This window comes from Odontesthes bonariensis, chromosome 8, assembly GCF_027942865.1.
Source record: "Odontesthes bonariensis isolate fOdoBon6 chromosome 8, fOdoBon6.hap1, whole genome shotgun sequence".
Taxonomy (NCBI): Eukaryota; Metazoa; Chordata; class Actinopteri; order Atheriniformes; family Atherinopsidae; genus Odontesthes; species Odontesthes bonariensis.
The window spans coordinates 18,478,973-18,623,151 of NC_134513.1; the positions used below are offsets into that span (position 1 = coordinate 18,478,973).

Consider the following 144,179-nt stretch of genomic DNA (forward strand, 5'->3'; position numbering starts at 1 on the left):
GTGATTATAGCTTTATGGGCTGATAAATCCGCAATCAGTAAAGATCTATATGAGTCACTGGCACGAGAAAACGCCAATCTCCGGATGGTGAAAAAGACATTCCGTTTCCCATCAGATCCTACACCAACCACAACACTCACTGCCATGGGTGTTTGTGCTCTCACAGTAAAGTGGAATAACAGAATGCTGGTTCACACTTTTCTGGTTATTCCCGACCTTCCACACTCAGTGTACGTAGGAGGCGATATACTGGTGAGACTAGGAGTCCAAGTTGACACAGTAAATAACATTCTGTGGTCACTAACACCCGTGCGTGATTCTTCTTATCTGCCTGACGCAGACAACCTGAAGTCAGGACAGACAATTCCAGAGGTATGTCAAGTAGCTAACTTCCAACATGCCACAATACCAGCACGCACGGCGAATGTCCCTCTCCAAATATGCATGCAACCAGGACAGAATCTTAACCACTCACAAGCTCTGTTTCAACCTTCGCCACTGTTCTTCGAACTTGGACTGTCCCTGGAAGCAACTCCTCTTTTGGGCCTAAATTCTAGGACCACATTCTTGCTGATCAACAACATCGGCGAGGAAGCCATACTGATCCCAAAAGGCACGCCACTGGGCTGGCTTATCAGTACCGACTTCCATGACTTTGAGCTGGGCATCCCAATACTGGGACAAATCCCAACTCCACTCTTCCCAAAACATCAGACAACCCACGTTGTCTACACAAAGCCTTCAAGGGCGATCGCACTCTTTTCGGTCGTGACTCTCGACCAGAACTCAGTCAGTCGCATTGATCTTAGTCATGATGAACAAATGACACTTCACACGGTTGACGTCTTGGCGGTTACATCAACCCCAGATTCTCCCGACGCACAGGAAAAAGTAACAACAGGGCCATCCCCTAATGTTGCTGATCGAATCGAAGAAGTGGTAACGCAAGCTAACGCTCTCGTTAATGACGAGGAACGCGACAAGCTACGCCAAACCCTTCTCAAATATCAGGATTTTTTCTCACTTGATTCTTCGGATTGTGGGTTAACCACAATCCACTCAATGCGCATTCCTACTCCACCAGACGCACCGCCAACTTTTGTACGTCAGTATAAGATTCCTCTAGCATCACAGGAGCCTATACAAGAAATAATAGACGACCTGTTGAAAAACGGGATCATTCGGCCTTGTAACAGCACTTACTCGGCACCGCTCTGGCCGGTCGTGAAACCCAATGGAAAATGGAGACTCACGATCGACTATCGAAAACTCAACCAACAGGTCCCTCTCTCGAGGTGGCCAATGACTCAGCTTGAACAAGAACTTCCTCGCGTTAAAAATGCCAAATACTTCTCCACTCTAGACGTGGCGTCGGGTTTCTGGACCATTCCAGTACACGCTGAGGACCAACACAAGTTGGCATTCACGTTCGCTAACCGTCAATATACATTCACCAGGTGTCCTTTTGGCTACGCCAACTCACCTGCTGAATTCAACATATTTCTGAACAAAGCATGTCCTGATGCCGGCGAACGAGGTAACCTCATCTACGTTGATGACATCCTTCTCCGTAGCCCCAACCTGGATGCACACATTCAGGAAATCGACCATGTCCTGGGTCAACTCACCACTGCGGGTGCAAAAATATCACTCTCAAAATGTCAGTGGTGCAAAACCAAAGTAGACTACGTCGGTCTCCTAGTAGGACCAAGTGGTGTCGAGCCACAAGTTAACCGCATCCAGGGCATCAGTAACATCAAAGTTCCCTCAAATGTCTCTGAGCTCCGCAGCTTCTTAGGAGTCTGCAACTACTCTCGACAGTTCATTGAGAGCTATGCCGACATAGCAAAACCTCTAACTGAACTACTTAAAAAGGACACACCTTTTATCTGGGCTGAGCCACAACAAAAGGCCATGTCCACCTTAAAAGAAAAACTGTGCACAGCACCATGTTTAAACTACCCTAACTGCGACAAACCATTCCACCTCGAAGTGGGCTTCTCAACTCACTGTTTAAGCGCTGGTCTGTATCAGAAATACGACCAGGATAAGAGAGTAGTGGCGTACGCCAGTAAAACGCTAGCTATACCCGAGCTGAAATATTCTGACTGTGAAAAAGCTCTGCTTGCCACAGTTTGGGCAGTTAAACATTTCTCCAACTACCTTGGAGGCCAAAAGGTCATTGTAGAAACACAACACCAACCTACCACGTTCCTTAACAGCCAACGTATAAGGGATGGAGTTGTAACAAATGCCCGTGTGGCCTCATGGCTAATGGCTCTGCAAAGTTTCGACTTAGAAGTCCGCTACGCGCAGAACAAAAAGAGCCTTCTCGGCACCGATCTTGCTGCATGTCAGAACTGCACTGCAGATACACCTCCACTCTGCGCAATTACAGATAAACCCTCACCTGTAACCAACCCCCACCATCACTACTACGATGAAAACGTGTGTAAAAACATGACTACTGCGTATGTAGATGGGTGCTCTTTTCATCATGACACGGTTACACGAGCAGGTGCAGGCGTCGTTTGGCTCCAGAACAACCCCTATGAACCTCAAAGCTTCCAGCTTGGTTCACAGTCGTCCCAATACGCAGAAGTGGCAGGTGTCCTGATCACGGTACAACTCGCTGCAGAAAAAGGTGTGAAAGACTTATTGATTTGTACTGATTCAAACTACGCTCGTCTCAGTTTCTCTTGCCACCTTGCCACGTGGAAACGCAATGGTTTCCTGACTTCCAGCAGAAAACCTGTGAAAAATAAAGAATTGTTCCTGGCATGTAACCACGCCATTGAGTCCAACAACATGCAGATCTACTGGAAAAAGGTCAGAGGCCACTCACGTGTACCGGGGCAAGACAAAGAACTGAACGATCTAACTGATTCCTTGGCAAAACAGGGAGCGATGCATGGCATCCCCTGGTCACTGGATCCCTCGTGGCTAACCGCAGCCACCGCGGACTCCTCCGAACCACAGGTCTGTGTGGTGACGCGTTCCAAAACGAACCCTCCCGCCCAGACATCTAACGATGGATCAGTGTCAGTGGAACCAGCGTTCACCGACACTGATCTGGTCACCCTTCAATCGCTCGACCCTGCCATCAATAAAATGGTGTTGTTCGTGTCTGACGGCTCAAACACACCCTCTGAGTCTGACCTCAATAACATCCCTGATTTAAGGAAACTCTTTGCCACTCGATCAGCCCTGCGGTTGGTCAAAGGTGTCTTAGTTCATGTTTCCGACGCACTCTCTTCACCTGCGTTCGTGGTCCCTCGAAACCAAAGGGGGGTGATGCTCGTGCACGCACACGACCTTCCCGCGGCTGGACACAAAGGTGTCAAAGCAACATACAGCGCGTTAAAACAAGTGGCATACTGGCCAAAAATGAGAAAAGATGTAGCCGACTACATCAAAGGATGCCTTGTGTGTTGCCAGTTTCAGCCGACAAACCCGATACACCGAGCTCCGTTGCAGAGGAGAGGCATCTCATTCCCATGGTCAGACCTCCAAATTGACTGGGTGGGACCTCTCACCAAATCAACCAGAGGCAACAAATACTTCCTCACGGTTACATGTGCATTCACCAAATGGGTAGAATGCCTACCAGCTGCAAACGATACAGCTGAAACTACCGCCTACCTGCTCATGAACCATGTGTTCTCAAGATTCGGCCTTCCGAGTCGTGTCAACTCAGACAGAGGAACACACTTCACGGCAGAAGTCATGCAACAGTTGTGGCAAGCTCTGGGTGTGAAAGCAAACTTTCACATCAGTTATCACCCGCAAGCCTCAGGTCAAGTAGAGCGAGCCAACCGAACTGTGGTGAACATACTCAAGAAGTACGTTGCATCCAACCAACGAGATTGGGATGTAAAATTGCCGTTGGTCTTAATGGCCATCAGAGCAACACCACACGAAGCAACGGGAATCTCCCCGTTTGAAATGATGACAGGCAGACAGATGACAATGCCACTGCATCTGCTCTACCAACCAGGTGAAGCCAGTGTAGCAACAGCGTACACCACTCACCAGTACATGAAGGACCTCAGCAGACACCTACAGGTAACCTTTGCATTCGCTCAGAAACACCTGGAAAAATCGGTCGAGGGAAGAAAGAGCTATTATGACCAAAAAGCCTCACAGGAGGAACTCCAAGTGGGGGACAAGGTCTGGTACTACAACTTCACCAAAACCGGTGAACAGACGAGTCACAAGGTTGGAAAGCTGGCCAAAAAGTTCCTTCCTCGATGGACAGGACCCCACCTGATCACCGAAAAACTGTCACCAGTGGTGTATCAGATAAAAATCAGCCAAGGACAGAAAGAAGCCAAGTCCAAATGGATCCACAGAAACCAAATTAGACCACATAAAAGCTTTAGGGGACCCGCTGAGGACAATCAGGTCTCAGCAAACCCATAAAACCGAGATCCACAAGGGGGGGAGCAAAAGCCTTAACAAAACGATAAAGGAAAAGAACACAGAGCTCCCTCCTAAACAATATTATTAGCAAGGAACTAAAATCAAAATAGGCAAAACCAGAATAGTTCAAACTAAAATCCGTCTTCCCGATCTGACTGCCTGTCTAATAAAAGCTACTAACACACTAACTGCAAGTGGGGGTGAACTAGCCAACTCTAACCTCCGTCCAACCAAAAGTGTATCAATTTGAAATAAGCCCTAATATCCATCACTGTTTTTCACCAGGATGATGACACTCTGGCTCATACTTGCGACGATGGGACTGGCAACTATTCCCACTTGGACTGAGATCGTTGAACCCGGACCAGACTCCGGAATTGTTCTAATGGAACAACCCGGACTCCTGATCCCCAACTGCCGGCTACACACCCAGAAGGTGTATGTCCGGTTCAGTCCTAGTGTGCTGTGCACGAGGAACGTGCCTAGCTCCGCCAAACTGACTTCGTGGGCCGGCGCTCGGTGGAAGAGAGAAGTCATCACTCATGCGGAGGTAGACATCACCCATATGTTGCAACAACTCCAGAAGTTCACCATCACTCAATCAGAACTGAGTGGGGCGAACAGAAGGGAGAAACGCTTCATTGGGGGACTACTGGCAGCCGCATCCGCCGTCGGCTCCCTATTCAGTTTGGGGGCGTCAGCCGTGAATGCCGTAAACATTGCCGCGATAAAGCGTCATATGGGTGAGTTGCAGGTGAAATCCCGGGCATCCAACAGCAACTAGACTTGCAGAGAGGACAGCTCAGCACGGTGACCAAAACTGTGGAAGGCACGGTCTTGGTTTTGAACTCCCATAGTGAAACCCTGATGAAGACAGTCGCAGCAGAAGACACACTGCTGGGAGTTTTAAAGGTTGATTATGCTCACACACAGCTGGTAACTATGCTCATGTCTGATCTGATAAGAGATGTTAGCTCCTCCGTTGATACTCTAGCTATGGGAAAAATCCCTCCGTACCTAGTGTCGCTAGCCGTAGTACAGGACATTCTGTCCACGGCCACTAGAGAAATTGTTAACCCCTTGCAAGCACATCTAGCTTATACACTAGGCAGCGCAGTCCCCATTCACGTAAATCCCGAAGGACGCGAAATAGCCTTCCTCATTAATCTTCCCATAGTTACCCTCGACAACATCTGCCGACTAAAAGACGTCATCAACGTAGGAATCTGGAAAGGTGAAACCCACGTTAAAGTGCACACACCAACAGTGGTAGCGTACCACGATAGTTCTCCAGATCTCTACCTCGCGCCCAATTTAAAAATGTGCACCCTTACCAGAGACATTCATTATCTCTGCCCCAGCAAACCATTCGTTAGAGACGACACTGGGGGCCTCTGTGGACTTAAACTTCTCACCGAAGACTCCCAGTGCCAAACAACTCTCACACCAAAATACCAAGTAACTAACACCCAAGCAGAAACTGTGGGAAGTCGCTGGTTGGTTAACACTCCAGCGAAGACCGCCACTATTAGTTACGATCAACACGACACGTCTACCAAAATGGAACTACCAAACCGCACATTGTGGGTCACAGTTCCTGAAGGCGCAATCCTTCACATAGGAGACCTGGCCCTTTACCACCTTAATCCTGACCAATACGACGGGGAAATAGAAATCTCCGATTTCTACTCAAAGCAATCCCTGGAGCTTGAGGCAGACACGATCACTCAACTCCAATTTGAAGGTTTTAAAACCATTGACGTCAGTCCCATAGAGAACGTGCTGAAAGAAATAACCTCCAGCAACAAACCTCCCCGACCAACTATATCCTACTCATGGTCAGGCCCCGACACAGTAACCGCGACTATGGTTGCCCTAGGCTACCTCCTCACCTTCGGAATCGCGTACCTATATTCTCGACGCGCTAACGCCCTCCAGGGCCAAATTAACCTACTCAAATGGACCACGAGACGTAACAAACGTAAGAAGCCAGATCAGGACAAAAACACCACCGATCTAGTGACTTTTGATGAGGAGACAGAATCGGAAGAACCCCGAGTCATATATTCCCCCGCAGTCCACGAACTAGCGAATGAAGTATAACTCTAAGCCAACTTTTCTGTCACCTCTGCCCCTTTTTGATTTTTCTTTGTTACTTAGTCCATTTACCCTTTTATAAAGAATTAGCTAGAAGATAGGTTAGACATTAGTTTCAGGCTACGACTATAGTCCCTTAAGAAACCGTAGTTAAATTCGTTATATCTTTTTATATGTTTTTCTAATTCCATAAGTCTTACAGTAAAATAGTACTACAAGATAGGAAAAGCCAACACAACCACCTCAGAGAACACCTCAGCCTCTTGGACCTGAGACCACTGGGATTACTCCTCCGTGATTCCGAGATCTCCCCAGGACACCTCCAAATCAAGTGGGGGATATGTAGCGTGCTCTCAGGAAAGACAGAGCACAGAGATGTTTACATAAAGATCCAACCTTTCTTGACATCAAGAAACGTACCCTCTTTACGACCCTCTCAACGGATCAGCTCAAAGGAGATAACGGAGCCAGATGTGAGACCAACTAAATGGGGTTCTTTGTTTCCGAGTCTTCTCTCCCCCAGACCAGCTACGAATAATAAATTATGTAGGACACCTCCTGATAAGGGAGCAGATGTAGCCTCAAATGTCCTGCTGGTCCAACCTGAAGGAATGCCACACTTCCCTATTTTCAGAGAGTGAAAATTCCACTATAAACCTCGCTTTCCGTAGACTGAAAGTGTGAAAATCATTACTGGACAAACCTACAGATCATTTTGAAACATTCGCCATTCTCTTACATGGAGTATTTTCCAAACTATGAAGATTTGGATTTAATAACAATCCCTTTTGTGGAGCCACAGCGCCCCCCAGTGGACACAGAAGACGGACACTTTTCACTATGTCAGCCTAAACAACCATGGACAATTTCAACTACGGATGTTAATGTTCTCATTATGTGCAATGCAAAACCTAATAGGGTTTAATTCCACAGGTATTACTCGAACAGCTGCAGATCATTCTAAATTAACAGCAAGCAAAGTTGTCATTACCATTTTTGTCATGATAATATGAAGTATTGTATGCTAATAAGTGTTTCATGCTCATATTTGTGTTTATGCCTGCTTTTATGTGACATTATTGTCTGTTAAGAACATTATATTGTCTAAAATCACTGTCATATGGGTTAAATACGGTATAAGAAAGGAGCAGAATCCCCCCTTTTTGTCTCATGAATTCAGCATGGTCAACCCCCCTTTTTTCCCTTGGGTCAAAAGCCAGCTGAACTCTGATTGGACGAAAGCTGACATGTGACCTCGAGTTTAAAACCCGAGCGCACCAGAGATTCTCGCTCTCTTGCTCTTGCCCTGCTTAGTCTCTCATATCTACCATCTTCCCCCTCTTAGCTCGCTCTTACTGCTTACTCTCAAAATCCGCAACTCTGGGACCTCCCTGTGGTCCTCCAAGCCCTGACCACTCCCTTTGTCCCCTGAGCTTATGCTTACAATTTTTGAGCTCTCTCTTGTCTTATCGCTTGCTCTTAGCTCAACTCTTCTGTCCTCTCTCTATTTTACTCCGTAACTATTAATTCCCATTTTTTTTAGACTTCCCTTTTTTATAAAAGTCTGGTCCGATACACGCGAGTGTTTGCTAAATCACACCGCCCGGCCCAGGAAGAACAGCCGACTAAACGTCACCCAGCCGGTCACCAAGGAAACGTGGTTTCCAACAACAACGCCCAGCCGCTGGTAACCAAGGAAACGTGGTCTCCAACAACGACGCCCAGCCGCTGGTAACCAAGGAAACGTGATCTCCAAGGACTGACGCTCACCTTGTAAATAACCACGATACTCTACGACAAAGTAAGGTGCTGGTTTGAGATCTTTTGAAACCGTGGATAAAGTGAAAACTTTCTCTGGAAGCGACGAATGAACAGACCTACGCGGGCAGAAGACTGTTGGCACAATATCCGTGTTATGAACCAGATTTAGTCACATTTTTGATAGGTAACTCTGTTAATGGCCTGCTCCTTTCTTCCCTATTACCCTTTTTTTTGGTTTCCCCAATAATTCTAATTTCTGTCTCTTTATCAATTGTTTATACCCCTATATACCTGTGCAATGTTGAATAAATGTTTATTTTAAGCCACTTAAGAGTGTCACAGACAGTTACTAAAGCCGGTTACCAATCCAAATAGGACGCACGACTCAGAATGAGACTGATTCTTAAAATAACATACTAGGATTGCAAGATTTTAAACAGTCTTCCTCTTTGGACTGTAACGTAACAAATTAAACAGAAGAGGTGGTGCCCCAGCTATTTTCGAGGTAAATATTAATTAATAACGTGTCAACGCTACACTGACATAGATTATGTTTTCTGTTGTGTGCAACCATTCATATACAGCACGCTCAGCAAAGTGGGGTTTAAAACAGCTGATGGTTTAAAATGTGACTGCTCTGTTAAAGTGAGGTACTTTTTATGGATTAATAGAAAAGTGTGGGCTTCAGATGGCCCGAGCACAGCTGTAAATGAACATATTTAAGATTTGATTTATTGTCATGCATACACACAAAATTTGTCCTCTGCTTTTAACCCATCCAGGTTGGCACCTGTGGACGCATGCATAGAGAGTACGGTGCCTTGCTCAAGAGCAACTCAGCTGTGACAAGGAGGTGGAACTGACACCCCTCCAGCTATCAGTTCCACCAATGTTTTTGAGTGGTGAGAGTGGGAATCGATCTGCCAACCTTCCAGTTATTGCATGACTGACTCTAACCACTGAGCCACAGCCGCCCTTTTCTTTTGTTTAACGGTCGACAAACATCTACTTTAAGGTAGCAGATCTGGCCGCATGGTGTTTGTCACTGTATACAGGACAACAAATGTTACAACAAACTTTTTATTTTTCATATTTCATTTTCTACAATTGAATGAAGACAAAACTGAGATCATTCTGTTTGTTAGGAAAGAGAAGAGGGTCAGCGTTGGTATATATCTTGAGACTCGGGACCTTACAATCACTGACCAACAGTGATGCCGGTAACGCGTTAATTAGTAACGCGTTACTGTAGTCGGTCTACTTTTTTCAGTAACGAGTAGTCTAACGCAACTACTATTTCAAAACTAGTAGTCAGATTGAAGTTACTTATCTAAAACATCGTGCGTTACTATTTCTGCATTTCAGGGGAACATATATTTGACTTTTGTCAACATATATTCACGATTATTACAACCATACATTTGTATTGAAATAATTTGGGATAATTTTGTTTTCTTATGAGTTAAATCAGTGTCCGCGACGGGAGCGGGGTTCGCCTGAAGTCACTCATTATTTTACATGATCTGTCCCACTAAAATGTTGAACACCAGCGATATCATTTGTTACATTTTACTCACTTTCCCTAATCATTTTAAATAAATACACCAGTCTAAACCACAGTTTTCATCAGTGCCTGTCACAGACGATAGTTGATAGGTTTAGCCATTCGTGCTAACTTTATAACATATAGCCTACGTTTCAGGCAGTGCTATGGAGAGGGCTAGCTAGCTGTTTATCTTACCTGGTCGCAATTGATGACTCAAAGATGACTTGTTAACGTCTTTGTACTGTATTACATCCTCTATGATATCTGAATGAGTGTACGGATGTTTATCTATATGTATACTTCGTCAGTTGTAGCTTTGGGTAATCCAGTAACAGCTGCAGTTGTAGGCGACTAGCACACAAACATTTCTGCAAAGCGACGGGTCTGACGATCAATCAGGTTTGTTTAAACTTTTATTGGTCAACGAGTGGATAAACGTGACATTTTTCGGTCAAAAACTTGACTGTCATACTGGCTTGGGCCCATAATTATCAGCAGGTTACGTGATATAACCGTCCGTTTGTCTGCATCGCTGCGAGTGAATGACTGATGTTTTGTAAAACCACTCCTTGCTGCTCTGATGCGGGACAACTACAGGTTCATTAATATGTTCAATATAACTTAAGTGTTATCGTAATTCATATGGATAGATGCAAGAATGTCTATTGTATTTAGTTTTTTTTAAAGAAGTGTTTATGTTAAATTGAGACAAGAAACGCTACTTTATTTTTTATAAGAAGTATTTAAGTTAGATTTAATGAAGTCAAAAAAGCATTTAATTTGTAATAAGTATTTCAGTTAAATGAAGTGAAAAAAGAGTATTTTGATTTTTTTTATACTGTTTTTGTTTCATAAAACCACTTCTTGCTGCTCTAATGTTAGACAACTACAGGTTCAAGGGATGTTCAATATAGGTATTATGTATTACTTTTTTTCGTAAGAGGTTTTTTATATTTTAAGTAAAGTCAAGAAAGACTGTCTTATTTTTTTTTTTTATTTAAAAAACATGTAAGCCTATTTCAAGAAAAAGTTTGCAAATGCCAGTGTCATTTTTGATGTTCCGGTTAAAATACATGTCAATAAAGTGAGTATTGGCAGAACTGGTAGTCATTTTCATGTTATGGGGGCGGGAGATCAGCCTCTGCTGAAAGTAACTAAAAGTAATCTAACTTAGTTACTTTTGAAAGCAAGTAGTCAGTAACTTAACTAAGTTACTTTTTAAAGAAGTAGTCAGTAGTCAGTAGTCGGATTACTGTTTCAAAGTAACTATGGCAACACTGCTGACCAAGTTGGTAACCTCGGAGTGTTGACAGACTCAGATCTGACTTTCAGCAGCCACATCAAAGCTGTCACCAAGGCAGCTTTTTACCACCTCAGAAACATCAACAGAATTAAAGGTTTCCTCTCCCAAAAAGACCAGGAGAAACTCATCCATGCATTCATCTCCAGCAGACTCCATCACTGTAACGCTCTTTTAACTGGACTTCCCAAAAAGAGCATTAAACATCTGCAGCTCATCCAGAACGCTGCTGCTAGAGTTTTAACCCGGACTAAGAGATCTGAACACATCACAGCAGCTTTAAAATCTTTACACTGGCTTCCATTCAGTCACAGAATAGATTTTAAAAGCCTGCTGATGGTTTACAATGTCAGGATCTGGGATTTAAGTTGTGTCGTGTACTTGGTTTTGTGTGTTTATTCAATTCAATTCAATTCAATACATTTTCATTTATATAGCGCCAAATACAACAAATGTCATCTCAAGGCACTTAGATAGTAAGTCCAATTCAAGCCAATTGGAATTCAATTAATTAATAATAATCATAATTCATAAAATAATCCAATTCGTTCATATAGGGCCAATTCAAAAACAATTTCCTAGCTAAGAAAACCAACAGATTGCACTGAAAACTTTTTGTTTTTCGGTCCAATCTCCCGGCCTGAGCGGCATGCCTGAGGCGACTGTGGAGAGAAACGACTCCCTTTTAACAGGAAGAAACCTCTGGCAGAACCAGACTCAGGAAGGGTGGCCATCCGCCTCCACCAGCTGGGGTTTGAGAAGACAGAAAAGGGGGAGGGGGGGGGGGCCACCGCGACGGCGGCACTGTAACACCATTCAAAGGATATCTGTTGGAACAGGGAAACACGAGTTAATGACCATAATAATATCACATATACATAAAGAGAGTAAAGTGAGGAAAGGTGTGACAGATGAGGCCCCCCAGCAGTCTAGGCCTATAGCAGCTTAACTATGGGATGTTTCAGGATCACCTGAGCCATCCCTAACTATAAGCTTTATCAAAAAGGAAAGTTTTAAGCCTGGTCTTAAAAGTGGAAAGGGTGTCTGCTTCCCGGACATTTACTGGCAGCTTATTCCACAAGAGAGGGGCCTGATAACTGAAGGCTCTGCCTCCAAATCTACTTTTAGAAACTCTGGGAACCAAAAGTAAACCTGCAGTTTGGGAGCGAAGTGCTCTGTTAGGAAAATATCTTACAATGGGATCTTTAAGATATGATGGAGCTCGGTCATTAAGAGCTTTATATGTGAGGAGAAGAATCTTACATTCTATTCTGAATTTAACAGGGATTCAATGAAGAGATGCTAAAACTGGAGAAATATGATCTCTCGTTAGTTCTCGTCAAAACTCTGGCTGCAGCATTTTGGATCAACTGAAGGCTTTTCAGAGAATATGTGGGACAGCCCAATAATAAAGAATTACAGTAGTCCAATCTTGAAGTAACAAATGCATGAATTAGTTTTTCTGCATCACTCTGAGACAGGATGTTCCTGATTTTAACAATATTACGAAGGTGAAAGAAGGCAGTCCTAGAAACCTGTTTTATATGCGAGTCAAATGATAAGTTCTGGTCAAAAATAACTCCAAGGTTCCTCACTGTAGAACTAGAAGCCAAGGAAATACCATCTAGAGTAACTATATAGCTAGACAATTTCTCCCTGAAACGCTCAGGTCCAAAGATAACGACTTCAGTTTTGTCTGAATTTAGCAGCAGACAGTTCTGAGTCATCCAGGTCTTTATGTCTTTAAGACATGCTTGTAGTCTGACCAACCTATTGGTTTCATCTGGTTTTATAGATAAGTACAGCTGAGTATCATCAGCATAGCAATGGAAATTTATGCCATGCTGTCTAATAATGTTACCTAATGGAAGCATGTATAAAGTAAAAAGAATCGGTCCAAGCACAGAACCCTGGGGAACTCCATGACTTACTCTGGTGTGTGAGGAAGATTCTTCATTTACAAGAACAAACTGAAATCTATCAGATAAATATGATTTAAACCAGCCTAATGCAGTTCCTTTAATCCCAATAACATGTTCAAGTCTGTGTAATAAGATACTGTGATCGACCGTATCAAATGCAGCACTGAGATCCAACAGGACAAGCACAGACACAAGTCCGCTATCAGAGGCTAAGAGGAGATCATTGGTAACTTTCACCAGTGCAGTTTCTGTGCTATGATGCACTCTGAATCCTGACTGAAACTCTTCAAACAGATTATTTCTGTGTAAATGATCACAAAGCTGAGCTGCAACTATTTTTTCAAGAACTTTAGACATAAAAGGGAGATAGGTCTATAATGAGCTAACACTTCTGAATCAAGAGTAGGTTTTTTAAGTAAAGGTTTAATTACAGCAACCTTAAAAGTCGGAGGTACATATCCTGTCAACAAAGACAGATTGATCAAATCCAATATGGAAGTGTCAATTAATGGGAAAACCTCCTTGAACAGTCTGGTTGGGATTGGGTCTAAAACACAAGTTTATGGTTTAGAAGAGACTATTGCTGTTGTTAGTTCAGAGAGATCAACTGGGCAGAAGCCGTCTAAATATAAATCAGGTTCTAAAGATACTTCTAAAGCTGCTGTACTTGATGATACATCACTAATAATAGTGGGAAGGACTCCATCAATCTTCTCTCTGATAGAAACAATTTTATTAATAAAGAAGCTCATGAAATCATCACTGCTGAGAGTTAAAGTAATAACTGGCTCAGCAGAGCTCGGACTCTTATTCAGACTGGCTACAGTGCTGAAAAGAAACCTGGGATTATTCTTATTCTCTTCTATCAATGATGAATAATAAGCAGTTCTAGCTTTACGAAGGGCTTTCTTATACATTGTTAAACTATCTTTCCAGACTAACTGAGACTCTTCTAAATTAGAGGAACGCCACTGTCTCTCCAGCTTTCTTGCAGTCTGCTTTAAAGCACGCAGCTGTGAATTATACCAAGGAGCCAACCTCTTCTGACTGATTACCTTCCTTTTCAGAGGGGCAACATTGCCCAGTGCTGTAAGCATTGAAACTATAGTGCTGTCAACAAGAGAGTCAAGTGCTGCTGGAGTAAAGTTTATGTAGTCGTCCTCTGTCATATCTGCACATGGCAGTGAAGAAAAGGATGATGGAATTAATTCTTTAAATCTGGTTACAGCATCCTCTGATAGACACCTTCTATACGTAAATTTCTTCTCAGAAACTGTATAGTCAAGTAATGTAAACTCAAAGGTTATCAGAAAATGGTCAGATAAGACAGGGTTATGAGGGAACACTGTTAACTGTTCACTCTCAATGCCATAAGTCAGAACAAGATCAAGGGTGTGATTAAGGCAGTGAGTCGGTCCGTGAACACTCTGAGAAAATCCAATAGAGTCTAATATAGAATTAAAGTTCATATTCAGGCTGTCATTTTCAACATCTACATGAATATTAAAGTCACCCACTACAATTACTTTATCTGTACTCAGCACTAACTGGGATAAAAACTCTGAGAATTCAGACAGAAACTCAGAATAAGGGCCAGGTGGACGATACACAACAACAAACACAAGAGGTTTCTGGGATTTCCACTTTGCGTGGGAAAAACTGAGAATCACAGATTCAAAAGAGCTCAAACTAATCTTGGGTCTGGGACTGATGAGTAACCCTGATCTGAAAATAGCTGCCACTCCTCCTCCTCTGCCTGTGGTTCGAGGAACGTGAACATTTAAACAGTCAGAGGGAGTTGCTTCATTAATGCTAACATGATCCTCCTGCTGCAGCCAGGTTTCTGTAAGACAAAATATATCAATATGATGATCACAAATCAACTCATTCACTAACAGAGACTTGGAAAGGAGAGATCTGATATTCAGCAAACCACATTTAATAGTTTGATGTTTTTGTTCAGTTAAAGTTTTTGTTTTAATAATTTCTTTTTGCACAAGAGGATTTGCTCCTTTCGTGTTAATTGATTGGGTGGGTAGCAGCAGGTGGGAAGCTGCAGAGAAGTGTGTAAGACTACAACTCTGCATCCTGGTCTGAGCCCTGGGTTGTCATGTTTCATTCAGTATTCAGTTATGTTTTATTTTCTCCTTGTGTATTCCCTTAGTGTGCTCTCTCTCGCCCCCTGTGTTCTGCCATCTCTCTCTCTCTCCTCAGTCTCTCTCCTGTTCTCATTTACTCACCTGCAACCCGTTTCCAATCAACCACCAGTTCCTACTCCAGCAATCACCTCCCCAGTATATATGTCTGTCTAGTCTTACCATTCCTTGCCGGATCCTCTTCATTACCTTCCCAACCTTGGTCTTCGATGCTTTTGTCTTGAGTCTTGTCATGTCCCCTGGTCTGGTTTTGTTTCCCCGATCTGTTATTCCTAGTCCATGTTCCTTGTTTGTCCTTTTTGGTAGTGTTTGTTGTTTTCTAGTAGTGGTGGGCCGTTATCGGCGTTAACGTGCTGCGATAATTTGAGAGTCTTATCGGGCGATATAAAAAATATCGCCGTTAATCTATTCTCAAAGTTGGGTTGGGAACTGGGTCAAAATAGGTAGCCTAAGCAAACTCTGATGACTTTTACCTTGATATTTTAGCTCGGGTGTGGGCCGATGTACTTTGTCTGCCGTTAGGTGTGATTAAAACAGAAGAACGCTACTTTGTAGAAGCCTGTGCTAGGCAGTTTATGGAGGTCGCTTATCTGTGGGGGATAGTTGACAAAATCTGCTCTGTTGGAACAGGCAGCGCTCCTAATATGGTGGCCGCAGGGAGGATACTGCGCGTGTGGCGCAACAGAGACGCACTGCACACAACGCTATCTCAACAGCAGCACCACCTGGCCCTCCCAACAAGTGCTGAATATGAGAAGTTGGCGAAGCTAGAGAAACTGCTGGAGCCATGCATGTGAATAAACTGGTCTGCCCTAATGTTGCGACCTCCGCTACCTGGTAGCAGAGGTCGCTGACTCGCTGGAGAAGCTTCGCTTGAGAATTTGCTTTGGTAGCTTTGGTAGCATGTGTCTATGCACGAAATCTGCACGATATCTTTGAAATTATCTGGACTGTTGCTTGTTTTTAAATTAATTTAAATTATTTTTATTTCTTTCTCTTTATACCTCTCTTTATCTCCCTGCTGCAATGCTTTTATTTCATGTAAAACACTTTGAATTGTTTTGTACATGAAATGTGCTATACAAATAAATTTGATTTGATTGGATTCTTTGTTTCAACTTCGTGTGAGTAGAGTCATATCTTTCCCAGATCATAGCATCAGGCAACACACTGAAAACAAAATGCTGTGTAGTCGTTCATTGTCACACATGGTGTAAAATAGGTAAACAACTGGGAGTTCGAAAGAAAAACAAACATACAAGTCGTAACAGAAATACATTGCATTGTGGGTAAAGAAACAGCACTTCTTGCTAAAACAGTAAATTGACCACTTGATGGCAGCATATTATTTTCTATGTATTGTTGTAACACAGGAGGGAAGAAAACAGCTAAATCAAAAAGCAGATACCAGATTAAATAGCTGTTTGCAGTGGCATGGGTCATGTATGACTTTATTTACATTCAAATATCTACATAGAAATAGTTATTTTCAGGAACATTAATGTAGTTACAAATTAGCTTTAAACAGTGTGTCTGCAGATCCTTAACAGTTTCTGAAATTGATTCATGCGAAATTCAGACTTTAATTGTCACTTAAATTAAGTTTGAAGTCCAAAGTGTAGCAGATCCGGATATTTTCATGGAAACATACGTGTTACACAATAGTTGCTTAAAATGGATGAGAAATGTGTTTTACTGAAATGTGGAGTAAGACTGTTAAAACAGTTCCTCTATTTTCATTTCACAATTTTTTAGGGCAGATTTAAAAGTCCCATTTCCATTTCCAGTCCCGTGGGATTGACTCCATAAGGCGAGAAAAAGACCAAACACTTAAATGTTGTAAACTGACCTACTGCAGTACATGAGCCTCCGACTGGCAACTGTTCTGCCCTTGTCACACGGAAATGTGTCTTCTCTGGATGCGAGGAATTTGCAGAGCTTGGGCCGTCAACTAAAAATGCCGAGGAATGACGAGAACGAGAAAAACTGGATTCATTTTGTGAAGAGTGAAGCCAAAATGCCGCACCACCACAGATGTGACGACACACTAGCTCAGGGAAACAGATTTATGCTCCGTGGGTTGAAGAGCCAAGTTGATAATCTTGTAATGCACTGTTACAGGACTGTAAGCGCACGTTTAACCCCATGAGAATGTAAGGTTAACTATTTAAGAATGTTGACAACTTATTGATAGGCTTGTAAGGTGACTGAAATATAAAATGTTTGCAATGTGTGTTTTTAATATTGCTAAATTTTTTTCAATTTTGAGACCTTATTTTATTTATCTGGTGATTGTTTGAATCTTTCTTTGACTGAGTGGCTAACAAAGGTGTGACCAGAATGGCATGTGTGGGTGGGCAGTTAGCTCATCTGGGGGGGCAGAAAACAATACCTGAAAAACAATCGGTGGAAAACCAGTACTACAACTAGACACCAACTGGAGAGCAGTTTTGACGATTGTTCTGCCCCTTAAAGGTGGGGTAGGGGATCTTTTTCTGGAGCATTTTTTTTTACATATTGCTTGAAATACTCTTCACACCCCCATTGCAACCAATTAATACAAAGTTTTGACACAAATATGAAAAGTTTTAGTGGCCTGTAGAACGTACAATCTAGGAAAAACACTATCCAATCATACCGAACGGACCGTTAACAATGATTGGATTCTGATGCCGTCTATCAAACTGCAATCTGCTCCTCCCTCCCCCTCCTTCCCCCTGTGCGCATACCCTGCTCCGTGAACGAATTACGCGTGCCCAGGAGCTTGGCAGGAAGCTAAACTAGAGCCAGCTTGGCTAGCACCTAGCATTATTAAACGTATAGTTAGCATATACTAAATACTAAATACGGCAACGATCGATGCTTGCTGTCAAAACAGCGCTCGTGCACCTTCGTGCTCGTGAACAAGCATTGCTCGTTCATGTCTCTAGAAGCGTGGCTTCGGGGGGAAAGTGAAGAAAAGGGTTGGGACTTTTCACCTGTGTATTTTCAAAGTGCAGCTTCGCTGGACTCAAAATCCAGGATCTCCTACCCTACCTTTAACTCCTTCGCCATGTTGCAAATATGTCCTATTTGGGAGAGGTTTTTAGACCAGGACTTTAGGATGCAATAGCTTTTGTTTAACATGCTCCACATTCTCCATTGAGGGTTTAAATTCAAGTAGATACTTGGAGCAAGACATCCAGCCAACTCCAGCTTTTTATTACCTTCATTAAGTCTACATTTCAGATCATTATATACAACAAAAACATCCGAAAATATGAAAATCGTCTTTTTTTTTTTCAGCAGCAAGGGGTTAAGGTTACGGAGCGGGGGAAACACGATAACAAAAAAATAAATAAAGCTATAAACTTTGCAGATATATGCTTTTTTAAAATCACCACCTGCATTTCTTCTATCAATACAAGACACAAACAGCGATAATACATCGTGGCCTTTTTTCTGGCCACTTTTGTTTGGATGGACAGGGCATTTCTCAGGGGGGCGGGACTTGTTCCTGGGGGGGCAGTGCTCCAACCCCCCCCCCCCCCCTCCGTAGCCACGCCCCTGGTGGCTAATGACAAACAGAAGGATGGCAGGTGGGGCCTGGAGGATGCTAGACAAGCTTTCATCACGATGTCTCTCTCCCAATGTGGCACTGTGATGACTCTGGAAAGTTTGTTGAATGACACGCTCTTCCATCTCTGTCAAACATGTGAGGGAGTGTTGTCGCAGGTCTTTCCTCCCAACAGCTGTCAGACTGTACAGTGCAATATCTCTGCGTCAATGTGGAATTTTTCTCATTCACAGAGCAATACCACTGTTTGTACAGTTCTTTTTATATTAATTTGTTGTGTCGTTTTTTTCATACTAAATATTTTTGTGTAGTTGCTTTTTAAACTATTTAATCTTGTATTCTTATTTCTTCCTTTTGCAGATTTTTTTTGTTTGTTTGTTCTGTTCTTCTGCTGCAACACCCCTTACGGAAAAATAATAAATTTCTTCTTATATTTTTTTAATTTACCCCATTGGGGGATGAATACAGTATTTTTCTATTCTATATTTACTGTCAATATTTTGAATTTTTTAAAAATTCTGATTTGTTAGTTATTTGAAATGATTTGATAAAATTCCCATCTTTTCGGGTTTCACAAACTGATAGTTCAAATTAACTGTAAAAGTTAGTTCATTTCATAAATCAGTCAAATATATATGGTAAATACCAAAAAAGATATAGTAAATATATTACTAAATATATATAATAAAAATGTACCGCTTTTCATATAATGGAAAATACATGCAAGTACATTCTTGTATAGATTTAATAAAATGTTAAATATTGCATTTTTACATATGTGTGATATGCTAGGGTTCCAGGCACACTAGCTGCTTGCTCAATTTCCTCATCGTTCATTCCATTCTACCTTTTGTATTCCTAAGTTTGTTAGTGCCTATCAGCATTACCAAGGTTTTGAAGGGTAAATTAAAAAACAAACTATCTGAAAAGCCTCTCTTTAATCAATATATTGTGCACTTTGTGCCTTGTCCTAATCATCTGTATTCTTATTATATCAGCTGCTTGCATCCGCGTCTCTATCCCGTGCATTTTGAAAGCCTAAAAGGTAATCAGCTTAATACTTTGCGTTTCTGAAAAATATCTAGATCTCCAAGTACAACTGTTTACTGACGCTAATATGTGAAAAATGTTTAAACACAGTGATTATTTTTGCACATGCCTTGCTACGAGATCCACAACAGTTGATAGAAAAGCCTGGTTTACTAGCATATGCTGCTAACCTACAGCTACACTGCTAAACTATTTCCCTCTTGCATCAATAGGGTAACTAGCTATCTGTATTTTTATATAGAGCTGGAGTATTTTTGGTGGAGGAACAGCTTCATTAAGTTTGCTGCATTAAATCGCACGATGTGTTATAAATTGGCTTTATTCTTAGACTTTATGTATTCATATTCTGTAGTTCAAATGAACAAGTCAGCTCCTTAATATTTCTCCTTTCCTTTAAAAGATGAACAAACAACAGCAGATTGGTATTTCTGAAGGCTAAACTGTCTGTTCATCACCAAAACATTTATCAGTACTGATATTAGGATGAAATGAATGTTAATATATTGAGTGGAATGTGAAGGTGAAGTTATTTGTATGACACATCAGTGTTCCTTCTTAAAAGCTCAGTACATGCTTTCTTAGAGTCAGGTGTTCATTTTAAAGATTATAAATGTGACAGATCTTCCTTTGCAACTGGTTGGAATCCAACAACTGATAAGTTAATTCTTCCCTTTAAATAATACACTGAAGCTAGTTTCCTTTTTTTTTTTCTTTTTTCGTCTGTCTCCACACGGCCTCTTCCAAGAGCCTGACGCACTAAAGCTGGGCATACACTGTGCGACTTTTTTCAATCGCGGTATTCAGCTGCTGCTTGTTATAAATTGGCTTTATTCTTAGACTTTATGTATTCATATTCTGTAGTTCTCTAGATAATCTATGTTCCTAGTTTGTACGGTACACTCTGCTCATTCAACAACACTTTAAGATGACGTAGCGGGATATAATAACTGGGTCAGATAAAGCGTCTTGAAGAACAGATAGGTCTGGTGCAGTAGATACAACACTCACACACGCACATCGCTTATCACATCCAAAGAACATGACGAAGACGGTGGATGGCCTGCTCACAGCATGAGTAAGTATTCAATGATGCGTCGTCAAATGTAGGCACAACCTCTGAGATAAGGGTGAACATAAATATGAAATGTTTCCGGATCTCGGGACTTGGTCGGACGGATTTCATGCGAGAACTCTGTTCCTCCAATAAATACTTTGTTTAACTTAAGACTGCTCCAACTGGTTCTTGGGCTTCCAATATAAAGAATCGGGTCTAACAGCCGGTGCCGCGACCCCGTGAATTGGACTGACTCCGAGGGAGGACTGCCGGAGTTGATTGAGGGGGTCACTTTGTTCAGACAATTCGAGGGGCCCGAGAAATAAGGTGAGCAGAAAAACCTCTTATATATGAATATATGTGAAATTTCTGCACATTGGACAAGCTAAGTTGTCTGAATTAAGATGTCCCCTGATCAGTAAAAATCAAAGCATAAATTTACTGTTTGTTTATTGAGTGGTCACACGTAAAGTATAAAAACACATATTCTCCCATAGGGAAAGAAAAGAAGTGTCCTGCGAAAAGTTTAATTCGAACAAATAAAAGAAACCGTGTGAGAGGTTTTCTTCTAAATTGGTATCCTCATGGGAAGAGTCTGTAAAAACGTCCGCAGCTTAGTGGTTAGACTAGAAAATAAAGTGTTATCCTCATGGGAAGGGTCGGTAAACTAATCCACGGTGGGGGTCAGACTGATAAATCATAAAGGACACAGGGAAAGAGTTTTTGTTACTTTTAATGAAACTGTGGGGGTGGTTCGCCATTTGACGAGATTTTTGCTGTGACAGAATACAGGTCTCAAGTGGTTTGTGCATATTGGGGTTGGAATAGAAAAAGGGGGGAAGTAAGATAGGGTGTTTCAGAAATTGGTGAAGTAAAAGGAGTGTGTGGGCTGGGAAATGACCCCGAGCGAATCAAGCGCACAGGAGTTTTAGAACTTGTGTAGAAGCTTCTTGATACGGGTCCTACCACTCGGGCACTGACCCATTCTGACTAACACGTGTAATAATATCTAAATATGTCACAAACAATGATCAATGAGTGGAAAACATGTGAACCCGGCTCTTTGGGGTCGGTATTATTTGACACCTTGACGAGATGGTAAAAAAGGTCCCAAAAGTAGAAGTAAAAAGGGGACTGACAGATAAATTGGACTGGAGAAATGCAGAAAAAAGAATGTGCGGGTTTGCTCCACTGAGGCTGAGTGTGTGTGTTCAAAATGTTTTCAAAACAAACGAGAGAGTAAGAATCAAGCGCATGCATAATACAGAAGGAAAAAGTTGATATATGAAATATTTGATCCCAAAGTTTAATGACAAAAGTTAATCATTTTTTTTTCAGCATCAACGCACTAATAAGAGACCTATAAGGAAAAATCAACAGATTTGAAGGCGAGGCCTGAGGTTTCTAACTAAAGATCAGCTGTGCAGCAGCATCACAGTAAATAATGAATCACACAGATTAAAAGCTCCAAACACTTTTTCAGATAACTGATAACCTCCAAGCTGCTCCATAAAGTTATTAGTTGTTCTCTTTGTCATAAAATACTATCACCCTAAGAGTGTCTCATCTCAATCCTGCTTCCTCTTCTCTGATTCAGCCTGAGAGCGAGGACAGTCCAAACGATACGTTTATCTACAGACTCTGAGTGATCATTGGCCGGTACTTTAAGAGTACAAGAACTACATATGATAATGGAACATGAATATGATTAGGAGAGATACCAAAGTACTTAGATAAACTGAAAACAGCTTTTCAATGCAAGAATCACAGTGAAGAGATAAGAAGCAATAAAATGTCCAAAATAAATCCAGGAAAACAAGACATTCATACAAGTTGTTGCGTGGTGATGAAAGCTGGGATGTGAGCATAAAGAAATGACCACATTGTTGACAAAGATGATTAATATAATGATATTATATTATTTATATAATGACAAGTTAAACACAGATTCAGTGATGCATCAAATATACTAAGAACATGATTTGTCAGAGTACCTGAGAGCACACAAAGTGCCTGAGAACAGATGATTACGTGTCCGACTCCCTCCTTCATCTCTGTGAGTTGTTCTATTGGTCACTGGTTGTGAATATGGGCAAACAGAACCTATAAAAACTCTGAATAAAGGTATCTGTTACTTTCATCTACAGCCACTTCAGCTCTTAAACATGCTCTGCTCCAGACTTGGATCCACTCTGTGTGAGTACATAACAAAAACTTCTCCATTGATGAAAAAAAAAAAAAATCACTTTCTATATCCAGTTGCAGCTATTAAAAGACATCCTTTATGAGTGCACTGTAGCGGGTAATTGTTAAAATAAAAGAAAGAAGATAAATCCCATATCATTTCACCTTTGCTTTGGCTTGGATTATATTATTTAAGTGCCTTGAGATGACATTTGTTGTAATTTGGCGCAATAGAAATAAACTGAATTGAATCGAATTGAATTGGTCAAAAAAAAAAATTCAGTTTCTCTGTTTTTATGTTTATGTCGTCTGTTCATAAAGTTTTGATACCTATACTTGAAGTGAATATAATACGTTTGTGTGATTTCAGAAGCAAAATGAAATGGTTTGTTGTTTAAGTTAAGTTTAAGTTTTATGGATGATAATGGATGATCTTATAATGCTCTATTAAAAAGTTATAAACAAAAACATAGCCTGTTTTATCTGTTTGTCAAAAACGTGCGATTAATAACTCTTTTGTAGAGAGTCAATAGCAAGTTGGTTATTGAGTCGACGCTCAATAGTGTACACAGCATATGAGTGAATTATAATGATAAGTGAATTTGTCAATAGTAACATTTTCTGGCACAAATGTAAGCCTACACATGTATATGCACAGCATTTGTGAATCATTTATTCATAATTTTTGCTATGCTTAAAATAATCCTCTTTCCTTTGTACAAAGTTCCTGTAGTCTGAACATTATAGAATAGAATAGAAAAATACTTTATTCATCCCTCAGGTGGGGAAATTGAATATATAATTATATAGTGAGAAGAGATATTATTTTAAAAGTTTGAAAGTAATACATTCTAAAGGCTGCGGCTTTTGTAGTTGGTCATAAAAAAATAGATTTAATGATGAAAAGGTTACAAATAGAATAAAATAACTTTTCTTTTTCTCTTTCAGTGCTTGCAGCAACAATTTTGCTAATAAATGCAGGTAAATTGATGGTGAAATTTTCTTTTACGTACACATTATTAAACAATAACAGTGCATGATATTCTATGTCTTTTACTTTAATTAAGCGTAAATCACATTTTGAAAAATATGCTCATTTAGATTTCACATTTATTATCACATGAGAAATGCCATATCCAACCTTGGGTCAGGTGATAACTGGGCTGAGGCTGCTGGTGTATGAACTTCCTGGATCATAACAGAGTTACTAACATTAGCTTCATCTCTGATACAACAGTACCTGAGAGCCAGTCTGGAAATGTCCACACTGTGGTTTGTGAGGGATCTGTGGCACAACTGAACTGTGGTAAGAGTCTTTGTTATTGTGTGTAAAGTGCTTTAACTGATAGTTAGCACGATTAACAAGACAATCCATTACCTGTAATATCTGAGTTGTTGCTTTGTTTTTTTTCCCCTCTCCAACTCGTCCACTTTGTCAGTCCAAGGACGGGTTCTATCTGTCCAAAGTGCTGTATATGGACGTCATGATATGACCACATGCGCCACTGGGCGACCTGCCTCCGAGATCCAAAATGTGCACTGCTCAAGTCAATCAACAACAGTCGCTGAAAGGTATAGATACCTTTTTTTTCTTTGATGGTAACTTTTTGTCATTTGAGACTTTTCATTCTTCAGTTCACATTCAAGCCTATATTTTCATCCATAGCTGTAATGGGAAAAGCAGCTGTTCCATCAATGCGATAAACTCTGTGTTTGGAGACCCCTGTCCTGGCACTTACAAGTACCTGGAGCTGGCTTACACATGTATATGTAAGTGGCTCAAAGACCATTTGGAGCTGTATTACTTCTGACTATATTACAAAGTATACAATATGGAATGCACAAAGCCACGTGGGCATATAGCACTACGCCCACATAGCTTTGTGATGCCTTGTGGTACTTGCTCATACTTCCATATTATATAAAGTGAACAACAAAAGTTTAAACAAAGCTAAACTTCCATACTTTAGATTCTTCCTAATGGTGATTGTTTGTTTTGATAGCAGCTTTTTCACCTCTTCATTCTCCACCCAGTTTCCCGAGGTTGTCACTAATAGGTTCATTTAACGTCTACACTTTGTGTTAAAACCATACTTTTATCTTGAACTGAAATTTTCACTTATTTACACATTATTACAAATTACATTGCATAATATTCTATGTCATTTACATTAATTACATATTAAGAGTAAATCACATTTTGAAAAACATGCACATTCACCTAGTATCACATAAGAAATTCCATATCCAACCTTGGGTCAGGTGATAACTGGGCTGAGGCTGCTGGTGTATGAACTTCCTGGATCATAACAGAGTTACTAACATTAGCTTCATCTCTGATACAATAGTACCTGAAAGACGGTATGGAAATGTCCACACTGTGGTTTGTGAGGGATCTGTGGCACAACTGAACTGTGGTAAGAGTCTTTGTTATTGTGTGTAAAGTGCTTTAACTGATAGTTAGCATGATTTACAAGACAATACATTACCTGTAACATCTGAGATGTTGCTTTGTTTTTTTTCCCCTCTCCAACTTGTCCGCTTTGTCAGCCCAAGGACGGGTTATATCTGTCCAAAGTGCTGTATATGGGCGTCGTGATAAGACCACATGCGCCACTGGGCGACCTGCCTCCCAGATCCAAAATGTGTGCTGCTCAAGCCAATCAACAACAGTCGCTGAAAGGTATAGATACCTTTCTTTTCTTTGATGGTAACTTTTTGTCATTTGAGACTTTTCATTCTTCAGTTCACATTCAAGCCTATATTTCCATCCACAGCTGTAATGGGAAAAGCAGCTGTTCCATCAATGTGTCAAACTCCGTGTTTGGAGACCCCTGTCCTGGCACTTACAAGTACCTGGAGCTGGCTTACACATGTCAATGTAAGTGGCTCAAAGACCATTTGGAGCTGTATTACTTCTGACTATATTACAAAGTATTCAATATGGAATGCACAAAGCTAACAGTTAAGAGCCTCTAGCTTCTTTCACACATGCATGCGTCTTCTTTAACCTGCCGCTGCTTCGCTGTAATTCACACATGGCAAAGAGAGACTGAACATCTGAAAGCGTGCTTAAACCCACATAAGGCAGGATTGTTTTACCTCTGTTACTACCTCCCACAGATGCGTAACAGCAGTGTATTGACCTCGACCCCTCGTTCCACCTCTGTACTTTCACACAATATGAAAGTATAGAGGTAAAGAGCAACATTTGAAACATTTTCAGGCGAGAAAGTAGTCGTTTAGATCCCCAACGTGTTGAAAACCTGACAAAATACCGGCTATTTACAATTTTGTTCCCACAAATTCGGCGCTACTAAAGCTAGCCGCAGTGAGCAACGCACTTCCAATTATTTTCACAAAACAATATACCTGTGGCCTTTTATCATAGGGAAAGCCATTACGATACAATTGGTGCTTTTGTTTTGAAAACAGGAAGTGAACCTACCCTCGTTGTAGCTAGCTTGAAACTGCCGTTTTGACAGGAAATGACGATCTGTGACGTCACGTTACGTTGCATCTTGGGTAGTTTGAGTATGAGTAGTAACCTCATGATGCTTACCCAACATTTCGGCGAATCTAATATGCATCCGGGAACTTCTCGCTAACTCAAATTCGCCTACTAACTCAAAAAGTTAGTATGAGTAGTGGGAGTAGTAGGAGAAGTATGCGGTTTCGAACAAATCCTATGGGAAACATGGCAAAACTAAAAACTAAACAGTAACTTAAAACTTAACAAAACTAACAGCCATTATCCAATTCCAGTCCAGTTCAACTCAGTTCAAGTTAATTCATAAAATGCATAAAATGTGCCTTGTGTGTGTTTATAAGCAAGTGCAAAATGCCTTTGTGTTAAAAATGCTTTGCAGACAAAAAATGGTGGAATCTAGGCATTGTAAAAAAAAATGTATAAAAAGTGTGGACCATTTTACTATTTACACCAAAGCCTTTATTCACTCACACTGACCTGTATCCACAGATGTAATGGAAGAAGGTTTTGTAATATCAGAGCAAGAAACTCAGTGTTCGGAGACCCCTGTGTTGGTACCTATAAGTACCTGCGAGTGGTTGCTCAACTGCCCTCTTGGGCTGTTTCACTCTTGGTTAAATCATAAGAACAAGTGTAAAGTCATGAGTGCTGAATTGAAAAGAGGCTTCCATAGTGTGAGGGACCAAGCTTAAGTAAGGACAAAGGTATTCAAAAAAATGAGGAACAATTTCAATTTAATAGTTCAAATATGAATAAATCCAAAAAAATCAAATAAGAATAACAATTAAATCATACAAAAAACAAATTTGGGCCCAACTAAAATGAGGTCAACTAATTGAACACTAACAACACAACCAAAAACTGACTTCCAAACAAAGAACCAAAGGCTGCTTAAATAGGGACGGAGTAACCTAAATCTGCCACATGAGGGAGCATAATAAAAGAGAATAAAAGATTAGCTACAGCAAGATATAAAACAAATAAAGCAAAACTAACTTTAACTTAGCACAAATAATAAGTGAATGTTAAAGGGACTAAATTAAGGAACTAAGGCCAAATTTAACAAATAAAGCCCCCCCCCTCAGTCTTTTAGAAAGAGTGGTATGCAGGCTTCCTCCTCCAGCTGATCTGAATTTGCAGCACCTCAAAGCAGAAGAATAAGTGCAAGTAAATCACTCAAAAAATGATCTAAAATGCAAATATAGAATAAATAAATACTAACACGATGTGGTGGTGGTAAGAGCATCCACCACACATAGAAAAGCTTAAGAGTGGACCCAGAGTTTGGATGTTTTAAAATCTTAAGAAAGTAAAAACCTTTTTTGCAGGGCCATAACATTAAGTGCCATTATCTCCTTAAGATGATCCATTGGTAGAAATATATATGTATAATATGATATAGAACTGGTTAAATTAGGGAATGTTCCATTTTCATTACCTGAAAATAAGCATTGTATTGCCAAAGGGACAAAAAATCTCTTTATCCACCTCTTAACCATGTTGCACCACCATCTTCTTGAAGTCACCCAGATGGACAAACTAAACACTGGCTTTACTGTGGACCACTCACATGTTTTATAGCTTTTGCATAATTCCTAGATTATTAGAAGAGGAGGGTTAGGTTGGACATATTCAGTTGGTTACAATCAAAAATTTATACTCCAATATGTCACAAAGTCGTACATAATGAAACTTTAATTCTATTGTCTAATACTTGTTTTTTTTTTTTTTTGCAGGTCATGTGACTGGTTAAAATCACTGACAAAATCAAAAGACGTGGTGGATGAAATACATTTTAATCAGTAATCGACAAACCAAGGGCAATTCTACATGCACAATGTGTCCGATAATATGTGGAAAATGTATCTATCAATTTGAGTGTTGACTATCTCATCTGTTGACCTATCTCTCGTGTCCACCTAATGAAGAGTAAGGTCCTGCAGTTTTAATAATCTGTTTAGTGCCCTCAGTGATTTAATGACTCTTTGATTTCCTGTTTTTATGGACTGCAATTTCATTTCTTTAATTATTTGGCATGTTTAATTTAGTTAAATTCAAATTCAACTGTACCCCTTTGATTTCATTCTGCAACACTAATAAAGTTCACTTGCATTTACTCCTCGACTGGTCTAACAAGGATTACACAGGATTTATGTTGTAAAACAGGTTTGATAGCGTGTGACTTTATCTGTTATATCTGTTGTATAGGTTTGTTTGTCCAAGGTGGCTTCTCTTCACGGAGCTGCTAATGACATATATATTGTGTTGGACTAATATATATATATATATATATATATTAGGGCTGGGCGAGTTAACTCGTTATTATCGCTTTAACTTGTTAGTTATTTAACGCCGATAAATATTTTATCGCGCATTAATGCAGTTTTGTTTTTGGGTAAGGCTATTTGCACCCCTGGTACAATTAGCACTGTATGCTGATTGTACCCTGGTGCAAATAGAAGTGAATGCTATTCGTACCCCGGTGCACTCAGCAATGTGTTCTATTGATACCCCGTCTGGTGCAATTAGAAGTGTATGCTATTTGTACCCCGGTACTTTTTTTTCCAGGAGCACTCGTGCACATACATTTAAAAAAAATGCCTCTCTTCCTCTACACATATTTGTTCTTGATTGCGAAATTGGAAACATTTCTCAAAACATGGACTTTCTATCCAAACGTGAGGTGATCAATAAAGGGATACCAATGCCGGAGGTCAAAGGTATATGCTTCAAGCAACAGGGCATAAGATATTTCCATCTACTACTCGCATTCAAATTGAACCCAAGGATGATTATGAAAAACTAAACTGAAATGGCAGCTAAAGTTTTGTTTCATGGTTGCTTTGGTTATATAGCTAATAATCATAACGAAAAATGGGAGAGGTGATTTAGCATGAAATGACAGCTAGTTGAACCACTGTCTCCCGTATGGAGGATTACGTTGCTATCCATTAGGCCAGAGATGTCCTCAGCTAAGAGTTAAGAAAGACATCTATATTTCAATTTAAAAAGATATTAGTGCCATCAGAATTCTTCGCTTTCTGATGAAGAAAAAACGAATGTGCGCAATGGCCTTTGTGCTCACGAGCACATCAGTGGTGTGAATAGTGTAAGGCTATTGTACCAGGGGTGCTAATAGACATTCAGAATAATGTATGCTATTTATAGCAAAGTGTGCTATTTACACCCTGGTGCACTAGCTAATTGTTGCAATCAAAACTTCCGTTTGAGAAATGAATTGTTTTTCAAATTGCGCGCCTTCTCTGCAGAGACGTTGGTATGCGCACTATCCCTTCCAAAAAGCATCGGGCAAGAATCGAAACTGGGACTCCTGCACCTTTATCCGAATCACTTACCACTACCCTAGTTGATCCTATAACATAGCTGTGGTGTGCAGGTAACTTTATAGTTAATATAGCTGAACGTCATGATCGCGAAATTTCTAAAAACTAACAAACTGACGGTTGTAATGTGTTCACTGAACATCGATTATGAAAATAAAACACAATGTTTCCATCTAGTTTTTAATTGGAACAGATATTACTGCCGAAACCTTGCAGTATTCTTCACTTTCTGATGACGAAAAAACGGATGTCCGCCATGTTTTTTTATGCAAGCCAGCAGCTTTTATTTTGGTGTTACGTCACGGGGTGTGAATAGCTCAGCTGTGTGGCCAAGGCTATTTGTACCAGGGGTGCAAAGAGACACTCCGTTTTTTTTTTTAATATATAATTTTTTGGGGCTTTTGTGCCTTTTAATGGATAGGAAAGTTTAGAGAGAAAGGAAGCAGGGGGCAGAGACAGGGGGAACGACACGCAGCACAGGGCCGTCCGATGCAAGACTCGAACCGGGGCCAGCTGCAGCGAGGACTATAGCCTCTTGTACAGTGGAGCGAGGCTTCTACATAAAAACTACATACAAATGCTGATGTTAAAAGTGTGTTTCTTCAGACTGGACTCTCACCAACTGGACCACTTGTTGTCATTTCTGTTGTGTCCCCTCCCCATCACAGTCTCCAGCATTGATTATTTTAAGTATTATTTGTCCTTTAATGATAGGACAGTGTGAGAGAGACAGGAAGCAGAGAGATGGGGAAGACACGCAGCAAAGGGCCGCTTGGTGCGGGAGTCAAACCGGGGCCCGCTGCATTGAGGACTGTAGCCTCTGTACATGGGGTGGCTGCTTAACCCACTACGCCACCGACCGCCCCCAATCAAACCATTTCGATTGAGGCCTCATTCAGATTTAAGTTAGTATACACTAGCTACCTGATAAAAGAAAGTCAGTTTATTGTTGTATTGGGTGACAGTGGCTCGTGGTTAACAAATTATCCCGTAATGAACGAAACCCTATCAGATGAATCTTCAACCCAGAGCTGAGGGAAGGAGCGAAGAGGTCCATCACATTCTTTAACCCTAGATGCTTAGGGTCTACCACGGCTCAGCATGTGTTGGACTAAACACGACCCAGGAGTTGGAGACATTCTTACACCTCTGCACCGCAGAGTGGGAAATCATCTTTCCAAGGCGAGGCCTCTTTCACAGTGCTCATGATTGTTAGGTGGATGTAAGAAGTCTTAGCACACACACAGTCATACGTTGCTGACATAGATTATGTTTTCTGTTGTGTGCAACCATTCATACACAGCACGCACAGCAAAGTGGGGTTTAACAAATGTTACAACTAACTTTTTATTTTTCATTTTTCATTTTCTACAATTGAATGAAGACAAAACTGAGATCATTCTGTTTGGTAGCAAAGAGAAGAGGGTCAGCGTTGGTATATATCTTGAGACTCGGGACCTTACAATCACTGACCAAGTTGGTAACCTCGGAGTGTTGACAGACTCAGATCTGACTTTCAGCAGCCACATCAAAGCTGTCACCAAGGCAGCTTTTTACCACCTCAGAAACATCAACAGAATTAAAGGTTTCCTCTCCCAAAAAGACCAGGAGAAACTCATCCATGCATTCATCTCCAGTAGACTCCATTACTGTAATGCTCTTTTAACTGGACTTCCCAAAAAGAGCATTAAACATCTGCAGCTCATCCAGAACGCTGCTGCTGGAGTTTTAACCCGGACTAAGAGATCTGAACACATCACACCAGTTTTAAAATCTTTACTCTGGCTTCCAGTCAGTCACAGAATAGATTTTAAAAGCCTGCTGATGGTTTACAAATCCCAGAACGGTTTAGGCCCAAAATACATCTGTGATATGTTCAGAGAATATAAACCCAGCAGAGCTCTTAGATCCAAGGACTCAGGTCAGCTGGTCCAGTCCAGAGTCCAGACTAAACATGGAGAAGCAGCATTTAGCTGTTATGCTGCAAATAAGTGGAACAAACTGCCAGTGGAGATTAAACTTTCACCAAATGGAGACATTTTTAAATCCAGGTTAAAGACATTTCTTTTCTCATGTGTCTATGCATGAAATCTGCACGATATCTTTTAAATTATCTTTACTGTTGCTTGTTTTTAAATTCATTTAAATCATTGTATTTGTTTCTCTTTATACCTCTCTTTATCTCCCTGCTGCAATGCTTTTATTTTATGTAAAACACTTTGAATTGTTTTGTACATGAAATGTGCTATACAAATAAATTTGATTTGATTTTGATTTGATTGGATTCTTTGTTTCAACTTCGTGTGAGTAGAGTAATATCTTTCCCAGATCATAGCATCAGGCAACACACTGAAAACAAAATGCTGTGTAGTCATTCATTGTCACACATGGTGTAAAATAGGTAAACAACTGGGAGTTCGAAAGAAAAACAAACATACAAGTCGTAACAGAAATACATTGCATTGTGGGTAAAGAAACAGCACTTCTTGCTAAAACAGTAAATTGACCACTTGATGGCAGCATATTATTTTCTATGTATTGTTGTAACACAGGAGGGAAGAAAACAGCTAAATAAAAAAGCAGATATCAGATTAAATAGCTGTTTGCAGTGGCATGGGTCATCAAGTATGACTTTATTTACATTCAAATATCTACATAGAAATAGTTATTTTCAGGAACATTAATGTAGTTACAAATTAGCTTTAAACAGTGTGTCTGCAGATCCTTAACAGTTTCTGAAATTGATTCATGCGAAATTCAGACTTTAATTGTCACTAAAATTAAGTTTGAAGTCCAAAGTGTAGCAGATCCAGGGATTTTCATGGAAACATACGTGTTACACAATAGTTGCTTAAAATGGATCAGAAATGTGTTTTACTGAAATGTGGAGTAAGACTGTTAAAACATCCATCCATCCATCCATTATCTTCCGCTGGTCCGGGGGTCGGGTCGCGGGGGCAGCAGCTTGAGCAAAGAGACCCAGGCGTCCCTGTCCCCGGCCACTTCCTCCAGCTCTTCTGGGGGGACCCCGAGGCGTTCCCAGGCCAGCCGAGAGACATAGTCTCTCCAACGTGTCCTGGGTCTTCCCCGGGGCCTCCTCCCAGTGGGACGGACCCGGAACACCTCACCGGGGAGGCGTCCAGGAGGCATTCTCACCAGATGCCCGAGCCACCTCATCTGACTCCTCTCGATGCAGCGGAGCAGCGGTTCTACTCCGAGCCCCTCCCGGATGACCGAGCTTCTCACCCTACCCACAGCTCGTGACCATAGGTGAGGATAGGAACATAGATTGACCGGTAAATCGAGAGCTTGGCCTTCTGGCTCAGCTCCTTCTTCACCACGACGGGCCGGTGCAGAGCCCGCATCACTGCAGACGCCGCACCGATCCGTCTGTCAATCTCCTGTTCCATTCGTCCCTCACTCGTGAACAAGACCCCGAGATACTTGAACTCCTCCACTTCTCACTCCTCATATCATGAGCAGGGCCGGTTCTAGCCCATTGGCTGCACTAGGCGAGATTGCGATTTTGCGCCCCCCCATTTGAATCCTGTTTGAACAAACCACAACCACATTCTTTTTTTTTTAAGTACCTTTTTATTTCTCAAAAGAAAGCCATTCAGCACACATATATTTAGTCTTACATTTTGCAATTTTTATTTTGAGCAGCAATCCCACCCCCACCCTTAAAGGGATAAGCCAACAAAACACACAAACGTAAAAGTACAATTATGAAAATGAAAAAATGAAAAAGCAAAAGAGAAAATACATGTAATCATTCTGATATAGGTACACTATGTTATATGTATTATGCTGTACATTTATATTTGATACATGAACTACAAGCAAAGTAATGGTCTCAGAACATTTTTATTTTTAGAAACTTTGGAACTTTTACAACCAACTGCTCACAATGAAACACGCCTAGCCATCCTAATCGCAAATTCATCAATGGTGTCATCGAATGATATCTGGCTTGACACGTCTTGGTTTACACTTATAAGAGCAAGGCCATTGAGACGTTCTTGGCTCATTGTTGACCTCAGATATGTTTCTATCAACTTTAACTTGGAAAAGCTTCTCTCTGCAGAAGCTACTGTTACTGGAAGGGTAGCGGCAACTCTGAGGGCGACCCACATGTTTGGAAAGATTTCTCCTAATTTCTTCTCGTATAAGAAAGTTACAAGATCCATAGTGGTCATGCCAGCTTTTGACACATCAGGGAATTTTACAGTTTTATAGTTTTACAAAGACTGGAAGTGTGAGTTCATAATTTGACTGCATTAACATACTCCTATAACAGATGATTATAACTTTATTATGTATAGCCCACTACCACTAAAACGAATGCTATTACTACCAAAAACTATAATAAATAAACTCACAAGATTCAGAGAGCGGTGAACCTGGGAGATCAGCTGAGCTTTCTTCAGGTGAGGGTCTCTGTAAAAATCTCTGGAGTGCACCTAGACATTTTAAAATATAAAATAATATGAGCATAACACACCACTCACCAACACAATCACATTTATTACAATTGTGTATTCACATGTATCTACTATTTACATGACCGTAGCAGATTCTACATAAGCCATTTTTTCCATAAGATTTCCAAGCAAATTAACTCATTTATCTGATTACTTTGAATGTTTACCTAGCTGGAAGGCTCGACAAATGTTAAATGATAAAACAAAAGAAAACTAGCTAGGCTATTTCTTAAAGTAGCTTGGCTTACAAGACTAACTCTAGGTTTTTTAGTTTCCTTTAAAAAACGATTTTGTTGCCTGTGAAAGACAGCTTGTGGATTAAGCTAGCTAACCCATAGCCCACAAGCTTTCTAGAAATAGCTATTGCTAGCGGAGTAACGTTATGCAGTGATAGCTAGCTTCTACAATGAAATGTCAACCATGAACAGTGACAGCAAACACAATTTTGATTAAACTTTAGAACTAATGTCTGAGATGAAAATACATACCTCTATACTGGGCCTTCTTATCATTTTCATTCGAAATATGGGTTGGGGCATTTTCGTTTGCATGTGTCGGCCACCGTGTGAAAGGCATAAAAAGCCCCCCCCAAAAAAAAACATTTATTTTTTTAATAAAAAAAAAAAAAAAAAAAAAAAAAAAAAAGGGGGGCGCCCCCTGGCAATTTGGCGCCCTAGGCAGCCGCCTTGGTGGCCTGTAGGAAGAACCGGCCCTGATCATGAGTAAGTGTTCAATGATACGTTGTCAAGTGTAGGTACAACCTCTGAGATAAAGGTGAACATAAATATGAAATGTTTCCGGATCGCGTGACTTGGTCGAACGGATTTCATGCGAGAATTCTGTCTCTCCAGGTCCAGCGCTGATACTTGACCTGTGACCTCCAATAAATACTTTGTTTAACTTAAGACTGCGCCAACTGGTTCTTGGGCTTCCAATATAAAGAATCGGGCTAACAGTTCTGTTATGTTTTTTTTCAGGAAAAATGTTAAACAGTCAACAAGTAGTTTACCAGTAAATATAATGTGTTTAACTTGTTTAACACGGAGTGTCAGGTGGGTGTGAAGGGAGGATGCGGATGCAGACTTCTTGGATTCAAAAACTTAATTTATTTTTTCAACAAAAGGTTTTAACAGAAAACGCGGCTGAGCCGGATATCAAAAAACTAGAGAAGACTATAAGAAAATAAACAAGACTGTGAAAAAAAACAAACAAAAGACTTGACATGAATAAATTCGTGGCTTACTATGACCTGGAGCATCGATGACAGGAAGAATCTGACAAGGAGCATGAAAAGACCTGGGGACTAAATACTGTGGTGATTGATTAGGGATTGAGTGCAGCTGATGGGGAAAACACAGGTGAGGGACGTGAGGCTGATGGCAGGGAAGGAGAGGGTGGCGTGACATGAAAACTAAACAAGACCTGGACCTAAAACATGAGAAAAAAACTAAACCAAAACATGACCTAAAACTCGTGACATAAGTCCATGGCGTTACAGAGCCCCCCCCTCAAGGGTCGGATCCCAGACGACCCTAAAAAAAAAAAAAAAAAAAAAAAAAAAAAAAAAAAAAAAATTCTGAGGGTGGGAGGGAGGGGCTCGAAACCGGTCCGACGGGGACCAGACATCAAGGCTGCGTGGATGCAGTGGCCAACCAGGCCTGCAGCTCGTACCGGGTTCGGGCAGCAGGAGACGGTGGTCTGGCGGACGCCCAGACCTCCCATGGCGTGGCGGCAGGAACAGGCGGTGGTCCGGCGGACGCCCAGACCTCCCATGGCGTGGCAGGAACAGGCGGTGGTCCGGCGGACGCCCAGACTTCCCATGGCGTGGCAGGAGGAGGAGGGGGTCTGGCGGGCGGCCAGACATCCCGTGGCTTGGCAGCAGGAGGCGGTGGTCTGGCAGGCGGCCAGACTTCCCGTGGCGTGGCAGCAGGAGGCGGTGGTCTGGCGGGCGGCCAGACATCCCGTGACGTGGCAGCAGGAGGCGGTGGTCTGGCGGGCGGCCAGACATCCCGTGGCGTGGCAGCAGGAGGCGGTGGTCTGGCGGGCGGCCAGACTTCCCGTGGCGTGGCAGCAGGAGGCGGTGGTCTGGCGGGCGGCCAGACATCCCGTGGCGTGGCAGCAGGAGGCGGTGGTCTGGCGGGCGGCCAGACATCCCATGGCGTGGCAGCAGGAGGCGGTGGTCTGGCGGGCGGCCAGACTTCCGTCGACGCGGCGGCAGAAGGCGCCGGTCTGGCAGGCGGCCAGACATCCGACGGCAAGGGGAGAGCCCCCCCCTTAAGGGATGGATCCCAGACATCCCCAATATCTGGGGGTGGGAGGGAGGGGCTCGAAAGGCCTGCTCTGTGGCCTGCTCTGTGGCTGTGGTTTGGTCGGGCCCCGCGGCCTCTGTGGCTGTGGTTTGGTCGGGCCCCGCGGCCTCTGTGGCTGTGTCGGGCCCCGCGGCCCCTGTGGCCTCTTGGTCTGGCCCCTGTGGCCTCTTGGTCTGGCCCCTGTGGCCTCTTGGTCTGGCCCCTGTGGCCTCTTGGTCTGGCCCCCGCGGCCTCTGTGACGAGCTCAGGCCCCGCGGCCTCTGTGACGAGGTCGGGCCCCGCGGCCTCTGTGGCTGTGGCTTGGTCGGGCCCCGCGGCCTCTGTGGCTGTGGCTTGGTCGGGCCCCGCGGCCTCTGTGGCTGTGGCTTGGTCGGGCCCCGCGGCCCCTGTGGCCTCTTGGTCTGGCCCCTGTGGCCTCTTGGTCTGGCCCCGCGGCCTCTTGGTCTGGCCCCGCGGCCTCTTGGTCTGGCCCCGCGGCCTCTGTGACGAGCTCGGGCCCCGCGGCCTCTGTGACGAGCTCGGGCCCCGCGGCCTCTGTGACGAGCTCGGGCCCCGCGGCCTCTGTGACGAGCTCAGGCCCCGCGGCCTCTGTGACGAGCTCAGGCCCCGCGGCCTCTGTGACGAGCTCGGGCCCCGCGGCCTCTGTGGCTGTGGTTTGGTCGGGCCCCGCGGCCTCTGTGGCTGTGGCTTGGTCGGGCCCCGCGGCCTCTGTGGCTGTGGCTTGGTCGGGCCCCGCGGCCTCTGTGGCTGTGGCTTGGTCGGGCCCCGCGGCCTCTGTGGCTGTGGCTTGGTCGGGCCCCGCGGCCCCTGTGGCCTCTTGGTCTGGCCCCTGTGGCCTCTTGGTCTGGCCCCCGCGGCCTCTTGGTCTGGCCCCGCGGCCTCTGTGACGAGCTCGGGCCCCGCGGCCTCTGTGACGAGCTCGGGCCCCGCGGCCTCTGTGACGAGCTCGGGCCCCGCGGCCTCTGTGACGAGCTCGGGCCCCGCGGCCTCTGTGACGAGCTCGGGCCCCGCGGCCTCTGTGACGAGCTCGGGCCCCGCGGCCTCTGTGGCTGTGGCTTGGTCGGGCCCCGCGGCCTCTGTGGAGAGCTCTGGAACGGCTGGGGCCGGGGCCGGCTCTGGAACGGCGGGGGCCAACTCTGGAACGGCGGGGGCCAACTCTGGAACGGCGGGGGCCAACTCTGGAACGGCGGGGGCCAACTCTGGAACGGCGGGGGCCAACTCTGGAACGGCGGGGGCCAACTCTGGGACTGCTGGGTCACTGGACACTGTGGATGAGGTGGCCGGGGAGACGAGGGAGGAGGTGTACAGAGCTGCCACTTTTTCTGGTTTCATGCCGAAAAGGGCCATCATAGCAGCATGCTGTACTCCTTGCGCCTCCTCCCTGATGTGGGACACATCCAGTGCCCACGTTTGGAGTGACTTCTGCGATAGACAGTCCAGCACTTTATTTGCCACCTCCAACTTCCTCCATTCGTCTTTCTCCAGCCCCACGGAGAAGAGAGCACCGACCAGCTCCCAAAAGGAGTCTGCCGCATCCATGTTTGGTCAGATTCTTCTGTCAGGTGGGTGTGAAGGGAGGATGCGGATGCAGACTTCTTGGATTCAAAAACTTAATTTATTTTTTCAACAAAAGGTTTTAACAGAAAACGCGGCTGAGCCGGATATCAAAAAACTAGAGAAGACTATAAGAAAATAAACAAGACTGTGAAAAAACAAACAAAAGACTTGACTTGACTTTGACATGAATAAATTCGTGGCTTACTATGACCTGGAGCATCGATGACGGGAAGAATCTGACAAGGAGCATGAAAAGACCTGGGGACTAAATACTGTGGTGATTGATTAGGGATTGAGTGCAGCTGATGGGGAAAACACAGGTGAGGGACGTGAGGCTGATGGCAGGGAAGGAGAGGGTGGCGTGACATGAAAACTAAACAAGACCTGGACCTAAAACATGAGAAAAAAACTAAACCAAAACATGACCTAAAACTCGTGACATAAGTCCATGGCGTTACACGGAGAGCAAATGAATAAGTCAGCTCCTTAATATTTCTCCTTTCCTTTAAAAGATGAACAAACAACAGCAGATTGGTATTTTTGAAGGCTAAACTGTCTGTTCATCACCAAAACATTTATCAGTGCTAATATTAGGATGAAATGAATAATAATGTTTTGAGTGGAATGTGAAGCTGAAGTTATTTGTATGACACACTGATGTGTTACTTCTTAAAAGCTCAGTAAATGCTTTCTGAGAGTCAGGTGTTCATTTTATAAATGTTAATTTTCATTCTGTCAGGTGTACAGATTATAAATGTGACAGATCTTCCTTTTCAACAACTGATAAGTTGATTCCTCCCTTTAAATAAAACGTTGAAGCTAGCTTCCAATTCACCAATTAAGGGGATGGACATATTGGGTCCTTTCACTACTTTTTTTTCGCATGCTGATCACATACGTTTAGGCCCTGTTTGAAAACTACAATAGTTAGACTGCTCAAATCTGGAAATAGTTATTCTAAAGAGGCCGTAGATTCATTAATACCTTATTAAAGATTTGTGAAAATGCAGAAAAGGGCCATTTCCCTATTTTTTTTTTGCATGCTGATCACTCTAGACAAGGTCCTGAACGAAAACTACTATACTTAATCTGAATATAATTTTTCTGAAGTGGCTGTAGATCACTGAACTTCTGGAGTGAGTTTGCTGCACTGAAAGTAAAGGGGCTGAATAATATTGCACGCCCCACTTTTCAGTTTTTTATTTGTTAAAAAAGTTTGACACATCCAATAAATTTCATTCCACTTCACGATTGTGTCCCACTTGTTGTTGATTCGTCACAAAATGTTTTAATTGTATATCTTTATGTTTGAAGCCTGAAATGTGGCAAAAGGTTGAAAAGTTCAAGGGGGCCGAACACTGCCTGGCCCAAAAAAAAGTTGCTTCCTGGATTTAACTCAAATAGGTGTCATGTCCATGGGGGTTTCCCCATGTTTTTAGTTCTTAGTTTTGTGTTTTATCATGTTTTAATTTTCCCCCATGCCTTAGTTTTCTAGCTCATGTCTTGTATTTAGTTTTGCCTTCGTTTTCCCCACAGTTTCTGTTTCCTCAGTCCCCATGTTCAGGTTATTAGCTCATCTGTGACACCTGTTCGATTCTCTCAGCTGCATCCATTCACTCATCAGTTCCCACAGTATTTAGGCTCTCTTGTTTCTCACAGTCTTTGTCAGATCCTTGCACCTTCACCATCTACATCGTCTACATGCCAAGCTAAGTTAAGTCAAGTTCTTTCAAGTTATGCCAAGTCATGTTCTTTGTTTTGTTTTCCACAGTCTAGTTTTGTCATCCGGCTCAGCCACGCTTTATGTTAACCTTTTTTTTGTGAAAATAAATCAAATTTCCTTTTTTTTTTTAAAGTCTGCATCCGCGTCCCACCCTTTGTGTCAATAGGTTACAATTACTGCATGGGCGATTATCTTTCAGCTGGCAACAAGTTATTAAACCCTTCTCATTTCTTAAACAACAATGTCGAAAGATCCCGTGGTCGTGGAAAAGATGTTACTCTGTTTGAGAATGGTCAAATCACTGGCTTGCATCAAGCAGAGAAAACATCCAAGGAGACTGCAGAAACTACCAAAATTGGGTTAAGAACTGTCCAACGCATTATTAAAAACTGGAAGGATAGTGGATAATCATCATCTTTGAGGGAGAAATGTGGTCGGAAAAAAGTCCTAACTGATTGCAATTGGCGATCATTTAAGCATTTGGTGAAATCCAGTCGCAGAAAAACAACCGTAGAACTCAGGGCTATGTTTAATTGTGAAATTAAGAGCATTTCCACACACACAATGTGAAGAGAACTCAAGGGATTGGGACTAAACAGCTGTGTAGCCCTAAGAAAACCACTAATCAGTGAGGCTAATCGGAAAAAAAAGGCTTCAATTTGCTAGGGAGCATAAAGATTGGACTCTGGAGCAATGGAACAAGGTCATGTGATTGGATGAGGCCAGATTTACCCTGATCCAAAGTGATGGGTGCATCAGGTTAAGAAGAGAAGCAGATGAAGTGCTGCACCATCATGCCTAGAGCCTATTGTACAAGCCTGTGGGGGCAGTGCTATGATCTGGGGCTGCAGCAGTTGGTCAGGTCCAGGTTCAGCAACATTATGAGCCCAAAGAATGTGGTCAGCTCACAACCTGAACATACCGAATGACCAGATTATTCCATAAATTTTTCCTTCCCATGGCACGGGCATATTCCAAGATAACAATGCCAGGATTCATCAGGCTCAAATTGTGAAAGAGTGGTTCAGGGAGCATGAGACATCATTTTCACACATGGGTTGACCCCCACAGATCTTGACCCCATTGAGAATCTTTGGGATGCGCTGGAGAAGGCATTGCACACTGGTCCGACTTTCCCATCATTAATACAAGATCTTGGTGAAAAATGAATGCAACACTGGACGGAAATAAATCTTGTGACATTGCAGAAGCTTATCGTAGCAATGCCAAACTGAATGAGTGCCGTAATCAAAAATAAAGGCGGTTCAACGAAATATGACACAGTGTGTGACCTTTTTTTTTTGTAGGTAGCGACTTTTTTTATGGCCAGGCAGTGTATATACATATGTATACACAGTCAGCTTTTAAAGATAGATCCGGACCAGGGAAACGAGCAACCCCGAGGAGGCAAGGAAGAGAGAACCACGGCAGCCCACCACGGGAAAGCCACGTCATTGAGCGAAGGAGCCAGGGAACCAGAACCGAAAGGGCAGGGCCCTGCTGGGCGGATGGTGCCTGATGTGACCTGAGTGCGGGACCAAGAGACCCACGTGCCAGAGGACCACACCTACGCCCGGCAGAGCTCCCCGCCACCCTTAGAGGACCACCCCAGACAGCCACCCCAAGCGAGCCAGAACCTGCTCTGGCATCCAAGTTAAAGTTTCCCCGGGAACCCAGATGCGCCTGCCAGCGAGAGTAGCAAGGGAGGAACAGGAATCTAGTTAACAGTTGTAGTCCATCCAGTTTCTTGGTTCATTTTGTAGATCCTGACCCCTTGTGTTTTCTGTTAAGCTTACATCCTGCTCTTGTGTTACACCTAAATTTATTTAGCCAAACAGGTGGTGACCCACCTTTTGTTAGTTGTTTGCTTTCTCACTATGAAAATTCCTTGTGATCCATGTAATTATTTTTTCATCACTGTTTGCTTCTGTCAGTCTGTGTTTTTGTATTGGAGTTTTGTTTTCTTATTAATCCGATTTGGTTCCTTGCTTTTCCAGCCTTGGTATCATCTTTAGTTCATTATATCAATAAAGACAGTTTCTGCTGCCTGCCAATTGGATCCTTTTCCCTCCTTGCTTTAACCAGCCAACATGACAGACTGGGCTGTTTTATACGGTTACATGCTGCCATTCCGACATACCGACATTCCGACATTGACGTTCAATTGTCGGACTGGTGACATTTTTTTAAGAAATGAAACGTCCCGTCATTCCGAATTTAATTTTTTCTTTTGTCGGAATGGCGGTATGATTTTTTTCTTTTCAACATACCACCATTCCGACGCGCGATTTCAGCACCACACGCGTGGACAGCTCGCCATGCAATAATAGGGCTGCACCAGCTACAAATGCCCGAGAGAGAGACATTCCAACACGCAAGTCAAGCAAGACTGATCGCACCCACTCAGAAATTTACTGATGATGAGGGCTGACGAGGGGCTCGTTGTGTAGCCAAAATTTCATTTGGCAGCGTAAAACGGATGCTATTTGTTTTTGTGACAATTGCCTCAATTTATTTGACCTTAAACCACTGAGAATGCTGTCAAAGTGAAGCCTCACAACAGCTGGTAGGCTAGATCTTTATCAGGACAATGGACACTTGGGTTCACCGGCAGATAAAATGTCTTAAATTTCGCCGATTTTCGAAGAGTGGCATTAAATTTCATCTGGGCGGAATGAAAGAAAGATATGTCTGGAGAGAGCTTTTGTGTGTGCGCGAGTACTTCCGGTGAAAACTTCCGGTGATTTGACAGCTAGGGCGTCAGGTTAGGGCCAGTGGCCGTAAACAAAGGTTATAGCCGAGAAGAAAGATGATAATATAACGTAGCTAAAAAGACTAGCTTTCTTCAGTAGCCTAATGCTTACCGATTTAGCAAGCCTAGCAGCCTCGTTGCTAATGCTAGCCGCCGTAACGTTACCAACCATACCCGACGTCAAGGAGTTGGCTGAGCAGGTTATGGAGGGGCTGGCAGAGTTAACTTCATAATGGGTGAGTGCAGGTTTCATTCACGTGTTTTCATTCTTTCACAGGATTGATTCACTTCATTGGTTTATCCAATTGCTGGCCGCCGAGCCATTATGTGTCTGGGTTTGTGTAGGTTACTGATCATGGTTGTTAGCCGATAGTCAGGTTGTGTGACGTGTGTGTATTTTTTTTATGGGTACATGCCTTTGACTGAGCGGTCTGTTCTCGTTTTTTATTTTTATTTAATTAGATTGGAGATACTAATTAATACTGAGGGGGGGGGGGGGGGCTGGTCCCGGGGAAAATTGCCAGGGCCAATTTTTTTTCCCAGTCCAACCCTGACAGCTCCCAACAAGTGTCGGAATGGTGGTATCAAAAAAGTGTCAGAATGGTGGTATCAAAGTGTCGGAATGGTGGTATCAAAGTGTCGGAATGGCGGGATGTCGCAGTGGCGTCATGTCTGAGTGACGGGATGTCGGAATGCCGGTTGCATACCGTTTTATACCGCTGTTCATTTATTTATCACAAACTCTGTCTCGCAAATTGCTGTCATTTCTGTTGTGCTGCTTGGCACAGGACAGCACCTCCTGGCAAAAGCTTGATGTGGCTAATGATTTGGCAGACTTCTTTTTGCAGAAGCAGGTCCTCCAGCACATATCGGGTGTGTCATCCATCTGGGTGGAGGTCAGGAGTGTGCAGCGCGTTGCGTTGCTGGACCTTTTCGGCATTGAGCCAGAAAAAATAATCGCGCTGTACCGCTCCTCCTCCTCAGATTCAGAGTCCAGAAACCCAGTCACAGCCACAGAGCCCATAGAGCCCATAGAGCTGGCCCCAGCACCCACAGAGCCCGTAGAGCTGGCCCCAGCCACAGAGCCCATAGAGCTGGCCCCAGCCGCCGTAGCGCCTGACTATGCCACAGAGGCCACAGAGGCTGACTTAGCCTCAGAGCCCATGGGGCTCTGGACCATGGACTCACAGTTCTCCGACTTTTGGGATGTCTGGGATCCATCCCTTAAAGGGGGGGCTCCCCCCTCGCCGGATGTCTGGCCGCCAGCCGGACGGTCTCCGGCTCCTCCTCCTGCCACGTCGTCGGATGTCCGGCCACCCGCCGGACGGTCTCCGGCTCCTCCTCCTGCCTCGTCGATGGAAGTCTGGCGGCCCGCCAGACCGCCTCCTGCCGCCACGTCGCAGGAAGTCTGGCCGCCTGCCAAACCGCCTCCTGCCGCCACGCCGTCGGAAGTCTGGCCGCCCACAAGACCGCCTCCTGCCGCCACGCCGTCGGAAGTCTGGCCGCCCGCCAGACCGCCTCCTGCCACCACGTCGCAGGAGGTCTGGCCGCCTGCCAGACTGCCGCTTCCTGCCGCTTCCTGCCGCTCGAGGCCGGAGCTCTGGCCACATGCCTGATCGGCTCCTGCGGCCCCGTCGCCGGGGGTCTGGCTGCCCACTGGACCGCCTCCGGCTCCGAGCCCCTCCCTCCCACCCACGTTTTGGGTCGTCTGGGATCCACTCCTTGAGGGGGGGGGGGGGGGGCTCTGTCACGCCCACGGGACTCTGCCATGTTTTTAGTTTTATTTCATCATGTTTTCAGGTCTTGGTTTTGAGTTTTTAGTTTTGCCATTGTTTTCCCCTCACTTCCATGTTCAGTTCATTACCTTCACTCATGTCACCTGTTCATTCCCCACCAGCTGCACTCAGTCACTAATCACTCAGTCCCTATTTAGTTTCCAGGCTCCCCTGTTTCCTTGTCGGATCTTTTCAATACCTACCTTACCTTCGTACCTTGCTCCTGATTTTCCATCCCCTCATGCCATGCCACGTATATCAAGCTAAGTATTTATTCCATGCCATGCCAAGTAATTTGTTTGTTTTTTCACAGTTTAGTTTTTGAATCCGGCTGAGCCGCTCTTTTTGTTTGAACTTTGTTTTTGTCAATAAAACCCTGTTTTGCTTTGTGAAAAGTCCGCATCCGTGTCCTACCTTCCCACCCCAACCCTGACAGGTCCTCATTTTTTCTTTTCTGGTCCCCATCATCAAGTCAAGTACACGTTAACAAATGTAAGCATGCAAAACTACAAATGCACCAAGAATAAATAAATAAATAAATAAGCATTGTCACAGTCATTTTGCCATACAGAGTGACTAGCAGCGCTGTAGTCACTTTAAGTCTCACCTTTTATTTACCTTAAGCGTTACTAGTGATGAAAGCTGGGATGTGAGCATGAAGAAATGACCACATTGTTGACAAAGATAATTTATATAATGACAAGTTAAACACAGATTCAGTGATGCATCAAATATACTAAGAAAATAGGATTTGGCAGAGTACCTGAGAACACACAAAGTGCCTGAGAACAGATGATTACAAGTCAAACTCCATCCTTCATCTCTGTAAGTTGTTCTATTGGTCACTGGTTGTGAATATGGGCAAACAGAACCTATAAAAACTCTGAATAAAGGTATCTGTTACTTTCATCTACAGCCACTTCAGCTCTTAAACATGCTCTGCTCCAGACTTGGATCCACTCTGTGTGAGTACATAACAAAAACTTCTCCATTGATGAAAAAAAAAAAAATCACTTTCTATATCTAGTTGCAGCTATTGAAAGACAACCTTTATGAGTGCACTGTATGAGATAATTGTTAAAAAAAAAAGAGATAAATCTCACATTATTTTGCCTTTGCTTTGGCTTGAATTGGATTATATTATTTAAGTGCCTTGAGATGACATTTGTTATAATTTGGTGCAATATAAATAAACTGAATTGAATCGAATTGGTCAAAAAAAAAAATTCATTTTCTCTGTTTTTATGTTTATGTCGTCTGTTCATAAAGTTTTTATGCCTATACTTTAAGTGACTACAATACGTTTCTGTGATTTCAGAAGCAAAATGAAATGGTTTGTTGTTTAAGTTAAGTTTAAGTTTTATGGATGATAATGGATGATCTTATAATGCTCTATTAAAAAGTTATAAACAAAAACATAGCCTGTTTTATCTGTTTGTCAAAAACGTGCGATTAATAACTCTTTTGTAGAGAGTCAATAGCAAGTTGGTTATTGAGTCGACGCTCAATAGTGTACACAGCATATGAGTGAATTATAATAATAAGTGAATTTGTCAATAGTAACATTTTCTGGCACAAATGTAAGCCTACACATGTATATGCACAGCATTTGTGAATCATTTATTAATAATTTTTGCTATGCTTAAAATAATCCTCTTTCCTTTGTACAAAGTTCCTGTAGTCTGAACATTATAGAATAGAATAGAAAAATACTTTATTCATCCCTCAGTTGGGGAAATTCAACACATAGGGTAATCATATAGTGAGAAGAGATATTATTTTAAAAGTTTGAAAGTAATACATTCTAAAGGCTGCGGCTTTTGTAGTTGGTCATAAAAAAATAGATTTAATGATGAAAAGGTTACAAATAGAATGAAATAACTTTTTTTTTCTATTTCAGTGCTTGCAACAACAATTTTGATAATAAATGCAGGTACGTTGATGGTGAAATTTTCTTTTACGTACACATTATTAAACAATAACAGTGAATGATATTCTATGTCTTTTACTTTAATTAAGCGTAAATCACATTTTGAAAAATATGCTCATTTAGATTTCACATTTATTATCACATAAGAAATGCCATATCTAACCTTGGGTCAGATGATAACTGGGCTGAGGCTGCTGGTGTATGAACTTCCTGGATCATAACAGAGTTACTAACATTAGCTTCATCTCTGATACAATAGTACCTGAGAGCCAGTCTCGAAATGTCCACACTGTGGCATGTGAGGGATCTGTGGCACAACTGAAGTGTGGTAAGAGTCTTTGTTATTGTGTGTAAAGTGCTTTAACTGATAGTTAGCACGATTAACAAGACTATACATTACCTGTAATATCTGAGATGTTGCTTTGTTTTTTTTCCCCTCTCCAACTCGTCCACTTTGTCAGTCCAAGGACGGGTTATATCTGTCCAAAGTGCTGTATATGGGCGTCGTGATAAGACCACATGTGCCACTGGGCGACCTGCCTCCCAGATCCAAAATGTGTGCTGCTCAAGCCAATCAAAAAGAGTCGCTGCAGGGTATAGATACCTTTTTTTTCTTTGATGGTAACTTTTTGTCATTTGAGACTCATACTTTTCATTCTTCAGTTCATATTCAAGCCTATATTTCCATCCATAGCTGTAATGGGAAAAGCAGCTGTTCCATCAATGTGAGAAACTCCGTGTTTGGAGACCCCTGTCGTGGCACTTACAAGTACCTGGAGCTGGCTTACACATGTCAATGTAAGTGGCTCAAAGACCATTTGGAGCTGTATTACTTCTGACTATATTACAAAGTATACAATATGGAATAGACAAAGCCACGTGGGCATATAGCACTACGCCCACATAGCTCTGTGATGCCTTGTGGTACTTGCTCATACTTCCATATTATATAAAGTGAACAACAAAAGTTTAAACAAAGCTAAACTTCCATTCTTTATATTCTTCCAAATGGTGATTGCTTATTTTGATAGCAGCTTTTTCACCTCTTCATTCTCCACCCAGTTTCCCGAGGTTGTCACTAATAGGTTCATTTAAAGTCTACACTTTGTGTTAAGACCATACTTTTATCTTGGTCTGAAATTTTCACTTATTTACACATTATTACAAATTACATTGCATGATATTCTATGTCATTTACATTAATTACATATTAAGAGTAAATCACATTTTGAAAAACATGCACATTCACCTAGTATCACATGAGAAATGCCATATCCAACCTTGGGTCAGGTGATAACTGGGCTGAGGCTGCTGGTGTATGAACTTGCTGGATCATAACAGAGTTACTAACATTAGCTTCATCTCTGATCCAATAGTACCTGAGAGCCAGTCTGGAAAAGTCCACACTGTGGCATGTGAGGGATCTGTGGCACAACTGAAGTGTGGTAAGAGTCTTTGTTATTGTGTGTAAAGTGCTTTAACTGATAGTAAGCACGATTAACAAGACAATCCATTACCTGTAATATCTGAGATGTTGCTTTGTTTTTTTCCCCTCTCCAACTCGTCCACTTTGTCAGCCCAAGGACGGGTTATATCTGTCCAAAGTGCTGTATATGGGCGTCGTGATAAGACCACATGTGCCACTGGGCGACCTGCCTCCCAGATCCAAAATGTTTGCTGCTCAAGCCAATCAAAAAGAGTCGCTGCAGGGTATAGATACCTTTTTTTTTTATTTGATGGTAACTTTTTGTCATTTGAGATTCATACTTTTCATTCTTCAGTTCACATTCAAGCCTATATTTCCATCCATAGCTGTAATGGGAAAAGCAGCTGTTCCATCAATGTGAGAAACTCTGTGTTTGGAGACCCCTGTCGTGGCACTTACAAGTACCTGGAGCTGGCTTACACATGTCAATGTAAGTGGCTCAAAGACCATTTGGAGCTGTATTACTTCTGACTATATTACAAAGTATACAATATGGAATGCACAAAGCCACGTGGGCATATAGCACTACGCCCACATAGCTTTGTGATGCCTTGTGGTACTTGCTCATACTTCCATATTATATAAAGTGAACAACAAAAGTTTAAACAAAGCTAAACTTCCATACTTTAGATTATTTCAAATGGTGATTGTGTATTTTGATAGCAGCTTTTTCACCTCTTCATTCTCCACCCAGTTTCCCAAGGTTGTCACTAATAGGTTCATTTAAAGTCTACACTTTGTGTTAAGACCAGACTTTAATCTTGGTCTGAAATTTTCACTTATTTACACATTATTACAAATTACATTGCATGATATTCTATGTCATTTACATTAATTACATATTAAGAGTAAATCACATTTTGAAAAACATGCTCATTCACCTAATATCACATGAGAAATGCCATATCCAACCTTGGGTCAGGTGATAACTGGGCTGAGGCTGCTGGTGTATGAACTTCCTGGATCACAACAGAGTTACTAACATTAGCTTCATCTCTGATACAATAGTACCTGAGAGCCGGTCTGGAAAAGTCCACACTGTGGCATGTGAGGGATCTGTGGCACAACTGAAGTGTGGTAAGAGTCTTTGTTATTGTGTGTAAAGTGCTTTAACTGATAGTAAGCACGATTAACAAGACAATACATTACCTGTAATATCTGAGATGTTGCTTTGTTTTTTTTTTCCCTCTCCAATTTTGTCAGTCCAAGGACGGGTTATATCTGTCCAAAGTGCTGTATATGGGCGTCGTGATAAGACCACATGTGCCACTGGGCGACCTGCCTCCCAGATCCAAAATGTGCGCTGCTCAAGCAAATCAAAAAGAGTCGCTGAAAGGTATAGATACCTTTTTTTTCTTTGATGGTAACTTTTTGTCATTTGAGACTCATACTTTTCATTCTTCAGTTCACATTCAAGCCTATATTTCCATCCATAGCTGTAATGGGAAAAGCAGCTGTTCCATCAATGCTATAAACTCCGTGTTTGGAGACCCCTGTCGTGGCACTTACAAGTACCTGGAGCTGGCTTACACATGTCAATGTAAGTGGCTCAAAGACCATTTGGAGCTGTATTACTTCTGACTATATTACAAAGTATACAATATGGAATAGAAAAAGCCACGTGGGCATATAGCACTACGCCCACATAGCTTTGTGATGCCTTGTGGTACTTGCTCATACTTCCATATTATAGAAAGTGAACAACAAAAGTTTAAACAAAGCTAAACTTCAATACTTTAGATTCTTCCTAATGGTGTTTGTTTGTTTTGATAGCAGCTTTTTCACCTCTTCATTCTCCACCCAGTTTCCCGAGGTTGTCACTAATAGGTTCATTTAAAGTCTACACTTTGTATTAAGACCATACTTTTATCTTGAACTAAAATTTTCACTTATTTACACATTATTACAAATTACATTGCATGATATTCTATGTCATTTACATTAATTACATATTAAGAGTGAATCACATTTTGAAAAACATGCACATTCACCTAATATCACATGAGAAATGCCATATCCAACCTTGGGTCAGGTGATAACTGGGCTGAGGCTGCTGGTGTATGAACTTCCTGGATCATAACAGAGTTACTAACATTAGCTTCATCTCTGATACAATAGTACCTGAGAGCCGGTCTGGAAAAGGCCACACTGTGGCATGTGAGGGATCTGTGGCACAACTGAAGTGTGGTAAGAGTCTTTGTTATTGTGTGTAAAGTGCTTTAACTGATAGTTAGCACGATTAACAAGACAATCCATTACCTGTAATATCTGAGATGTTGCTTTGTTTTTTTCCCCTCTCCAACTCGTCCACTTTGTCAGTCCAAGGACGGGTTATATCTGTCCAAAGTGCTGTATATGGGCGTCGTGATAAGACCACATGTGCCACTGGGCGACCTGCCTCCAAGATCCAAAATGTGCGCTGCTCAAGCCAATCAAAAAGAGTCGCTGAAAGGTATAGATACCTTTTTTTTCTTTGATGGTAACTTTTTGTCATTTGAGACTCATACTTTTCATTCTTCAGTTCACATTCAAGCCTATATTTCCATCCATAGCTGTAATGGGAAAAGCAGCTGTTCCATCAATGTGAGAAACTCCGTGTTTGGAGACCCCTGTCCTGGCACTTACAAGTACCTGGAGCTGGCTTACACATGTCAATGTAAGTGGCTCAAAGACCATTTGGAGCTGTATTACTTCTGACTATATTACAAAGTATACAATATGGAATGCACAAAGCCACGTGGGCATATAGCGCTACGCCCACATAGCTTTGTGATGCCTTGTGGTACTTGCTCATACTTCCATATTATATAAAGTGAACAACAAAAGTTTAAACAAAGCTAAACTTCCATACTTTAGATTATTTCAAATGGTGATTGCTTATTTTGATAGCAGCTTTTTCACCTCTTCATTCTCCACCCAGTTTCCCGAGGTTGTCACTAATGGGTTCATTTAAAGTCTACACTTTGTATTAAGACCAGACTTTTATCTTGGTCTGAAATTTTTACTTATTTACACATTATTACAAATTACATTGCATGATATTCTATGTCATTTACATTAATTACATATTAAGAGTAAATCACATTTTGAAAAACATGCAAATTCACATAGTATCACATGAGAAATGCGATATCCAACCTTGGGTCAGGTGATAACTGGGCTGAGGCTGCTGGTGTATGAACTTCCTGGATCATAACAGAGTTACTAACATTAGCTTCATCTCTGATACAATAGTACCTGAGAGCCGGTCTGGAAAAGTCCACACTGTGGCATGTGAGGGATCTGTGGCACAACTGAAGTGTGGTAAGAGTCTTTGTTATTGTGTGTAAAGTGCTTTAACTGATAGTTAGCACGATTAACAAGACAATCCATTACCTGTAATATCTGAGATGTTGCTTTGTTTTTTTTTTCCCTCTCCAATTTTGTCAGTCCAAGGACGGGTTATATCTGTCCAAAGTGCTGTATATGGGCGTCGTGATAAGACCACATGTGCCACTGGGCGACCTGCCTCCCAGATCCAAAATGTGCGCTGCTCAAGCCAATCAAAAAGAGTCGCTGAAAGGTATAGATACCTTTTTTTTTCTTTGATAGTAACTTTTTGTCATTTGAGACTCATACTTTTCATTCTTCAGTTCACATTCAAGCCTATATTTCCATCCATAGCTGTAATGGGAAAAGCAGCTGTTCCATCAATGTGAGAAACTCCGTGTTTGGAGACCCCTGTCGTGGCACTTACAAGTACCTGGAGCTGGCTTACACATGTCAATGTAAGTGGCTCAAAGACCATTTGGAGCTGTATTACTTCTGACTATATTACAAAGTATACAATATGGAATAGAAAAAGCCACGTGGGCATATAGCACTACGCCCACATAGCTTTGTGATGCCTTGTGGTACTTGCTCATACTTCCATATCATAGAAAGTGAACAACAAAAGTTTAAACAAAGCTAAACTTCCATACTTTAGATTCTTCCTAATGGTGTTTGTTTGTTTTGATAGCAGCTTTTTCACCTCTTCATTCTCCACCCAGTTTCCCGAGGTTGTCACTAATAGGTTCATTTAAAGTCTACACTTTGTATTAAGACCATACTTTTATCTTGGACTAAAATTTTCACTTATTTACACATTATTACAAATTACATTGCATGATATTCTATGTCATTTACATTAATTACATATTAAGAGTGAATCACATTTTGAAAAACATGCACATTCACCTAATATCACATGAGAAATGCCATATCCAACCTTGGGTAAGGTGATAACTGGGCTGAGGCTGCTGGTGTATGAACTTCCTGGATCATAACAGAGTTACTAACATTAGCTTCATCTCTGATACAATAGTACCTGAGAGCCGGTCTGGAAAAGGCCACACTGTGGCATGTGAGGGATCTGTGGCACAACTGAAGTGTGGTAAGAGTCTTTGTTATTGTGTGTAAAGTGCTTTAACTGATAGTTAGCACGATTAACAAGACAATCCATTACCTGTAATATCTGAGATGTTGCTTTGTTTTTTTCCCCTCTCCAACTCGTCCACTTTGTCAGTCCAAGGACGGGTTATATCTGTCCAAAGTGCTGTATATGGGCGTCGTGATAAGACCACATGTGCCACTGGGCGACCTGCCTCCCAGATCCAAAATGTGCGCTGCTCAAGCCAATCAAAAAGAGTCGCTGAAAGGTATAGATACCTTTTTTTCCTTTGATGGTAACTTTTTGTCATTTGAGACTCATACTTTTAATTCTTCAGTTCACATTCAAGCCTATATTTCCATCCATAGCTGTAATGGGAAAAGCAGCTGTTCCATCAATGTGAGAAACTCCGTGTTTGGAGACCCCTGTCCTGGCACTTACAAGTACCTGGAGCTGGCTTACACATGTCAATGTAAGTGGCTCAAAGACCATTTGGAGCTGTATTACTTCTGACTATATTACAAAGTATACAATATGGAATAGAAAAAGCCACGTGGGCATATAGCACTACGCCCACATAGCTTTGTGATGCCTTGTGGTACTTGCTCATACTTCCATATTATAGAAAGTGAACAACAAAAGTTTAAACAAAGCTAAACTTCAATACTTTAGATTCTTCCTAATGGTGTTTGTTTGTTTTGATAGCAGCTTTTTCACCTCTTCATTCTCCACCCAGTTTCCCGAGGTTGTCACTAATAGGTTCATTTAAAGTCTACACTTTGTATTAAGACCATACTTTTATCTTGAACTAAAATTTTCACTTATTTACACATTATTACAAATTACATTGCATGATATTCTATGTCATTTACATTAATTACATATTAAGAGTGAATCACATTTTGAAAAACATGCACATTCACCTAGTATCACATGAGAAATGCCATATCCAACCTTGGGTCAGGTGATAACTGGGCTGAGGCTGCTGGTGTATGAACTTCCTGGATCATGACAGAGTTACTAACATTAGCTTCATCTCTGATACAATAGTACCTGAGAGCCGGTCTGGAAAAGGCCACACTGTGGCATGTGAGGGATCTGTGGCACAACTAAAGTGTGGTAAGAGTCTTTGTTATTGTGTGTAAAGTGCTTTAACTGATAGTTAGCACGATTAACAAGACAATCCATTACCTGTAATATCTGAGATGTTGCTTTGTTTTTTTCCCCTCTCCAACTCGTCCACTTTGTCAGTCCAAGGAAGGGTTATATCTGTCCAAAGTGCTGTATATGGGCGTCGTGATAAGACCACATGTGCCACTGGGCGACCTGCCTCCCAGATCCAAAATGTGCGCTGCTCAAGCCAATCAACAAGAGTCGCTGAAAGGTATAGATACCTTTTTTTCCTTTGATGGTAACTTTTTGTCATTTGAGACTCATACTTTTCATTCTTCAGTTCACATTCAAGCCTATATTTCCATCCATAGCTGTAATGGGAAAAGCAGCTGTTCCATCAATGTGAGAAACTCCGTGTTTGGAGACCCCTGTCCTGGCACTTACAAGTACCTGGAGCTGGCTTACACATGTCAATGTAAGTGGCTCAAAGACCATTTGGAGCTGTATTACTTCTGACTATATTACAAAGTATACAATATGGAATGCACAAAGCCACGTGGGCATATAGCACAACGCCCACATAGCTTTGTGATGCCTTGTGGTACTTGCTCATACTTCCATATTATATAAAGTGAACAACAAAAGTTTAAACAAAGCTAAACTTCCATACTTTAGATTATTTCAAATGGTGATTGCTTATTTTGATAGCAGCTTTTTCACCTCTTCATTCTCCACCCAGTTTCCCGAGGTTGTCACTAATGGGTTCATTTAAAGTCTACAATTTGTATTAAGACCAGACTTTTATCTTGGTCTGAAATTTTTACTTATTTACACATTATTACAAATTACATTGCATGATATTCTATGTCATTTACATTAATTACATATTAAGAGTGAATCACATTTTGAAAAACATGCAAATTCACATAGTATCACATGAGAAATGCCATATCCAACCTTGGGTCAGGTGATAACTGGGCTGAGGCTGCTGGTGTATGAACTTCCTGGATCATAACAGAGTTACTAACATTAGCTTCATCTCTGATACAATAGTACCTGAGAGCCGGTCTGGAAAAGTCCACACTGTGGCATGTGAGGGATCTGTGGCACAACTGAAGTGTGGTAAGAGTCTTTGTTATTGTGTGTAAAGTGCTTTAACTGATAGTTAGCACGATTAACAAGACAATCCATTACCTGTAATATCTGAGATGTTGCTTTGTTTTTTTCCCCTCTCCAACTCGTCCACTTTGTCAGTCCAAGGACGGGTTATATCTGTCCAAAGTGCTGTATATGGGCGTCGTGATAAGACCACATGTGCCACTGGGCGACCTGCCTCCCAGATCCAAAATGTGCGCTGCTCAAGCCAATCAAAAAGAGTCGCTGAAAGGTATAGATACCTTTTTTTCCTTTGATGGTAACTTTTTGTCATTTGAGACTCATACTTTTAATTCTTCAGTTCACATTCAAGCCTATATTTCCATCCATAGCTGTAATGGGAAAAGCAGCTGTTCCATCAATGTGAGAAACTCCGAGTTTGGAGACCCCTGTCCTGGCACTTACAAGTACCTGGAGCTGGCTTACACATGTCAATGTAAGTGGCTCAAAGACCATTTGGAGCTGTATTACTTCTGACTATATTACAAAGTATACAATATGGAATAGAAAAAGCCACGTGGGCATATAGCACTACGCCCACATAGCTTTGTGATGCCTTGTGGTACTTGCTCATACTTCCATATCATAGAAAGTGAACAACAAAAGTTTAAACAAAGCTAAACTTCAATACTTTAGATTCTTCCTAATGGTGTTTGTTTGTTTTGATAGCAGCTTTTTCACCTCTTCATTCTCCACCCAGTTTCCCGAGGTTGTCACTAATAGGTTCATTTAAAGTCTACACTTTGTATTAAGACCATACTTTTATCTTGAACTAAAATTTTCACTTATTTACACATTATTACAAATTACATTGCATGATATTCTATGTCATTTACATTAATTACATATTAAGAGTGAATCACATTTTGAAAAACATGCACATTCACCTAGTATCACATGAGAAATGCCATATCCAACCTTGGGTCAGGTGATAACTGGGCTGAGGCTGCTGGTGTATGAACTTCCTGGATCATAACAGAGTTACTAACATTAGCTTCATCTCTGATACAATAGTACCTGAGAGCCGGTCTGGAAAAGTCCACACTGTGGCATGTGAGGGATCTGTGGCACAACTGAAGTGTGGTAAGAGTCTTTGTTATTGTGTGTAAAGTGCTTTAACTGATAGTTAGCACGATTAACAAGACAATCCATTACCTGTAATATCTGAGATGTTGCTTTGTTTTTTTTTTCCCTCTCCAATTTTGTCAGTCCAAGGACGGGTTATATCTGTCCAAAGTGCTGTATATGGGCGTCGTGATAAGACCACATGTGCCACTGGGCGACCTGCCTCCCAGATCCAAAATGTGCGCTGCTCAAGCCAATCAAAAAGAGTCGCTGAAAGGTATAGATACCTTTTTTTTTCTTTGATAGTAACTTTTTGTCATTTGAGACTCATACTTTTCATTCTTCAGTTCACATTCAAGCCTATATTTCCATCCATAGCTGTAATGGGAAAAGCAGCTGTTCCATCAATGTGAGAAACTCCGTGTTTGGAGACCCCTGTCGTGGCACTTACAAGTACCTGGAGCTGGCTTACACATGTCAATGTAAGTGGCTCAAAGACCATTTGGAGCTGTATTACTTCTGACTATATTACAAAGTATACAATATGGAATAGAAAAAGCCACGTGGGCATATAGCACTACGCCCACATAGCTTTGTGATGCCTTGTGGTACTTGCTCATACTTCCATATCATAGAAAGTGAACAACAAAAGTTTAAACAAAGCTAAACTTCCATACTTTAGATTCTTCCTAATGGTGTTTGTTTGTTTTGATAGCAGCTTTTTCACCTCTTCATTCTCCACCCAGTTTCCCGAGGTTGTCACTAATAGGTTCATTTAAAGTCTACACTTTGTATTAAGACCATACTTTTATCTTGGACTAAAATTTTCACTTATTTACACATTATTACAAATTACATTGCATGATATTCTATGTCATTTACATTAATTACATATTAAGAGTGAATCACATTTTGAAAAACATGCACATTCACCTAATATCACATGAGAAATGCCATATCCAACCTTGGGTCAGGTGATAACTGGGCTGAGGCTGCTGGTGTATGAACTTCCTGGATCATAACAGAGTTACTAACATTAGCTTCATCTCTGATACAATAGTACCTGAGAGCCGGTCTGGAAAAGTCCACACTGTGGCATGTGAGGGATCTGTGGCACAACTGAAGTGTGGTAAGAGTCTTTGTTATTGTGTGTAAAGTGCTTTAACTGATAGTTAGCACGATTAACAAGACAATCCATTACCTGTAATATCTGAGATGTTGCTTTGTTTTTTTCCCCTCTCCAACTCGTCCACTTTGTCAGTCCAAGGACGGGTTATATCTGTCCAAAGTGCTGTATATGGGCGTCGTGATAAGACCACATGTGCCACTGGGCGACCTGCCTCCCAGATCCAAAATGTGCGCTGCTCAAGCCAATCAAAAAGAGTCGCTGAAAGGTATAGATACCTTTTTTTCCTTTGATGGTAACTTTTTGTCATTTGAGACTCATACTTTTAATTCTTCAGTTCACATTCAAGCCTATATTTCCATCCATAGCTGTAATGGGAAAAGCAGCTGTTCCATCAATGCGATAAACTCTGTGTTTGGAGACCCCTGTCCTGGCACTTACAAGTACCTGGAGCTGGCTTACACATGTCAATGTAAGTGGCTCAAAGACCATTTGGAGCTGTATTACTTCTGACTATATTACAAAGTATACAATATGGAATAGAAAAAGCCACGTGGGCATATAGCACTACGCCCACATAGCTTTGTGATGCCTTGTGGTACTTGCTCATACTTCCATATCATAGAAAGTGAACAACAAAAGTTTAAACAAAGCTAAACTTCAATACTTTAGATTCTTCCTAATGGTGTTTGTTTGTTTTGATAGCAGCTTTTTCACCTCTTCATTCTCCACCCAGTTTCCCGAGGTTGTCACTAATAGGTTCATTTAAAGTCTACACTTTGTATTAAGACCATACTTTTATCTTGAACTAAAATTTTCACTTATTTACACATTATTACAAATTACATTGCATGATATTCTATGTCATTTACATTAATTACATATTAAGAGTGAATCACATTTTGAAAAACATGCACATTCACCTAGTATCACATGAGAAATGCCATATCCAACCTTGGGTCAGGTGATAACTGGGCTGAGGCTGCTGGTGTATGAACTTCCTGGATCATAACAGAGTTACTAACATTAGCTTCATCTCTGATACAATAGTACCTGAGAGCCGGTCTGGAAAAGGCCACACTGTGGCATGTGAGGGATCTGTGGCACAACTAAAGTGTGGTAAGAGTCTTTGTTATTGTGTGTAAAGTGCTTTAACTGATAGTTAGCACGATTAACAAGACAATCCATTACCTGTAATATCTGAGATGTTGCTTTGTTTTTTTCCCCTCTCCAACTCGTCCACTTTGTCAGTCCAAGGAAGGGTTATATCTGTCCAAAGTGCTGTATATGGGCGTCGTGATAAGACCACATGTGCCACTGGGCGACCTGCCTCCAAGATCCAAAATGTGCGCTGCTCAAGCCAATCAAAAAGAGTCGCTGAAAGGTATAGATACCTTTTTTTCCTTTGATGGTAACTTTTTGTCATTTGAGACTCATACTTTTCATTCTTCAGTTCACATTCAAGCCTATATTTCCATCCATAGCTGTAATGGGAAAAGCAGCTGTTCCATCAATGTGAGAAACTCCGTGTTTGGAGACCCCTGTCCTGGCACTTACAAGTACCTGGAGCTGGCTTACACATGTCAATGTAAGTGGCTCAAAGACCATTTGGAGCTGTATTACTTCTGACTATATTACAAAGTATACAATATGGAATGCACAAAGCCACGTGGGCATATAGCACTACGCCCACATAGCTTTGTGATGCCTTGTGGTACTTGCTCATACTTCCATATTATATAAAGTGAACAACAAAAGTTTAAACAAAGCTAAACTTCCATACTTTAGATTATTTCAAATGGTGATTGCTTATTTTGATAGCAGCTTTTTCACCTCTTCATTCTCCACCCAGTTTCCCGAGGTTGTCACTAATGGGTTCATTTAAAGTCTACAATTTGTATTAAGACCAGACTTTTATCTTGATCTGAAATTTTTACTTATTTACACATTATTACAAATTACATTGCATGATATTCTATGTCATTTACATTAATTACATATTAAGAGTAAATCACATTTTGAAAAACATGCAAATTCACATAGTATCACATGAGAAATGCCATATCCAACCTTGGGTCAGGTGATAACTGGGCTGAGGCTGCTGGTGTATGAACTTCCTGGATCATAACAGAGTTACTAACATTAGCTTCATCTCTGATACAATAGTACCTGAGAGCCGGTCTGGAAAAGTCCACACTGTGGCATGTGAGGGATCTGTGGCACAACTGAAGTGTGGTAAGAGTCTTTGTTATTGTGTGTAAAGTGCTTTAACTGATAGTAAGCACGATTAACAAGACAATACATTACCTGTAATATCTGAGATGTTGCTTTGTTTTTTTTTCCCCTCTCCAATTTTGTCAGTCCAAGGACGGGTTATATCTGTCCAAAGTGCTGTATATGGGCGTCGTGATAAGACCACATGTGCCACTGGGCGACCTGCCTCCCAGATCCAAAATGTGCGCTGCTCAAGCCAATCAAAAAGAGTCGCTGAAAGGTATAGATACCTTTTTTTTTCTTTGATAGTAACTTTTTGTCATTTGAGACTCATACTTTTCATTCTTCAGTTCACATTCAAGCCTATATTTCCATCCATAGCTGTAATGGGAAAAGCAGCTGTTCCATCAATGTGAGAAACTCCGTGTTTGGAGACCCCTGTCGTGGCACTTACAAGTACCTGGAGCTGGCTTACACATGTCAATGTAAGTGGCTCAAAGACCATTTGGAGCTGTATTACTTCTGACTATATTACAAAGTATACAATATGGAATAGAAAAAGCCACGTGGGCATATAGCACTACGCCCACATAGCTTTGTGATGCCTTGTGGTACTTGCTCATACTTCCATATCATAGAAAGTGAACAACAAAAGTTTAAACAAAGCTAAACTTCCATACTTTAGATTCTTCCTAATGGTGTTTGTTTGTTTTGATAGCAGCTTTTTCACCTCTTCATTCTCCACCCAGTTTCCCGAGGTTGTCACTAATAGGTTCATTTAAAGTCTACACTTTGTATTAAGACCATACTTTTATCTTGAACTAAAATTTTCACTTATTTACACATTATTACAAATTACATTGCATGATATTCTATGTCATTTACATTAATTACATATTAAGAGTGAATCACATTTTGAAAAACATGCACATTCACCTAATATCACATGAGAAATGCCATATCCAACCTTGGGTCAGGTGATAACTGGGCTGAGGCTGCTGGTGTATGAACTTCCTGGATCATAACAGAGTTACTAACATTAGCTTCATCTCTGATACAATAGTACCTGAGAGCCGGTCTGGAAAAGGCCACACTGTGGCATGTGAGGGATCTGTGGCACAACTGAAGTGTGGTAAGAGTCTTTGTTATTGTGTGTAAAGTGCTTTAACTGATAGTTAGCACGATTAACAAGACAATCCATTACCTGTAATATCTGAGATGTTGCTTTGTTTTTTTCCCCTCTCCAACTCGTCCACTTTGTCAGTCCAAGGACGGGTTATATCTGTCCAAAGTGCTGTATATGGGCGTCGTGATAAGACCACATGTGCCACTGGGCGACCTGCCTCCCAGATCCAAAATGTGCGCTGCTCAAGCCAATCAAAAAGAGTCGCTGAAAGGTATAGATACCTTTTTTTCCTTTGATGGTAACTTTTTGTCATTTGAGACTCATACTTTTAATTCTTCAGTTCACATTCAAGCCTATATTTCCATCCATAGCTGTAATGGGAAAAGCAGCTGTTCCATCAATGTGAGAAACTCCGTGTTTGGAGACCCCTGTCCTGGCACTTACAAGTACCTGGAGCTGGCTTACACATGTCAATGTAAGTGGCTCAAAGACCATTTGGAGCTGTATTACTTCTGACTATATTACAAAGTATACAATATGGAATAGAAAAAGCCACGTGGGCATATAGCACTACGCCCACATAGCTTTGTGATGCCTTGTGGTACTTGCTCATACTTCCATATCATATAAAGTGAACAACAAAAGTTTAAACAAAGCTAAACTTCCATACTTTAGATTCTTCCTAATGGTGATTGTTTATTTTGATAGCAGCTTTTTCACCTCTTCATTCTCCACCCAGTTTCCCGAGGTTGTCACTAATAGGTTTATTTAAAGTCTACACTTTGTGTTAAGACCATACTTTTATCTTGAACTGAAATTTTCACTTATTTACACATTATTACAAATTACATTGCATGATATTCTATGTCATTTACATTAATTACATATTAAGAGTGAATCACATTTTGAAAAACATGCACATTCACCTAGTATCACATGAGAAATGCCATATCCAACCTTGGGTCAGGTGATAACTGGGCTGAGGCTGCTGGTGTATGAACTTCCTGGATCATAACAGAGTTACTAACATTAGCTTCATCTCTGATACAATAGTACCTGAGAGCCGGTCTGGAAAAGTCCACACTGTGGCATGTGAGGGATCTGTGGCACAACTGAAGTGTGGTAAGAGTCTTTGTTATTGTGTGTAAAGTGCTTTAACTGATAGTTAGCACGATTAACAAGACAATCCATTACCTGTAATATCTGAGATGTTGCTTTGTTTTTTTTTTCCCTCTCCAATTTTGTCAGTCCAAGGACGGGTTATATCTGTCCAAAGTGCTGTATATGGGCGTCGTGATAAGACCACATGTGCCACTGGGCGACCTGCCTCCCAGATCCAAAATGTGCGCTGCTCAAGCCAATCAAAAAGAGTCGCTGAAAGGTATAGATACCTTTTTTTTTCTTTGATAGTAACTTTTTGTCATTTGAGACTCATACTTTTCATTCTTCAGTTCACATTCAAGCCTATATTTCCATCCATAGCTGTAATGGGAAAAGCAGCTGTTCCATCAATGTGAGAAACTCCGTGTTTGGAGACCCCTGTCGTGGCACTTACAAGTACCTGGAGCTGGCTTACACATGTCAATGTAAGTGGCTCAAAGACCATTTGGAGCTGTATTACTTCTGACTATATTACAAAGTATACAATATGGAATAGAAAAAGCCACGTGGGCATATAGCACTACGCCCACATAGCTTTGTGATGCCTTGTGGTACTTGCTCATACTTCCATATCATAGAAAGTGAACAACAAAAGTTTAAACAAAGCTAAACTTCCATACTTTAGATTCTTCCTAATGGTGTTTGTTTGTTTTGATAGCAGCTTTTTCACCTCTTCATTCTCCACCCAGTTTCCCGAGGTTGTCACTAATAGGTTCATTTAAAGTCTACACTTTGTATTAAGACCATACTTTTATCTTGGACTAAAATTTTCACTTATTTACACATTATTACAAATTACATTGCATGATATTCTATGTCATTTACATTAATTACATATTAAGAGTGAATCACATTTTGAAAAACATGCACATTCACCTAATATCACATGAGAAATGCCATATCCAACCTTGGGTCAGGTGATAACTGGGCTGAGGCTGCTGGTGTATGAACTTCCTGGATCATAACAGAGTTACTAACATTAGCTTCATCTCTGATACAATAGTACCTGAGAGCCGGTCTGGAAAAGTCCACACTGTGGCATGTGAGGGATCTGTGGCACAACTGAAGTGTGGTAAGAGTCTTTGTTATTGTGTGTAAAGTGCTTTAACTGATAGTTAGCACGATTAACAAGACAATCCATTACCTGTAATATCTGAGATGTTGCTTTGTTTTTTTCCCCTCTCCAACTCGTCCACTTTGTCAGTCCAAGGACGGGTTATATCTGTCCAAAGTGCTGTATATGGGCGTCGTGATAAGACCACATGTGCCACTGGGCGACCTGCCTCCCAGATCCAAAATGTGCGCTGCTCAAGCCAATCAAAAAGAGTCGCTGAAAGGTATAGATACCTTTTTTTCCTTTGATGGTAACTTTTTGTCATTTGAGACTCATACTTTTAATTCTTCAGTTCACATTCAAGCCTATATTTCCATCCATAGCTGTAATGGGAAAAGCAGCTGTTCCATCAATGTGAGAAACTCCGTGTTTGGAGACCCCTGTCCTGGCACTTACAAGTACCTGGAGCTGGCTTACACATGTCAATGTAAGTGGCTCAAAGACCATTTGGAGCTGTATTACTTCTGACTATATTACAAAGTATACAATATGGAATAGAAAAAGCCACGTGGGCATATAGCACTACGCCCACATAGCTTTGTGATGCCTTGTGGTACTTGCTCATACTTCCATATCATAGAAAGTGAACAACAAAAGTTTAAACAAAGCTAAACTTCAATACTTTAGATTCTTCCTAATGGTGTTTGTTTGTTTTGATAGCAGCTTTTTCACCTCTTCATTCTCCACCCAGTTTCCCGAGGTTGTCACTAATAGGTTCATTTAAAGTCTACACTTTGTATTAAGACCATACTTTTATCTTGAACTAAAATTTTCACTTATTTACACATTATTACAAATTACATTGCATGATATTCTATGTCATTTACATTAATTACATATTAAGAGTGAATCACATTTTGAAAAACATGCACATTCACCTAGTATCACATGAGAAATGCCATATCCAACCTTGGGTCAGGTGATAACTGGGCTGAGGCTGCTGGTGTATGAACTTCCTGGATCATAACAGAGTTACTAACATTAGCTTCATCTCTGATACAATAGTACCTGAGAGCCGGTCTGGAAAAGGCCACACTGTGGCATGTGAGGGATCTGTGGCACAACTAAAGTGTGGTAAGAGTCTTTGTTATTGTGTGTAAAGTGCTTTAACTGATAGTTAGCACGATTAACAAGACAATCCATTACCTGTAATATCTGAGATGTTGCTTTGTTTTTTTCCCCTCTCCAACTCGTCCACTTTGTCAGTCCAAGGAAGGGTTATATCTGTCCAAAGTGCTGTATATGGGCGTCGTGATAAGACCACATGTGCCACTGGGCGACCTGCCTCCAAGATCCAAAATGTGCGCTGCTCAAGCCAATCAAAAAGAGTCGCTGAAAGGTATAGATACCTTTTTTTCCTTTGATGGTAACTTTTTGTCATTTGAGACTCATACTTTTCATTCTTCAGTTCACATTCAAGCCTATATTTCCATCCATAGCTGTAATGGGAAAAGCAGCTGTTCCATCAATGTGAGAAACTCCGTGTTTGGAGACCCCTGTCCTGGCACTTACAAGTACCTGGAGCTGGCTTACACATGTCAATGTAAGTGGCTCAAAGACCATTTGGAGCTGTATTACTTCTGACTATATTACAAAGTATACAATATGGAATGCACAAAGCCACGTGGGCATATAGCACAACGCCCACATAGCTTTGTGATGCCTTGTGGTACTTGCTCATACTTCCATATTATATAAAGTGAACAACAAAAGTTTAAACAAAGCTAAACTTCCATACTTTAGATTATTTCAAATGGTGATTGCTTATTTTGATAGCAGCTTTTTCACCTCTTCATTCTCCACCCAGTTTCCCGAGGTTGTCACTAATGGGTTCATTTAAAGTCTACAATTTGTATTAAGACCAGACTTTTATCTTGATCTGAAATTTTTACTTATTTACACATTATTACAAATTACATTGCATGATATTCTATGTCATTTACATTAATTACATATTAAGAGTAAATCACATTTTGAAAAACATGCAAATTCACATAGTATCACATGAGAAATGCCATATCCAACCTTGGGTCAGGTGATAACTGGGCTGAGGCTGCTGGTGTATGAACTTCCTGGATCATAACAGAGTTACTAACATTAGCTTCATCTCTGATACAATAGTACCTGAGAGCCGGTCTGGAAAAGTCCACACTGTGGCATGTGAGGGATCTGTGGCACAACTGAAGTGTGGTAAGAGTCTTTGTTATTGTGTGTAAAGTGCTTTAACTGATAGTAAGCACGATTAACAAGACAATACATTACCTGTAATATCTGAGATGTTGCTTTGTTTTTTTTTCCCCTCTCCAATTTTGTCAGTCCAAGGACGGGTTATATCTGTCCAAAGTGCTGTATATGGGCGTCGTGATAAGACCACATGTGCCACTGGGCGACCTGCCTCCCAGATCCAAAATGTGCGCTGCTCAAGCCAATCAAAAAGAGTCGCTGAAAGGTATAGATACCTTTTTTTTTCTTTGATAGTAACTTTTTGTCATTTGAGACTCATACTTTTCATTCTTCAGTTCACATTCAAGCCTATATTTCCATCCATAGCTGTAATGGGAAAAGCAGCTGTTCCATCAATGTGAGAAACTCCGTGTTTGGAGACCCCTGTCGTGGCACTTACAAGTACCTGGAGCTGGCTTACACATGTCAATGTAAGTGGCTCAAAGACCATTTGGAGCTGTATTACTTCTGACTATATTACAAAGTATACAATATGGAATAGAAAAAGCCACGTGGGCATATAGCACTACGCCCACATAGCTTTGTGATGCCTTGTGGTACTTGCTCATACTTCCATATCATAGAAAGTGAACAACAAAAGTTTAAACAAAGCTAAACTTCCATACTTTAGATTCTTCCTAATGGTGTTTGTTTGTTTTGATAGCAGCTTTTTCACCTCTTCATTCTCCACCCAGTTTCCCGAGGTTGTCACTAATAGGTTCATTTAAAGTCTACACTTTGTATTAAGACCATACTTTTATCTTGAACTAAAATTTTCACTTATTTACACATTATTACAAATTACATTGCATGATATTCTATGTCATTTACATTAATTACATATTAAGAGTGAATCACATTTTGAAAAACATGCACATTCACCTAATATCACATGAGAAATGCCATATCCAACCTTGGGTCAGGTGATAACTGGGCTGAGGCTGCTGGTGTATGAACTTCCTGGATCATAACAGAGTTACTAACATTAGCTTCATCTCTGATACAATAGTACCTGAGAGCCGGTCTGGAAAAGGCCACACTGTGGCATGTGAGGGATCTGTGGCACAACTGAAGTGTGGTAAGAGTCTTTGTTATTGTGTGTAAAGTGCTTTAACTGATAGTTAGCACGATTAACAAGACAATCCATTACCTGTAATATCTGAGATGTTGCTTTGTTTTTTTCCCCTCTCCAACTCGTCCACTTTGTCAGTCCAAGGACGGGTTATATCTGTCCAAAGTGCTGTATATGGGCGTCGTGATAAGACCACATGTGCCACTGGGCGACCTGCCTCCCAGATCCAAAATGTGCGCTGCTCAAGCCAATCAAAAAGAGTCGCTGAAAGGTATAGATACCTTTTTTTCCTTTGATGGTAACTTTTTGTCATTTGAGACTCATACTTTTAATTCTTCAGTTCACATTCAAGCCTATATTTCCATCCATAGCTGTAATGGGAAAAGCAGCTGTTCCATCAATGTGAGAAACTCCGTGTTTGGAGACCCCTGTCCTGGCACTTACAAGTACCTGGAGCTGGCTTACACATGTCAATGTAAGTGGCTCAAAGACCATTTGGAGCTGTATTACTTCTGACTATATTACAAAGTATACAATATGGAATAGAAAAAGCCACGTGGGCATATAGCACTACGCCCACATAGCTTTGTGATGCCTTGTGGTACTTGCTCATACTTCCATATCATATAAAGTGAACAACAAAAGTTTAAACAAAGCTAAACTTCCATACTTTAGATTCTTCCTAATGGTGATTGTTTATTTTGATAGCAGCTTTTTCACCTCTTCATTCTCCACCCAGTTTCCCGAGGTTGTCACTAATAGGTTTATTTAAAGTCTACACTTTGTGTTAAGACCATACTTTTATCTTGAACTGAAATTTTCACTTATTTACACATTATTACAAATTACATTGCATGATATTCTATGTCATTTACATTAATTACATATTAAGAGTAAATCACATTTTGAAAAACATGCACATTCACCTAGTATCACATGAGAAATGCCATATCCAACCTTGGGTCAGGTGATAACTGGGCTGAGGCTGCTGGTGTATGAACTTCCTGGATCATAACAGAGTTACTAACATTAGCTTCATCTCTCATACAATAGTACCTGAGAGCCGGTCTGGAAAAGTCCACACTGTGGCATGTGAGGGATCTGTGGCACAACTGAAGTGTGGTAAGAGTCTTTGTTATTGTGTGTAAAGTGCTTTAACTGATAGTAAGCACGATTAACAAGACAATACATTACCTGTAATATCTGAGATGTTGCTTTGTTTTTTTTCCCCTCTCCAACTCGTCCACTTTGTCAGCCCAAGGACGGGTTATATCTGTCCAAAGTGCTCTATATGGACGTCGTGATAAGACCACATGTGCCACTGGGCGACCTGCCTCCCAGATCCAAAATGTGCACTGCTCAAGCCAATCAACAAAAGTCGCTGAAAGGTATAGATACCTTTCTTTTCTTTGATGGTAACTTTTTGTCATTTGAGACTTTTCATTCTTCAGTTCACATTCAAGCCTATATTTCCATCCACAGCTGTGATGGGAAAAGCAGCTGTTCCATCAATGTGTCAAACTCTGTGTTTGGAGACCCCTGTCCTGGCACTTACAAGTACCTGGAGCTGGCTTACACATGTCAATGTAAGTGGCTCAAAGACCATTTGGAGCTGTATTACTTCTGACTATATTACAAAGTATACAATATGGAATGCACAAAGCTAACAGTTAGAGCCTCTAGCTTCTTTCACACATGCATGCGTCTTCTTTAACCTGCCGCTGCTTCGCTGTAATTCACACATGGCAAAGAGAGACTGAACATCTGAAAGCTGGCTTAAACCCACATAAGGCAGGATTGTTTTACCTCTGTTACTACCTCCCACAGATGCGTAACAGCAGTGTATTGACCTCGACCCCTCGTTCCACCTCTGTACTTTCACACAATATGAAAGTATAGAGGTACAGAGCAACATTTGAAACATTTTCAGGCGAGAAAGTAATCGTTTAGATCCCCAACGTGTTGAAAATCTGACAAAATACCGGCTATTTACAATTTTGTTCCCACGAATTCGGCGCTACTAAAGCTAGCCGCAGTGAGCAACGCACTTCCAATTATTTTCACAAAACAATATACCTGTGGCCTTTTATCATAGGGAAAGCCATTATGATACAATTGGTGCTTTTGTTTTGAAAAAAGGAAGTGAACCTACCCTCGTTGTAGCTAGCTTGAAACTGCCGTTTTGACAGGAAATGACGATCTGTGACGTCACGTTACGTTGCATTTTGGGTAGTTTGAGTATGAGTAGTAACACAGATTCTATAATAGTACAGATACGCCACTCACGGTGCATTTCCGGTTTCCAACGAGGCGATTTTGGTTGCAGTTCCACCCTTTTTCCACGTGGGGCGCTCAATTTTGGAGACCAGAATGAATTGAGTCCTATGGAGCTATACGCCCTTTCGTGCCCTTATCTTAAGATATAATTTTTTCTCTAGTAATTCGAATGTTGTTTTCGAAAGAGGATGTTTAGAAAATACCCATGGCTGAGTTTTAGATTTTTAGAGCCACTCATTAGCTTAAAAAAAGGATTTGAAGTGTATATGGCGTCATACATAGCTTACGACCGGAGATGCCGCTTTACGGCAACAATCCTGCTTGTTGTTGGTCTCAAAGGCAGCAGGGTTTTCAAGGAAGAGCTGTAGTAAGAGAGAATGTGTGGTAACATCACAGATTCTTAGGCTGTGGTAACATAAGCGGAAAAAGTCCATCTTAATTCTGTTGTCGCTTGGTATGGAGCCAGCCGTCAAGCGGTGCCTCTGGTCGTAATTCTGGTCGAGCGCTGTCATTAGCACAATGCTAGCGCGTGGTGGACAACAAGAAGCCAACCTGTTAGAAATCAAAGGGATATATGTACTCGTTCAGTAGATTTTTGACTTGAAACCCATGTTGAGCTCTCAGAAACTACATTCAAATCTGAGCGCTCTTCAGGAGACTTAGGTGAAACTGACCATTTGTAGCATCTAGCTCCATAGGGCCCCATTCATTCTGGTCTCCACCGACGCCCCCAGTGGAATTCTGGTGGAACTGCAGCCAAAAAGCCGGTACAATGGGGCTTAATAGAGAGTGGCAAGGCTGTTCGTTATAATGGCTGTGGTAGTAACCTCATGATGCTTACCCAACATTTCGGCGAATCTAATATGCATCCGGGAACTTCTCGCCAACTCAAATTCGCCTACTAACTCAAAAAGTTAGTATGAGTAGTGGGAGTAGTAGGAGAAGTATGCGGTTTCGAACAAATCCTATGGGAAACATGGCAAAACTAAAAACTAAACAGGAACTTAAAACTTAACAAAACTAACAGCCATTATCCAATTCCAGTCCAGTTCAACTCAGTTCAACTCAGTTCAAGTTAATTCATAAAATGCATAAAATGTGCCTTGTGTGTGTTTATAAGCAAGTGCAAAATGCCTTTGTGTTAAAAATGCTTTGCAGACAAAAAATGGTGGAATCTAGGCATTGTAAAAAAAAAATGTATAAAAAGTGTGGACCATTTTACTATTTACACCAAAGCCTTTATTCACTCACACTGACCTGTATCCACAGATGTAATGGAAGAAAGTTTTGTAATATCAGAGCAAGAAACTCAGTGTTCGGAGACCCCTGTGTCGGTACCTATAAGTACCTGCGAGTGGTTGCTCAACTGCCCTCTTGGGCTGTTTCACTCTTGGTTAAATCATAAGAACAAGTGTAAAGTCATGAGTGCTGAATTGAAAAGAGGCTTCCATAGTGTGAGGGACCAAGCTTAAGTAAGGACAAAGGTATTCAAAAAATGAGGAACAATTTCAATTTAATAGTTCAAAATAGAATAAATCCAAAAAAATCAAATATGAATGACAATTTAATCATACAAAAAACAAATTTGGGCCCAACTAAAATGAGGACAACTAATTGAACACTAACAACACAACCAAAAACTGACCTCCAAACAAAGAACCAAAGGCTGCTTAAATAGGGACGGAGTAACCTAAATCTGCCACATGAGGGAGCATAATAAAAGAGAATAAAAGATTAGCTACAGCAAGATATAAAACAAATAAAGCAAAACTAACTTTAACTTAGCACAAATAATAAGTGAATGTTAAAGGGACAAAATTAAGGAACTAAGGCCAAATTTAACAAATAAAGCCCCCCCCCTCAGTCTTTTAGAAAGAGTGGTATGTTCCAGGCTTCCTCCTCCAGCTGATCTGAATTTGCAGCACCTCAAAGCAGAAGAATAAGTGCAAGTAAATCATTCAAAAAATGATCTAAAATGCAAATATAGAATAAATAAATACTAACACGATGTGGTGGTGGTAAGAGCATCCACCACACATAGAAAAGCTTAAGAGTGGACCCAGAGTTTGGATGTTTTAAAATCTTAAGAAAGTAAAAACCTTTTTTGCAGGGCCATAACATTAAGTGCCATTATCTCCTTAAGATGATCCATTGGTAGAAATATATATGTATAATATGATATAGAACTGGTTAAATTAGGGAATGTTCCATTTTCATTACCTGAAAATAAGCATTGTATTGCCAAAGGGACAAAAAATCTCTTTATCCACCTCTTAACCATGTTGCACCACCATCTTCTTGAAGTCACCCAGATGGACAAACTAAACACTGGCTTTACTTTGGACCACTCACATGTTTTATAGCTTTTGCATAATTCCTAGATTATTAGAAGAGGAGGGTTAGGTTGGACATATTCAGTTGGTTACAATCAAAAATTTATACTCCAATATGTCACAAAGTCGTACATAATGAAACTTTAATTCTATTGTCTAATACTTGTGTTTTTTTTTTTTTTGCAGGTCTTGTGACTGGTTAAAATCACTGACAAAATCAAAAGACGTGGTGGATGAAATACATTTTAATCAGTAATCGACAAACCAAGGGCAATTCTACATGCACAATGTGTCCGATAATATGTGGAAAATGTATCTATCTATTTGAGTGTTGACTATCTCATCTGTTGACCTATCTCTCGTGTCGACAGACATGTCCACATAATGAAGAGTAAGGTCCTGCAGTTTTAATAATCTGTTTAGTGCCCTCAGTGATTTAATGACTCTTTGATTTCCTGTTTTTATGGACTGCAATTTCATTTCTTTAATTATTTTGCATGTTTAATTTAGTTAAATTCAACTGTACCTCTTTGATTTCATTCTGCAACACTAATAAAGTTCACTTGCATTTACTCCTCGACTGGTCTAACAAGGATTACACAGGATTTATGTTGTAAAACAGGTTTGATAGCGTGTGACTTTATCTGTCATATCTGTTGTATAGGTTTGTTTGTCCAAGGTGGCTTCTCTTCATGAAGCTGCTAATGACATATATATTGTGTTGGACTAATATATATATATATATATATTAGGGCTGGGCGAGTTAACTCGTTATTATCGCTTTAACTTGTTAGTTATTTAACGCCGATAAATATTTTATCGCGCATTAATGCAGTTTTGTTTTTGGGTAAGGCTATTTGCACCCCTGGTACAATCAGCACTGTATGCTGATTGTACCCTGGTGCAAATAGAAGTGAATGCTATTCGTACCCCGGTGCACTCAGCAATGTGTTCTATTGATACCCCGTCTGGTGCAATTAGAAGTGTATGCTATTTGTACCCCGGTACTTTTTTTTCCAGGAGCACTCGTGCACATAAATTTAAAAAAAATGCCTCTCTTCCTCTACACATATTTGTTCTTGATCGCGAAATTGGAAACATTTCTCAAAACATGGACTTTCTATCCAAACGTGAGGTGATCAATAAAGGGATACCAATGCCGGAGGCCAAAGGTATATGCTTCAAGCAACAGGGCATAAGATATTTCGATCTACTACTCGCATTCAAATTGAACCCAAGGATGATTATGAAAAACTAAACTGAAATGGCAGCTAAAGTTTTATTTCATGGTTGATTTGGTTATATAGCTAATAATCATAACGAAAAATGGGAGAGGTGATTTAGCATGAAATGACAGCTAGTTGAACCACTGTCTCCCGTATGGAGGATTACGTTGCTATCCATTAGGCCAGAGATGTCCTCAGCTAAGAGTTAAGAAAGACATCTATATTTCAATTTAAAAAGATATTAGTGCCATCAGAATTCTTCGCTTTCTGATGAAGAAAAAACGAATGTCCGCAATGGCCTTTGTGCTCACGAGCACATCAGTGGTGTGAATAGTGTAAGGCTATTGTACCAGGGGTGCTAATAGACATTCAGAATAATGTATGCTATTTATAGCAAAGTGTGCTATTTACACCCTGGTGCACTAGCTAATTGTTGCAATCAAAACGTCCGTTTGAGAAGTGAATTGTTTTTCAAATTGCGCGCCTTCTCTACAGAGACGTTGGTATGCGCACTATCACTTCCAAAACGCATCGGGCTAGAATTGAACCCGGGACTCCTGCACCTTTATCCGAATCGCTTACCACTACGCTAGTTGATCCTATAACATATATGTGGTGTGCAGGTAACTTTATAGTTAATATAGCTGAACGTCATGATCGCGAAATTTCTAAAAACTAACAAACTGACGGTTTTAATGTGTTCACTGAACATCGATTATTAAAATAAAACACAATGTTTCCATCTAGTTTTTAATTGGAACAGATATTAGTGCCGAAACCTTGCAGTATTCTTCACTTTCTGATGACGAAAAAAACGGATTATGCAAGCCAGCAGCTTTTATTTTGGTGTTACGTCAGGGGGTGTGAATAGCTCAGCTGTGTGGCCAAGGCTATTTGTACCAGGGGTGCAAAGAGACACTCCGTTTTTTTTTTTAATATATAATTTTTTGGGGCTTTTGTGCCTTTTAATGGATAGGAAAGTTTAGAGAGAAAGGAAGCAGGGGGCAGAGACAGGGGGAACGACACGCAGCACAGGGCTGTCCGATGCAAGACTCGAACCGGGGCCAACTGCAGCGAGGACTATAGCCTCTTGTACAGTGGAGCAAGAGTTCTACATACAAATGCTGATGTTAAACGAATGTTTCTTCAGACTGGACTCTCACCAACTGGACCACTTGTCGTCATTTCAGTTGTGTCCCCTCCCCATCACAGTCTCCAGCATTGATTATTTTAAGTATTATTTGGGGGCTTTTTATGCCTTTAATGATAGGACAGTGTGAGAGAGACAGGAAGCAGGGGGCAGAGAGATGGGGAAGACACGCAGCAAAGGGCCGCTTGGTGCGGGAGTCGAACAGGGGCCCGCTGCATTGAGGACTGTAGCCTCTGTACATGGGGCGGCTGCTTAACCCACTACGCCACCGACTGCCCCCAATCAAACCATTTCGATTGTGGCCTCATTCATATTTAAGTTAGTATACACTAGCTACCTGATAAAAGAAAGTCAGTTTATTGTTGTATTGGGTGACAGTGGCTCGTGGTTAACAAATTATCCCGTGATGAACGAAACCCTATCAGATGAATCTTCAACCCAGAACTGAGGGAAGGAGCGAAGAGGTCCATCACATTCTTTAACCCTAGATGCTTAGGGTCTACCACGGCTCAGCATGTGTTGGACTAAACACGACCCAGGAGTTGGAAGCATTCTTACACCTCTGCACTGCAGAGTGGGAAATCATCTTTCCAAGGCGAGGCCTCTTTCACAGTGCTCATGATTGTTAGGTTGATGTAAGAAGTCTTAACACACACAATCATACGTTGCTGACATAGATTATGTTTTCTGTTGTGTGCAACCATTCATACACAGCACGCTCAGCAAAGTGGGTGTTTAAAACAGCTGATGGTTTAAAATGTGACTGCTCTGTTAAAGTGAGGCACTTTTTATGGATTAATGGAAAAGTGTGGGCTTCAGATGGCCCGAGCACAGCTGTAAATGAACATATTTAAGATTTGATTTATTGTCATGCATACACACAAAAGTTGTCCTCCGCTTTTAACCCATCCAGATTGGCACCTGTGGACGCACTCATAGAGAGTACGGTGCCTTGCTCAAGAGCAACTCAGCTGTGACAAGGAGGTGGAACTGACACCCCTCCAGCTATCAGTTCCACCAATGTTTTTGAGTGGTGAGAGTGGGAATCGATCTGCCAACCTTCCAGTCATTGCACGACTGACTCTAACCACTGAGCCACGGCCGCCCTTTTCTTTTGTTTAACGGTCAACAAACATCTTCTTTAAGGTAGCAGATCTGGCCGCATGGTGTTTGTCAATGTATACAGGACAACAAATGTTACAACAAACTTTTTATTTTTCATTTTCATTTTCTACAATTAAATAAAGACAAAACTGAGATCATTCTGTTTGGTAGCAAAGAGAAGAGGGTCAGCGTTGGTAAATATCTTGAGACTCAGGCCTAATCACTGACCAAGTTGGTAACCTCGGAGTGTTGATAGACTCAGATCTGACTTTCAGCAGCCACATCAAAGCTGTCACCAAGGCAGCTTTTTACCATCTCAGAAACATCAACAGAATTAAAGGTTTCCTCTCCCAAAAAGACCAGGAGAAACTCATCCATGCATTCATCTCCAGTAGACTCCATTACTGTAACGCTCTTTTAACTGGACTTCCCAAAAAGAGCATTAAACATCTGCAGCTCATGCAGAACGCTGCTGCTAGAGTTTAAACCCGGACTAAGAGATCTGAACACATCACACCAGTTTTAAAATCTTTACACTGGCTTCCAGTCAGTCACAGAATAGATTTTAAAAGCCTGCTGATGGTTTACAAATCCCAGAACGGTTTAGGCCCAAAATACATCTGTGATATGTTCAGAGAATATAAACCCAGCAGAGCTCTTAGATCCAAGGACTCAGGTCAGCTTCAGAGTCCAGAGTCCAGACTAAACATGGAGAAGCAGCATTTAGCTGTTATGCTGCCAACAAGTGGAACAAACTGCCAGTGGAGATTAAACTTTCACCAGATGTAGACATTTTTAAATCCAGGTTAAAAACATTTCTATTCTCATGTGTCTATGCATGAAATCTGCACGATATCTTTCAACTTATCTTTACTGTTGCTTGTTTTTAAATTCATTTAAATCATTGTATTTGTTTAGCTTTATACCTCTCTTTATCTCCCTGCTGCAATGCTTTTATTTTATGTAAAACACTTTGAATTGTTTTGTACATGAAATGTGCTATACAAATAAATTTGATTTGATTTTGATTTGATTGGATTCTTTGTTTCAACTTCGTGTGAGTAGAGTAATATCTTTCCCAGATCATAGCATCAGGCAACACACTGAAAACAAAATGCTGTGTAGTCATTCATTGTCACACATGGTGTAAAATAGGTAAACAACTGGGAGTTCAAAAGAAAAAAAAAAATACAAGTCGTAATAGAAATACATTGCATTGTGGGTAAAGAAACAGCACTTCTTGCTAAAACAGTAAATTGACCACTTGATAGCAGCATATTATTTTCTATGTATTGTTGTAACACAGGAGGGCAGAAAACAGCTAAATCAAAAAGCAGATATCAGATTAAATAGCTGTTTGCAGTGGCATGGGTCATGTATGACTTTATTTACATTCAAATATCTACATAGAAATAGTTATTTTCAGGAACATTAATGTAGTTACAAATTAGCTTTAAACAGTGTGTCTGCAGATCCTTAACAGTTTCTGAAATTGATTCTTGCGAAAATTCAGACTTTAATTGTCACTGAAATTAAGTTTGAAGTCCAAAGTGTAGCAGATCCAGAGATTTTCATGGAAACATACGTGTTACACAATAGTTGCTTAAAATGGATCAGAAATGTGTTTTACTGAAATGTGGAGTAAGACTGTTAAAACAGTTCCTCTATTTTCATTTCACAATTTTTTAGGGCAGATTTAAAAGTCCCATTTCCATTTCCAATCCCGTGGGATTGACTCCATAAGGCGAGAAAAAGACCAAACACTTAATGTTGTCAATTGACCTACTGCAGTACATGAGCCTCCGACTGGCAACTGTTCTGCCCTTGTCACACGGAAATGTGTTTTCTTTTGATGCGAGGAATTTGCAGAGCTTGGGCCGTCAACTAAAAATGCAGAAGAATGACGAGAACGAGAAAAACTGGATTCATTTTGTGAAGAGTGAAGCCAAAATGCCGCACCACCACAGATGTGACGACACACTAGCTCAGGGAAACAGATTTATGCTCCGTGGGTTGAAGAGCCAAGTTGATAATCTTGTAATGCACTGTTACAGGACTGTAAGCGCACGTTTAACCCCATGAGAATGTAAGGTTAACTATTTAAGAATGTTGGCAACTTATTGATAGGCTTGTAAGGTGACTGAAATATAAAATGTTTGCAATGTGTGTTTTTAATATTGCTAATATTTTTTTCAATTTTGAGACCTTATTTTATTTACCTGGTGATTGTTTTAATCGTTCTTTGACTGAGTGGCTAACAAAGGTGTGACTAGAATGGCATGTGTGGGGGGGCAGTTAGCTCATCTGGGGGGGCAGAAAACAATACCTGAAAAAAAATTGGTGGAAAACCACTACTACAACTAGACACCAACTGGAGAGCAGTTTTGACGATTGTTCTGCCCCTTAAAGGTGGGGTAGGGGATCTTTTTCTGGAGCATTTTTTTTACATATTGCTTGAAATACTCTTCACACCCCCATTGCAACCAATTAATTAAAAGTTTTGACACAAATATGAAAAGTTTTAGTGGCCTCTAGAACGTACAATCTAGGAAAAACACTATCCAATCATACTGAACGGACCGTTAACGATGATTGGATTCTGATGCCGTCTATCAAACTGCAATCTGCTCCTCCCTCCCCCTCCTTCCCCCTGTGCGCGTACCCTGCTCCGTGAATGAATTACGTGTCCAGAAGCTTGGCAGGAAGCTAAACTAGAGCCAGCTTGGCTAGCACCTAGCATTATTAAACGTATAGTTAGCATATACTAAATACTAAATATGGCAACGATCGATGCTTGCTGTCAAAACAGCGCTCGTGCACCTTCGTGCTCGTGAACAAGCATTGCGCGTTCATGTCTCTAGAGGCGTGGCTTCGGGGGGAAAGTGAAGAAAAGGGTTGGGACTTTTCACCTGTGTATTTTCAAAATGCAGCTTCGCTGGACTCAAAATCCAGGATCTCCTACCCTACCTTTAACTCCTTCGCCATGTTGCAAATATGTCCTATTTTGGAGAGGTTTTTAGACCAGGACTTTAGGATGCAATAGCTTTTGTTTAACATGCTCCACATTCTCCATTGAGGGTTTAAATTCAAGTAGATACTTGGAGCAAGACATCCAGCCAACTCCAGCTTTTTATTACCTTCATTAAGTCTACATTTCAGATCATTATATACAACAAAAACATCCGAAAATGTGAAAATCGTCTTTTTTTTTTCAGCAGCAAGGGGTTAAGGTTACGGAGCGGGGGAAACACGATAACCAAAAAATAAATAAAGCTATAAAATTTGCAGATATATGCTTTTTTTAAATCACCACCTGCATTTCTTCTATCAATACAAGACACAAACAGAGATAATAAATCGTGGCCTTTTTTCTGGCCACTTTTCTTTGGATGGACAGGGCATTTCTCAGGGGGGCGGGACTTGTTCCTGGGGGGGCAGTGCTCCCCCCAGCCCCCCGTAGCCACGCCCCTGGTGGCTAATAACAAACAGAAGGATGGCAGGTGGGGCCAGGAGGATGCTAGACAAGCTTTCATCACGATGTCTCTCTCCCAATGTGGCACTGTGATGACTCTGGAAAGTTTGTTGAATGACATGCTCTTCCATCTCTGTCAAACATGTGAAGGAGTGTTATCGCAGGTCTTTCCTCCCAACAGCTGTCAGACTGTACTGTGCAATATCTCTGCGTCAATGTGGAATTTTTCTCATTCACAGAGCAATACCACTGTTTGTACAGTTCTTTTTATATTAATTTGTTGTGTCGTTTTTTTCATAGTAAATATTTTTGTGTAGTTGCTTTTTAAACTATTTAATCTTGTTTTCTTATTTCTTCCTTTTGCAGATTTTTTTTGTTTTTTTGTTCTATTCTTCTGCTGCAACACCCCTTATGGAAAAATAATAAATTTCTTCGTATATTTTTTTAATTTACCCCATTGGGGGATGAATACAGTATTTTTCTATTCTATTCTATATTTACTGTCAATATTTTGAATTTTTTAAAAATTCTGATTTGTTAGTTATTTGAAATGATTTGATAAAATTCCCATCTTTTCGGGTTTCACAAACTGATAGTTCGAATTAACTGTAAAAGTTAGTTAATTTCATAAATCAGTCAAATATATATGGTAAATACTAAAAAAGATATAGTAAATATATTACTACATATATATAATAAAAATTTACCGCTTTTCATATATTGGAAAATACATGCAAGTACATTCTTGTATAGATTTAATAAAATGTTAAATATTGCATTTTTACATATGTGTGATATGCTAGGGTTCCAGGCACACTAGCTGCTTGCTCAATTTCCTCATCGTTCATTCCATTCTACCTAAGTTTGTTAGTGCCTATCAGCGAATGATATCTGGCTTGACACGTCTTGGTTTACACTTATAAGAGCAAGGCCATTGAGACGTTCTGGCTCATTGTTGACCTCAGATATGTTTCTATCAACTTTAACTTGGAAAAGCTTCTCTCTGCAGAAGCTACTGTTACTGGAAGGGTAGCAGCAACTCTGAGGGCGACCCACATGTTTGGAAAGATTTCTCCTAATTTCTTCTCGTATAAGAAAGTTACAAGATCCATAGTGGTCATGCCAGCTTTTGACACATCAGGGAATTTTACAGTTTTATAGTTTTACAATGACTGGAAGTGTGAGTTCATAATTTGACTGCATTAACATACTCCTATAACAGATGATTATAGCTTTATTATGTATAGCCCACTACCACTAAAACGAATGCTATTACTACCAAAAACTATAATAAATAAACTCACAAGATTCAGAGAGCGGTGAACCTAGGAGATCAGCTGAGCTTTCTTCAGGTGAGGGTCTCTGTAAAAATCTCTGGAGTGCACCTAGACATTTTAAAATATAAAATAATATGAGCATAACACACCACTCACCAACACAATCACATTTATTACAATTGTGTATTCACATGTATCTACTATTTACATGACAGTAGCAGATTCTACATAAGCCATTTTTTCCATAAGATTTCCAAGCAAATTAACTCATTTATCTGATTACTTTGAATGATTACCTAGCTGGAAGGCTCGACAAATGTTAAATGATAAAACAAAAGAAAACTAGCTAGGCTATTTCTTAAAGTAGCTTGGCTTACAAGACTAACTCTAGGTTTTTTAGTTTCCTTTAAAAAAACGATTTTGTTGCCTGTGAAAGACAGCTTGTGGATTAAGCTAGCTAACCCATAGCCCACAAGCTTTCTAGAAATAGCTAATGCTAGCGGAGTAACGTTATGCAGTGATAGCTAGCTTCTACAATGAAATGTCAACCATGAACAGTGACAGAAAACACAATTTTGATTAAACTTAAGAACTAATGTCTGAGATGAAAATACATACCTCTATATTGGGCTTTCTTATCATTTTCATTCGAAATATGGGTTGGGGCATTTTCGTTTGCACGTGTTGGCCACCGTGTGAAAGGCATAAAAAGCCCCCCAAAAAAATACATTTATTTATTTTTTTTTTTAATGAAAAAAAAAAAAAAAAGAAGGGGGGCGCCCCCTGGCAATTTGGCGCCCTAGGCAGCCGCCTTGGTGGCCTGTAGGAAGAACCGGCCCTGATCATGAGTAAGTGTTCAATGATACGTTGTCAAGTGTAGGTACAACCTCTGAGATAAAGGTGAACATAAATATGAAATGTTTCCGGATCGCGGGACTTGGTCGAACGGATTTCATGCGAGAACTCTGTCTCTCCAGGTCCAGCGCTGATACTTGACCTGTGACCTCCAATAAATACTTTGTTTAACTTAAGACTGCTCCAACTGGTTCTTGGGCTTCCAATATAAAGAATCGGGCTAACAGTTCTGTTATGTTTTTTTTTCAGGAAAAATGTTAAACAGTCAACAAGTAGTTTACCAGTAAATATAATGTGTTTAACTTGTTTCACACGGAGAGCAAATAAATAAGTCAGCTCCTTAATATTTCTCCTTTCTTTTAAAAGATGAACAAACAACAGCAGATTGGTATCTCTGAAGGCTAAACTGTCTGTTCATCACCAAAACATTTATCAGTACTAATATTAGGATGAAATGAATAATAATGTTTTGAGTGGAATGTGAAGCTGAAGTTATTTGTATGACACACTGATGTGTTACTTCTTAAAAGCTCAGTAAATGCTTTCTGAGAGTCAGGTGTTCATTTTATAAATGTTCATTTTCATTCTGTCAGGTGTACAGATTATAAATGTGACAGATCTTCCTTTTCAACAACTGATAAGTTGATTCCTCCCTTTAAATAAAACGTTGAAGCTAGCTTCCAATTCACCAATTGAGGGGATGGACATATTGGGTCCTTTCACTACTTTTTTTTCGCATGCTGATCACATACGTTTAGGCCCTGTTTGAAAACTACAATAGTTAGACTGCTCAAATCTGGAAATAGTTATTCTAAAGAGGCCGTAGATTCATAAATACCTTATTAAAGATTTGTGAAAATGCAGAAAAGGGCCATTTCCCTATTTTTTTTTGCATGCTGATCACTCTAGACAAGGTCCTGAACGAAAACTACTATACTTAATCTGAATATAATTTTTCTGAAGTGGCTGTAGATCACTGAACTTCTGGAGTGAGTTTGCTGCACTGAGAGTAAAGGGGCTGAATAATATTGCACGCCCCACTTTTCAGTTTTTTATTTGTTAAAAAAATTTGACACATCCAATAAATTTCATTCCACTTCACGATTGTGTCCCACTTGTTGTTGATTCGTCACAAAATGTTTTAATTGTATATCTTTATGTTTGAAGCCTGAAATGTGGCAAAAGGTTGAAAAGTTCAAGGGGGCCGAACACTGCCTGGCCCAAAAAAAAGTTGCTTCCTGGATTTAACTCAAATAGGTGTCATGTCCATGGGGGTTTCCCCATGTTTTTAGTTCTTAGTTTTGTATTTTATCATGTTTTAATTTTCCCCCATGCCTTAGTTTTATAGCTCATGTCTTGTATTTAGTTTTGCCTTCGTTTTCCCCACAGTTTCTGTTTCCTCAGTCCCCATGTTCAGGTTATTAGCTCATCTGTGACACCTGTTCGATTCTCTCAGCTGCATCCATTCACTCATCAGTTCCCACAGTATTTAGGCTCTCTTGTTTCTTACAGTCTTTGTCAGATCCTTGCACCTTCACCATCTACATGCCAAGCTAAGTTAAGTCAAGTTCTTTCAAGTTATGCCAAGTCATGTTCTTTGTTTTGTTTTCCACAGTCTAGTTTTGTCATCTGGCTCAGCCACGCTTTATGTTAACCTTTTTTTTGTGAAAATAAGTCAAGTTTCCTTCTTTTTTTTTTAAAGTCTGCATCCGCGTCCCACCCTTTGTGTCAATAGGTTACAATTACTGCATGGGCGATTATCTTTCAGCTGGCAACAAGTTATTAAACCCTTCTCATTTCTTAAACAACAATGTCGAAAGATGCCGTGGTCGTGGAAAAGATGTTACTCTGTTTGAGAATGGTCAAATCACTGGCTTGCATCAAGCAGAGAAAACATCCAAGGAGACTGCAGAAACTACCAAAATTGGGTTAAGAACTGTCCAACGCATTATTAAAAACTGGAAGGATAGTGGATAATCATCATCTTTGAGGGAGAAATGTGGTCGGAAAAAAGTCCTAACTGATTGCAATTGGCGATCATTTAAGCATTTGGTGAAATCCAGTCGCAGAAAAACAACCGTAGAACTCAGGGCTATGTTTAATTGTGAAATTAAGAGCATTTCCACACACACAATGTGAAGAGAACTCAAGGGATTGGGACTAAACAGCTGTGTAGCCCTAAGAAAACCACTAATCAGTGAGGCTAATCGGAAAAAAAAGGCTTCAATTTGCTAGGGAGCATAAAGATTGGACTCTGGAGCAATGGAACAAGGTCATGTGATTGGATGAGGCCAGATTTACCCTGATCCAAAGTGATGGGTGCATCAGGTTAAGAAGAGAAGCAGATGAAGTGCTGCACCATCATGCCTAGAGCCTATTGTACAAGCCTGTGGGGGCAGTGCTATGATCTGGGGCTGCAGCAGTTGGTCAGGTCCAGGTTCAGCAACATTATGAGCCCAAAGAATGTGGTCAGCTCACAACCTGAACATACCGAATGACCAGATTATTCCATAAATTTTTCCTTCCCATGGCACGGGCATATTCCAAGATAACAATGCCAGGATTCATCAGGCTCAAATTGTGAAAGAGTGGTTCAGGGAGCATGAGACATCATTTTCACACATGGGTTGACCCCCACAGATCTTGACCCCATTGAGAATCTTTGGGATGCGCTGGAGAAGGCATTGCACACTGGTCCGACTTTCCCATCATTAATACAAGATCTTGGTGAAAAATGAATGCAACACTGGACGGAAATAAATCTTGTGACATTGCAGAAGCTTATCGTAGCAATGCCAAACTGAATGAGTGCCGTAATCAAAAATAAAGGCGGTTCAACGAAATATGACACAGTGTGTGACCTTTTTTTTTTGTAGGTAGCGACTTTTTTTATGGCCAGGCAGTGTATATACATATGTATACACAGTCAGCTTTTAAAGATAGATCCGGACCAGGGAAACGAGCAACCCCGAGGAGGCAAGGAAGAGAGAACCACGGCAGCCCACCACGGGAAAGCCACGTCATTGAGCGAAGGAGCCAGGGAACCAGAACCGAAAGGGCAGGGCCCTGCTGGGCGGATGGTGCCTGATGTGACCTGAGTGCGGGACCAAGAGACCCACGTGCCAGAGGACCACACCTACGCCCGGCAGAGCTCCCCGCCACCCTTAGAGGACCACCCCAGACAGCCACCCCAAGCGAGCCAGAACCTGCTCTGGCATCCAAGTTAAAGTTTCCCCGGGAACCCAGATGCGCCTGCCAGCGAGAGTAGCAAGGGAGGAACAGGAATCTAGTTAACAGTTGTAGTCCATCCAGTTTCTTGGTTCATTTTGTAGATCCTGACCCCTTGTGTTTTCTGTTAAGCTTACATCCTGCTCTTGTGTTACACCTAAATTTATTTAGCCAAACAGGTGGTGACCCACCTTTTGTTAGTTGTTTGCTTTCTCACTATGAAAATTCCTTGTGATCCATGTAATTATTTTTTCATCACTGTTTGCTTCTGTCAGTCTGTGTTTTTGTATTGGAGTTTTGTTTTCTTATTAATCCGATTTGGTTCCTTGCTTTTCCAGCCTTGGTATCATCTTTAGTTCATTATATCAATAAAGACAGTTTCTGCTGCCTGCCAATTGGATCCTTTTCCCTCCTTGCTTTAACCAGCCAACATGACAGAATGGGCTGTTTTATACGGTTACATGCTGCCATTCCGACATACCGACATTCCGACATTGACGTTCAATTGTCGGACTGGTGACATTTTTTTAAGAAATGAAACGTCCCGTCATTCCGAATTTAATTTTTTCTTTTGTCGGAATGGCGGTATGATTTTTTCTTTTCAACATACCACCATTCCGACGCGCGATTTCAGCACCACACGCGTGGACAGCTCGCCATGCAATAATAGGGCTGCACCAGCTACAAATGCCCGAGAGAGAGACATTCCAACACGCAAGTCAAGCAAGACTGATCGCACCCACTCAGAAATTTACTGATGATGAGGGCTGACGAGGGGCTCGTTGTGTAGCCAAAATTTCATTTGGCAGCGTAAAACGGATGCTATTTGTTTTTGTGACAATTGCCTCAATTTATTTGACCTTAAACCACTGAGAATGCTGTCAAAGTGAAGCCTCACAACAGCTGGTAGGCTAGATCTTTATCAGGACAATGGACACTTGGGTTCACCGGCAGATAAAATGTCTTAAATTTCGCCGATTTTCGAAGAGTGGCATTAAATTTCATCTGGGCGGAATGAAAGAAAGATATGTCTGGAGAGAGCTTTTGTGTGTGCGCGAGTACTTCCGGTGAAAACTTCCGGTGATTTGACAGCTAGGGCGTCAGGTTAGGGCCAGTGGCCGTAAACAAAGGTTATAGCCGAGAAGAAAGATGATAATATAACGTAGCTAAAAAGACTAGCTTTCTTCAGTAGCCTAATGCTTACCGATTTAGCAAGCCTAGCAGCCTCGTTGCTAATGCTAGCCGCCGTAACGTTACCAACCATACCCGACGTCAAGGAGTTGGCTGAGCAGGTTATGGAGGGGCTGGCAGAGTTAACTTCATAATGGGTGAGTGCAGGTTTCATTCACGTGTTTTCATTCTTTCACAGGATTGATTCACTTCATTGGTTTATCCAATTGCTGGCCGCCGAGCCATTATGTGTCTGGGTTTGTGTAGGTTACTGATCATGGTTGTTAGCCGATAGTCAGGTTGTGTGACGTGTGTGTATTTTTTTTATGGGTACATGCCTTTGACTGAGCGGTCTGTTCTCGTTTTTTATTTTTATTTAATTAGATTGGAGATACTAATTAATACTGAGGGGGGGGGGGGGGGCTGGTCCCGGGGAAAATTGCCAGGGCCAATTTTTTTTCCCAGTCCAACCCTGACAGCTCCCAACAAGTGTCGGAATGGTGGTATCAAAAAAGTGTCAGAATGGTGGTATCAAAGTGTCGGAATGGTGGTATCAAAGTGTCGGAATGGCGGGATGTCGCAGTGGCGTCATGTCTGAGTGACGGGATGTCGGAATGCCGGTTGCATACCGTTTTATACCGCTGTTCATTTATTTATCACAAACTCTGTCTCGCAAATTGCTGTCATTTCTGTTGTGCTGCTTGGCACAGGACAGCACCTCCTGGCAAAAGCTTGATGTGGCTAATGATTTGGCAGACTTCTTTTTGCAGAAGCAGGTCCTCCAGCACATATCGGGTGTGTCATCCATCTGGGTGGAGGTCAGGAGTGTGCAGCGCGTTGCGTTGCTGGACCTTTTCGGCATTGAGCCAGAAAAAATAATCGCGCTGTACCGCTCCTCCTCCTCAGATTCAGAGTCCAGAAACCCAGTCACAGCCACAGAGCCCATAGAGCCCATAGAGCTGGCCCCAGCACCCACAGAGCCCGTAGAGCTGGCCCCAGCCACAGAGCCCATAGAGCTGGCCCCAGCCGCCGTAGCGCCTGACTATGCCACAGAGGCCACAGAGGCTGACTTAGCCTCAGAGCCCATGGGGCTCTGGCCCATGGACTCACAGTTCTCCGACTTTTGGGATGTCTGGGATCCATCCCTTAAAGGGGGGGCTCCCCCCTCGCCGGATGTCTGGCCGCCAGCCGGACGGTCTCCGGCTCCTCCTCCTGCCACGTCGTCGGATGTCCGGCCACCCGCCGGACGGTCTCCGGCTCCTCCTCCTGCCTCGTCGATGGAAGTCTGGCGGCCCGCCAGACCGCCTCCTGCCGCCACGTCGCAGGAAGTCTGGCCGCCTGCCAAACCGCCTCCTGCCGCCACGCCGTCGGAAGTCTGGCCGCCCACAAGACCGCCTCCTGCCGCCACGCCGTCGGAAGTCTGGCCGCCCGCCAGACCGCCTCCTGCCACCACGTCGCAGGAGGTCTGGCCGCCTGCCAGACTGCCGCTTCCTGCCGCTTCCTGCCGCTCGAGGCCGGAGCTCTGGCCACATGCCTGATCGGCTCCTGCGGCCCCGTCGCCGGGGGTCTGGCTGCCCACTGGACCGCCTCCGGCTCCGAGCCCCTCCCTCCCACCCACGTTTTGGGTCGTCTGGGATCCACTCCTTGAGGGGGGGGGGGGGGGGGGGGGCTCTGTCACGCCCACGGGACTCTGCCATGTTTTTAGTTTTATTTCATCATGTTTTCAGGTCTTGGTTTTGAGTTTTTAGTTTTGCCATTGTTTTCCCCTCACTTCCATGTTCAGTTCATTACCTTCACTCATGTCACCTGTTCATTCCCCACCAGCTGCACTCAGTCACTAATCACTCAGTCCCTATTTAGTTTCCAGGCTCCCCTGTTTCCTTGTCGGATCTTTTCAATACCTACCTTACCTTCGTACCTTGCTCCTGATTTTCCATCCCCTCATGCCATGCCACGTATATCAAGCTAAGTATTTATTCCATGCCATGCCAAGTAATTTGTTTGTTTTTTCACAGTTTAGTTTTTGAATCCGGCTGAGCCGCTCTTTTTGTTTGAACTTTGTTTTTGTCAATAAAACCCTGTTTTGCTTTGTGAAAAGTCCGCATCCGTGTCCTACCTTCCCACCCCAACCCTGACAGGTCCTCATTTTTTCTTTTCTGGTCCCCATCATCAAGTCAAGTACACGTTAACAAATGTAAGCATGCAAAACTACAAATGCACCAAGAATAAATAAATAAATAAATAAGCATTGTCACAGTCATTTTGCCATACAGAGTGACTAGCAGCGCTGTAGTCACTTTAAGTCTCACCTTTTATTTACCTTAAGCGTTACTAGTGATGAAAGCTGGGATGTGAGCATGAAGAAATGACCACATTGTTGACAAAGATAATTTATATAATGACAAGTTAAACACAGATTCAGTGATGCATCAAATATACTAAGAAAATAGGATTTGGCAGAGTACCTGAGAACACACAAAGTGCCTGAGAACAGATGATTACAAGTCAAACTCCATCCTTCATCTCTGTAAGTTGTTCTATTGGTCACTGGTTGTGAATATGGGCAAACAGAACCTATAAAAACTCTGAATAAAGGTATCTGTTACTTTCATCTACAGCCACTTCAGCTCTTAAACATGCTCTGCTCCAGACTTGGATCCACTCTGTGTGAGTACATAACAAAAACTTCTCCATTGATGAAAAAAAAAAAAATCACTTTCTATATCTAGTTGCAGCTATTGAAAGACAACCTTTATGAGTGCACTGTATGAGATAATTGTTAAAAAAAAAAGAGATAAATCTCACATTATTTTGCCTTTGCTTTGGCTTGAATTGGATTATATTATTTAAGTGCCTTGAGATGACATTTGTTATAATTTGGTGCAATATAAATAAACTGAATTGAATCGAATTGGTCAAAAAAAAAAATTCATTTTCTCTGTTTTTATGTTTATGTCGTCTGTTCATAAAGTTTTTATGCCTATACTTTAAGTGACTACAATACGTTTCTGTGATTTCAGAAGCAAAATGAAATGGTTTGTTGTTTAAGTTAAGTTTAAGTTTTATGGATGATAATGGATGATCTTATAATGCTCTATTAAAAAGTTATAAACAAAAACATAGCCTGTTTTATCTGTTTGTCAAAAACGTGCGATTAATAACTCTTTTGTAGAGAGTCAATAGCAAGTTGGTTATTGAGTCGACGCTCAATAGTGTACACAGCATATGAGTGAATTATAATAATAAGTGAATTTGTCAATAGTAACATTTTCTGGCACAAATGTAAGCCTACACATGTATATGCACAGCATTTGTGAATCATTTATTAATAATTTTTGCTATGCTTAAAATAATCCTCTTTCCTTTGTACAAAGTTCCTGTAGTCTGAACATTATAGAATAGAATAGAAAAATACTTTATTCATCCCTCAGTTGGGGAAATTCAACACATAGGGTAATCATATAGTGAGAAGAGATATTATTTTAAAAGTTTGAAAGTAATACATTCTAAAGGCTGCGGCTTTTGTAGTTGGTCATAAAAAAATAGATTTAATGATGAAAAGGTTACAAATAGAATAAAATAACTTTTTTTTTTCTATTTCAGTGCTTGCAACAACAATTTTGATAATAAATGCAGGTACGTTGATGGTGAAATTTTCTTTTACGTACACATTATTAAACAATAACAGTGAATGATATTCTATGTCTTTTACTTTAATTAAGCGTAAATCACATTTTGAAAAATATGCTCATTTAGATTTCACATTTATTATCACATAAGAAATGCCATATCTAACCTTGGGTCAGATGATAACTGGGCTGAGGCTGCTGGTGTATGAACTTCCTGGATCATAACAGAGTTACTAACATTAGCTTCATCTCTGATACAATAGTACCTGAGAGCCAGTCTCGAAATGTCCACACTGTGGCATGTGAGGGATCTGTGGCACAACTGAAGTGTGGTAAGAGTCTTTGTTATTGTGTGTAAAGTGCTTTAACTGATAGTTAGCACGATTAACAAGACTATACATTACCTGTAATATCTGAGATGTTGCTTTGTTTTTTTTCCCCTCTCCAACTCGTCCACTTTGTCAGTCCAAGGACGGGTTATATCTGTCCAAAGTGCTGTATATGGGCGTCGTGATAAGACCACATGTGCCACTGGGCGACCTGCCTCCCAGATCCAAAATGTGTGCTGCTCAAGCCAATCAAAAAGAGTCGCTGCAGGGTATAGATACCTTTTTTTTCTTTGATGGTAACTTTTTGTCATTTGAGACTCATACTTTTCATTCTTCAGTTCATATTCAAGCCTATATTTCCATCCATAGCTGTAATGGGAAAAGCAGCTGTTCCATCAATGTGAGAAACTCCGTGTTTGGAGACCCCTGTCGTGGCACTTACAAGTACCTGGAGCTGGCTTACACATGTCAATGTAAGTGGCTCAAAGACCATTTGGAGCTGTATTACTTCTGACTATATTACAAAGTATACAATATGGAATAGACAAAGCCACGTGGGCATATAGCACTACGCCCACATAGCTCTGTGATGCCTTGTGGTACTTGCTCATACTTCCATATTATATAAAGTGAACAACAAAAGTTTAAACAAAGCTAAACTTCCATTCTTTATATTCTTCCAAATGGTGATTGCTTATTTTGATAGCAGCTTTTTCACCTCTTCATTCTCCACCCAGTTTCCCGAGGTTGTCACTAATAGGTTCATTTAAAGTCTACACTTTGTGTTAAGACCATACTTTTATCTTGGTCTGAAATTTTCACTTATTTACACATTATTACAAATTACATTGCATGATATTCTATGTCATTTACATTAATTACATATTAAGAGTAAATCACATTTTGAAAAACATGCACATTCACCTAGTATCACATGAGAAATGCCATATCCAACCTTGGGTCAGGTGATAACTGGGCTGAGGCTGCTGGTGTATGAACTTGCTGGATCATAACAGAGTTACTAACATTAGCTTCATCTCTGATCCAATAGTACCTGAGAGCCAGTCTGGAAAAGTCCACACTGTGGCATGTGAGGGATCTGTGGCACAACTGAAGTGTGGTAAGAGTCTTTGTTATTGTGTGTAAAGTGCTTTAACTGATAGTAAGCACGATTAACAAGACAATCCATTACCTGTAATATCTGAGATGTTGCTTTGTTTTTTTCCCCTCTCCAACTCGTCCACTTTGTCAGCCCAAGGACGGGTTATATCTGTCCAAAGTGCTGTATATGGGCGTCGTGATAAGACCACATGTGCCACTGGGCGACCTGCCTCCCAGATCCAAAATGTTTGCTGCTCAAGCCAATCAAAAAGAGTCGCTGCAGGGTATAGATACCTTTTTTTTTTATTTGATGGTAACTTTTTGTCATTTGAGATTCATACTTTTCATTCTTCAGTTCACATTCAAGCCTATATTTCCATCCATAGCTGTAATGGGAAAAGCAGCTGTTCCATCAATGTGAGAAACTCTGTGTTTGGAGACCCCTGTCCTGGCACTTACAAGTACCTGGAGCTGGCTTACACATGTCAATGTAAGTGGCTCAAAGACCATTTGGAGCTGTATTACTTCTGACTATATTACAAAGTATACAATATGGAATGCACAAAGCCACGTGGGCATATAGCACTACGCCCACATAGCTTTGTGATGCCTTGTGGTACTTGCTCATACTTCCATATTATATAAAGTGAACAACAAAAGTTTAAACAAAGCTAAACTTCCATACTTTAGATTATTTCAAATGGTGATTGTGTATTTTGATAGCAGCTTTTTCACCTCTTCATTCTCCACCCAGTTTCCCAAGGTTGTCACTAATAGGTTCATTTAAAGTCTACACTTTGTGTTAAGACCAGACTTTAATCTTGGTCTGAAATTTTCACTTATTTACACATTATTACAAATTACATTGCATGATATTCTATGTCATTTACATTAATTACATATTAAGAGTAAATCACATTTTGAAAAACATGCTCATTCACCTAATATCACATGAGAAATGCCATATCCAACCTTGGGTCAGGTGATAACTGGGCTGAGGCTGCTGGTGTATGAACTTCCTGGATCACAACAGAGTTACTAACATTAGCTTCATCTCTGATACAATAGTACCTGAGAGCCGGTCTGGAAAAGTCCACACTGTGGCATGTGAGGGATCTGTGGCACAACTGAAGTGTGGTAAGAGTCTTTGTTATTGTGTGTAAAGTGCTTTAACTGATAGTAAGCACGATTAACAAGACAATACATTACCTGTAATATCTGAGATGTTGCTTTGTTTTTTTTTTCCCTCTCCAATTTTGTCAGTCCAAGGACGGGTTATATCTGTCCAAAGTGCTGTATATGGGCGTCGTGATAAGACCACATGTGCCACTGGGCGACCTGCCTCCCAGATCCAAAATGTGCACTGCTCAAGCCAATCAAAAAGAGTCGCTGAAAGGTATAGATACCTTTTTTTTCTTTGATGGTAACTTTTTGTCATTTGAGACTCATACTTTTCATTCTTCAGTTCACATTCAAGCCTATATTTCCATCCATAGCTGTAATGGGAAAAGCAGCTGTTCCATCAATGCTATAAACTCCGTGTTTGGAGACCCCTGTCGTGGCACTTACAAGTACCTGGAGCTGGCTTACACATGTCAATGTAAGTGGCTCAAAGACCATTTGGAGCTGTATTACTTCTGACTATATTACAAAGTATACAATATGGAATGCACAAAGCCACGTGGGCATATAGCACTACGCCCACATAGCTTTGTGATGCCTTGTGGTACTTGCTCATACTTCCATATTATAGAAAGTGAACAACAAAAGTTTAAACAAAGCTAAACTTCAATACTTTAGATTCTTCCTAATGGTGTTTGTTTGTTTTGATAGCAGCTTTTTCACCTCTTCATTCTCCACCCAGTTTCCCGAGGTTGTCACTAATAGGTTCATTTAAAGTCTACACTTTGTATTAAGACCATACTTTTATCTTGAACTAAAATTTTCACTTATTTACACATTATTACAAATTACATTGCATGATATTCTATGTCATTTACATTAATTACATATTAAGAGTGAATCACATTTTGAAAAACATGCACATTCACCTAATATCACATGAGAAATGCCATATCCAACCTTGGGTCAGGTGATAACTGGGCTGAGGCTGCTGGTGTATGAACTTCCTGGATCATAACAGAGTTACTAACATTAGCTTCATCTCTGATACAATAGTACCTGAGAGCCGGTCTGGAAAAGGCCACACTGTGGCATGTGAGGGATCTGTGGCACAACTGAAGTGTGGTAAGAGTCTTTGTTATTGTGTGTAAAGTGCTTTAACTGATAGTTAGCACGATTAACAAGACAATCCATTACCTGTAATATCTGAGATGTTGCTTTGTTTTTTTCCCCTCTCCAACTCGTCCACTTTGTCAGTCCAAGGACGGGTTATATCTGTCCAAAGTGCTGTATATGGGCGTCGTGATAAGACCACATGTGCCACTGGGCGACCTGCCTCCAAGATCCAAAATGTGCGCTGCTCAAGCCAATCAAAAAGAGTCGCTGAAAGGTATAGATACCTTTTTTTTCTTTGATGGTAACTTTTTGTCATTTGAGACTCATACTTTTCATTCTTCAGTTCACATTCAAGCCTATATTTCCATCCATAGCTGTAATGGGAAAAGCAGCTGTTCCATCAATGTGAGAAACTCCGTGTTTGGAGACCCCTGTCCTGGCACTTACAAGTACCTGGAGCTGGCTTACACATGTCAATGTAAGTGGCTCAAAGACCATTTGGAGCTGTATTACTTCTGACTATATTACAAAGTATACAATATGGAATGCACAAAGCCACGTGGGCATATAGCGCTACGCCCACATAGCTTTGTGATGCCTTGTGGTACTTGCTCATACTTCCATATTATATAAAGTGAACAACAAAAGTTTAAACAAAGCTAAACTTCCATACTTTAGATTATTTCAAATGGTGATTGCTTATTTTGATAGCAGCTTTTTCACCTCTTCATTCTCCACCCAGTTTCCCGAGGTTGTCACTAATGGGTTCATTTAAAGTCTACACTTTGTATTAAGACCAGACTTTTATCTTGGTCTGAAATTTTTACTTATTTACACATTATTACAAATTACATTGCATGATATTCTATGTCATTTACATTAATTACATATTAAGAGTAAATCACATTTTGAAAAACATGCAAATTCACATAGTATCACATGAGAAATGCGATATCCAACCTTGGGTCAGGTGATAACTGGGCTGAGGCTGCTGGTGTATGAACTTCCTGGATCATAACAGAGTTACTAACATTAGCTTCATCTCTGATACAATAGTACCTGAGAGCCGGTCTGGAAAAGTCCACACTGTGGCATGTGAGGGATCTGTGGCACAACTGAAGTGTGGTAAGAGTCTTTGTTATTGTGTGTAAAGTGCTTTAACTGATAGTTAGCACGATTAACAAGACAATCCATTACCTGTAATATCTGAGATGTTGCTTTGTTTTTTTTTTCCCTCTCCAATTTTGTCAGTCCAAGGACGGGTTATATCTGTCCAAAGTGCTGTATATGGGCGTCGTGATAAGACCACATGTGCCACTGGGCGACCTGCCTCCCAGATCCAAAATGTGCGCTGCTCAAGCCAATCAAAAAGAGTCGCTGAAAGGTATAGATACCTTTTTTTTTCTTTGATAGTAACTTTTTGTCATTTGAGACTCATACTTTTCATTCTTCAGTTCACATTCAAGCCTATATTTCCATCCATAGCTGTAATGGGAAAAGCAGCTGTTCCATCAATGTGAGAAACTCCGTGTTTGGAGACCCCTGTCGTGGCACTTACAAGTACCTGGAGCTGGCTTACACATGTCAATGTAAGTGGCTCAAAGACCATTTGGAGCTGTATTACTTCTGACTATATTACAAAGTATACAATATGGAATAGAAAAAGCCACGTGGGCATATAGCACTACGCCCACATAGCTTTGTGATGCCTTGTGGTACTTGCTCATACTTCCATATCATAGAAAGTGAACAACAAAAGTTTAAACAAAGCTAAACTTCCATACTTTAGATTCTTCCTAATGGTGTTTGTTTGTTTTGATAGCAGCTTTTTCACCTCTTCATTCTCCACCCAGTTTCCCGAGGTTGTCACTAATAGGTTCATTTAAAGTCTACACTTTGTATTAAGACCATACTTTTATCTTGGACTAAAATTTTCACTTATTTACACATTATTACAAATTACATTGCATGATATTCTATGTCATTTACATTAATTACATATTAAGAGTGAATCACATTTTGAAAAACATGCACATTCACCTAATATCACATGAGAAATGCCATATCCAACCTTGGGTCAGGTGATAACTGGGCTGAGGCTGCTGGTGTATGAACTTCCTGGATCATAACAGAGTTACTAACATTAGCTTCATCTCTGATACAATAGTACCTGAGAGCCGGTCTGGAAAAGGCCACACTGTGGCATGTGAGGGATCTGTGGCACAACTGAAGTGTGGTAAGAGTCTTTGTTATTGTGTGTAAAGTGCTTTAACTGATAGTTAGCACGATTAACAAGACAATCCATTACCTGTAATATCTGAGATGTTGCTTTGTTTTTTTCCCCTCTCCAACTCGTCCACTTTGTCAGTCCAAGGACGGGTTATATCTGTCCAAAGTGCTGTATATGGGCGTCGTGATAAGACCACATGTGCCACTGGGCGACCTGCCTCCAAGATCCAAAATGTGCGCTGCTCAAGCCAATCAAAAAGAGTCGCTGAAAGGTATAGATACCTTTTTTTCCTTTGATGGTAACTTTTTGTCATTTGAGACTCATACTTTTAATTCTTCAGTTCACATTCAAGCCTATATTTCCATCCATAGCTGTAATGGGAAAAGCAGCTGTTCCATCAATGTGAGAAACTCCGTGTTTGGAGACCCCTGTCCTGGCACTTACAAGTACCTGGAGCTGGCTTACACATGTCAATGTAAGTGGCTCAAAGACCATTTGGAGCTGTATTACTTCTGACTATATTACAAAGTATACAATATGGAATAGAAAAAGCCACGTGGGCATATAGCACTACGCCCACATAGCTTTGTGATGCCTTGTGGTACTTGCTCATACTTCCATATCATAGAAAGTGAACAACAAAAGTTTAAACAAAGCTAAACTTCAATACTTTAGATTCTTCCTAATGGTGTTTGTTTGTTTTGATAGCAGCTTTTTCACCTCTTCATTCTCCACCCAGTTTCCCGAGGTTGTCACTAATAGGTTCATTTAAAGTCTACACTTTGTATTAAGACCATACTTTTATCTTGAACTAAAATTTTCACTTATTTACACATTATTACAAATTACATTGCATGATATTCTATGTCATTTACATTAATTACATATTAAGAGTGAATCACATTTTGAAAAACATGCACATTCACCTAGTATCACATGAGAAATGCCATATCCAACCTTGGGTCAGGTGATAACTGGGCTGAGGCTGCTGGTGTATGAACTTCCTGGATCATGACAGAGTTACTAACATTAGCTTCATCTCTGATACAATAGTACCTGAGAGCCGGTCTGGAAAAGGCCACACTGTGGCATGTGAGGGATCTGTGGCACAACTAAAGTGTGGTAAGAGTCTTTGTTATTGTGTGTAAAGTGCTTTAACTGATAGTTAGCACGATTAACAAGACAATCCATTACCTGTAATATCTGAGATGTTGCTTTGTTTTTTTCCCCTCTCCAACTCGTCCACTTTGTCAGTCCAAGGAAGGGTTATATCTGTCCAAAGTGCTGTATATGGGCGTCGTGATAAGACCACATGTGCCACTGGGCGACCTGCCTCCCAGATCCAAAATGTGCGCTGCTCAAGCCAATCAACAAGAGTCGCTGAAAGGTATAGATACCTTTTTTTCCTTTGATGGTAACTTTTTGTCATTTGAGACTCATACTTTTCATTCTTCAGTTCACATTCAAGCCTATATTTCCATCCATAGCTGTAATGGGAAAAGCAGCTGTTCCATCAATGTGAGAAACTCCGTGTTTGGAGACCCCTGTCCTGGCACTTACAAGTACCTGGAGCTGGCTTACACATGTCAATGTAAGTGGCTCAAAGACCATTTGGAGCTGTATTACTTCTGACTATATTACAAAGTATACAATATGGAATGCACAAAGCCACGTGGGCATATAGCACAACGCCCACATAGCTTTGTGATGCCTTGTGGTACTTGCTCATACTTCCATATTATATAAAGTGAACAACAAAAGTTTAAACAAAGCTAAACTTCCATACTTTAGATTATTTCAAATGGTGATTGCTTATTTTGATAGCAGCTTTTTCACCTCTTCATTCTCCACCCAGTTTCCCGAGGTTGTCACTAATGGGTTCATTTAAAGTCTACAATTTGTATTAAGACCAGACTTTTATCTTGGTCTGAAATTTTTACTTATTTACACATTATTACAAATTACATTGCATGATATTCTATGTCATTTACATTAATTACATATTAAGAGTAAATCACATTTTGAAAAACATGCAAATTCACATAGTATCACATGAGAAATGCCATATCCAACCTTGGGTCAGGTGATAACTGGGCTGAGGCTGCTGGTGTATGAACTTCCTGGATCATAACAGAGTTACTAACATTAGCTTCATCTCTGATACAATAGTACCTGAGAGCCGGTCTGGAAAAGTCCACACTGTGGCATGTGAGGGATCTGTGGCACAACTGAAGTGTGGTAAGAGTCTTTGTTATTGTGTGTAAAGTGCTTTAACTGATAGTTAGCACGATTAACAAGACAATCCATTACCTGTAATATCTGAGATGTTGCTTTGTTTTTTTCCCCTCTCCAACTCGTCCACTTTGTCAGTCCAAGGACGGGTTATATCTGTCCAAAGTGCTGTATATGGGCGTCGTGATAAGACCACATGTGCCACTGGGCGACCTGCCTCCCAGATCCAAAATGTGCGCTGCTCAAGCCAATCAAAAAGAGTCGCTGAAAGGTATAGATACCTTTTTTTCCTTTGATGGTAACTTTTTGTCATTTGAGACTCATACTTTTAATTCTTCAGTTCACATTCAAGCCTATATTTCCATCCATAGCTGTAATGGGAAAAGCAGCTGTTCCATCAATGTGAGAAACTCCGTGTTTGGAGACCCCTGTCCTGGCACTTACAAGTACCTGGAGCTGGCTTACACATGTCAATGTAAGTGGCTCAAAGACCATTTGGAGCTGTATTACTTCTGACTATATTACAAAGTATACAATATGGAATAGAAAAAGCCACGTGGGCATATAGCACTACGCCCACATAGCTTTGTGATGCCTTGTGGTACTTGCTCATACTTCCATATCATAGAAAGTGAACAACAAAAGTTTAAACAAAGCTAAACTTCAATACTTTAGATTCTTCCTAATGGTGTTTGTTTGTTTTGATAGCAGCTTTTTCACCTCTTCATTCTCCACCCAGTTTCCCGAGGTTGTCACTAATAGGTTCATTTAAAGTCTACACTTTGTATTAAGACCATACTTTTATCTTGAACTAAAATTTTCACTTATTTACACATTATTACAAATTACATTGCATGATATTCTATGTCATTTACATTAATTACATATTAAGAGTGAATCACATTTTGAAAAACATGCACATTCACCTAGTATCACATGAGAAATGCCATATCCAACCTTGGGTCAGGTGATAACTGGGCTGAGGCTGCTGGTGTATGAACTTCCTGGATCATAACAGAGTTACTAACATTAGCTTCATCTCTGATACAATAGTACCTGAGAGCCGGTCTGGAAAAGTCCACACTGTGGCATGTGAGGGATCTGTGGCACAACTGAAGTGTGGTAAGAGTCTTTGTTATTGTGTGTAAAGTGCTTTAACTGATAGTTAGCACGATTAACAAGACAATCCATTACCTGTAATATCTGAGATGTTGCTTTGTTTTTTTTTTCCCTCTCCAATTTTGTCAGTCCAAGGACGGGTTATATCTGTCCAAAGTGCTGTATATGGGCGTCGTGATAAGACCACATGTGCCACTGGGCGACCTGCCTCCCAGATCCAAAATGTGCGCTGCTCAAGCCAATCAAAAAGAGTCGCTGAAAGGTATAGATACCTTTTTTTCCTTTGATGGTAACTTTTTGTCATTTGAGACTCATACTTTTAATTCTTCAGTTCACATTCAAGCCTATATTTTCATCCATAGCTGTAATGGGAAAAGCAGCTGTTCCATCAATGTGAGAAACTCCGTGTTTGGAGACCCCTGTCCTGGCACTTACAAGTACCTGGAGCTGGCTTACACATGTCAATGTAAGTGGCTCAAAGACCATTTGGAGCTGTATTACTTCTGACTATATTACAAAGTATACAATATGGAATAGAAAAAGCCACGTGGGCATATAGCACTACGCCCACATAGCTTTGTGATGCCTTGTGGTACTTGCTCATACTTCCATATCATAGAAAGTGAACAACAAAAGTTTAAACAAAGCTAAACTTCAATACTTTAGATTCTTCCTAATGGTGTTTGTTTGTTTTGATAGCAGCTTTTTCACCTCTTCATTCTCCACCCAGTTTCCCGAGGTTGTCACTAATAGGTTCATTTAAAGTCTACACTTTGTATTAAGACCATACTTTTATCTTGAACTAAAATTTTCACTTATTTACACATTATTACAAATTACATTGCATGATATTCTATGTCATTTACATTAATTACATATTAAGAGTGAATCACATTTTGAAAAACATGCACATTCACCTAGTATCACATGAGAAATGCCATATCCAACCTTGGGTCAGGTGATAACTGGGCTGAGGCTGCTGGTGTATGAACTTCCTGGATCATAACAGAGTTACTAACATTAGCTTCATCTCTGATACAATAGTACCTGAGAGCCGGTCTGGAAAAGGCCACACTGTGGCATGTGAGGGATCTGTGGCACAACTAAAGTGTGGTAAGAGTCTTTGTTATTGTGTGTAAAGTGCTTTAACTGATAGTTAGCACGATTAACAAGACAATCCATTACCTGTAATATCTGAGATGTTGCTTTGTTTTTTTCCCCTCTCCAACTCGTCCACTTTGTCAGTCCAAGGAAGGGTTATATCTGTCCAAAGTGCTGTATATGGGCGTCGTGATAAGACCACATGTGCCACTGGGCGACCTGCCTCCAAGATCCAAAATGTGCGCTGCTCAAGCCAATCAAAAAGAGTCGCTGAAAGGTATAGATACCTTTTTTTCCTTTGATGGTAACTTTTTGTCATTTGAGACTCATACTTTTCATTCTTCAGTTCACATTCAAGCCTATATTTCCATCCATAGCTGTAATGGGAAAAGCAGCTGTTCCATCAATGTGAGAAACTCCGTGTTTGGAGACCCCTGTCCTGGCACTTACAAGTACCTGGAGCTGGCTTACACATGTCAATGTAAGTGGCTCAAAGACCATTTGGAGCTGTATTACTTCTGACTATATTACAAAGTATACAATATGGAATGCACAAAGCCACGTGGGCATATAGCACAACGCCCACATAGCTTTGTGATGCCTTGTGGTACTTGCTCATACTTCCATATTATATAAAGTGAACAACAAAAGTTTAAACAAAGCTAAACTTCCATACTTTAGATTATTTCAAATGGTGATTGCTTATTTTGATAGCAGCTTTTTCACCTCTTCATTCTCCACCCAGTTTCCCGAGGTTGTCACTAATGGGTTCATTTAAAGTCTACAATTTGTATTAAGACCAGACTTTTATCTTGATCTGAAATTTTTACTTATTTACACATTATTACAAATTACATTGCATGATATTCTATGTCATTTACATTAATTACATATTAAGAGTAAATCACATTTTGAAAAACATGCAAATTCACATAGTATCACATGAGAAATGCCATATCCAACCTTGGGTCAGGTGATAACTGGGCTGAGGCTGCTGGTGTATGAACTTCCTGGATCATAACAGAGTTACTAACATTAGCTTCATCTCTGATACAATAGTACCTGAGAGCCGGTCTGGAAAAGTCCACACTGTGGCATGTGAGGGATCTGTGGCACAACTGAAGTGTGGTAAGAGTCTTTGTTATTGTGTGTAAAGTGCTTTAACTGATAGTAAGCACGATTAACAAGACAATACATTACCTGTAATATCTGAGATGTTGCTTTGTTTTTTTTTCCCCTCTCCAATTTTGTCAGTCCAAGGACGGGTTATATCTGTCCAAAGTGCTGTATATGGGCGTCGTGATAAGACCACATGTGCCACTGGGCGACCTGCCTCCCAGATCCAAAATGTGCGCTGCTCAAGCCAATCAAAAAGAGTCGCTGAAAGGTATAGATACCTTTTTTTTTCTTTGATAGTAACTTTTTGTCATTTGAGACTCATACTTTTCATTCTTCAGTTCACATTCAAGCCTATATTTCCATCCATAGCTGTAATGGGAAAAGCAGCTGTTCCATCAATGTGAGAAACTCCGTGTTTGGAGACCCCTGTCGTGGCACTTACAAGTACCTGGAGCTGGCTTACACATGTCAATGTAAGTGGCTCAAAGACCATTTGGAGCTGTATTACTTCTGACTATATTACAAAGTATACAATATGGAATAGAAAAAGCCACGTGGGCATATAGCACTACGCCCACATAGCTTTGTGATGCCTTGTGGTACTTGCTCATACTTCCATATCATAGAAAGTGAACAACAAAAGTTTAAACAAAGCTAAACTTCCATACTTTAGATTCTTCCTAATGGTGTTTGTTTGTTTTGATAGCAGCTTTTTCACCTCTTCATTCTCCACCCAGTTTCCCGAGGTTGTCACTAATAGGTTCATTTAAAGTCTACACTTTGTATTAAGACCATACTTTTATCTTGAACTAAAATTTTCACTTATTTACACATTATTACAAATTACATTGCATGATATTCTATGTCATTTACATTAATTACATATTAAGAGTGAATCACATTTTGAAAAACATGCACATTCACCTAATATCACATGAGAAATGCCATATCCAACCTTGGGTCAGGTGATAACTGGGCTGAGGCTGCTGGTGTATGAACTTCCTGGATCATAACAGAGTTACTAACATTAGCTTCATCTCTGATACAATAGTACCTGAGAGCCGGTCTGGAAAAGGCCACACTGTGGCATGTGAGGGATCTGTGGCACAACTGAAGTGTGGTAAGAGTCTTTGTTATTGTGTGTAAAGTGCTTTAACTGATAGTTAGCACGATTAACAAGACAATCCATTACCTGTAATATCTGAGATGTTGCTTTGTTTTTTTCCCCTCTCCAACTCGTCCACTTTGTCAGTCCAAGGACGGGTTATATCTGTCCAAAGTGCTGTATATGGGCGTCGTGATAAGACCACATGTGCCACTGGGCGACCTGCCTCCCAGATCCAAAATGTGCGCTGCTCAAGCCAATCAAAAAGAGTCGCTGAAAGGTATAGATACCTTTTTTTCCTTTGATGGTAACTTTTTGTCATTTGAGACTCATACTTTTAATTCTTCAGTTCACATTCAAGCCTATATTTCCATCCATAGCTGTAATGGGAAAAGCAGCTGTTCCATCAATGTGAGAAACTCCGTGTTTGGAGACCCCTGTCCTGGCACTTACAAGTACCTGGAGCTGGCTTACACATGTCAATGTAAGTGGCTCAAAGACCATTTGGAGCTGTATTACTTCTGACTATATTACAAAGTATACAATATGGAATAGAAAAAGCCACGTGGGCATATAGCACTACGCCCACATAGCTTTGTGATGCCTTGTGGTACTTGCTCATACTTCCATATCATATAAAGTGAACAACAAAAGTTTAAACAAAGCTAAACTTCCATACTTTAGATTCTTCCTAATGGTGATTGTTTATTTTGATAGCAGCTTTTTCACCTCTTCATTCTCCACCCAGTTTCCCGAGGTTGTCACTAATAGGTTTATTTAAAGTCTACACTTTGTGTTAAGACCATACTTTTATCTTGAACTGAAATTTTCACTTATTTACACATTATTACAAATTACATTGCATGATATTCTATGTCATTTACATTAATTACATATTAAGAGTAAATCACATTTTGAAAAACATGCACATTCACCTAGTATCACATGAGAAATGCCATATCCAACCTTGGGTCAGGTGATAACTGGGCTGAGGCTGCTGGTGTATGAACTTCCTGGATCATAACAGAGTTACTAACATTAGCTTCATCTCTCATACAATAGTACCTGAGAGCCGGTCTGGAAAAGTCCACACTGTGGCATGTGAGGGATCTGTGGCACAACTGAAGTGTGGTAAGAGTCTTTGTTATTGTGTGTAAAGTGCTTTAACTGATAGTAAGCACGATTAACAAGACAATACATTACCTGTAATATCTGAGATGTTGCTTTGTTTTTTTTCCCCTCTCCAACTCGTCCACTTTGTCAGCCCAAGGACGGGTTATATCTGTCCAAAGTGCTCTATATGGACGTCGTGATAAGACCACATGTGCCACTGGGCGACCTGCCTCCCAGATCCAAAATGTGCACTGCTCAAGCCAATCAACAAAAGTCGCTGAAAGGTATAGATACCTTTCTTTTCTTTGATGGTAACTTTTTGTCATTTGAGACTTTTCATTCTTCAGTTCACATTCAAGCCTATATTTCCATCCACAGCTGTGATGGGAAAAGCAGCTGTTCCATCAATGTGTCAAACTCTGTGTTTGGAGACCCCTGTCCTGGCACTTACAAGTACCTGGAGCTGGCTTACACATGTCAATGTAAGTGGCTCAAAGACCATTTGGAGCTGTATTACTTCTGACTATATTACAAAGTATACAATATGGAATGCACAAAGCTAACAGTTAGAGCCTCTAGCTTCTTTCACACATGCATGCGTCTTCTTTAACCTGCCGCTGCTTCGCTGTAATTCACACATGGCAAAGAGAGACTGAACATCTGAAAGCTGGCTTAAACCCACATAAGGCAGGATTGTTTTACCTCTGTTACTACCTCCCACAGATGCGTAACAGCAGTGTATTGACCTCGACCCCTCGTTCCACCTCTGTACTTTCACACAATATGAAAGTATAGAGGTACAGAGCAACATTTGAAACATTTTCAGGCGAGAAAGTAATCGTTTAGATCCCCAACGTGTTGAAAATCTGACAAAATACCGGCTATTTACAATTTTGTTCCCACGAATTCGGCGCTACTAAAGCTAGCCGCAGTGAGCAACGCACTTCCAATTATTTTCACAAAACAATATACCTGTGGCCTTTTATCATAGGGAAAGCCATTATGATACAATTGGTGCTTTTGTTTTGAAAAAAGGAAGTGAACCTACCCTCGTTGTAGCTAGCTTGAAACTGCCGTTTTGACAGGAAATGACGATCTGTGACGTCACGTTACGTTGCATTTTGGGTAGTTTGAGTATGAGTAGTAACACAGATTCTATAATAGTACAGATACGCCACTCACGGTGCATTTCCGGTTTCCAACGAGGCGATTTTGGTTGCAGTTCCACCCTTTTTCCACGTGGGGCGCTCAATTTTGGAGACCAGAATGAATTGAGTCCTATGGAGCTATACGCCCTTTCGTGCCCTTATCTTAAGATATAATTTTTTCTCTAGTAATTCGAATGTTGTTTTCGAAAGAGGATGTTTAGAAAATACCCATGGCTGAGTTTTAGATTTTTAGAGCCACTCATTAGCTTAAAAAAAGGATTTGAAGTGTATATGGCGTCATACATAGCTTACGACCGGAGATGCCGCTTTACGGCAACAATCCTGCTTGTTGTTGGTCTCAAAGGCAGCAGGGTTTTCAAGGAAGAGCTGTAGTAAGAGAGAATGTGTGGTAACATCACAGATTCTTAGGCTGTGGTAACATAAGCGGAAAAAGTCCATCTTAATTCTGTTGTCGCTTGGTATGGAGCCAGCCGTCAAGCGGTGCCTCTGGTCGTAATTCTGGTCGAGCGCTGTCATTAGCACAATGCTAGCGCGTGGTGGACAACAAGAAGCCAACCTGTTAGAAATCAAAGGGATATATGTACTCGTTCAGTAGATTTTTGACTTGAAACCCATGTTGAGCTCTCAGAAACTACATTCAAATCTGAGCGCTCTTCAGGAGACTTAGGTGAAACTGACCATTTGTAGCATCTAGCTCCATAGGGCCCCATTCATTCTGGTCTCCACCGACGCCCCCAGTGGAATTCTGGTGGAACTGCAGCCAAAAAGCCGGTACAATGGGGCTTAATAGAGAGTGGCAAGGCTGTTCGTTATAATGGCTGTGGTAGTAACCTCATGATGCTTACCCAACATTTCGGCGAATCTAATATGCATCCGGGAACTTCTCGCCAACTCAAATTCGCCTACTAACTCAAAAAGTTAGTATGAGTAGTGGGAGTAGTAGGAGAAGTATGCGGTTTCGAACAAATCCTATGGGAAACATGGCAAAACTAAAAACTAAACAGGAACTTAAAACTTAACAAAACTAACAGCCATTATCCAATTCCAGTCCAGTTCAACTCAGTTCAACTCAGTTCAAGTTAATTCATAAAATGCATAAAATGTGCCTTGTGTGTGTTTATAAGCAAGTGCAAAATGCCTTTGTGTTAAAAATGCTTTGCAGACAAAAAATGGTGGAATCTAGGCATTGTAAAAAAAAAATGTATAAAAAGTGTGGACCATTTTACTATTTACACCAAAGCCTTTATTCACTCACACTGACCTGTATCCACAGATGTAATGGAAGAAAGTTTTGTAATATCAGAGCAAGAAACTCAGTGTTCGGAGACCCCTGTGTCGGTACCTATAAGTACCTGCGAGTGGTTGCTCAACTGCCCTCTTGGGCTGTTTCACTCTTGGTTAAATCATAAGAACAAGTGTAAAGTCATGAGTGCTGAATTGAAAAGAGGCTTCCATAGTGTGAGGGACCAAGCTTAAGTAAGGACAAAGGTATTCAAAAAATGAGGAACAATTTCAATTTAATAGTTCAAAATAGAATAAATCCAAAAAAATCAAATATGAATGACAATTTAATCATACAAAAAACAAATTTGGGCCCAACTAAAATGAGGACAACTAATTGAACACTAACAACACAACCAAAAACTGACCTCCAAACAAAGAACCAAAGGCTGCTTAAATAGGGACGGAGTAACCTAAATCTGCCACATGAGGGAGCATAATAAAAGAGAATAAAAGATTAGCTACAGCAAGATATAAAACAAATAAAGCAAAACTAACTTTAACTTAGCACAAATAATAAGTGAATGTTAAAGGGACAAAATTAAGGAACTAAGGCCAAATTTAACAAATAAAGCCCCCCCCCTCAGTCTTTTAGAAAGAGTGGTATGTTCCAGGCTTCCTCCTCCAGCTGATCTGAATTTGCAGCACCTCAAAGCAGAAGAATAAGTGCAAGTAAATCACTCAAAAAATGATCTAAAATGCAAATATAGAATAAATAAATACTAACACGATGTGGTGGTGGTAAGAGCATCCACCACACATAGAAAAGCTTAAGAGTGGACCCAGAGTTTGGATGTTTTAAAATCTTAAGAAAGTAAAAACCTTTTTTGCAGGGCCATAACATTAAGTGCCATTATCTCCTTAAGATGATCCATTGGTAGAAATATATATGTATAATATGATATAGAACTGGTTAAATTAGGGAATGTTCCATTTTCATTACCTGAAAATAAGCATTGTATTGCCAAAGGAACAAAAAATCTCTTTATCCACCTCTTAACCATGTTGCACCACCATCTTCTTGAAGTCACCCAGATGGACAAACTAAACACTGGCTTTACTTTGGACCACTCACATGTTTTATAGCTTTTGCATAATTCCTAGATTATTAGAAGAGGAGGGTTAGGTTGGACATATTCAGTTGGTTACAATCAAAAATTTATACTCCAATATGTCACAAAGTCGTACATAATGAAACTTTAATTCTATTGTCTAATACTTGTGTTTTTTTTTTTTTTGCAGGTCTTGTGACTGGTTAAAATCACTGACAATATCAAAAGACGTGGTGGATGAAATACATTTTAATCAGTAATCGACAAACCAAGGGCAATTCTACATGCACAATGTGTCCGATAATATGTGGAAAATGTATCTATCTATTTGAGTGTTGACTATCTCATCTGTTGACCTATCTCTCGTGTCGACAGACATGTCCACATAATGAAGAGTAAGGTCCTGCAGTTTTAATAATCTGTTTAGTGCCCTCAGTGATTTAATGACTCTTTGATTTCCTGTTTTTATTGACTGCAATTTCATTTCTTTAATTATTTTGCATGTTTAATTTAGTTAAATTCAACTGTACCTCTTTGATTTCATTCTGCAACACTAATAAAGTTCACTTGCATTTACTCCTCGACTGGTCTAACAAGGATTACACAGGATTTATGTTGTAAAACAGGTTTGATAGCGTGTGACTTTATCTGTCATATCTGTTGTATAGGTTTGTTTGTCCAAGGTGGCTTCTCTTCATGAAGCTGCTAATGACATATATATTGTGTTGGACTAATATATATATATATATATTAGGGCTGGGCGAGTTAACTCGTTATTATCGCTTTAACTTGTTAGTTATTTAACGCCGATAAATATTTTATCGCGCATTAATGCAGTTTTGTTTTTGGGTAAGGCTATTTGCACCCCTGGTACAATCAGCACTGTATGCTGATTGTACCCTGGTGCAAATAGAAGTGAATGCTATTCGTACCCCGGTGCACTCAGCAATGTGTTCTATTGATACCCCGTCTGGTGCAATTAGAAGTGTATGCTATTTGTACCCCGGTACTTTTTTTTCCAGGAGCACTCGTGCACATAAATTTAAAAAAAATGCCTCTCTTCCTCTACACATATTTGTTCTTGATCGCGAAATTGGAAACATTTCTCAAAACATGGACTTTCTATCCAAACGTGAGGTGATCAATAAAGGGATACCAATGCCGGAGGCCAAAGGTATATGCTTCAAGCAACAGGGCATAAGATATTTCGATCTACTACTCGCATTCAAATTGAACCCAAGGATGATTATGAAAAACTAAACTGAAATGGCAGCTAAAGTTTTATTTCATGGTTGATTTGGTTATATAGCTAATAATCATAACGAAAAATGGGAGAGGTGATTTAGCATGAAATGACAGCTAGTTGAACCACTGTCTCCCGAATGGAGGATTACGTTGCTATCCATTAGGCCAGAGATGTCCTCAGCTAAGAGTTAAGAAAGACATCTATATTTCAATTTAAAAAGATATTAGTGCCATCAGAATTCTTCGCTTTCTGATGAAGAAAAAACGAATGTGCGCAATGGCCTTTGTGCTCACGAGCACATCAGTGGTGTGAATAGTGTAAGGCTATTGTACCAGGGGTGCTAATAGACATTCAGAATAATGTATGCTATTTATAGCAAAGTGTGCTATTTACACCCTGGTGCACTAGCTAATTGTTGCAATCAAAACGTCCGTTTGAGAAGTGAATTGTTTTTCAAATTGCGCGCCTTCTCTACAGAGACGTTGGTATGCGCACTATCACTTCCAAAACGCATCGGGCTAGAATTGAACCCGGGACTCCTGCACCTTTATCCGAATCGCTTACCACTACGCTAGTTGATCCTATAACATATATGTGGTGTGCAGGTAACTTTATAGTTAATATAGCTGAACGTCATGATCGCGAAATTTCTAAAAACTAACAAACTGACGGTTTTAATGTGTTCACTGAACATCGATTATTAAAATAAAACACAATGTTTCCATCTAGTTTTTAATTGGAACAGATATTAGTGCCGAAACCTTGCAGTATTCTTCACTTTCTGATGACGAAAAAAACGGATTATGCAAGCCAGCAGCTTTTATTTTGGTGTTACGTCAGGGGGTGTGAATAGCTCAGCTGTGTGGCCAAGGCTATTTGTACCAGGGGTGCAAAGAGACACTCCGTTTTTTTTTTTAATATATAATTTTTTGGGGCTTTTGTGCCTTTTAATGGATAGGAAAGTTTAGAGAGAAAGGAAGCAGGGGGCAGAGACAGGGGGAACGACACGCAGCACAGGGCTGTCCGATGCAAGACTCGAACCGGGGCCAACTGCAGCGAGGACTATAGCCTCTTGTACAGTGGAGCAAGAGTTCTACATACAAATGCTGATGTTAAACGAATGTTTCTTCAGACTGGACTCTCACCAACTGGACCACTTGTCGTCATTTCAGTTGTGTCCCCTCCCCATCACAGTCTCCAGCATTGATTATTTTAAGTATTATTTGGGGGCTTTTTATGCCTTTAATGATAGGACAGTGTGAGAGAGACAGGAAGCAGGGGGCAGAGAGATGGGGAAGACACGCAGCAAAGGGCCGCTTGGTGCGGGAGTCGAACCGGGGCCCGCTGCATTGAGGACTGTAGCCTCTGTACATGGGGCGGCTGCTTAACCCACTACGCCACCGACTGCCCCCAATCAAACCATTTCGATTGTGGCCTCATTCATATTTAAGTTAGTATACACTAGCTACCTGATAAAAGAAAGTCAGTTTATTGTTGTATTGGGTGACAGTGGCTCGTGGTTAACAAATTATCCCGTGATGAACGAAACCCTATCAGATGAATCTTCAACCCAGAACTGAGGGAAGGAGCGAAGAGGTCCATCACATTCTTTAACCCTAGATGCTTAGGGTCTACCACGGCTCAGCATGTGTTGGACTAAACACGACCCAGGAGTTGGAAGCATTCTTACACCTCTGCACTGCAGAGTGGGAAATCATCTTTCCAAGGCGAGGCCTCTTTCACAGTGCTCATGATTGTTAGGTTGATGTAAGAAGTCTTAACACACACAATCATACGTTGCTGACATAGATTATGTTTTCTGTTGTGTGCAACCATTCATACACAGCACGCTCAGCAAAGTGGGTGTTTAAAACAGCTGATGGTTTAAAATGTGACTGCTCTGTTAAAGTGAGGCACTTTTTATGGATTAATGGAAAAGTGTGGGCTTCAGATGGCCCGAGCACAGCTGTAAATGAACATATTTAAGATTTGATTTATTGTCATGCATACACACAAAAGTTGTCCTCCGCTTTTAACCCATCCAGATTGGCACCTGTGGACGCACTCATAGAGAGTACGGTGCCTTGCTCAAGAGCAACTCAGCTGTGACAAGGAGGTGGAACTGACACCCCTCCAGCTATCAGTTCCACCAATGTTTTTGAGTGGTGAGAGTGGGAATCGATCTGCCAACCTTCCAGTCATTGCACGACTGACTCTAACCACTGAGCCACGGCTGCCCTTTTCTTTTGTTTAACGGTCAACAAACATCTTCTTTAAGGTAGCAGATCTGGCCGCATGGTGTTTGTCACTGTATACAGGACAACAAATGTTACAACAAACTTTTTATTTTTCATTTTCATTTTCTACAATTAAATAAAGACAAAACTGAGATCATTCTGTTTGGTAGCAAAGAGAAGAGGGTCAGCGTTGGTAAATATCTTGAGACTCAGGCCTAATCACTGACCAAGTTGGTAACCTCGGAGTGTTGATAGACTCAGATCTGACTTTCAGCAGCCACATCAAAGCTGTCACCAAGGCAGCTTTTTACCATCTCAGAAACATCAACAGAATTAAAGGTTTCCTCTCCCAAAAAGACCAGGAGAAACTCATCCATGCATTCATCTCCAGTAGACTCCATTACTGTAACGCTCTTTTAACTGGACTTCCCAAAAAGAGCATTAAACATCTGCAGCTCATCCAGAACGCTGCTGCTAGAGTTTAAACCCGGACTAAGAGATCTGAACACATCACACCAGTTTTAAAATCTTTACACTGGCTTCCAGTCAGTCACAGAATAGATTTTAAAAGCCTGCTGATGGTTTACAAATCCCAGAACGGTTTAGGCCCAAAATACATCTGTGATATGTTCAGAGAATATAAACCCAGCAGAGCTCTTAGATCCAAGGACTCAGGTCAGCTTCAGAGTCCAGAGTCCAGACTAAACATGGAGAAGCAGCATTTAGCTGTTATGCTGCCAACAAGTGGAACAAACTGCCAGTGGAGATTAAACTTTCACCAGATGTAGACATTTTTAAATCCAGGTTAAAAACATTTCTATTCTCATGTGTCTATGCATGAAATCTGCACGATATCTTTCAACTTATCTTTACTGTTGCTTGTTTTTAAATTCATTTAAATCATTGTATTTGTTTTTCTTTATACCTCTCTTTATCTCCCTGCTGCAATGCTTTTATTTTATGTAAAACACTTTGAATTGTTTTGTACATGAAATGTGCTATACAAATAAATTTGATTTGATTTTGATTTGATTGGATTCTTTGTTTCAACTTCGTGTGAGTAGAGTAATATCTTTCCCAGATCATAGCATCAGGCAACACACTGAAAACAAAATGCTGTGTAGTCATTCATTGTCACACATGGTGTAAAATAGGTAAACAACTGGGAGTTCAAAAGAAAAAAAAAAATACAAGTCGTAATAGAAATACATTGCATTGTGGGTAAAGAAACAGCACTTCTTGCTAAAACAGTAAATTGACCACTTGATAGCAGCATATTATTTTCTATGTATTGTTGTAACACAGGAGGGCAGAAAACAGCTAAATCAAAAAGCAGATATCAGATTAAATAGCTGTTTGCAGTGGCATGGGTCATGTATGACTTTATTTACATTCAAATATCTACATAGAAATAGTTATTTTCAGGAACATTAATGTAGTTACAAATTAGCTTTAAACAGTGTGTCTGCAGATCCTTAACAGTTTCTGAAATTGATTCTTGCGAAAATTCAGACTTTAATTGTCACTGAAATTAAGTTTGAAGTCCAAAGTGTAGCAGATCCAGAGATTTTCATGGAAACATACGTGTTACACAATAGTTGCTTAAAATGGATCAGAAATGTGTTTTACTGAAATGTGGAGTAAGACTGTTAAAACAGTTCCTCTATTTTCATTTCACAATTTTTTAGGGCAGATTTAAAAGTCCCATTTCCATTTCCAATCCCGTGGGATTGACTCCATAAGGCGAGAAAAAGACCAAACACTTAATGTTGTCAATTGACCTACTGCAGTACATGAGCCTCCGACTGGCAACTGTTCTGCCCTTGTCACACGGAAATGTGTTTTCTTTTGATGCGAGGAATTTGCAGAGCTTGGGCCGTCAACTAAAAATGCAGAAGAATGACGAGAACGAGAAAAACTGGATTCATTTTGTGAAGAGTGAAGCCAAAATGCCGCACCACCACAGATGTGATGACACACTAGCTCAGGGAAACAGATTTATGCTCCGTGGGTTGAAGAGCCAAGTTGATAATCTTGTAATGCACTGTTACAGGACTGTAAGCGCACGTTTAACCCCATGAGAATGTAAGGTTAACTATTTAAGAATGTTGGCAACTTATTGATAGGCTTGTAAGGTGACTGAAATATAAAATGTTTGCAATGTGTGTTTTTAATATTGCTAATATTTTTTTCAATTTTGAGACCTTATTTTATTTACCTGGTGATTGTTTTAATCGTTCTTTGACTGAGTGGCTAACAAAGGTGTGACTAGAATGGCATGTGTGGGGGGGCAGTTAGCTCATCTGGGGGGGCAGAAAACAATACCTGAAAAAAAATTGGTGGAAAACCACTACTACAACTAGACACCAACTGGAGAGCAGTTTTGACGATTGTTCTGCCCCTTAAAGGTGGGGTAGGGGATCTTTTTCTGGAGCATTTTTTTTACATATTGCTTGAAATACTCTTCACACCCCCATTGCAACCAATTAATTAAAAGTTTTGACACAAATATGAAAAGTTTTAGTGGCCTCTAGAACGTACAATCTAGGAAAAACACTATCCAATCATACTGAACGGACCGTTAACGATGATTGGATTCTGATGCCGTCTATCAAACTGCAATCTGCTCCTCCCTCCCCCTCCTTCCCCCTGTGCGCGTACCCTGCTCCGTGAATGAATTACGTGTCCAGAAGCTTGGCAGGAAGCTAAACTAGAGCCAGCTTGGCTAGCACCTAGCATTATTAAACGTATAGTTAGCATATACTAAATACTAAATATGGCAACGATCGATGCTTGCTGTCAAAACAGCGCTCGTGCACCTTCGTGCTCGTGAACAAGCATTGCGCGTTCATGTCTCTAGAGGCGTGGCTTCGGGGGGAAAGTGAAGAAAAGGGTTGGGACTTTTCACCTGTGTATTTTCAAAATGCAGCTTCGCTGGACTCAAAATCCAGGATCTCCTACCCTACCTTTAACTCCTTCGCCATGTTGCAAATATGTCCTATTTTGGAGAGGTTTTTAGACCAGGACTTTAGGATGCAATAGCTTTTGTTTAACATGCTCCACATTCTCCATTGAGGGTTTAAATTCAAGTAGATACTTGGAGCAAGACATCCAGCCAACTCCAGCTTTTTATTACCTTCATTAAGTCTACATTTCAGATCATTATATACAACAAAAACATCCGAAAATGTGAAAATCGTCTTTTTTTTTTCAGCAGCAAGGGGTTAAGGTTACGGAGCGGGGGAAACACGATAACCAAAAAATAAATAAAGCTATAAAATTTGCAGATATATGCTTTTTTTAAATCACCACCTGCATTTCTTCTATCAATACAAGACACAAACAGAGATAATAAATCGTGGCCTTTTTTCTGGCCACTTTTGTTTGGATGGACAGGGCATTTCTCAGGGGGGCGGGACTTGTTCCTGGGGGGGCAGTGCTCCCCCCAGCCCCCCGTAGCCACGCCCCTGGTGGCTAATAACAAACAGAAGGATGGCAGGTGGGGCCAGGAGGATGCTAGACAAGCTTTCATCACGATGTCTCTCTCCCAATGTGGCACTGTGATGACTCTGGAAAGTTTGTTGAATGACATGCTCTTCCATCTCTGTCAAACATGTGAGGGAGTGTTATCGCAGGTCTTTCCTCCCAACAGCTGTCAGACTGTACTGTGCAATATCTCTGCGTCAATGTGGAATTTTTCTCATTCACAGAGCAATACCACTGTTTGTACAGTTCTTTTTATATTAATTTGTTGTGTCGTTTTTTTCATAGTAAATATTTTTGTGTAGTTGCTTTTTAAACTATTTAATCTTGTATTCTTATTTCTTCCTTTTGCAGATTTTTTTTGTTTTTTTGTTCTATTCTTCTGCTGCAACACCCCTTATGGAAAAATAATAAATTTCTTCGTATATTTTTTTAATTTACCCCATTGGGGGATGAATACAGTATTTTTCTATTCTATTCTATATTTACTGTCAATATTTTGAATTTTTTAAAAATTCTGATTTGTTAGTTATTTGAAATGATTTGATAAAATTCCCATCTTTTCGGGTTTCACAAACTGATAGTTCGAATTAACTGTAAAAGTTAGTTAATTTCATAAATCAGTCAAATATATATGGTAAATACTAAAAAAGATATAGTAAATATATTACTACATATATATAATAAAAATTTACCGCTTTTCATATATTGGAAAATACATGCAAGTACATTCTTGTATAGATTTAATAAAATGTTAAATATTGCATTTTTACATATGTGTGATATGCTAGGGTTCCAGGCACACTAGCTGCTTGCTCAATTTCCTCATCGTTCATTCCATTCTACCTAAGTTTGTTAGTGCCTATCAGCGAATGATATCTGGCTTGACACGTCTTGGTTTACACTTATAAGAGCAAGGCCATTGAGACGTTCTGGCTCATTGTTGACCTCAGATATGTTTCTATCAACTTTAACTTGGAAAAGCTTCTCTCTGCAGAAGCTACTGTTACTGGAAGGGTAGCAGCAACTCTGAGGGCGACCCACATGTTTGGAAAGATTTCTCCTAATTTCTTCTCGTATAAGAAAGTTACAAGATCCATAGTGGTCATGCCAGCTTTTGACACATCAGGGAATTTTACAGTTTTATAGTTTTACAATGACTGGAAGTGTGAGTTCATAATTTGACTGCATTAACATACTCCTATAACAGATGATTATAGCTTTATTATGTATAGCCCACTACCACTAAAACGAATGCTATTACTACCAAAAACTATAATAAATAAACTCACAAGATTCAGAGAGCGGTGAACCTGGGAGATCAGCTGAGCTTTCTTCAGGTGAGGGTCTCTGTAAAAATCTCTGGAGTGCACCTAGACATTTTAAAATATAAAATAATATGAGCATAACACACCACTCACCAACACAATCACATTTATTACAATTGTGTATTCACATGTATCTACTATTTACATGACAGTAGCAGATTCTACATAAGCCATTTTTTCCATAAGATTTCCAAGCAAATTAACTCATTTATCTGATTACTTTGAATGATTACCTAGCTGGAAGGCTCGACAAATGTTAAATGATAAAACAAAAGAAAACTAGCTAGGCTATTTCTTAAAGTAGCTTGGCTTACAAGACTAACTCTAGGTTTTTTAGTTTCCTTTAAAAAAACGATTTTGTTGCCTGTGAAAGACAGCTTGTGGATTAAGCTAGCTAACCCATAGCCCACAAGCTTTCTAGAAATAGCTAATGCTAGCGGAGTAACGTTATGCAGTGATAGCTAGCTTCTACAATGAAATGTCAACCATGAACAGTGACAGAAAACACAATTTTGATTAAACTTAAGAACTAATGTCTGAGATGAAAATACATACCTCTATATTGGGCTTTCTTATCATTTTCATTCGAAATATGGGTTGGGGCATTTTCGTTTGCACGTGTTGGCCACCGTGTGAAAGGCATAAAAAGCCCCCCAAAAAAATACATTTATTTATTTATTTTTTTAATGAAAAAAAAAAAAAAAAGAAGGGGGGCGCCCCCTGGCAATTTGGCGCCCTAGGCAGCCGCCTTGGTGGCCTGTAGGAAGAACCGGCCCTGATCATGAGTAAGTGTTCAATGATACGTTGTCAAGTGTAGGTACAACCTCTGAGATAAAGGTGAACATAAATATGAAATGTTTCCGGATCGCGGGACTTGGTCGAACGGATTTCATGCGAGAACTCTGTCTCTCCAGGTCCAGCGCTGATACTTGACCTGTGACCTCCAATAAATACTTTGTTTAACTTAAGACTGCTCCAACTGGTTCTTGGGCTTCCAATATAAAGAATCGGGCTAACAGTTCTGTTATGTTTTTTTTTCAGGAAAAATGTTAAACAGTCAACAAGTAGTTTACCAGTAAATATAATGTGTTTAACTTGTTTCACACGGAGAGCAAATAAATAAGTCAGCTCCTTAATATTTCTCCTTTCCTTTAAAAGATGAACAAACAACAGCAGATTGGTATTTCTGAAGGCTAAACTGTCTGTTCATCACCAAAACATTTATCAGTACTAATATTAGGATGAAATGAATAATAATGTTTTGAGTGGAATGTGAAGCTGAAGTTATTTGTATGACACATCAGTGTTACTTCTTAAAAGCTCAGTAAATGCTTTCTGAGAGTCAGGTGTTCATTTTATAAATGTTCATTTTCATTCTGTCAGGTGTACAGATTATAAATGTGACAGATCTTCCTTTTCAACAACTGATAAGTTGATTCCTCCCTTTAAATAACACGGTGAAGCTAGCTTCCAATTCACCAATTAAGGGGATGGACATATTGGGTCCTTTCACTACTTTTTTTTCGCTGATCATGCTGATCACATACGTTTAGGCCCTGTTTGAAAACTACAATAGTTAGACTGCTCAAATCTGGAAATAGTTATTCTAAAGAGGCCGTAGATTCATTAATACCTTATTAAAGATTTGTGAAAATGCAGAAAAGGGCCATTTCCCTATTTTTTTTTGCATGCTGATCACTCTAGACAAGGTCCTGAACGAAAACTACTATACTTAATCTGAATATAATTTTTCTGAAGTGGCTGTAGATCACTGAACTTCTGGAGTGAGTTTGCTGCACTGAAAGTAAAGGGGCTGAATAATATTGCACGCCCCACTTTTCAGTTTTTTATTTGTTAAAAAAGTTTGACACATCCAATAAATTTCATTCCACTTCACGATTGTGTCCCACTTGTTGTTGATTCGTCACAAAATGTTTTAATTGTATATCTTTATGTTTGAAGCCTGAAATGTGGCAAAAGGTTGAAAAGTTCAAGGGGGCCGAACACTGCCTGGCCCAAAAAAAAGTTGCTTCCTGGATTTAACTCAAATAGGTGTCATGTCCATGGGGGTTTCCCCATGTTTTTAGTTCTTAGTTTTGTGTTTTATCATGTTTTAATTTTCCCCCATGCCTTAGTTTTCTAGCTCATGTCTTGTATTTAGTTTTGCCTTCGTTTTCCCCACAGTTTCTGTTTCCTCAGTCCCCATGTTCAGGTTATTAGCTCATCTGTGACACCTGTTCGATTCTCTCAGCTGCATCCATTCACTCATCAGTTCCCACAGTATTTAGGCTCTCTTGTTTCTCACAGTCTTTGTCAGATCCTTGCACCTTCACCATCTACATCGTCTACATGCCAAGCTAAGTTAAGTCAAGTTCTTTCAAGTTATGCCAAGTCATGTTCTTTGTTTTGTTTTCCACAGTCTAGTTTTGTCATCCGGCTCAGCCACGCTTTATGTTAACCTTTTTTTTGTGAAAATAAATCAAATTTCCTTTTTTTTTTTAAAGTCTGCATCCGCGTCCCACCCTTTGTGTCAATAGGTTACAATTACTGCATGGGCGATTATCTTTCAGCTGGCAACAAGTTATTAAACCCTTCTCATTTCTTAAACAACAATGTCGAAAGATCCCGTGGTCGTGGAAAAGATGTTACTCTGTTTGAGAATGGTCAAATCACTGGCTTGCATCAAGCAGAGAAAACATCCAAGGAGACTGCAGAAACTACCAAAATTGGGTTAAGAACTGTCCAACGCATTATTAAAAACTGGAAGGATAGTGGAAAATCATCATCTTTGAGGGAGAAATGTGGTCGGAAAAAAGTCCTAACTGATTGCAATTGGCGATCATTTAAGCATTTGGTGAAATCCAGTCGCAGAAAAACAACCGTAGAACTCAGGGCTATGTTTAATTGTGAAATTAAGAGCATTTCCACACGCACAATGTGAAGAGAACTCAAGGGATTGGGACTAAACAGCTGTGTAGCCCTAAGAAAACCACTAATCAGTGAGGCTAATCGGAAAAAAAAGGCTTCAATTTGCTAGGGAGCATAAAGATTGGACTCTGGAGCAATGGAACAAGGTCATGTGATTGGATGAGGCCAGATTTACCCTGATCCAAAGTGATGGGTGCATCAGGTTAAGAAGAGAAGCAGATGAAGTGCTGCACCATCATGCCTAGAGCCTATTGTACAAGCCTGTGGGGGCAGTGCTATGATCTGGGGCTGCAGCAGTTGGTCAGGTCCAGGTTCAGCAACATTATGAGCCCAAAGAATGCGGTCAGCTCACAACCTGAACATACCGAATGACCAGATTATTCCATAAATTTTTCCTTCCCATGGCACGGGCATATTCCAAGATAACAATGCCAGGATTCATCAGGCTCAAATTGTGAAAGAGTGGTTCAGGGAGCATGAGACATCATTTTCACACATGGGTTGACCCCCACAGATCTTGACCCCATTGAGAATCTTTGGGATGCGCTGGAGAAGGCATTGCACACTGGTCCGACTTTCCCATCATTAATACAAGATCTTGGTGAAAAATGAATGCAACACTGGACGGAAATAAATCTTGTGACATTGCAGAAGGTTATCGTAGCAATGCCAAACCGAATGAGTGCCGTAATCAAAAATAAAGGCGGTTCAACGAAATATGACATAGTGTGTGACCTTTTTTTTTTGTAGGTAGCGACTTTTTTTATGGCCAGGCAGTGTAAATACATATGTATACACAGTCAGCTTTTAAAGATAGATCCGGACCAGGGAAACAAGCAACCCCGAGGAGGCAAGGAAGAGAGAACCACGGCAGCCCACCACGGGAAAGCCACGTCATTGAGCGAAGGAGCCAGGGAACCAGAACCGAAAGGGCAGGGCCCTGCTGGGCGGATGGTGCCTGATGTGACCTGAGTGCGGGACCAAGAGACCCACGTGCCTGAGGACCACACCTACGCCCGGCAGAGCTCCCCGCCACCCTTAGAGGACCACCCCAGACAGCCACCCCAAGCGAGCCAGAACCTGCTCTGGCATCCAAGTTAAAGTTTCCCCGGGAACTCAGATGCACCTGCCAGCGAGAGTAGCAAGGGAGGAACAGGAATCTAGTTAACAGTTGTAGTCCATCCAGTTTCTTGGTTCATTTTGTAGATCCTGACCCCTTGTGTTTTCTGTTAAGCTTACATCCTGCTCTTGTGTTACACCTAAATTTATTTAGCCAAACAGGTGGTGACCCACCTTTTGTTAGTTGTTTGCTTTCTCACTATGAAAATTCCTTGTGATCCATGTAATTATTTTTTCATCACTGTTTGCTTCTGTCAGTCTGTGTTTTTGTATTGGAGTTTTGTTTTCTTATTAATCCGATTTGGTTCCTTGCTTTTCCAGCCTTGGTATCATCTTTAGTTCATTATATCAATAAAGACAGTTTCTGCTGCCTGCCAATTGGATCCTTTTCCCTCCTTGCTTTAACCAGCCAACATGACAGACTGGGCTGTTTTATACGGTTACATGCTGCCATTCCGACATACCGACATTCCGACATTGACGTTCAATTGTCGGACTGGTGACATTTTTTTAAGAAATGAAACGTCCCGTCATTCCGAATTAAATTTTTTCTTTTGTCGGAATGGCGGTATGATTTTTTCTTTTCAACATACCACCATTCCGACGCGCGATTTCAGCACCACACGCGTGGACAGCTCGCCATGCAATAATAGGGCTGCACCAGCTACAAATGCCCGAGAGAGAGACATTCCAACACGCAAGTCAAGCAAGACTGATCGCACCCACTCAGAAATTTACTGATGATGAGGGCTGACGAGGGGCTTGTTGTGTAGCCAAAATTTCATTTGGCAGCGTAAAACGGATGCTATTTGTTTTTGTGACAATTGCCTCAATTTATTTTACCTTAAACCACTGAGAATGCTGTCAAAGTGAAGCCTCACAACAGCTGATAGGCTAGATCTTTATCAGGACAATGGACACTTGGGTTCACCGGCAGATAAAATGTCTTAAATTTCGCCGATTTTCGAAGAGTGGCATTAAATTTCATCTGGGCGGAATGAAAGAAAGATATGTCTGGAGAGAGCTTTTGTGTGTGCGCGAGTACTTCCGGTGAAAACCTCCGGTGATTTGACAGCTAGGGCGTCAGGTTAGGGCCAGTGGCCGTAAACAAAGGTTATAGCCGAGAAGAAAGATGATAATATAACGTAGCTAAAAAGACTAGCTTTCTTCAGTAGCCTAATACTTACCGATTTAGCAAGCCTAGCAGCCTCGTTGCTAATGCTAGCCGCCGTAACGTTACCAACCATACCCGATGTCAAGGAGTTGGCTGAGCAGGTTATGGAGGGGCTGGCAGAGTTAACTTCATAATGGGTGAGTGCAGGTTTCATTCACGTGTTTTCATTCTTTCACAGGATTGATTCACTTCATTGGTTTATCCAATTGCTGGCCGCCAAGCCATTATGTGTCTGGGTTTGTGTAGGTTACTGATCATGGTTGTTAGCCGATAGTCAGGTTGTGTGACGTGTGTGTATTTTTTTTATGGGTACATGCCTTTGACTGAGCGGTCTGTGCTCGTTTTTTATTTTTATTTAATTAGATTGGAGATACTAATTAATACTGAGGGGGGGGGGCTGGTCCCGGGGAAAATTGCCAGTGCCAATTTTTTTTCCCAGTCCAACCCTGACAGCTCCCAACAAGTGTCGGAATGGTGGTATCAAAGTGTCGGAATGGTGGTATCAAAGTGTCGGAATGGCGGGATGTCGCAGTGGCGTCATGTCTGAGTGACGGGATGTCGGAATGCCGGTTGCATACCGTTTTATACCGCTGTTCATTTATTTATCACAAACTCTGTCTCGCAAATTGCTGTCATTTCTGTTGTGCTGCTTGGCACGGGACAGCACCTCCTGGCAAAAGCTTGATGTGGCTAATGATTTGGTGGACTTCTTTTTGCAGAAGCAGGTCCTCCAGCACATATCGGTTGTGTCATCCATCTGGGTGGAGGTCAGGAGTGTGCAGCGCGCTGCGTTGCTGGACCTTTTCGGCATGGAGCCAGAAAAAATAATTGCGCTGTACTGCTCCTCCTCCTCAGATTCAGAGTCCAGAAACCCAGCCACAGCCACAGAGCCCATAGAGCCCATAGAGCTGGCCCCAGCAGCCACAGAGCCCGTAGAGCTGGCCCCAGCCACAGAGCCCATAGAGCTGGCCCCAGCCGCCGTAGCGCCTGACAATGCCACTGAGGCCACAGAGGCTGACTTAGCCTCAGAGCCCATGGGGCTCTGGCCCATGGACTCACAGTTCCGAGCCCCTTCCTCCCACCCCCAGACCTTTGGGATGTCTGGGATCCATCCCTTAAAAGGGGGGCTCCACCCTCGCCGGATGTCTGGCCGCCAGCCGGACGGTCTCCGTCTCCTCCTCCTGCCACGTCGTCGGATGTCCGGCCACCCGCCGGACGGTCTCCGGCTCCTCCTCCTGCCTCGTCGATGGAAGTCTGGCGGCCCGACAGACCGCCTCCTGCCGCTACGTCGCAGGAAGTCTGGCCGCCTGCCAAACCGCCTCCTGCCGCCACGCCGTCGGAAGTCTGGCCGCCCACAAGACCGCCTCCTGCCGCCACGCCGTCGGAAGTCTGGCCGCCCGCCAGACCGCCTCCTGCCACCACGTCGCAGAGGTCTGGCCGCCCGCCAGACTGCCGCTTCCTGCCGCTTCCTGCTGCTTCCTGCCGCTCGAGGCCGGAGCTCTGGCCACATGCCTGATCGGCTCCTGCGGCCCCGTCGCCGGGGGTCTGGCTGCCCACTGGACCGCCTCCGGCTCCGAGCCCCTCCCTCCCACCCACGTTTTGGGTCGTCTGGGATCCACCCCTTGAGGGGGGGGTGGGCTCTGTCACGCCCACGGGACTCTGCCATGTTTTTAGTTTTGTTTCATCATGTTTTCAGGTCTTGGTTTTGAGTTTTTAGTTTTGCCATTGTTTTCCCCTCACTTCCATGTTCAGTTCATTACCTTCACTCATGTCACCTGTTCATTCCCCACCAGCTGCACCCAGTCACTAATCACTCAGTCCCTATTTAGTTTCCAGGCTCCCCTGTTTCCTTGTCGGATCTTTTCAATACCTACCTTACCTTCGTACCTTGCTCCTGATTTTCCATCCCCTCATGCCATGCCACGTATATCAAGCTAAGTATTTATTCCATGCCATGCCAAGTAATTTGTTTGTTTTTTCACAGTTTAGTTTTTGAATCCGGCTGAGCCGCTCTTTTTGTTTGAACTTTGTTTTTGTCAATAAAACCCTGTTTTGCTTTGTGAAAAGTCCGCATCCGTGTCCTACCTTCCCACCCCAACCCTGACAGGTCCTCATTTTTTCTTTTCTGGTCCCCATCATCAAGTCAAGTACACGTTAACAAATGTAAGCATGCAAAACTACAAATGCACCAAGAATAAATAAATAAATAAATAAGCATTGTCACAGTCATTTTGCCATACAGAGTGACTAGCAGCGCTGTAGTCACTTTAAGTCTCACCTTTTATTTACCTTAAGCGTTACTAGTGATGAAAGCTGGGATGTGAGCATGAAGAAATGACCACATTGTTGACAAAGATAATTTATATAATGACAAGTTAAACACAGATTCAGTGATGCATCAAATATACTAAGAAAATAGGATTTGGCAGAGTAGCTGAGAACACACAAAGTGCCTGAGAACAGATGATTACAAGTCAAACTCCATCCTTCATCTCTGTAAGTTGTTCTATTGGTCACTGGTTGTGAATATGGGCAAACAGAACCTATAAAAACTCTGAATAAAGGTATCTGTTACTTTCATCTACAGCCACTTCAGCTCTTAAACATGCTCTGCTCCAGACTTGGATCCACTCTGTGTGAGTACATAACAAAAACTTCTCCATTGATGAAAAAAAAAAAAATCACTTTCTATATCTAGTTGCAGCTATTGAAAGACAACCTTTGTGAGTGCACTGTATGAGATAATTGTTAAAAAAAAAAGAAGATAAATCTCACATTATTTCGCCTTTGCTTTGGCTTGAATTGGATTATATTATTTAAGTGCCTTGAGATGACATTTGTTGTAATTTGGTGCAATATAAATAAACTGAATTGAATCGAATTGGTCAAAAAAAAAAAAATTCAGTTTCTCTGTTTTTATGTTTATGTCGTCTGTTCATAAAGTTTTTATACCTATACTTTAAGCGACTACAATACGTTTCTGTGATTTCAGAAGCAAAATGAAATGGTTTGTTGTTTAAGTTAAGTTTAAGTTTTATGGATGATAATGGATGATCTTATAATGCTCTATTAAAAAGTTATAAACAAAAACATAGCCTGTTTTATCTGTTTGTCAAAAACGTGCGATTAATAACTCTTTTGTAGAGAGTCAATAGCAAGTTGGTTATTGAGTCGACGCTCAATAGTGTACACAGCATATGAGTGAATTATAATAATAAGTGAATTTGTCAATAGTAACATTTTCTGGCACAAATGTAAGCCTACACATGTATATGCACAGCATTTGTGAATCATTTATTAATAATTTTTGCAATGCTTAAAATAATCCTCTTTCCTTTGTACAAAATTCCTGTAGTCTGAACATTATAGAATAGAATAGAAAAATACTTTATTCATCCCTCAGTTGGGGAAATTCAATACATAGGGTAATCATATAGTGAGAAGAGATATTATTTTAAAAGTTTGAAAGTAATACATTCTAAAGGCTGCGGCTTTTGTAGTTGGTCATAAAAAAATATATTTAATGATGAAAAGGTTACAAATAGAATAAAATAACTTTTTTTTTTCTATTTCAGTGCTTGCAACAACAATTTTGCTAATAAATGCAGGTACGTTGATGGTGAAATTTTCTTTTACGTACACATTATTAAACAATAACAGTGAATGATATTCTATGTCTTTTACTTTAATTAAGCGTAAATCACATTTTGAAAAATATGCTCATTTAGATTTCACATTTATTATCACATAAGAAATGCCATATCTAACCTTGGGTCAGGTGATAACTGGGCTGAGGCTGCTGGTGTATGAACTTCCTGGATCATAACAGAGTTACTAACATTAGCTTCATCTCTGATACAATAGTACTGTAGTAAATTCTGAGAGGTCGTCTTCAAAAACCGGTGTAAAAAATGAGTGATGAAGAAAGCTGCTGAAACGGACGTAGTCGAACAAAAGAAATCTTTATTTCTGTCATCAGGTCCGTCTCAGTTACAGAAAATGCATTTCCCGGGAGAGCCTGTGGTCAAATCGAAAAACTCTCTGCCTAGGGAGAGAAAGTCCCTTACTTTTAAAGAAGATTCAAGGCCACTGGTCCAGGCGTAAAGCCAAAAGATATGGTCTGACTGTACGGTCCCATATCAAATCTACCTTATTTGGGTAAAACTATTTAAGAGTTTGTTTTTCAGTGTATCTCAGTGTCTTGCACGGAGACATGCGGAGGCGTCTTGAAATTAACCAGCTGTGGACTCATTAAACTCTGGTTCGTCCATTTTATCTGTGGACTCAATGAACTCAGTTCAGATTTCCCCATGTGCCTTTAGGCCCCATTTTGCCTGTGGGTCCATACACTTCAGTACCTGAGAGCCGGTCTGGAAAAGTCCACACTGTGGCATGTGAGGGATCTGTGGCACAACTGAAGTGTGGTAAGAGTCTTTGTTATTGTGTGTAAAGTGCTTTAACTGATAGTTAGCACAATTAACAAGACAATCCATTACCTGTAATATCTGAGATGTTGCTTTGTTTTTTTTCCCCTCTCCAACTCGTCCACTTTGTCAGTCCAAGGACGGGTTATATCTGTCCAAAGTGCTGTATATGGGCGTCGTGATAAGACCACATGTGCCACTGGGCGACCTGCCTCCCAGATCCAAAATGTGTGCTGCTCAAGCCAATCAAAAAGAGTCGCTGAAAGGTATAGATACCTTTTTTTTCTTTGATGGTAACTTTTTGTCATTTGAGACTCATACTTTTCATTCTTCAGTTCACATTCAAGCCTATATTTCCATCCATAGCTGTAATGGGAAAAGCAGCTGTTCCATCAATGCGAGAAACTCGGTGTTTGGAGACCCCTGTCCTGGCACTTACAAGTACCTGGAGCTGGCTTACACATGTCAATGTAAGTGGCTCAAAGACCATTTGGAGCTGTATTACTTCTGACTATATTACAAAGTATACAATATGGAATGCACAAAGCCACGTGGGCATATAGCACTACGCCCACATAGCTTTGTGATGCCTTGTGGTACTTGCTCATACTTCCATATTATATAAAGTGAACAACAACAGTTTAAACAAAGCTAAACTTCCATACTTTAGATTATTTCAAATGGTGATTGTTTATTTTGATAGCAGCTTTTTCACCTCTTCATTCTCCACCCAGTTTCCCGAGGTTGTCACTAATAGGTTCATTTAAAGTCTACACTTTGTGTTAAGACCATACTTTTATCTTGGTCTGAAATTTTCACTTATTTACACATTATTAAAATTACATTGCATGATATTCTATGTCATTTACATTAATTACATATTAAGAGTAAATCACATTTTGAAAAACATGCACATTCACCTAGTATCACATGAGAAATGCCATATCCAACCTTGGGTCAGGTGATAACTGGGCTGAGGCTGCTGGTGTATGAACTTCCTGGATCATAACAGAGTTACTAACATTAGCTTCATCTCTGATACAATAGTACCTGAGAGCCGGTCTGGAAAAGTCCACACTGTGGCATGTGAGGGATCTGTGGCACAACTGAAGTGTGGTAAGAGTCTTTGTTATTGTGTGTAAAGTGCTTTAACTGATAGTAAGCACGATTAACAAGACAATCCATTACCTGTAATATCTGAGATGTTGCTTTGTTTTTTTTCCCCTCTCCAACTCGTCCACTTTGTCAGTCCAAGGACGGGTTATATCTGTCCAAAGTGCTGTATATGGGCGTCGTGATAAGACCACATGTGCCACTGGGCGACCTGCCTCCCAGATCCAAAATGTGCGCTGCTCAAGCCAATCAAAAAGAGTCGCTGAAAGGTATAGATACCTTTTTTTTCTTTGATGGTAACTTTTTGTCATTTGAGACTCATACTTTTCATTCTTTAGTTCACATTCAAGCCTATATTTCCATCCATAGCTGTAATGGGAAAAGCAGCTGTTCCATCAATGCGAGAAACTCCGTGTTTGGAGACCCCTGTCCTGGCACTTACAAGTACCTGGAGCTGGCTTACACATGTCAATGTAAGTGGCTCAAAGACCATTTGGAGCTGTATTACTTCTGACTATATTACAAAGTATACAATATGGAATGCACAAAGCCACGTGGGCATATAGCACTACGCCCACATAGCTTTGTGATGCCTTGTGGTACTTGCTCATACTTCCATATTATATAAAGTGAACAACAACAGTTTAAACAAAGCTAAACTTCCATACTTTAGATTATTTCAAATGGTGATTGTTTATTTTGATAGCAGCTTTTTCACCTCTTCATTCTCCACCCAGTTTCCCGAGGTTGTCACTAATAGGTTCATTTAAAGTCTACACTTTGTGTTAAGACCATACTTTTATCTTGGTCTGAAATTTTCACTTATTTACACATTATCACAAATTACATTGCATGATATTCTATGTCATTTACATTAATTACATATTAAGAGTAAATCACATTTTGAAAAACATGCACATTCACCTAATATCACATGAGAAATGCCATATCCAACCTTGGGTCAGGTGATAACTGGGCTGAGGCTGCTGGTGTATGAACTTCCTGGATCACAACAGAGTTACTAACATTAGCTTCATCTCTGATACAATAGTACCTGAGAGCCGGTCTGGAAAAGTCCACACTGTGGCATGTGAGGGATCTGTGGCACAACTGAAGTGTGGTAAGAGTCTTTGTTATTGTGTGTAAAGTGCTTTAACTGATAGTTAGCATGATTAACAAGACAATACATTACCTGTAATATCTGAGATGTTGCTTTGTTTTTTTTTTCCCTCTCCAATTTTGTCAGTCCAAGGACGGGTTATATCTGTCCAAAGTGCTGTATATGGGCGTCGTGATAAGACCACATGTGCCACTGGGCGACCTGCCTCCCAGATCCAAAATGTGCGCTGCTCAAGCCAATCAAAAAGAGTCGCTGAAAGGTATAGATACCTTTTTTTTCTTTGATGGTAACTTTTTGTCATTTGAGACTCATACTTTTCATTCTTCAGTTCACATTCAAGCCTATATTTCCATCCATAGCTGTAATGGGAAAAGCAGCTGTTCCATCAATGCGAGAAACTCCGTGTTTGGAGACCCCTGTCGTGGCACTTACAAGTACCTGGAGCTGGCTTACACATGTCAATGTAAGTGGCTCAAAGACCATTTGGAGCTGTACTACTTCTGACTATATTACAAAGTATACAATATGGAATGCACAAAGCCACGTGGGCATATAGCACTACGCCCACATAGCTTTGTGATGCCTTGTGGTACTTGCTCATACTTCCATATTATATAAAGTGAACAACAAAAGTTTAAACAAAGCTAAACTTCCATACTTTAGATTATTTCAAATGGTGATTGCTTATTTTGATAGCAGCTTTTTCACCTCTTCATTCTCCACCCAGTTTCCCGAGGTTGTCACTAATAGGTTCATTTAAAGTCTACACTTTGTGTTAAGACCAGACTTTAATCTTGGTCTGAAATTTTCACTTATTTACACATTATTACAAATTACATTGCATGATATTCTATGTCATTTACATTAATTACATATTAAGAGTAAATCACATTTTGAAAAACATGCATATTCACCTAGTATCACATGAGAAATGCCATATCCAACCTTGGGTCAGGTGATAACTGGGCTGAGGCTGCTGGTGTATGAACTTCCTGGATCACAACAGAGTTACTAACATTAGCTTCATCTCTGATACAATAGTACCTGAGAGCCGGTCTGGAAAAGTCCACACTGTGGCATGTGAGGGATCTGTGGCAAAACTGAAGTGTGGTAAGAGTCTTTGTTATTGTGTGTAAAGTGCTTTAACTGATAGTTAGCACGATTAACAAGACAATACATTACCTGTAATATCTGAGATGTTGCTTTGTTTTTTTTCCCCTCTCCAACTCGTCCACTTTGTCAGTCCAAGGACGGGTTATATCTGTCCAAAGTGCTGTATATGGGCGTCGTGATAAGACCACATGTGCCACTGGGCGACCTGCCTCCCAGATCCAAAATGTGCGCTGCTCAAGCCAATCAAAAAGAGTCGCTGAAAGGTATAGATACCTTTTTTTTCTTTGATGGTAACTTTTTGTCATTTGAGACTCATACTTTTCATTCTTCAGTTCACATTCAAGCCTATATTTCCATCCATAGCTGTAATGGGAAAAGCAGCTGTTCCATCAATGCGAGAAACTCCGTGTTTGGAGACCCCTGTCCTGGCACTTACAAGTACCTGGAGCTGGCTTACACATGTCAATGTAAGTGGCTCAAAGACCATTTGGAGCTGTATTACTTCTGACTATATTACAAAGTATACAATATGGAATAGACAAAGCCACGTGGGCATATAGCACTACGCCCACATAGCTTTGTGATGCCTTGTGGTACTTGCTCATACTTCCATATTATATAAAGTGAACAACAAAAGTTTAAACAAAGCTAAACTTCCATACTTTAGATTATTTCAAATGGTGATTGCTTATTTTGATAGCAGCTTTTTCACCTCTTCATTCTCCACCCAGTTTCCCGAGGTTGTCACTAATAGGTTCATTTAAAGTCTACACTTTGTGTTAAGACCAGACTTTAATCTTGGTCTGAAATTTTCACTTATTTACACATTATTACAAATTACATTGCATGATATTCTATGTCATTTACATTAATTACATATTAAGAGTAAATCACATTTTGAAAAACATGCACATTCACCTAATATCACATGAGAAATGCCATATCCAACCTTGGGTCAGGTGATAACTGGGCTGAGGCTGCTGGTGTATGAACTTCCTGGATCATAACAGAGTTACTAACATTAGCTTCATCTCTGATACAATAGTACCTGAGAGCCAGTCTGGAAAAGTCCACACTGTGGCATGTGAGGGATCTGTGGCACAACTGAAGTGTGGTAAGAGTCTTTGTTATTGTGTGTAAAGTGCTTTAACTGATAGTTAGCACGATTAACAAGACAATACATTACCTGTAATATCTGAGATGTTGTTTTGTTTTTTTTTTCCCTCTCCAATTTTGTCAGTCCAAGGACGGGTTATATCTGTCCAAAGTGCTGTATATGGGCGTCGTGATAAGACCACATGTGCCACTGGGCGACCTGCCTCCCAGATCCAAAATGTGCGCTGCTCAAGCCAATCAACAAGAGTCGCTGAAAGGTATAGATACCTTTCTTTTCTTTGATGGTAACTTTTTGTCATTTGAGACTCATACTTTTCATTCTTCAGTTCACATTCAAGCCTATATTTCCATCCATAGCTGTAATGGGAAAAGCAGCTGTTCCATCAATGCAATAAACTCCGTGTTTGGAGACCCCTGTCGTGGCACTTACAAGTACCTGGAGCTGGCTTACACATGTCAATGTAAGTGGCTCAAAGACCATTTGGAGCTGTATTAGTTCTGACTATATTACAAAGTATATAATATGGAATGCACAAAGCCACGTGGGCATATAGCGCTACGCCCACATAGCTTTGTGATGCCTTGTGGTACTTACTCATACTTCCATATTATATAAAGTGAACAACAAAAGTTTAAACAAAGCTAAACTTCCATACTTTAGATTATTTCAAATGGTGATTGTTTGTTTTGATAGCAGCTTTTTCACCTCTTCATTCTCCACCCAGTTTCCAGAGGTTGTCACTAATAGGTTCATTTAAAGTCTACACTTTGTGTTAAGACCAGACTTTTATCTTGAACTGAAATTTTCACTTATTTACACATTATTACAAATTACATTGCATGATATTCTATGTCATTTACATTAATTACATATTAAGAGTAAATCACATTTTGAAAAACATGCACATTCACCTAGTATCACATGAGAAATGCCATATCCAACCTTGGGTCAGGTGATAACTGGGCTGAGGCTGCTGGTGTATGAACTTCCTGGATCATAACAGAGTTACTAACATTAGCTTCCTCTCTGATACAATAGTACCTGAGAGCCGGTCTGGAAATGTCCACACTGTGGCATGTGAGGGATCTGTGGCACAACTGAAGTGTGGTAAGAGTCTTTGTTATTGTGTGTAAAGTGCTTTAACTGATAGTAAGCGCGATCAACAAGACAATACATTACCTGTAATATCTGAAATGTTGCTTTGTTTTTATCCCCTCTCCAACTTGTCCGCTTTGTCAGCCCAAGGACGGGTTATTTCTGTCCAAAGTGCTGTATATGGACGTCGTGATAAGACCACATGTGCCACTGGGCGACCTGCCTCCCAGATCCAAAACGTGCGCTGCTCAAGCCAATCAACAAAAGTCGCTGAAAGGTATAGATACCTTTTTTCTCTTTGATGGTAACTTTTTGTCATTTGAGACTCATACTTTTCATTCTTCAGTTCACATTCAAGCCTATATTTCCATCCATAGCTGTAATGGGAAAAGCAGCTGTTCCATCAATGCGATAAACTCTGTGTTTGGAGACCCCTGTCGTGGCACTTACAAGTACCTGGAGCTGGCTTACACATGTCAATGTAAGTGGCTCAAAGACCATTTGGAGCTGTATTACTTCTTACTATATTACAAAGTATACAATATTGAATAGACAAAGCCACGTGGGCATATAGCACTACGCCCACATAGCTTTGTGATGCCTTGTGGTACTTGCTCATACTTCCATATTATATAAAGTGAACAACAAAAGTTTAAACAAAGCTAAACTTCCATACTTTAGATTATTTCAAATGGTGATTGTTTGTTTTGATAGCAGCTTTTTCACCTCTTCATTCTCCACCCAGTTTCCAGAGGTTGTCACTAATAGGTTCATTTAAAGTCTACACTTTGTGTTAAGACCAGACTTTTATCTTGGTCTGAAATTTTCACTTATTTACACATTATTACAAATTACATTGCATGATATTCTATGTCATTTACATTAATTACATATTAAGAGTAAATCACATTTTGAAAAACATGCACATTCACCTAATATCACATGAGAAATGCCATATCCAACCTTGGGTCAGGTGATAACTGGGCTGAGGCTGCTGGTGTATGAACTTGCTGGATCATAACAGAGTTACTAACATTAGCTTCATCTCTGATACAATAGTACCTGAGAGCCGGTCTGGAAAAGTCCACACTGTGGCATGTGAGGGATCTGTGGCACAACTGAAGTGTGGTAAGAGTCTTTGTTATTGTGTGTAAAGTGCTTTAACTGATAGTAAGCGCGATCAACAAGACAATACATTACCTGTAATATCTGAAATGTTGCTTTGTTTTTATCCCCTCTCCAACTTGTCCGCTTTGTCAGCCCAAGGACGGGTTATTTCTGTCCAAAGTGCTGTATATGGACGTCGTGATAAGACCACATGTGCCACTGGGCGACCTGCCTCCCAGATCCAAAACGTGCGCTGCTCAAGCCAATCAACAAAAGTCGCTGAAAGGTATAGATACCTTTTTTTTCTTTGATGGTAACTTTTTGTCATTTGAGACTTTTCATTCTTCAGTTCACATTCAAGCCTATATTTCCATCCATAGCTGTAATGGGAAAAGCAGCTGTTCCATCAATGCAATAAACTCCGTGTTTGGAGACCCCTGTCGTGGCACTTACAAGTACCTGGAGCTGGCTTACACATGTCAATGTAAGTGGCTCAAAGCCCATTTGGAGCTGTATTAGTTCTGACTATATTACAAAGTATACAATATGGAATGCACAAAGCCACGTGGGCATATAGCGCTACGCCCACATAGCTTTGTGATGCCTTGTTGTACTTGCTCATACTTCCATATTATATAAAGTGAACAACAAAAGTTTAAACAAAGCTAAACTTCCATACTTTAGATTATTTCAAATGGTGATTGTTTGTTTTGATAGCAGCTTTTTCACCTCTTCATTCTCCACCCAGTTTCCAGAGGTTGTCACTAATAGGTTCATTTAAAGTCTACACTTTGTGTTAAGACCAGACTTTTATCTTGGTCTGAAATTTTCACTTATTTACACATTATTACAAATTACATTGCATGATATTCTATGTCATTTACATTAATTACATATTAAGAGTAAATCACATTTTGAAAAACATGCACATTCACCTAATATCACATGAGAAATGCCATATCCAACCTTGGGTCTGGTGATAACTGGGCTGAGGCTGCTGGTGTATGAACTTCCTGGATCATAACAGAGTTACTAACATTAGCTTCATCTCTGATACAATAGTACCTGAGAGCCGGTCTGGAAAAGTCCACACTGTGGTTTGTGAGGGATCTGTGGCACAACTGAACTGTGGTAAGAGTCTTTGTTATTGTGTGTAAAGTGCTTTAACTGATAGAAAGCGCGATTAACAAGACAATACATTACCTGTAATATCTGAAATGTTGCTTTGTTTTTTTCCCCTCTCCAACTCGTCCACTTTGTCAGTCCAAGGACGGGTTATATCTGTCCAAAGTGCTGTATATGGGCGTCGTGATAAGACCACATGTGCCACTGGGCGACCTGCCTCCCAGATCCAAAATGTGCGCTGCTCAAGCCAATCAAAAAGAGTCGCTGAAAGGTATAGATACCTTTTTTCTCTTTGATGGTAACTTTTTGTCATTTGAGACTCATACTTTTCATTCTTCAGTTCACATTCAAGCCTATATTTCCATCCATAGCTGTAATGGGAAAAGCAGCTGTTCCATCAATGCGATAAACTCTGTGTTTGGAGACCCCTGTCGTGGCACTTACAAGTACCTGGAGCTGGCTTACACATGTCAATGTAAGTGGCTCAAAGACCATTTGGAGCTGTATTACTTCTTACTATATTACAAAGTATACAATATTGAATAGACAAAGCCACGTGGGCATATAGCACTACGCCCACATAGCTTTGTGATGCCTTGTGGTACTTGCTCATACTTCCATATTATATAAAGTGAACAACAAAAGTTTAAACAAAGCTAAACTTCCATACTTTAGATTATTTCAAATGGTGATTGTTTGTTTTGATAGCAGCTTTTTCACCTCTTCATTCTCCACCCAGTTTCCAGAGGTTGTCACTAATAGGTTCATTTAAAGTCTACACTTTGTGTTAAGACCAGACTTTTATCTTGGTCTGAAATTTTCACTTATTTACACATTATTACAAATTACATTGCATGATATTCTATGTCATTTACATTAATTACATATTAAGAGTAAATCACATTTTGAAAAACATGCACATTCACCTAATATCACATGAGAAATGCCATATCCAACCTTGGGTCAGGTGATAACTGGGCTGAGGCTGCTGGTGTATGAACTTGCTGGATCATAACAGAGTTACTAACATTAGCTTCATCTCTGATACAATAGTACCTGAGAGCCGGTCTGGAAAAGTCCACACTGTGGCATGTGAGGGATCTGTGGCACAACTGAACTGTGGTAAGAGTCTTTGTTATTGTGTGTAAAGTGCTTTAACTGATAGTAAGCGCGATCAACAAGACAATACATTACCTGTAATATCTGAAATGTTGCTTTGTTTTTATCCCCTCTCCAACTTGTCCGCTTTGTCAGCCCAAGGACGGGTTATTTCTGTCCAAAGTGCTGTATATGGACGTCGTGATAAGACCACATGTGCCACTGGGCGACCTGCCTCCCAGATCCAAAACGTGCGCTGCTCAAGCCAATCAACAAAAGTCGCTGAAAGGTATAGATACCTTTTTTTTCTTTGATGGTAACTTTTTGTCATTTGAGACTTTTCATTCTTCAGTTCACATTCAAGCCTATATTTCCATCCATAGCTGTAATGGGAAAAGCAGCTGTTCCATCAATGCAATAAACTCCGTGTTTGGAGACCCCTGTCGTGGCACTTACAAGTACCTGGAGCTGGCTTACACATGTCAATGTAAGTGGCTCAAAGCCCATTTGGAGCTGTATTAGTTCTGACTATATTACAAAGTATACAATATGGAATGCACAAAGCCACGTGGGCATATAGCGCTACGCCCACATAGCTTTGTGATGCCTTGTGGTACTTGCTCATACTTCCATATTATATAAAGTGAACAACAAAAGTTTAAACAAAGCTAAACTTCCATACTTTAGATTATTTCAAATGGTGATTGTTTGTTTTGATAGCAGCTTTTTCACCTCTTCATTCTCCACCCAGTTTCCAGAGGTTGTCACTAATAGGTTCATTTAAAGTCTACACTTTGTGTTAAGACCAGACTTTTATCTTGGTCTGAAATTTTCACTTATTTACACATTATTACAAATTACATTGCATGATATTCTATGTCATTTACATTAATTACATATTAAGAGTAAATCACATTTTGAAAAACATGCACATTCACCTAATATCACATGAGAAATGCCATATCCAACCTTGGGTCTGGTGATAACTGGGCTGAGGCTGCTGGTGTATGAACTTCCTGGATCATAACAGAGTTACTAACATTAGCTTCATCTCTGATACAATAGTACCTGAGAGCCGGTCTGGAAAAGTCCACACTGTGGCATGTGAGGGATCTGTGGCACAACTGAAGTGTGGTAAGAGTCTTTGTTATTGTGTGTAAAGTGCTTTAACTGATAGTTAGCATGATTTACAAGACAATCCATTACCTGTAATATCTGAGATGTTGCTTTGTTTTTATCCCCTCTCCAACTCGTCCACTTTGTCAGTCCAAGGACGTGTTATATCTGTCCAAAGTGCTGTATATGGACGTCGTGATATGACCACATGTGCCACTGGGCGACCTGCCTCCCAGATCCAAAATGTGCACTGCTCAAGCCAATCAACAACAGTCGCTGAAAGGTATAGATACCTTTCTTTTCTTTGATGGTAACTTTTTGTCATTTGAGACTCATACTTTTCATTCTTCAGTTCACATTCAAGCCTATATTTTCATCCATAGCTGTAATGGGAAAAGCAGCTGTTCCATCAATGCGATAAACTCTGTGTTTGGAGACCCCTGTCGTGGCACTTACAAGTACCTGGAGCTGGCTTACACATGTCAATGTAAGTGGCTCAAAGACCATTTGGAGCTGTATTACTTCTGACTATATTACAAAGTATACAATATGGAATAGACAAAGCCACGTGGGCATATAGCACTACGCCCACATAGCTTTGTGATAGTTTGTGGTACTTGCTCATACTTCCATATTATATAAAGTGAACAACAAAAGTTTAAACAAAGCTAAACTTCCATACTTTAGATTATTTCAAATGGTGATTGTTTGTTTTGATAGCAGCTTTTTCACCTCTTCATTCTCCACCCAGTTTCCAGAGGTTGTCACTAATAGGTTCATTTAAAGTCTACACTTTGTGTTAAAACCAGACTTTTATCTTGGTCTGAAATTTTCACTTATTTACACATTATTACAAATTACATTGCATGATATTCTATGTCATTTACATTAATTACATATTAAGAGTAAATCACATTTTGAAAAACATGCACATTCACCTAATATCACATGAGAAATGCCATATCCAACCTTGGGTCAGGTGATAACTGGGCTGAGGCTGCTGGTGTATGAACTTGCTGGATCATAACAGAGTTACTAACATTAGCTTCCTCTCTGATACAATAGTACCTGAGAGCCGGTCTGGAAAAGTCCACACTGTGGCATGTGAGGGATCTGTGGCACAACTGAAGTGTGGTAAGAGTCTTTGTTATTGTGTGTAAAGTGCTTTAACTGATAGTTAGCACGATTAACAAGACAATCCATTACCTGTAATATCTGAGATGTTGCTTTGTTTTTTTTCCCCTCTCCAACTTGTCCGCTTTGTCAGCCCAAGGACGGGTTATTTCTGTCCAAAGTGCTGTATATGGACGTCGTGATAAGACCACATGTGCCACTGGGCGACCTGCCTCCCAGATCCAAAACGTGCGCTGCTCAAGCCAATCAACAAAAGTCGCTGAAAGGTATAGATACCTTTTTTTTCTTTGATGGTAACTTTTTGTCATTTGAGACTTTTCATTCTTCAGTTCACATTCAAGCCTATATTTCCATCCATAGCTGTAATGGGAAAAGCAGCTGTTCCATCAATGCAATAAACTCCGTGTTTGGAGACCCCTGTCGTGGCACTTACAAGTACCTGGAGCTGGCTTACACATGTCAATGTAAGTGGCTCAAAGCCCATTTGGAGCTGTATTAGTTCTGACTATATTACAAAGTATACAATATGGAATGCACAAAGCCACGTGGGCATATAGCACTACGCCCACATAGCTTTGTGATGCCTTGTTGTACTTGCTCATACTTCCATATTATATAAAGTGAACAACAAAAGTTTAAACAAAGCTAAACTTCCATACTTTAGATTATTTCAAATGGTGATTGTTTGTTTTGATAGCAGCTTTTTCACCTCTTCATTCTCCACCCAGTTTCCAGAGGTTGTCACTAATAGGTTCATTTAAAGTCTACACTTTGTGTTAAGACCAGACTTTTATCTTGGTCTGAAATTTTCACTTATTTACACATTATTACAAATTACAGTGCATGATATTCTATGTCATTTACATTAATTACATATTAAGAGTAAATCACATTTTGAAAAACATGCACATTCACCTAATATCACATGAGAAATGCCATATCCAACCTTGGGTCTGGTGATAACTGGGCTGAGGCTGCTGGTGTATGAACTTCCTGGATCATAACAGAGTTACTAACATTAGCTTCATCTCTGATACAATAGTACCTGAGAGCCGGTCTGGAAAAGTCCACACTGTGGCATGTGAGGGATCTGTGGCACAACTGAACTGTGGTAAGAGTCTTTGTTATTGTGTGTAAAGTGCTTTAACTGATAGAAAGCGCGATTAACAAGACAATACATTACCTGTAATATCTGAAATGTTGCTTTGTTTTTTTCCCCTCTCCAACTCGTCCACTTTGTCAGTCCAAGGACGGGTTATATCTGTCCAAAGTGCTGTATATGGGCGTCGTGATAAGACCACATGTGCCACTGGGCGACCTGCCTCCCAGATCCAAAATGTGCGCTGCTCAAGCCAATCAAAAAGAGTCGCTGAAAGGTATAGATACCTTTTTTCTCTTTGATGGTAACTTTTTGTCATTTGAGACTCATACTTTTCATTCTTCAGTTCACATTCAAGCCTATATTTCCATCCATAGCTGTAATGGGAAAAGCAGCTGTTCCATCAATGCGATAAACTCTGTGTTTGGAGACCCCTGTCGTGGCACTTACAAGTACCTGGAGCTGGCTTACACATGTCAATGTAAGTGGCTCAAAGACCATTTGGAGCTGTATTACTTCTGACTATATTACAAAGTATACAATATGGAATGCACAAAGCCACGTGGGCATATAGCACTACGCCCACATAGCTTTGTGATGCCTTGTGGTACTTGCTCATACTACAATATTACATAAAGTGAACAACAAAAGTTTAAACAAAGCTAAACTTCCATACTTTAGATTCTTCCAAATGGTGATTGTTTGTTTTGATAGCAGCTTTTTCACCTCTTCATTCTCCACCCAGTTTCCAGAGGTTGTCACTAATAGGTTCATTTAAAGTCTACACTTTGTGTTAAGACCAGACTTTTATCTTGAACTGAAATTTTCACTTATTTACACATTATTACAAATTACATTGCATGATATTCTATGTCATTTACATTAATTACATATTAAGAGTAAATCACATTTTGAAAAACATGCACATTCACCTAATATCACATGAGAAATGCCATATCCAACCTTGGGTCAGGTGATAACTGGGCTGAAGCTGCTGGTGTGTGAACTTGCTGGATCATAACAGAGTTACTAACATTAGCTTCATCTCTGATACAATAGTACCTGAGAGCCGGTCTGGAAAAGTCCACACTGTGGCATGTGAGGGATCTGTGGCACAACTGAACTGTGGTAAGAGTCTTTGTTATTGTGTGTAAAGTGCTTTAACTGATAGTTAGCATGATTTACAAGACAATCCATTACCTGTAATATCTGAGATGTTGCTTTGTTTTTATCCCCTCTCCAACTCGTCCACTTTGTCAGTCCAAGGACGTGTTATATCTGTCCAAAGTGCTGTATATGGACGTCGTGATATGACCACATGCGCCACTGGGCGACCTGCCTCCCAGATCCAAAATGTGCGCTGCTCAAGCCAATCAACAACAGTCGCTGAAAGGTATAGATACCTTTCTTTTCTTTGATGGTAACTTTTTGTCATTTGAGACTCATACTTTTCATTCTTCAGTTCACATTCAAGCCTATATTTTCATCCATAGCTGTAATGGGAAAAGCAGCTGTTCCATCAATGCGATAAACTCTGTGTTTGGAGACCCCTGTCGTGGCACTTACAAGTACCTGGAGCTGGCTTACACATGTCAATGTAAGTGGCTCAAAGACCATTTGGAGCTGTATTACTTCTTACTATATTACAAAGTATACAATATTGAATAGACAAAGCCACGTGGGCATATAGCACTACGCCCACATAGCTTTGTGATGCCTTGTGGTACTTGCTCATACTTCCATATTATATAAAGTGAACAAAAAAAGTTTAAAAAAAGCTAAACTTCCATACTTTAGATTATTTCAAATGGTGATTGTTTGTTTTGATAGCAGCTTTTTCACCTCTTCATTCTCCACCCAGTTTCCAGAGGTTGTCACTAATAGGTTAATTTAAAGTCTACACTTTGTGTTAAGACCATACTTTTATCTTGAACTGAAATTTTCACTTATTTACACATTATTACAAATTACATTGCATGATATTGTATGTCATTTACATTAATTACATATTAAGAGTAAATCACATTTTGAAAAACATGCACATTCACCTATTATCACATGAGAAATGCCATATCCAACCTTGGGTCAGGTGATAACTGGGCTGAGGCTGCTGGTGTATGAACTTGCTGGATCATAACAGAGTTACTAACATTAGCTTCCTCTCTGATACAATAGTACCTGAGAGCCGGTCTGGAAAAGTCCACACTGTGGCATGTGAGGGATCTGTGGCACAACTGAAGTGTGGTAAGAGTCTTTGTTATTGTGTGTAAAGTGCTTTAACTGATAGTAAGCGCGATCAACAAGACAATACATTACCTGTAATATCTGAAATGTTGCTTTGTTTTTATCCCCTCTCCAACTTGTCCGCTTTGTCAGCCCAAGGACGGGTTATTTCTGTCCAAAGTGCTGTATATGGGCGTCGTGATATGACCACATGTGCCACTGGGCGACCTGCCTCCCAGATCCAAAACGTGCGCTGCTCAAGCCAATCAACAAAAGTCGCTGAAAGGTATAGATACCTTTTTTTTCTTTGATGGTAACTTTTTGTCATTTGAGACTTTTCATTCTTCAGTTCACATTCAAGCCTATATTTCCATCCATAGCTGTAATGGGAAAAGCAGCTGTTCCATCAATGCAATAAACTCCGTGTTTGGAGACCCCTGTCGTGGCACTTACAAGTACCTGGAGCTGGCTTACACATGTCAATGTAAGTGGCTCAAAGCCCATTTGGAGCTGTATTAGTTCTGACTATATTACAAAGTATACAATATGGAATGCACAAAGCCACGTGGGCATATAGCGCTACGCCCACATAGCTTTGTGATGCCTTGTTGTACTTGCTCATACTTCCATATTATATAAAGTGAACAACAAAAGTTTAAACAAAGCTAAACTTCCATACTTTAGATTATTTCAAATGGTGATTGTTTGTTTTGATAGCAGCTTTTTCACCTCTTCATTCTCCACCCAGTTTCCAGAGGTTGTCACTAATAGGTTCATTTAAAGTCTACACTTTGTGTTAAGACCAGACTTTTATCTTGGTCTGAAATTTTCACTTATTTACACATTATTACAAATTACAGTGCATGATATTCTATGTCATTTACATTAATTACATATTAAGAGTAAATCACATTTTGAAAAACATGCACATTCACCTAATATCACATGAGAAATGCCATATCCAACCTTGGGTCTGGTGATAACTGGGCTGAGGCTGCTGGTGTATGAACTTCCTGGATCATAACAGAGTTACTAACATTAGCTTCATCTCTGATACAATAGTACCTGAGAGCCGGTCTGGAAAAGTCCACACTGTGGTTTGTGAGGGATCTGTGGCACAACTGAACTGTGGTAAGAGTCTTTGTTATTGTGTGTAAAGTGCTTTAACTGATAGAAAGCGCGATTAACAAGACAATACATTACCTGTAATATCTGAAATGTTGCTTTGTTTTTTTCCCCTCTCCAACTCGTCCACTTTGTCAGTCCAAGGACGGGTTATATCTGTCCAAAGTGCTGTATATGGGCGTCGTGATAAGACCACATGTGCCACTGGGCGACCTGCCTCCCAGATCCAAAATGTGCGCTGCTCAAGCCAATCAAAAAGAGTCGCTGAAAGGTATAGATACCTTTTTTCTCTTTGATGGTAACTTTTTGTCATTTGAGACTCATACTTTTCATTCTTCAGTTCACATTCAAGCCTATATTTCCATCCATAGCTGTAATGGGAAAAGCAGCTGTTCCATCAATGCGATAAACTCTGTGTTTGGAGACCCCTGTCGTGGCACTTACAAGTACCTGGAGCTGGCTTACACATGTCAATGTAAGTGGCTCAAAGACCATTTGGAGCTGTATTACTTCTGACTATATTACAAAGTATACAATATGGAATGCACAAAGCCACGTGGGCATATAGCACTACGCCCACATAGCTTTGTGATGCCTTGTGGTACTTGCTCATACTACAATATTACATAAAGTGAACAACAAAAGTTTAAACAAAGCTAAACTTCCATACTTTAGATTCTTCCAAATGGTGATTGTTTGTTTTGATAGCAGCTTTTTCACCTCTTCATTCTCCACCCAGTTTCCAGAGGTTGTCACTAATAGGTTCATTTAAAGTCTACACTTTGTGTTAAGACCAGACTTTTATCTTGAACTGAAATTTTCACTTATTTACACATTATTACAAATTACATTGCATGATATTCTATGTCATTTACATTAATTACATATTAAGAGTAAATCACATTTTGAAAAACATGCACATTCACCTAATATCACATGAGAAATGCCATATCCAACCTTGGGTCAGGTGATAACTGGGCTGAAGCTGCTGGTGTGTGAACTTGCTGGATCATAACAGAGTTACTAACATTAGCTTCATCTCTGATACAATAGTACCTGAGAGCCGGTCTGGAAAAGTCCACACTGTGGCATGTGAGGGATCTGTGGCACAACTGAACTGTGGTAAGAGTCTTTGTTATTGTGTGTAAAGTGCTTTAACTGATAGTTAGCATGATTTACAAGACAATCCATTACCTGTAATATCTGAGATGTTGCTTTGTTTTTATCCCCTCTCCAACTCGTCCACTTTGTCAGTCCAAGGACGTGTTATATCTGTCCAAAGTGCTGTATATGGACGTCGTGATATGACCACATGTGCCACTGGGCGACCTGCCTCCCAGATCCAAAATGTGCACTGCTCAAGCCAATCAACAACAGTCGCTGAAAGGTATAGATACCTTTCTTTTCTTTGATGGTAACTTTTTGTCATTTGAGACTCATACTTTTCATTCTTCAGTTCACATTCAAGCCTATATTTTCATCCATAGCTGTAATGGGAAAAGCAGCTGTTCCATCAATGCGATAAACTCTGTGTTTGGAGACCCCTGTCGTGGCACTTACAAGTACCTGGAGCTGGCTTACACATGTCAATGTAAGTGGCTCAAAGACCATTTGGAGCTGTATTACTTCTTACTATATTACAAAGTATACAATATTGAATAGACAAAGCCACGTGGGCATATAGCACTACGCCCACATAGCTTTGTGATGCCTTGTGGTACTTGCTCATACTTCCATATTATATAAAGTGAACAAAAAAAGTTTAAAAAAAGCTAAACTTCCATACTTTAGATTATTTCAAATGGTGATTGTTTGTTTTGATAGCAGCTTTTTCACCTCTTCATTCTCCACCCAGTTTCCAGAGGTTGTCACTAATAGGTTAATTTAAAGTCTACACTTTGTGTTAAGACCATACTTTTATCTTGAACTGAAATTTTCACTTATTTACACATTATTACAAATTACATTGCATGATATTCTATGTCATTTACATTAATTACATATTAAGAGTAAATCACATTTTGAAAAACATGCACATTCACCTAATATCACATGAGAAATGCCATATCCAACCTTGGGTCAGGTGATAACTGGGCTGAGGCTGCTGGTGTATGAACTTGCTGGATCATAACAGAGTTACTAACATTAGCTTCCTCTCTGATACAATAGTACCTGAGAGCCGGTATGGAAAAGTCCACACTGTGGCATGTGAGGGATCTGTGGCACAACTGAACTGTGGTAAGAGTCTTTGTTATTGTGTGTAAAGTGCTTTACCTGATAGTTAGCACGATTTACAAGACAATACATTACCTGTCATATCTGAGATGTTGCTTTGTTTTTATCCCCTCTCCAACCCGTCCACTTTGTCAGCCCAAGGACGGGTTATATCTGTCCAAAGTGCTGTATATGGGCGTCGTGATAAGACCACATGTGCCACTGGGCGACCTGCCTCCCAGATCCAAAATGTGCGCTGCTCAAGCCAATCAACAAAAGTCGCTGAAAGGTATAGATACCTTTCTTTTCTTTGATGGTAACTTTTTGTTTTTTTAGACTTTTCATTCTTCAGTTCACATGCAAGCCTATATTTCCATCCATAGCTGTAATGGGAAAAGCAGCTGTTCCATCAATGCGATAAACTCCGTGTTTGGAGACCCCTGTCCTGGCACTTACAAGTACCTGGAGCTGGCTTACACATGTCAATGTAAGTGGCTCAAAGCCCATTTGGAGCTGTATTACTTCTGACTATATTACAAAGTATACAATATGGAATGCACAAAGCCACGTGGGCATATAGCACTACGCCCACATAGCTTTGTGATGCCTTGTGGTACTTGCTCATACTTCCATATCATATAAAGTGAACAACAAAAGTTTAAACAAAGCTAAACTTCCATACTTTAGATTTTCCTAATGGTGATTGTTTGTTTTGATAGCATTTTTTTCACCTCTTCATTCTGCACCCAGTTTCCCGAGGTTGTCACTAATAGGTTCATTTAAAGTCTACACTTTGTGTTAAGACCATACTTTTATCTTGAACTGAAATTTTCACTTATTTACACATTATTACAAATTACATTGCATGATATTGTATGTCATTTACATTAATTACATATTAAGAGTAAATCACATTTTGAAAAACATGCACATTCACCTAATATCACATGAGAAATGCCATATCCAACCTTGGGTCACGTGATAACTGGGCTGAGGCTGCTGGTGTATGAACTTCCTGGATCATAACAGAGTTACTAACATTAGCTTCCTCTCTGATACAATAGTACCTGAGAGCCGGTCTGGAAAAGTCCACACTGTGGCATGTGAGGGATCTGTGGCACAACTGAAGTGTGGTAAGAGTCTTTGTTATTGTGTGTAAAGTGCTTTAACTGATAGTTAGCATGATTTACAAGACAATACATTACCTGTAATATCTGAGATGTTGCTTTGTTTTTATCCCCTCTCCAACTCGTCCACTTTGTCAGTCCAAGGACGGGTTATATCTGTCCAAAGTGCTGTATATGGGCGTCGTGATATGACCACATGTGCCACTGGGCGACCTGCCTCCCAGATCCAAAATGTGCGCTGCTCAAGCCAATCAACAAAAGTCGCTGAAAGGTATAGATACCTTTTTTTTCTTTGATGGTAACTTTTTGTCATTTGAGACTTTTCATTCTTCAGTTCACATTCAAGCCTATATTTCCATCCATAGCTGTAATGGGAAAAGCAGCTGTTCCATCAATGCAATAAACTCCGTGTTTGGAGACCCCTGTCGTGGCACTTACAAGTACCTGGAGCTGGCTTACACATGTCAATGTAAGTGGCTCAAAGCCCATTTGGAGCTGTATTAGTTCTGACTATATTACAAAGTATACAATATGGAATGCACAAAGCCACGTGGGCATATAGCGCTACGCCCACATAGCTTTGTGATGCCTTGTTGTACTTGCTCATACTTCCATATTATATAAAGTGAACAACAAAAGTTTAAACAAAGCTAAACTTCCATACTTTAGATTATTTCAAATGGTGATTGTTTGTTTTGATAGCAGCTTTTTCACCTCTTCATTCTCCACCCAGTTTCCAGAGGTTGTCACTAATAGGTTCATTTAAAGTCTACACTTTGTGTTAAGACCAGACTTTTATCTTGGTCTGAAATTTTCACTTATTTACACATTATTACAAATTACAGTGCATGATATTCTATGTCATTTACATTAATTACATATTAAGAGTAAATCACATTTTGAAAAACATGCACATTCACCTAATATCACATGAGAAATGCCATATCCAACCTTGGGTCTGGTGATAACTGGGCTGAGGCTGCTGGTGTATGAACTTCCTGGATCATAACAGAGTTACTAACATTAGCTTCATCTCTGATACAATAGTACCTGAGAGCCGGTCTGGAAAAGTCCACACTGTGGTTTGTGAGGGATCTGTGGCACAACTGAACTGTGGTAAGAGTCTTTGTTATTGTGTGTAAAGTGCTTTAACTGATAGAAAGCGCGATTAACAAGACAATACATTACCTGTAATATCTGAAATGTTGCTTTGTTTTTTTCCCCTCTCCAACTCGTCCACTTTGTCAGTCCAAGGACGGGTTATATCTGTCCAAAGTGCTGTATATGGGCGTCGTGATAAGACCACATGTGCCACTGGGCGACCTGCCTCCCAGATCCAAAATGTGCGCTGCTCAAGCCAATCAAAAAGAGTCGCTGAAAGGTATAGATACCTTTTTTCTCTTTGATGGTAACTTTTTGTCATTTGAGACTCATACTTTTCATTCTTCAGTTCACATTCAAGCCTATATTTCCATCCATAGCTGTAATGGGAAAAGCAGCTGTTCCATCAATGCGATAAACTCTGTGTTTGGAGACCCCTGTCGTGGCACTTACAAGTACCTGGAGCTGGCTTACACATGTCAATGTAAGTGGCTCAAAGACCATTTGGAGCTGTATTACTTCTGACTATATTACAAAGTATACAATATGGAATGCACAAAGCCACGTGGGCATATAGCACTACGCCCACATAGCTTTGTGATGCCTTGTGGTACTTGCTCATACTACAATATTACATAAAGTGAACAACAAAAGTTTAAACAAAGCTAAACTTCCATACTTTAGATTCTTCCAAATGGTGATTGTTTGTTTTGATAGCAGCTTTTTCACCTCTTCATTCTCCACCCAGTTTCCAGAGGTTGTCACTAATAGGTTCATTTAAAGTCTACACTTTGTGTTAAGACCAGACTTTTATCTTGAACTGAAATTTTCACTTATTTACACATTATTACAAATTACATTGCATGATATTCTATGTCATTTACATTAATTACATATTAAGAGTAAATCACATTTTGAAAAACATGCACATTCACCTAATATCACATGAGAAATGCCATATCCAACCTTGGGTCAGGTGATAACTGGGCTGAAGCTGCTGGTGTGTGAACTTGCTGGATCATAACAGAGTTACTAACATTAGCTTCATCTCTGATACAATAGTACCTGAGAGCCGGTCTGGAAAAGTCCACACTGTGGCATGTGAGGGATCTGTGGCACAACTGAACTGTGGTAAGAGTCTTTGTTATTGTGTGTAAAGTGCTTTAACTGATAGTTAGCATGATTTACAAGACAATCCATTACCTGTAATATCTGAGATGTTGCTTTGTTTTTATCCCCTCTCCAACTCGTCCACTTTGTCAGTCCAAGGACGTGTTATATCTGTCCAAAGTGCTGTATATGGACGTCGTGATATGACCACATGTGCCACTGGGCGACCTGCCTCCCAGATCCAAAATGTGCACTGCTCAAGCCAATCAACAACAGTCGCTGAAAGGTATAGATACCTTTCTTTTCTTTGATGGTAACTTTTTGTCATTTGAGACTCATACTTTTCATTCTTCAGTTCACATTCAAGCCTATATTTTCATCCATAGCTGTAATGGGAAAAGCAGCTGTTCCATCAATGCGATAAACTCTGTGTTTGGAGACCCCTGTCGTGGCACTTACAAGTACCTGGAGCTGGCTTACACATGTCAATGTAAGTGGCTCAAAGACCATTTGGA

At 40.7% G+C, this 144,179-nt stretch overlaps 5 protein-coding genes and 3 long non-coding RNA genes across 8 annotated transcripts in view; all 8 read left to right on the forward strand.

The window, feature by feature from the left end:
- The first annotated feature begins 45,384 nt into the window (after positions 1–45,384).
- Positions 45,385–46,740, forward strand: LOC142385448 (uncharacterized). The gene is made up of 3 exons (XR_012770181.1): positions 45,385–45,447; positions 46,383–46,415; positions 46,672–46,740. It is a non-coding gene; the product is annotated as an uncharacterized LOC142385448 (long non-coding RNA).
- Positions 46,741–53,653: 6,913 nt separating this feature from the next.
- On the forward strand, positions 53,654–57,281 carry LOC142385937 (L-rhamnose-binding lectin CSL3-like). The gene is made up of 9 exons (XM_075472613.1): positions 53,654–53,693; positions 53,763–53,897; positions 54,677–54,809; positions 54,910–55,013; positions 55,616–55,660; positions 55,787–55,919; positions 56,021–56,124; positions 56,904–57,036; positions 57,137–57,281. The coding sequence occupies exons 1-9, from the start codon at positions 53,654–53,656 to the stop codon at positions 57,279–57,281; spliced, it is 972 nt and encodes a 323-aa protein (XP_075328728.1).
- A 1,941-nt stretch (positions 57,282–59,222) lies between these two features.
- LOC142385938 (L-rhamnose-binding lectin CSL3-like) lies at positions 59,223–61,735 on the forward strand. The gene is made up of 7 exons (XM_075472614.1): positions 59,223–59,262; positions 59,333–59,467; positions 60,247–60,379; positions 60,480–60,583; positions 61,186–61,230; positions 61,357–61,489; positions 61,591–61,735. Exons 1-7 carry the CDS (start codon positions 59,223–59,225, stop codon positions 61,733–61,735), a joined length of 735 nt encoding a protein of 244 aa, XP_075328729.1.
- An 831-nt stretch (positions 61,736–62,566) lies between these two features.
- On the forward strand, positions 62,567–66,194 carry LOC142385939 (L-rhamnose-binding lectin CSL3-like). The gene is made up of 9 exons (XM_075472615.1): positions 62,567–62,606; positions 62,676–62,810; positions 63,389–63,457; positions 63,590–63,722; positions 63,823–63,926; positions 64,700–64,832; positions 64,934–65,037; positions 65,817–65,949; positions 66,050–66,194. The coding sequence occupies exons 1-9, from the start codon at positions 62,567–62,569 to the stop codon at positions 66,192–66,194; spliced, it is 996 nt and encodes a 331-aa protein (XP_075328730.1).
- A 745-nt stretch (positions 66,195–66,939) lies between these two features.
- On the forward strand, positions 66,940–70,860 carry LOC142385449 (uncharacterized). The gene is made up of 3 exons (XR_012770182.1): positions 66,940–67,066; positions 67,161–67,264; positions 70,475–70,860. It is a non-coding gene; the product is annotated as an uncharacterized LOC142385449 (long non-coding RNA).
- A 15,519-nt stretch (positions 70,861–86,379) lies between these two features.
- LOC142385450 (uncharacterized) lies at positions 86,380–87,731 on the forward strand. The gene is made up of 3 exons (XR_012770183.1): positions 86,380–86,437; positions 87,374–87,406; positions 87,663–87,731. It is a non-coding gene; the product is annotated as an uncharacterized LOC142385450 (long non-coding RNA).
- An 11,019-nt stretch (positions 87,732–98,750) lies between these two features.
- LOC142385941 (L-rhamnose-binding lectin CSL3-like) lies at positions 98,751–104,441 on the forward strand. The gene is made up of 6 exons (XM_075472616.1): positions 98,751–98,877; positions 99,004–99,075; positions 100,133–100,253; positions 100,354–100,457; positions 101,465–101,568; positions 103,287–104,441. Exons 1-6 carry the CDS (start codon positions 98,751–98,753, stop codon positions 103,662–103,664), a joined length of 906 nt encoding a protein of 301 aa, XP_075328731.1. The 3' UTR covers positions 103,665–104,441.
- Positions 104,442–141,641: 37,200 nt separating this feature from the next.
- LOC142385942 (rhamnose-binding lectin-like) overlaps positions 141,642–144,179 on the forward strand; it is a 7,479-nt gene continuing 4,941 nt past the window's right edge. Inside the window, exons 1-4 of the mRNA XM_075472617.1 lie at positions 141,642–141,724; positions 141,819–141,922; positions 142,904–143,038; positions 144,020–144,154. Of these exons, the coding sequence (XP_075328732.1) occupies positions 141,642–141,724; positions 141,819–141,922; positions 142,904–143,038; positions 144,020–144,154 (457 nt within the window). The remainder of the gene's footprint in view (positions 141,725–141,818; positions 141,923–142,903; positions 143,039–144,019; positions 144,155–144,179) is intronic.

Excerpts from the sequence above, each read along its gene's own strand:
- LOC142385937 (XM_075472613.1), top strand. The coding sequence starts at position 53,654 with ATGTGCGCTGCTCAAGCCAATCAACAAGAGTCGCTGAAAG. Across the intron at positions 53,694-53,762 it reads TCAACAAGAGTCGCTGAAAG|TTCACATTCAAGCCTATATT; the intron begins GTATAGATACCT and ends TTCATTCTTCAG. Across the intron at positions 55,661-55,786 it reads TGTGGCACAACTGAAGTGTG|TCCAAGGACGGGTTATATCT; the intron begins GTAAGAGTCTTT and ends CAATTTTGTCAG.
- LOC142385938 (XM_075472614.1), top strand. The coding sequence starts at position 59,223 with ATGTGCGCTGCTCAAGCCAATCAAAAAGAGTCGCTGAAAG. Across the intron at positions 59,263-59,332 it reads TCAAAAAGAGTCGCTGAAAG|TTCACATTCAAGCCTATATT; the intron begins GTATAGATACCT and ends TTCATTCTTCAG. Across the intron at positions 60,380-60,479 it reads TCAAAAAGAGTCGCTGAAAG|CTGTAATGGGAAAAGCAGCT; the intron begins GTATAGATACCT and ends TTCCATCCATAG.
- LOC142385939 (XM_075472615.1), top strand. The coding sequence starts at position 62,567 with ATGTGCGCTGCTCAAGCCAATCAAAAAGAGTCGCTGAAAG. Across the intron at positions 62,811-63,388 it reads GCTGGCTTACACATGTCAAT|TACCTGAGAGCCGGTCTGGA; the intron begins GTAAGTGGCTCA and ends CTGATACAATAG. Across the intron at positions 63,723-63,822 it reads TCAAAAAGAGTCGCTGAAAG|CTGTAATGGGAAAAGCAGCT; the intron begins GTATAGATACCT and ends TTCCATCCATAG.
- LOC142385941 (XM_075472616.1), top strand. The coding sequence starts at position 98,751 with ATGAACTTCCTGGATCATAACAGAGTTACTAACATTAGCTTCATCTCT. Across the intron at positions 100,254-100,353 it reads TCAAAAAGAGTCGCTGAAAG|CTGTAATGGGAAAAGCAGCT; the intron begins GTATAGATACCT and ends TTCCATCCATAG. Across the intron at positions 100,458-101,464 it reads GCTGGCTTACACATGTCAAT|CTGTGATGGGAAAAGCAGCT; the intron begins GTAAGTGGCTCA and ends TTCCATCCACAG.